We start from the raw sequence: 143,257 nt of genomic DNA, 5'->3' as shown, positions 1-143,257 counted from the left end.
TTCGTCGATTTCCAAAATGGCCTACCAATCACAGCCCACCGCTACGTACCAAACTAATCTCATATAATCCCAACAATTTTAAACTCCATGAAATTAGATTGGAATCAAATCAAATCAGACTCCATTGTTTCTACTGCACCAGGGATATGAGAGACTTTCCTACACTTTGGTATGCAACTGTGATATCCGGACTAATGATACAACGTCTTGTAAGAACACAGTTGTCATGGTGGCGTAGGAAGTGTAGATAAGTAGATGAGTCTTTCTTGTACTACTAGACGTACTCAGATGCAAAAAAAAAAGGAAGAAAAAGACCAAATGTACTGCTACAGCCACTCGGATGATATATACTAGCTAGGACCACTCTCACCAAGCTGCATATGTGCAAAAACCCTAGAGGATAAACAAAATATCTCGTCTTCCTTTTCTGTCTCATTAAATTTGATTTTGTCTTGAGTCCTTCATGCATGTTGGGAGAGACTCGAGGGTAAATTATTTATTTATATGTAATAATATTTATTTTTCTTTTTTACCGTAAAATATTAATCATTTATATTTCCATCGTTTTTGCTATTTACTGTTTGATGCTCACCTATCGAATAGGTATTTTGAACTGCTCTAATAACTTTAACATTTGAACAGCAATAAGTCCACGGCTCAGTAACCTTTTGTTTTCTATGTATTTCTCACCAGTGTTACCTTGTAAGATATATGCTGAAAAGAACAATAATAAGACATTAGGATGACATATTGAATAAACCAAATGGACATAAAAGAAATAGATTTATCTCTTGAATTCCAAGACATGGTTGGAATTTGATCTCAGAACTCTATTCTACTCTCTGCAATCTAAATGGTCTTGCTAGTGAATAGGGTTTAGCATTGGAATAGGGCGTGTATTGTGAGAGTAAAGACAATCTTTATATAGTTGTTAGGTTATCGCTCATCCAAGCCTATAATTAAATAAATGAGTGACCCTCATTATCACAATTGTTACATCGCTTATTTGGCAGCAATATGATAAAATTATAGAGTAGAAGCTAAATCACTACCTTTATTAAATCTTTATTGCTATAAAAGCATCACCAATAGCTTCACTAAATGAGGTTGTTTCGCTATATTAACGGAAAAACGCATAAAATCATAACTCAAAAGACTCGCTATTTTAGTTCGGTGAACTGTGCTCGCTAGATTTAACGAGGAGAACAGAGAAAATAATGAATCCGTTAAACTTTACATATTGTATTTATGCTTCTCCCTCAATCTCTCCACTCGGCCTCTTCGGTAGTGCGATCAGATGGCAGAGCGATGAGAGACAACGACGTTGCGATAAATTATAATGACGGGCCAATGAGATCCAACAAAAGATCGATAAATTACGGCATGGAGATCTGAGCTCTTCAGCAACTGATTTTCATGCCCAAAGAAGAAGAATTTGAAAGAAAAAAGAGAGAAAATGATTACCGAAAGGGAGAGGTGAGAGGAGAAGTCTGAGCGTGCTGGAGAGGAACACCCAAAATATGAATGGGTTTTTGATCCCTGTAGTGCAACAGTAATCGTCCTTGTTAGGTTTTATTTCGCTTTCCAATGTGGAATTGTTTTGTTCTTGCTGTTTCCGTAGCTTCTGAAATGATTAATGGGTTTTTGTTCTTGTCGAATGTCGAATTGTCGATCATTGATCTCCCTCACTCCGGACCTGAGGTCTAGGAAGCTGGCACGTTATGGTTCTAAGAAATGAAATGTGGACCTTAATTAGGATGGATATAGTGATTAGGGATCGACAGTGAAAACTAACCGAAATCATTGTCGATCAATAGGTCTCTTTTTGTTTTAAAGGGCATCATGTATAATTGGCCACACAAAATTTTCAACTTATATGATTTTCCAGCATCTTCCTTCTCTCTATGGTTTTCAGGTTTAGGTACAAATTGATTCCTAAGTTTTCGAATATGGTCCAATATTGATAAGCTTTGCAAGTCCACTACAAATTGTCACTATCGTCGCAACTTAATTACATATTGTGGAATTTTTTAGGTCGACGAATCGAGGGTCCACTCTAATAACATCGATACTATTCTCACTTTACCACCTGCCTAATCCTCAGGTGTGGGATTTTATCACAAAAATCTCAATGTTAGTTAGAGTAGGGTAACACATCGGCAACCACGTGGAAGCATGTCGGGACTTACCCATCGCGCAAGGCCAAACAGGGACCCACCCAATCACGTGGCAATACGAGCTCACCCCCTGACTCTGATACTATGTGGAATTTTTCAGGTCGATGAGCCGAGGGCCAATTCTAACAACACCGATATTGTCCCCACTTTACCACCTGCTCAATCCTCAGCATGGGGTTTTATCACAAAAGGTCTCAATGTTAGTTAGAGTGGGCTAATTCTATATAAACTGCTTTTTCTTCTTCCCTCTGTCCAATGTGGGACAAATTGAGTTCCAACACATATTAATAGGCCACTTAGTACTACAGTGTAGTGGTATTCCTTTCTTAGGTTCAATTCTCGTCAAAAACGAATTTGAACCATATTATTCCTAGCTCCATTGTAAGGCTAAGTCCACCTCCTCCCCTTAGTGTAGATCATATTGTTTGTTCAAAAAAAAAATTATATATTCATAGGTGTTGAGTTTTATCATAAAAGACTCTGGTGATATTATTTTATCACATGACCATTGTGGAATCCTATTCTTTAACAAATAAGGTAAACTGTCATTTTCCCCCTTAAACTATCTTCCTATTGTCAATTTACCCCCTAAATTATTTTTTCAGCCAATTTACCCCTAAACTATAAAAATTTGCCAATGTACTCCTTACTATTAAATTTGTTAAATTCCATCCATTTAGATGTTAAAAATAAGGGTGATTTTGTCATTTCCAACGCAAAATAGTAATTAATAAAAATTAATAAAGAAATTAATAAAAAACCAAAAAAAAAAAAACCCTTGCAAATATCAAACGAAGGATTGGTTCACAGAGAGAGAGAGGGAGAGAGAGAGAATGGCCTCCCAGACTCCCAGTGATTATAGTGGAATTAGTGATGTGGATTCTAAGGTGCAAAGGATCAGCTATGGTGGCATGGCATAATCGGAACCGGCTCGGTGGAGTTGAATTGGAACTGGCTCGATGGAGTTGAATCAGAACCGGTGCGGTGGAGTCGAATCATTAGCCGCCCCTCCACCTTGGGCTGCCCGAATATGGACTTCAAATCTACCGCTAACCCCACAATTTTTTTAGAGAGGGAGAGAAAGAGAGAGAGAATCGTGATGAAGGTGGCGGGTTGGGTGGGGGTGGAGTTCGGGCAGGGAAGGATATGGAATTGCTGGGTTAAAGGAATGTGGACTGGAGAATGGGGTCTCTTTTTATTTTTTTTCAAGTTTTAGTATTTTTTTACTTTAATAGTTAAAAGTGATCTTCTTTTCTAAATTAAAGAATTGATTTTTTTTTAACAGAATTTGGAAGGAAGTTTAAAATTTTAACGGTAAGGTGTAAATTGGCACATTATATATAGTTCAGGGGGTTAATTGGCTGAAAAAATAGTTTAGAGGATAAATTAACAATAGGGTGATAGTTTAAGGGGGAAAATTATAGTTTACCCTAACAATTATAACACATACATGTCCAAACACTGACATAGTACAAAAAATCAATTATTCAATGCTAACGTGAAAGAACCAGAAAATTGAAATCCACCATAAAAGTATAAGAACAAATCAAAACTTATTGATTAATTTCCTAAAGCCTAATCATTCTATTTATAATGTCTTTTTTAGGCTCTAGAGTCCAAATATTAATAGAATAACAAAACGTCTAAAACGTCCTTAAAACTTAAAACCCTAAACACTGTAATTAATGAAATTTGGCCCAAAACGCTCACTTGACGCAAAACGCAAATTTTGGTGTATGTTTTCATTCTCTTAGAAATGACGGGTCATGGGTCCGAATCAAACAGTAGAGCCCAGTTATGCCAAACTTAATTCTAAATGTAAGATTTGTGCCTTTGAACTTGATGTTCAATATATTCCATAACCTGATCCACATCTCACATCCTTCTAAATCAGTGACCCCCATTAAATATAGGGAGTTTTAACCAAAAGTCTGCGGTACTGTTCACTTTAATGAAAAACCACATTTTTACATTAAAAAGTCAATCCCGATACTATTCATTTTACCCTTTATTTTGTTCTTATCGTTAAAACTCAAAATTTTCAAGTTCTTTTTATTAGTTTTCCTTTAAATATATTGTTGCAGGGCAATGTGTGACTGTGAAGGACATAGTTAAGCCTTCATAGTTGTGGGGGAAAGACGAAGGCAATTGCAAAATTGAGATTTGGGCTTTGACCCAACCTAGTACAGCTTTGTATCCGGCCCAACTTAATTCCGGAGTCCGGACAAAACAAAGCCTGTATATTCATGTGATGGGCTCTAAGTCCATTTGATGCGTTCCCACATCCAATTTTTCAGATCAGATGTGAATATCTAGTACTGGCCCAAAACTGTGTATAATTAGCAAAAAGTCCGGCCCAATCCCAAATGAGAAACTCTCATAAACTCTAATTGAAAAGTCTGAGACACTCTCCATTTCGATAGCGTTTTGAAAATTAACACTAAATTTACGACTAATTTAATAACAATCAGGTGTTTTCATACATACGTTTTTTTCAATTGAGAAATAAAATTACAATTAAACTAAGAGGTAGTTCATGTAACTTAATCATTGACGGATATGATTAGTTATCAGATAAACCAATTTTGTTCTTGATTATATTTGCTTTTAATTTGTGTAGACATATATGTGACAACATGATACGATACTATTCCTAATTGCTAATTCAAATTCAATTCGAACTCGAAGTCTATCAGCAAATGGTGGATCAAATGCCACATGGACCTTGTCTTCTCTATGTCCATCGTGGCTTAAATAGCACCCGCAGCCCTTCCTACCAAACCTGCAAAATATTGGACTTCCACGTCGACTCATAAAAGTCCTTTCCTAAAAGCACTTTTATGATGCCAATAGGCGGACATTATCCAATCACACATGCTAAACCGACTTATAACAAATTAATTAAAGAAAGGGGAGGAGGAAAGTGATCAATGTGAGGTTTTTGCATATGAAGCGTGGTCAATAAACAATCACTAAATTCCATTGCGATATTTATACACAAATATGTCAACAAATTTGACAACTATGAAGCAAATATTCTCCAGAAGTGATGTTAGCAAAACGTTGAGCTTGTGGAATTAATATCGAATTCATCATTTATGATAATTAAACATATGATTTTTCATTTAAAATATCTATATATATGACTAAATAAATTAATATCAAACTTACAAACTTTCTATAATTAGCACTTCAAACTTACTAATGGAAGAAATAAATAGGGAATTGTTATTAGCATTTCAAAAATCTCATTTGACATTCCAAACTTTCTATAATTAGAAGAAAAAAATACACTTGATGAGAAGTGTAAGATAAAAATTTTGGAATGCTGATAACAATTCTCATTAAATAAATTAATATCAAACTTACAACTTACGAAATTTGATTTTAAAATTATCAATTACAAATAAAAAATATCACTAAATTCGTGACAAATTGTGATAAATGCGAGGAACAAAGAAGCACGAGACAAAATTTTAGTGAAACTTTTTAACTCCTTTTTAACTGTTTAGCTTTCGCTAATCACACGCTGACGCCACAATACGCAAAACCCACTGTCCACTTTATTCCCATTTCGTTGCTGCGCTTGACATTTCGCCTCCACTCTGACGCCGAGAAGAAACAAACACCCGATAACAGCAGAGACCCTCCCACTCCAATCCCCTGAGGTAAGCTCGTAACCAAACACCCCCCTCAGAGCTACCACTGCTTCCGGCGACATGTGGCGCTGCGTTTCTCGTGGGCTTGGCGTTTCTTCCTCCAAGAGATCCGCCTCCGGTGACTCTCTTAGATCTCACTTCCCCAGGCTCTTCTCCTCCGAATCCGTACGATCACTATCTCAATCTTAGGGTTTTTCTAATCTTGTTCTTCTTAGCTTCATCGGAATTGATCCGAAACTGTTTGTTTGTTTGTAAAGTTTTGGTTTTTCGGATTTTTTTATAAATTTTGTTGGATTTTAATGGGATTCCAGCTGATTGTTTTGGTATTTGTCATTGTATATATGCATGTACTTGATTTTTTGCGTTCCTTGTCTGTTTGGTTGCCGAGAAATAGCTGGAAAATAAGGGAATCTAAGCTTAAATGTGTCTGATTCTCCATTTTTTTTCTCTCGAAATTGAAACGGCCTCAAACGACCTCATTGCTGATAATTGGATTAGCTTCCTTTGAAAGATAAAGTTGGATTCAAAGATACTGTTTTTGGCTTTTAAAAATGCAAGCACTGTATTTGTTCAGTTGATTATTATTTAATCTGCGCAAGTTTAATTTTATTACTTTGTGATCGATTGTATTTGATGATAACATTGTGCCTTTTGAGGTTGGCAGGCTACAGGACGTTCTCCGTACACTGTGGTGGATCATACTTATGATGCTGTGGTTGTCGGGGCTGGTGGTGCAGGGCTGAGAGCAGCCATCGGACTTTCAGAGCATGGATTTAACACCGCTTGCATTACTAAGCTTTTTCCAACTCGTTCACACACCGTTGCAGCCCAGGTAAGAGATATTGCAACTTAATCCTACTATTGCATATAGCTCCCTTGAAATTATGTGTCTCTGTAAAGTTCGTTTCTTTCGGTTGGATATCCTTGTTTATGCCCTGAGTTGTGTGTAGGGTGGTATAAATGCTGCATTAGGAAATATGACTGAGGATGACTGGAGATGGCACATGTATGACACAGTCAAAGGAAGCGATTGGCTGGGTATGTTACCTGTTAAGCTTGACCCGATTATGATTTTCATTTGATGTTTGACTGGGGGCATTACACGTAAACACTTGGTTGTATAGATTATAAAGGGTTGTTCTATTTAGCTGTGTAAGGATTTCCTAGGCACCCATATTCTTGCAGAGTTACACCACCAACGTACACTTGCAGACATATCAACATAGGCTATGTGGTTTTATGACTTTTTGGTTGTATTTTAACATGTAAGGGTTTCGTGTTTCTATAGGTGATCAAGATGCCATCCAATATATGTGTAGAGAGGCTCCGAAAGCTGTGATTGAACTTGAGAATTATGGATTGCCATTTTCTCGAACTGAAGATGGAAGAATATATCAACGTGCATTTGGTGGTCAAAGTCTTGACTTTGGAAAAGGTAAGACAATGCATCCGTGCAGTTTTGAAGTTGGTATGTTTATCTTATGGTTTCTATTGTCTGACATTGGCTTCCTTTACCTTTATCTTGCTACCCTACAGGTGGACAGGCATACCGCTGTGCTTGTGCCGCTGACAGAACTGGGCATGCTCTATTGCATACTCTCTATGGACAAGCTATGAAACATAATACACAATTTTTTGTTGAATACTTTGCTTTGGATCTTTTAATGGACAGTGAGGGTAAGTTGATGCATAATAGACGCACCTTATTTAATGCAAAAACAAATAAAATCAGTGCAAGTTGCGATCCATTTGTTTTGGTTATTGAACAATAGGAAGACAAACGTTTCAACAAACCAGAAGAATATCAGAAGTAATTAGTTATATTCAGACTTGCCTTTCATGAGAAGAAAGTTGTAATACACTACATATTAGATGAATTTGATTTGATAACATGCTCTTGTACATTAAATTCATAAACTTTAAGTGTCTTTTAGTGAAATGGTACTTCCACTTAAATGTATAAATCTTAATCCTCACCATTTTGCAGGTTTGGTCTTATATGCTGATGCTTTGGTATATTACCAGGGTATTCTATATTGTGTAAAATGTTCAGCTGTGTCCACTGTATTGATAGAATTGCAAATGGAACATGACAAAAAGAATTGTGTTTGTATATCCAGTGTGCATGTTGTTAAGGTAATTGATTATTGAAATATTAAATATTCAGGGACCTGCCAAGGAGTCATTGCATTAAATATGGAGGATGGGACTTTACATCGGTTCCAAGCATCATCAACAATTTTGGCCACAGGGGTACATTTTCTGTTTTTTGTTCCTATTGGAGAAATATCATTGACGTTCACCTTATTTCATTTAAGCAATCATGTCCAAATCTATCTTTTGTGTTTCTCTCAGGGTTATGGTAGAGCTTATTTTTCTGCAACCTCAGCCCATACCTGCACTGGAGATGGTAATGCCATGGTTGCACGTGCTGGGCTCCCGCTTCAGGTTTGTGTTTAGGTCCTTGCCATTCTTTAATCTATAAGTACGTGTTTACTGTCGTTATTTATATATTTTATTGTTGTATTCCTTCTGCAGGATTTGGAGTTTGTGCAGTTTCACCCTACTGGTATATATGGTGCTGGGTGCCTCATCACTGAAGGTTAGATTCTTAAGGTTTTGATAAATTTGTTAGGTTAACCTAAATTTTGGTTAGTGATCTACTATGTAATCTTACCTTGTTATTTGTTATTATCTTGTTGCTTTAGTCACGGTTCAATTTGAAGTTGGAAAATTGTATATTATGATTTTTTTTTTTTTTTTGTAGGATCACGAGGGGAGGGTGGTATCCTAAGAAATAGTGAAGGTGAGCGATTTATGGAACGATATGCCCCTACAGCGAAAGATCTTGCTTCTAGGGATGTTGTGTCGAGATCTATGACTATGGAAATCCGGGAGGGTCGTGGTGTAGGTAATGATACATTCAGAAATGATATTGACCTTTATCCATACTGACACTGCTGTGTATCTTTGAGAAAGACCCCTGCTATCCATTTTCTATGCTTTTGGTGCGTGTTTTAGTAACTGTTACAGCTGCTTTCATCAGGACCTTTGAAGGACCACATCTATCTCCACTTGAATCATTTGCCCCCAGATGTACTGAAGGAGAGGCTTCCTGGTATCTCTGAAACCGCTGCCATTTTCGCTGGTGTGGATGTTACAAAGGAGCCTATTCCTGTCTTACCTACTGTGCACTATAATATGGGTGGAATTCCAACAAATTACCACGGAGAGGTATGAGTTGATATAATTTATGTCAAATTATTTAGTCAATGGTCTGCAATGTAGGGTGAAAGTTTGCTTTTGCTGACCAACATGCTCTCTTATTTTTCAGGTACTTACCATCAAAGGAGATGATCCAGATTCAATAATACCTGGGTTAATGGCAGCGGGGGAGGCAGCCTGTGCATCTGTTCACGGTGCCAATCGGCTTGGTGCAAATTCACTCCTTGACATTGTTGTTTTTGGTCGAGCTTGTGCAAATAGAGTTGCAGAGATCCATAAACCGGGTAAGCTTATTTTTGTGCTAATGAAGATAAATCAATAATAATATACAGATGAAAAACTTAAACTTCTCTAATTGGTTTGTGTAGGGGAGAAACAAAAGCCCCTGGCAAAGGATGCTGGAGAGAAGACCATTGCATGGTTGGACAAAATAAGGAATTCTAATGGCTCATTACCAACTTCAAAAATCCGGTTGAATATGCAACGAATAATGCAAAATAATGCTGCTGTGTTCCGCACACAGGAAACATTAGAAGAAGGTATTCCTTTGCACAGAAGTTACAGTGCCCTTACCCCATTTTCTAGCTTTCGGGATACATCAAGTTGCTTTATTGCATTCTCTTTCAACTGAAGATCTCATATTCTTCCCAAACTTTTAGGTTGGAGATCACTTACTGTTGCAACCTTTTATTTACCCCCTTTTCTGTGATCCTTTTGTAGGTGCTCAGTTGATTGACAAGGCTTGGGAGAGCTTTCATGAGGTTCAATTGAAGGATCGGAGTTTGATATGGTGAAATTTTTTTTTACGAGAATGTTGACAAATAAGTATATCATTTGTTTATTTATTTCATTAGCTTACGATTCAAAAATAATATCTTTTGACAGGAACTCTGACTTGATAGAGACTATAGAGTTGGAAAACCTTTTGATAAATGCCTGTATCACCATGCATTCTGCTGAAGCCAGGAAAGAAAGCAGAGGAGCACATGCTCGTGAAGACTTCACGGTTAGTCCTGTTTCTTTTAGTTAGAATGTCTTTTCCATACCATTATATAAATGAATTTCCTCTGGTTTTGCAGACAAGGGATGATGAGAAATGGATAAAACATACATTGGGGTAAGTCATTTTTTCCATCCTCTTAAGAATAATATTAAATTTACCAAAAAAAAAAGAATAATATGAAATTAAAGAGAAAACACAGGTAGAATGGTCAGTTAGGCAAAATTGTCGCTTCACAATTACTTGATAGATCAAACAGTTTATCTCCTCTAGGCAAAGTTCAAAAGTAACCGTGAAGGTTTCATTAGACTGTTGTCTTTATATTTTATAACTTCACACCTTTTTACCCTCTGTTTGGATGAGGGACTTCCAAAGTCGCAAGGAACTTTAGACTCAATTATTAAAAATGAACGTTCTTTGTTTAGCTGTGTATTCTAAGTTCTAACCGAGACCGTTTTGGGAAATATGTCGTTATCTATTCTTGGCATTTCATTGAATAAATTATGTTCGTTTTCTATGCAGATACTGGGAAAATGAGAAGGTCCGACTAGACTACAGACCGGTTCACATGAACACATTAGATGATGAAATCGAGACATTCCCACCTAAAGCTCGTGTCTACTGAGAGGGTCCGACTAGACTACAGACCCGGTCATCCATAGTCACGCAGAAAATCTTTTTACGAGCATGTACCGACTCCGCAAAGAATAATTCTGTCAATTGTTGTAGGTACAGCTTCTTGACTAATAATTTATTGCATTCATCTGTTTTAAAAACTGATGCGATCCAAAGTATCAATAATTTCAATCGCGGATTTGAATGTGTATTTCTTGCAGCAATGGGGAATAAATCTCAGAATATATTCATGGATGTGATACTGTTTTTGGTTGAGGGCCTCTCTAGGCGATTTGTTGGACTTTTGATTTGCTGCTGGTGAATTTGTTTAACGTATCGGCCTCGTTTGATATCCATGATTAGACTTGAATGGATAACGCCGTATTCGAGATATATTGATGGTCGGGTTCTGATTTTTCATTGGGGGATTAGACATGAAGAAAAATTACTCGTTATAATCCAATCATTTTGTGGGATTGAATGAATAAGTTTTTATAATGAGTAATCTGTTTACTACCTTCAACTTGGACACGCTGACTAGACACACGATTGTTTCAACCTTAGATCGACTAAAATCGCTTTCAGGTGACTCGAGTGCTTACAACACAAAACAACTAGAAGTGGTTATGGATTGTAAAAACACTTTATTCAGCATTTTAACGTGCTTCTTGTAAAAGCACTTATGAGCTGAAATTCTTTCTACGTAAGCATTCACAAACGGACCAATGAACAATAAGCATGTAAGACAAGGGTTCCTTTTTTGGGAGTCAAATTTGCAATGAATTGAATTGGTGTGTTGATCCAAATATACAGCTTCATTGGCATTTCTAATGTGCATGGTAATATAATAATATGGGAGGGAGGGAGGGAGGGAGTTCAGTAACAAGTAGGCGACACTAGTGGCTTTTTAGTTGGACTAATGGACTGATGAGAGAGACTTTGGTACAATATGACTACATGACCCCTTTTTTTATACATATATTAGTGGGAGACACTGTGCCCCTCAACCAAATCAAATAACTACTCATTCATTTATTGTATATAACGATATTTTATTTTACGAGAGCGGATATTTGCTCATACTATTGTATGAGTCAAATAATATGTCAGTTATAACTTAATATTTAAATGGACACAAATAATATATATCTTTTTATTTGAGTAACACCGTAAGTTGAATATAAAATTTCGTATTTATGAATGAAGAATAATATTATGGAATCGTAGTACTGGTTTACGTCTTCTCATAATTTTGTTTCTAATTGTATAATTTGTAATAAAAAACCAGGTACTCATTAGTCATCATGACCACAGTCACTAATTTGAATAACGGCTTCAATTATGTAACCCACTTGGTGTTTGGACGGCGTTTTATTGTCCAATGATTGTGACGTTTGGTGCCTAATTTAATGTAACCTTCTGTTTGGATATGATTTGTTTAGGCAAGTCGTGTATACAGTTTATCATGTTGTAAGACTAAGCAAGTGTCATTGTTTTAAAGAAAAATTAATGAAAATGATTTGAAAACTTTGAGTTTTAAAGAAAATGATAAAATAAAAGGTAAAGTAAATAGTATCATGATTGACTTTTTAGTGTAAAAATATTGTTTTCATTAAAGTGAACAGTACCGCGAATTTTTCGTCAAAGTTCCCTTATTTTAAAGAACGTGATAAAAAAAAGTCTTGTATTATTTTAGGGTCTATATAAACATAATTCTAAGTAACTTTCATATGATAGGATGAGAATTTATAACTTGTCATGAGTCAAGACAAATGGAATAGAAACGCAGAGAAAAATACAACTTCGAAATTAGTCAATTTTCTACATTGTAAGCCTTATTTTACGCATTGGATCGAAAGTTATGAAATTCATTATTTATTGCGCACAATCAAAGACGGAGCCACCATATACTCACTGGGTTAGATGCCCCCACTCACATTGGTCTAAAAAGGAAAAATAGTACATGTAATATCAACTTTCACACATTCACCTTCTCTCGTATGTGAATTTTTAGCCATTGAATTGAATAAAAAAAAATCAATGAACAAAATAAACATAAGTGTGCGTAAAAGGATAAACGATATGTGTGGATTTCATTTCATTTCTCTTAATAAATTTTTGGTTTAATGCCTCATTGAAAAAAATCTCTAACTCCATCCCTGAGCACAATGCAAACTTTTCACTTTTAATAATTTGTGTGAAACTTATTCTTCTTATGCATACACGAATTTGATCGATTGTGCACTCTTGGGTATTGGGATTTTGGTGGACCACAAAAAGATTTGAAATGTTTATATCCTAAATTTGCAAAAAGAGAAGTTAATTGTTTAAATTAAAAGAGGTTTATAGGCCGCTTGAATTATTAGACAAAGTAATCAAGTAGTAGATGACCACTTCAACCTGCATTAAATAATTCAATCTTACCAACCCCATTCACCACTACTCCCCTAAACTAAGACCAAATATAATATTATGACCAAACACTTACAAGTCATCGATCGCCTCCCGAGTTTTTATTTGTGATTCAGTGTAACGTCTAGTCTTTTAATATATAAAGAATACAAAATATCATGCAACAGACATGTTTATGAAATATAAACTACCTGTTCCGCATTGCAAACCTCGTCAAGTTAAATTCTACTTATATTGAATAGTTCCACTACAAAGTCTCCCGTAATATATTATATATCTATATATACTATATGTAGGGACGGATCGAAATAGGAATTAAGGTGGTCTAGGATCATCCGAGTTCGGAAAATATACATGTGAATGTCTTTTGAAGACCTTCTGAATATTTGGTACGTGTCCTTTGTGTGTCAGTTAAATGTTTGATTTAATGCATGCTAAGCATATCTCGATATGTTGCGTTGACAACCTTCGACAACTTCTCTCTATATCACTCATTAAATTGATTCGGCATATGACAATATCTATTGACATATGTGCATAACAAAGCCCACAAAGTGAATAAATTGATTTTTTTTTTTTTGCACGCTTTGAACTATGTTCCTATTTAAAAAAAATATATATGTATTTAACACTGGAACCTTCTAAGGTTTAAATCCTAAATTCGCCATGGTAAAATATTCAAGTGATTAAAAAGTAGAAATACGTGTTTAGTGGCTATTGCTTTCACTTTCAACTGAACTTCAAAACATTCAACTATCTCGGGCTGGCAAGAGTCTCCCAGCTGCTACCAAACAATACCTATATATTTTTTATGCTTTCAAGTACTAATTCAGTGCTGGATCTTAATCAGATTGTTGACCAAGCTAAATATATAAATTGCTTATGGTTTAATTTTCTAATTAATAAAGTTGATTAACCCTAATTAGTATTGATTTAATTACCACCTTTTATGTCCTAAGCTACTGACATTTTCTGAAGTTGCGTCAGTCAGATTCAACTGTACAATTAACTCCTATTCAACTGATCAAATTGCCAATTTAGAAATATTTAGGCAATATTAATTTGCTTTTGATGATTTGTAGTCTTTTTTCTAACACATTTTAATTCCATGAAGTAAATGCTTTAATCATGATTATTTGCTAAATCAGTCGGTAATCAAATCAATCTACCACTAAAGAATCACTGTTTCTTCAAATTGGAAAAAGGGAGTAGGCATGCGTTCACGATACAATATCCATGAAAATATTGATTTATATGTGTCGCATGTATAGCGTTTCTTGAAAGAAAAAAAAAAAGCCTATTGTACAAGTCATGAAGTAATTTCGATAAAAACATTGATTCATATGTGTCACATGTATACCGTTTCTTGGGAAAATTTATTGTACATATCATCATTCCAACAGGATCTTCTCCATATTATTTTGGTGAAGATTTTGGAGATTCGTAAATCGTATATGTTCATCGTATATCGTACGATCAGTTTTTGTCAGGTACTATTTGTATTTAATTTTAAATAAAATATTTAAAATAATTTCGGACTGTACGATGTACAATGAACGGATATGATTCACGGATTCTCGAGATCCTCACAAAGAGGATCCAGATTCAAAAACACTGATTCGTGTGTGTCACATGTATACCATTGAACTTTCAAGAATTCTAAAAGTTGTGAAAAACACTTTTACGCATAACTTTCGTGCATACAAGAAATTTCGGGATTTTGAGTAAATTCATGAAAGTATATATGCCACGACTCTCGTTCTTTTGGTCACTTGATTATTTAATTGGAAATTTAACATTAAGAGTTGAGCTTAAAATATTTTAAAAATATATATCTACTTACTCTACACCATAATATCTAGGGGAAAAGAAGTGACAATGCAATTCTTTATCACCTGGTGATGAATAGAATATTTACGTATACTATGTCAATCAAACTTTATGTTTTTGTTCAATTCGCTCACCCTTAATTAGTAATTTAAGAACTTGGGTTAACTTAAATTAAAGGTGTGAAAAGAAGGAGAAAAGAAAAGTGGCAAAGGTGCATATATAAGTTGTGGGGTCTATATTTCAAGTTAACAAAGAAAAGCAATCAATGGATTGCTTTGATTTATTGTCTAATCACCCATTTAGTGACGGCGGACTAATCTTGTCTACTTTGCTTTTATAATATTAACTGCTAATCTTTAATTTAGAGGGGGAAAAGGCTTCTTTTACATGCTTTCCCAGCTGAAACACCTCAAATCCACCTCCTAATTACATGCGATCATCATCACTAAAATCAACTTATTTTGTTGACCTCAACTTTTTAACCACCCCTACTTTGGCTTCATCCTCGTTAGGGTTGTGATCGTTACGTTGTTGTCAGAGGCGCAAGTATAAATTTTTATTAGGTGTTATTCTGTGGGAGGTTTTTTTTTTTCCATCTATTATGCATGAGTGACTTATTGATATTGTCTTAGAATTATGAAGTAGAATGGACTAATTTCTTCAAATTGGCGTGAACATCTGGAAATGACATCCATTTGGTTCTAGGTTTTATAAATTGGAAATGACATCCATGTGTGATTAAAAATCACTCATGCGTGATTGACTTACCGCAACAATACTCACCAAATCAGCATTGCGATAGTGGAAAACCGAAACCCAACTACATATCTCCTGTACATGCCAAAAATAGTAAACACTTGATGTGTTTTTCCAACAAAAATACATTTCAAAATAATGAACCCCTTGACTTGCACCATGATCATATGTCTCAAGATTCTCCAATGGAATTGGTTGCGGTGGTTTGTTCAATTGCATATTTTATGAAACGTATCACAACAAAACATCTCAGTGTGGTAGAGACCACCACCACCACCACTACCGCCACCGGTCCACCACCACCGTGGCTTTGCTTTCTCTGAGCCAGTCGTCTAGATTTTTGTTTGTTTGCCCGTTGCTCTTTGTTCCCCGTCAAACTTTCCTGCACCGTTGCTTTTTCTCAGTTGTTGCATCTTGGTTGGTTTAAAATTGTCCAGGTGGGGCCCCGATGGTACCACTTTTGTTCATCAGTTCTTGACACATGGGGCCCATTTGTTTACTGTGGGCCATGACCGCCCAAAAAGAACGGACCCCAATCTTGCGAGTCTCCTCCCCACTTTTCCCATTGAATTAGCCCACTCCAAATTTTCACCTTTCCATTTTCTTTGTTACTTTTTCACCTTATCTCTAACCTTTTATCCAAAATCACCCCCCCTTGGGCCTTGACTCACTTTTTATCTCTTGACCCAGGTGAAATTACTTCACTAGGACCTCAGTCACTAATTTTATTTACATTTTTACTAATTTTTAAAATACGGCCTAAGTTGAAATAGAGTTAAATTTCATATGGGGGCATTGAGGTAGAAATTTTGTTGAATGAGTGCAACACTCTTCCAAACCTATGAATTCTTAAAACCAACTTAAATCAAAAGGAATTATTAAAGAAATTATATTTTGATAAATATAATTCATGAGAACAAACCAAACACGTTATAAAGAGAGGCACACTGCCATATCTAACTAAAATAACCGCGACGTGCTACTATATATAAATTATTTGATGACTTAGCATTAATTACTATTTCTCAAATGCAAAGTTTTTATTTTGCACGTTGTCTAATATCCCAGTGTATAGAGTGTCGGGATTCTACTCATACATCCTGAGTTTAGAACTCTCGTCTCCTAAATTAATGTTAGGCTTGTTTTTAGCTAAGCCCCCTGGAAGTCGATTTTAATTTCACCTTACTCCCTGTAACTCAAAAGTTGCCGCTTACTCCTGAAACTCAAAGTTCGCTCGCTCCACTTTGCCCCTTGTAACTCGATTTTAATCTCATTTTGCCCCCTGAAACTTTAAATTCATCCCTATAAAACTCAAAATTCGCTCCACATTGCTTTAGATCTGTTAATTAGTTGTGAAGGTTAGATTTGGGTGCTCCAGGCTAATCATTTTTTTTATCCCTTCAATTCCTTTTAAATTCAATATTCTATAATTGTAGAATGTCGCATAGTGGAGATTTATAATCAAATTTATTGCACATGTTGTCACATCTTGGCCCAAGCTCCCACCACATCCCAGGCTCGACTCTATCGTAGCGTGATATTGTCCGCTTTGGGCCCCGACCACGCCCTCACGGTTTTGTTTCTGGGAACTCACACGAGAACTTCCTAGTGGGTCACCCATGCTGGGAATGCTCTAGCACGAACTCACTTAACTTCAAAGTTCCGATGGAACCCGAAACCAGTAAGCTCCCAAAAGGCCTCGTGCTAGGTAGAGATGGGAATATACATATAAGGCTTAGAGGATCCACCCCCTGGGCGATGTGGGATGTTATACATATGACATAGTCTTATTTGGTGTTGGGTCTCAAATATGTTTCAAAAGACGACCTATAAGTTTCAGGAAAATAGATAGTCCACAAGTCAAAGTGGAACGAATTTTGAGTTTCAGGAAGTAAAGTGAGATTAAAATAAAGTTTTAGGGGGCGTAACTAAAAATAAGCCTTAGTGTAATAGTTTCGAACAATCGGTTTTGATAATAATAATAATTTAACAAAAATTTGACTAGAACTACTTGAACTTCCCCTAATTAAAATTTGATTAGTACATTGCCCTAAAAAACAATTTAAAGAAAAGGTTATCTAGCCCAAAAAAAATTGATAAATTTTTATTAAGTTGCCATATATCCATAGCCATCAAAGAAAAAGAATTGTTATTCACATTCCAAAAATTTAATTGTACATTTTAAACTTTCTATATTCAGAAAATAAAATTGTCATTCTTTAAATATTGTGGCCTTTTTTATTGGTGGGGTGCGGCAAAGAAAGAAAGAGAGAGATGGAGAATGGCTTGAGGAATTTTGTGTTATTCCTCATGCATTGTGCCTTTTTTTATATTAATAAGGGAGAGAAACTTACTCCCCAAGGAATACAATCACAATCAGGAAACTATCTAAAAGATATTGTAGAATCCCAAACATAATCAGTCTACTGGGATTTACAAAATCACATTCCTAATTAATTTAATATTGCAACACTCCCCTTTGAGTGTGTAAATACTAAAGTAAATGGTGCATCTATTTGTCGTATGATGATGTATAAATAGTTGATGAAATCATCTTGTCTAGTTGGCACAATGAATGAATGTGAGTCTCAAAATGTACGGAAGAATGCATATGTAGTAAAACTCATAAACAACGCAATGGTAAAACTCGTACTCTAAGAAGAAAAGTGAAAAGTTGCATTAAGTCAAAACTAAACGCCTTTAGGACGCAAGTAGAACACAGACAAGGTATGACCAGGCCATGATGGGTGTCTCGTTAAACCTCATTAGGTAGCAAAAGTGCAGTGTGAAAAATACATTTACTCGTAGGGAAAAATAATACATTAAGGTCAAGTGAGTATATTTCTGGATACTTCCCCTGAGTTTAACAAACCTTTCAAATGAGAACTACAAGCATTGGAAATGAGATAGTTATGCATACCAATTCCTTAGACAAGCTTATAGAAGGTTAACTTTAGCAATGACTTCGTGAAAAGGTCGACAAGGTTGTCATGGGATCGGATTTGTTTGACTTCAATTTTTTTATGCTTTGCTAATATGTTAAGATTGCAATATGCTTGGTGTTGACTTTGTTGATGTATCATGTTTTGTTCTAGTTGATACATCCGACATTTTCTTCATGAATCATTGTTGGACGATGGATGAAAAACCATAGGTACTTCGAATATGCTCAACAAAAGCTCTCAACCATGTCTCTTATGTATGGTTTAGTGAGGTGTAATGAGGTGTAGTGAGGTGTGGTGAGTCTTGGAACGATTCGAAGATTCCTCAACTAATGTCTAATCATGGACCTCCAAAAATTGCGGTATTCCCTCACGGTAAAGACATAACCATTTGGGAACGTGCCTTGTGCATGTTTGATAAGTCACTAGCGTCATCATAACAAACAAAAGAAGCATCATTCCGGGGATCAGGGGGTTGAATCCTCTTGGGATGCATAGAGATAAGCCCAAATCCATAGTACATTTGGGCTAGCAAAAAAATTTCTTTTAATGTCAATTCAGTGGTTACGTGTAGGTGCATTATTGTATATGTACAAATATATTAATAGTTAAAGAGATGTCATGTCTAATGCAACGAGGTAAGTACAACAAAGCGCAAAGTTAAACTTAGATATGGAACTTCAGGTTCCACAACCTCTTCAAGGCTTTCCATTTGAATCTAACGTATAAAAGATCATTGGTGTACTAAGAACAACACCTTCTGAATGTACTTCGACTGGTGAACCAAAATACCACCAGAACATTGCTTGAACCTTAGGTCAAGCCACAAAGCGTGCATTGCACTGCACTATTTCATTCATCTCATTATGCTTCCTTTCCCATTTGTAACACGACAACGTTATCTTAGGTAGTGTAGGGACAACAGGTCCAAACACACTTTGATATGGAATATAATTCGACTTGGATTGTAATTTCAATCGGCCAATCAGTTATACTTGTCACTAATCAACAAAACATGTTTAATATCATCACTTTTCATTTATGTCGGTAGCTACCATATAATTGAACATCATCGATTATAATCTTATTCTAATTCCAAATGTCAACCAAACTAGTATACTGAACCAACAACTTCACGTTTCAGTAGAAATCTGGACTAATTTCATGAGATGGAAATTATTGAAACAGTGATCGAGTATGGATTTGTTTTATGTCATATTCTTCCTCTTATAAGGAAGTGAATCATATGAACCGAGTGGTATGTCGTACTTCAGGCTACAGACATATTGATTGGCTATCTGCCGATGTACATGGTCGTCCAACATAAGCGATCAATTGTCCTTCAAGATGACACACCTTGCGAGGTTGTTAACTGAATGTTCGTTAGGTAAGTGTATCCTAGTGGGAGATCAACAGCTTGACAACTCGATTTAGCATAATTATAATAGCAGTAATACATTATAATTGCAAATAATAATTTTAGTAAATTATATTTCAGTAATAAAAAATTATAGTTGCTCAATGGTGAATATCTCATGCAATCAGGCTGAAAAAATATCGATAACTTAGATCGTATTTTAGATGAATCTGGATTGCAATGATGAATCTAGTGAACGAGTTTGTAGCAAAAACCTTCAATTCCTTAGCACAACGTTAAGAGCATGATGATAACGTATTGTGGCCTATTTTAGTGAAGGGGTGCGACAAATAGAGTAAGGGATTGATAGAGAATGACTTGAGAAATTTTGTATGTTATTTCTCATGTCTTGTGATATTATTTATAGTAATAAGAGAGAGATAAACTTAATCCCCAAGAAATATAATCACGTCAGGAAACTATATAAAAATATTGTAGAATCTTATACATGAGATTTACACAATTACATTCTTAACTGATTGCAGGAAACTATCTAAAAAATGTTGTAGAATTTTATACATAAGATTTACACAATTACATTCTTAGCTAATTTAAAAATGTGACACAATTAAATTTTTTTTTAAAGTCAATAATACATTCAAGAAAAAGCTAATTAAAATTCCACTTTTTTATTCTATCAAAATGGAAGCATTTGGTACGCCATTTATTTATTTATTTTGAGAAACTGGATAAATTCATAACCAGGGCCGGAGCCAAAACACAAGGAAGCCTACCAGGAGGCAACAACCAGAGGAGATAAACAGAAAGCAGTGAAAAGGGGAGAAAAGACTAAAGACACAGCACCAAGTGCCAAGCGTCACCCTCTTCACTACCAAATTACAATTATGGAGGACAAGGGAGGCCATCCTTGTTCAAAATATGTACCAACGACGATGGGGGACGGTTAATCCAAGTAGACCCGCACATCTCCGTGTTACTTCTCGACGCCAAGCGGTTCGCCGCCAGATTGGCCGATCTCGAAACTTAAGACCAGCGGCACGTCTGAAAGATATCCTTAAGCCTTAAGATTTTAGTCAACGTAGGATAAGCCTTCCAGCAGCCAGAGGACAAATCCAAAGCCAAAGCAGAAATGTTCTCTTTAGAATCTGATTCAACAATAATTCGATGCAAGCCCATAGACTTAGCAAACTCACACCCATACCAAATGGCAAGTGCCTCTGCCACGACAACACAAGGAGCAGAAATCCTGAGCTTCTTAAAAAGGATATCAAATAGGCAATAGGTAATGAATAAGATGGTGACAAGTAAATTTAATCTAATCTAATGAACTATTAAACTGTAATCTAAAACTCACCAGTCAGTGGTCACAGCACCGTTCAAATTTTAACTTTTGACCCACGTGTCAGTGGCACACTACAGACGACAGTAATTGCATTCACTTGTATGTCGTACGATGCGCCAACCGTATACACATATCGGGCAACAAGAAATGAAGTCGACAGGTTTCACAGAATGTTTCTGTTTGTGTGCAAGTGAAGTCAGTCAAACGAGCGGTCAGGATTTGCTTACCTTTTCCCAAAATGATCACTCCTGGTGACGTCATTCCCAGACGGTGACACAGTCGCGCCGTTTCAAAATTGAGTGGCCCGTGGGGGCTATGTTTTCAAGCGAAGAATTTTTAGTACGATGAAAATACGATACGGTGCAATATTCTTATAATACAATTGGTTGAAATTTATTTTTACTAATTATTTTATGTCACGTAGCGTAACGGCACATATTGAAATATTTCTCAAACACATCGGGAGTAATAAAATAAATTTAACACGTGGACGTTCTAAGACGCCGTTATCATATTTGAGTAACTGGGTCCCACGCCCATATGGCCGCCACGTCAGGTAGGGGAAAATGAGAAGGAGAGCAGGAAAGAGAGTGTCTAGGTTTCTAACTTTTTAGTAGGGTTTTCCCTCGTGAGTTTTTATTTTTTTTACTTCTTTATCTTTGGTAAGTCCCACACTGTTTCCATTTGGAAGGGATGTTAATCACAACTTTAAGAAAAATTTACGCCAAAAAAATAGAGAAAAAGTCATCTCCGCATTTCTTTTATCAAGGTTACCAGATTAAGTAATTCGAATTTTTGAAATTTCATTCAATAATAAAAAATTATTATAGTTTTTAAAGAATCAACACACGTGAACCGTTGGATGAAGTTTCCAATCCGAACCATTTCATCCGGTGTGTGTTGACTTGAAAAAATAGACTCAAAGTAAAATTACATCAGGAGGGCAATATCTTAACAAAGAAGAGGGTTAAGAGTTCAGATACGGTTTCAAGGAGCTTGTTTATGCTCATGTTATTTCCTCATTCACTGATTCTCGACTCGTAAAGTTTCCAAACTAATTCAGCAACCTCTATGACATTCTCCTTGATGGTCGCGGCTTGAGTTGTAGGGTGGAGTTGACGGCTTTGCGTTAGGTTTGGAGGTGATGGCTTGATGGGAGTGGGAGTAGTGGTAATCATTAGTTGGTGGAGGCTAATGCTTCCATCACCTTCTATTGATTTTAGAGATAAAGTAAGTTTAATTAATTGAATAGATTTTTAACTGGGGCTTAACGGATGTGACATTTTCAATAGATTTGAGACTTATTTGGAATGTTTATAAAGGTTGAGACCAATTTGAAATGACACTAAAATGTTAAGTGGTTTTGGTACTTAATTCTGAATATAATTTTAGTTAGTTTCCCTAATTTGATTGGCACAATAAGAAAAAACTTTACTTATCTTTCTCAAGATATCCCTAATTACTGTTATTATTTACTAGCATTTTTACACGTATTATCACATGCGCAAGATTTTTTTTATCACATGCGCTATGTATTCCTAAATATTTTTTTATGCATAGATTAGTGTCATTTAGAATTGAGAGTAAAAAGAGTGATATGACAGAGGATATTGGAATAAATTTGAATAGAACATCAAATCATGCAGCATGAAGCCATGGTTACTTTCTTTTATTAAATTTAATTCATACGACGTTCATTATTTTGACTTATGACATCAAGAATATAGTACTAGTGACTCTCAACGAACAACGGAGGGCAATTTGGAAAAATACGACCAAAGTATCAAGACGTAGGCCAACATTTAATTAAACGGAAAACTAATGAAAATGGTTTGAAAATTTTGAGTTTTAATGATAATGATAAAATAAAGGGTAAAGTGAATAGTACTAGATTTGACTTTTTAGCTTAAAAATGTGGTTTTTCGTTAAAATTAACAGTACCGCGAACTTTTTGTTAAAACAACATTAATTAAACAGATTCAATCTAATAATCTCTAGGAGTTTGCTCCAATATATGCTTTAAGTTTAATTACATTAAATTAATTTAATGTAATTATCTTATCATTTATTAAACATTAAAATATAAAAATCACAGCTTCGAAACTTGAGATGCAATTTTTCTTTAGCACCTATAAGTAATGTGCGTTGAATATATTTGACAATTAAATTTGATCCAATGACATAATACACATAGGCACTCAAGAAAAATTACTTCATGTATGGTGTATCTTCCTATCATTTTAATTGTCTATGGTGTATTTTCACGACACTTATTACTACGGTCTATTATTATTTCTTTTTACTTATAAATGAGAGATTTTACATTTGTTTCTCAATAAAAATGAAGTTGAACTATATTATTTTAACAAACTTATTATAAAGCTTTGCCTACTTCTTCACTTCTTTACTCCGTTAGTGTAAATACTATTTATTGTTAAAAGTAAAATATTTGTGGAAAGTACAGACTTATAACTTGAAACGCTAAATTCCCTTTGGGGAAGAAGAGAAGTACTCTCTTTTGAGATTTTAGCTTCACCTCCTACCCTTCATTATATTATTATTATCAAATAATAACAAAAATAAAAACCAAGCCATTATACACACTCCACACTTTGTATTGCACTGTCCTCTCTCCTTCCTCTCTCTCTTCTCAGCAAAATTCAAGTTGTGATCCCGTTGTTTCTGGACCTCCAGTTGTGTCTGTACTCCTCTCTCTCTCTCCACTTCTCACTCTATAAAGTCTCAATCTTTCACTCTCGAACTCACTTTCCTGCTACTATTTTCTGATCCTGGGTTTCTGTTGTTGTAATGTGAGTGCAGTGATTTCCGGTTCGATTCGGCCGGAGAATGGCATATATGTGCGCGGACAGTGGAAATCTAATGGCGATTGCCCAGCAAGTCATCCAGCAGAAGCAGCAGCAGGAGCAGCAGCAGCAACAGCACCACCAGCAGCCGCCGCTCGGTGCTTTCTCCCTCACTCCATGGCCCAACAACACCCACCACACTCTCGCTCAAAGCCCCAATCTGGGCTTCGGGCTAACTGGGTCGGGGTTTTCCGACCCGTTTCAGATGCCGGGAGGTTCCGACGCCGGTGGGGAGCCTGGGTTTCCGTTTCCTAACTTGGATCACCACGCCACTGGGTTTAGGTTCTCTGATTTGGGCGGCGGTGGAGCGGCCGAGTTCGACTCGGACGAGTGGATGGATAGCATAATAGGCGGTGGGGATTCAACGGATAGTTCCAACCTGCCTTATGCATGCGACACGTGGCAGGGGAACAATGCTGATTTCGGTCTCTATGGCGCCGATCCGTTTCAACCCCACTGCCCGAGTCGACTCAGCAACACTTGCTCTCCGCCGTCCGATCTCAACCGAGTCATATTCTCCGAAACCCAGAACCAATTGGCAACGTGGACTCCACCGCCGCCACAACAACTACACCAGGTTTCGATTAAAGAATCCAAATCAGCAGACCATCCTTCACTCAAAAACGACGCTGTCGGGGTGTCGTTAGGGTCGCCCGAGATTGAGTCAGCACCGCCGCTGCTTAAAGCCCTACTCGACTGCGCCAGGCTCACCGAGTCGGACACCGACCGCGCCGTCAAATCACTGATTCGACTCAGGGAATCGATCTCAGACCACGGAGATCCAACCGAAAGAGTCGCCTTTTACTTCGCCGAAGCGCTGCACAACAGAGTGTCAGTTCTGCAATCAGAGAAGACCTTTACGACGGCGTACGACACTCCCTGCGAGGACTTCACGCTGTCATACAAGGCCTTAAACGATGCCTGTCCGTATTCCAAGTTTGCCCATTTGACGGCGAACCAAGCGATACTCGAAGCGACGGAGAGAGCTACCAAGATCCACATAGTCGACTTCGGAATTGTCCAAGGGGTCCAATGGGCGGCGCTGCTGCAGGCCCTTGCGACCCGGTCCACCGGAAAACCCGTCAGTATTCGGATCTCCGGCATACCCGCTCCTTCACTTGGGGATTCTCCAGCGGCCTCGCTATTCGCCACTGGAAATCGACTCCGAGAGTTCGCGAAGCTTCTGGAGCTGAACTTTGAGTTCGAACCGATTCTGACTTCGGTAAACGAGCTTGACGAGTCGTGCTTCCGGTTCGAACCGGAAGAGGCCTTGGCTGTGAACTTCATGCTCCAATTGTACAACCTGCTTGACGATAAACCAGCAGCGGTTCATTCTGCTCTGAAGCTGGCCAAGTCTCTGAACCCGCAGATTGTGACTTTGGGCGAGTACGAAGCGAATTTGAACCGGGTCGAATTCGCCAGCCGGTTCAAGAACGCATTGAAGTACTACACTGCGCTGTTCGAATCGTTGGAGCCGAACATGACCCGAGACTCGCCGGAGCGGCTGAAAGTGGAGAGGCTTTTACTGGGTCGACGAATTGGCGGTTTGGTCGGGCCCGAACAATCGGGAACCAAACGAGAACGGTTCGAAGACAAAGAGCAGTGGAAGTATCTGATGGAAAGCTCCGGTTTTGAGTCGGTAGCCCTCAGCCATTACTCCGTCAGCCAGGCTAAAATCCTGCTCTGGAACTACAATTACAGTTCTTTGTATTCTCTAAAGGAATCTCCACCTGGGTTTCTCTCTCTATCCTGGAGTGAAGTTCCCCTGTTCACAGTTTCTTCATGGCGTTAATGGGTTTTGCTTCGATTTCGGAATCGGGTTATCGGTTTTTCGCCAGGTCTTTTATAACTGGGCGGGAGCCTGTTAGTTTCGGTACGCCATTGACGGCAATCAGATATGAAACTCAAGACTCTGCCTTAGTGACAAACTTAGGATTAGTAATTACCATCCATCAGTGTTAATTTTGAGCTTTTTGGGTCACAAATTGCTTGTTAATTTTGTAGTTTGGTACTAGTTTTTTTCAACTTCCTCCGTTTTTTGGCTTTCTTTACAGGTCTGAGACTCAAATATGACTAATTGTAAAAAAAAAAAAAAAAAAAAGGCATTGAAAAATGGAGGGGTAAAAAGGTTCTGCCCCCTTTGTTGTCTGTAATTCTGTTTGTAAATTTGAATCTTGATATTGAGTTTAGTTTTCATTTAATTTCACCTTAATTCTTGGGCAGTGCTTCTCACTCCTGTTTTCTCGTTCTGTACTTTTTAATAAGATTGTTTTTGTTCCTTCTTTCGTTTTCGTTTGATTTATTCAATTCAATTCAAGACTAGGAGATGATAACAACACCGATACACTACTATGGTGATAACTTGCTGGATTTTACATGATACATTGGGGCCTATTATACACCGAAATACATGACCATTAGATCTTAATTGTTTGATTATTAGTTGCATATTTCATGCTTCATTCATCCAGTACATGACATATGGATAATATTTGCATTCTTCCTATGGGGCGAGCTCATTGTCCCACTTAAACGAATCTGCACCGTAAAACTTTCATAAGCGGATCCGTTCAATCTTCTAATCTTCATTTGAAGATCATTCTTAAAAAAATTCATTCAATCGAATATCGTTGAGTCATCTATTTATGTGAAATAAATCAACGATTCATCATGAATGTGTTATTTGGCACCTACAATGTTGATTTATTTGATACATTTGAATGACTAAACGATATCCGATTCAAATAATTCTATATATATATATTTGACATTCAAATGAAGATTATGAGATTGAATGGTTCCAATTATGAAATGCCTATGTAATCATAAGTTATTTCCAAGTAGGGAAATGAGTTTATCCCTTCATAGGGAATGCAAGTATTATTCATGCCATATTATCAAAACATAGTATTGCGTTCGTAGTGGTGTCCTAAACTAACACCACCCTAAATCCTGACACACATTGGATGCTATGTGTCTTAACTTTCTCACATAGAATTGCTAATTAATTTGCGATACAACCGCAGTGACCTATTCGGTGTAGGTAAGTCTCCCTCTCACAGTAGTGAGTAGGCTCAATATTTTGCCTCCTTCAAATTCTTTTAACTGGTGCCCACATTAGGGTTTTTCAAAGCAGATGCCGTAAGGCATCAGATTTTTCATTTTTCTGACTTGCAGAAGGAGTAAATGATCAAATCTGACAGTTTTAATTGCTTCAATATTTACCAGGTTGTGAATGTAAAGTCGCCTTCCGAGGAGGACGACCTGTAAGCAAAATCAATCTGCCATAAAAATCTTTTTTCTTCTGCAGATGAAACCTTTCCATATTCAAAGGCTGTTGCTTTATTAGGGTTTCGTAATCAATTTCCTTAAACCAGCCCCAAAGACAATGACTTGAACTTCAAACTTCAAATCCATGGGACCAAGTTTTCTTCTCGATTGTGATATTAATGGCGGTCCCTTTCACTCTCCGATCAATCCCTCTCTCTCTCTCTCTCTCTCTCTCTCTCTTGAGAGAGAGAGAGAGAGAGAGAGAGAGAGAGAGAGAGAGAGAGAGAGAGAAGGATTAAACAAGCTGGGGAGGAGAAGCATTACCTTTCCTGTTCAGTGTACAAAATCAATGTGGCCAAAAGCATGACAAGGAATGCAGTGGACTGCATGATATATAATGCTGCTGCTACTGGTCCGAGCGATTGTGACAACTCAGGACTCAATTGTAAAAGGAAATATTTGAGTTTATAGAAATTTCATTTTGGCTTAAGTTAGGGTCTAATTTTTGCTAAAAACACAAATGTGGGGTTTGGTATAAGTCTCTGTCAATCTCTGCGCCCATTTCACTCTTGTAGAACACAAACCCCTTCTTGAATTGCAAAAATGGACCCTTATAGTCCCTCCACCCTGCCACTACTATTTGACATGTCATTCTCACAAGTGGGGAGAAATGATCAAATGGTTGTTTCAAACTTAAAATTCATATCTTTCAGCAAATGTGAGCTCAACGAGTTGATCAAAGCAGTGTGTCAATTCTGTAGTACCCAAATATGATTGTTTCTCTTTATAAATTCGAATAGTTTGAAATATTGCGTTATAAGTAAAACAAATAAAAAAGTTTATATCTTTTCCAACTAATCAATTTAGTCCAACAAATTGCATATTTAGTGGCTCAAACTAGTCCAATTTTTGCTATTAGTTACTTGAAAGAGGTATGTGTTCATCACTAATTGTCCCCAAGACCTGATTTGGTAACTTGACAGCTAGGGCACAGGTTAACCTAGTTATAAGTAGTTGAATGTGAAATTTATGGACCATTTTCTGGTTAAAGTTATGAAGTAATAAATTTCAAGGACTACAATACACATTATATGGAATCTCTTTTCAATTCTTGTAGAACACCACTAACCAAGCCCTTACAAGCCGAGGCCATGGTGGTTCGAGAAGGGTTGGCTTTCGTGGCTAGGAGGGGATTTCAAAACCTGATTATCGAAAGAGATTCGCGGCCATGGTGGTTCGATCTGTACAGCGGTGCGGGTACCTCTGCGATCCTATTGTCCGTTGGACACATTGTATAGGATGTGAAAGCTTTGCTGCCCATGATCAGTGGAGTTAGTATTACCCATGTTCGCCCCAACGCCAACGGTGTCGCTTTAGCCCGTTTTGCAGTTCAGGTTGGATGCACGTTCTTATTTGTGACCTAAACTTCGAAGAGTGTAACTCTAGTTAAGAGTCTTTGTATTCCCCCTTCCTTATCAATGAAATCGAATCGTTTCAGTAAGAAAAAAAAAAAAAAAAACTAATAAAAATGGTTTGAAAATCTTGAGTTTTAACGATAAGGACAAAATAAAAGGTAAAATGAATAGTACCATAAGGGGGCGTTTGTTGCGCCGGACTATCTCGGACTAGACTAGCTTCAAGGACTAAGCTGGACTGGCTTAGACTAAACTAAGCTGAACTAACTTAGTGAAGTGTTTGATGCAGTGTTGGACTAAGAAGCTGGATAATAACAAATTCTAATATTATATTATTTAATATATAAATTATTAATATTTTATTATGATCTAGATGACCGGAGATGACAAAGAGTCTATCGGGAATGGTTGTTGAGCATGACGAGGACGAGAGATGATAGTCTTAGCTAGTCCCATGGTTATTGGGGGGTCTCGCTAAGACCTCTTAGTGAAGGGTTTTGTCCATGCTAGTCTCATTAATGTTAGTCCCAGCATTGAACAAACACAGTATTGGACTAACAGCTAGTCCAGTCCAGTCCAATCCCACTTAATAAGGGCAAACAAACGCCCCCTAATTGACTTTTTAGTATAAAAATGTGATTTTTCATTAAAGTAAATATTATCGAAAGTTTTTTGTTAAAATTCTAAAAAAAGAAAAAAAAAGGGGTGAAAATGGGAACACTTCTAGAAACGCCTTTTGCCATTCAAGTATTGGGTTAATTTGACGAGATGAGTCAGTACTCAATATGTTGTGATATGACACGTGAATTTTCCTAAATGGCTAAGTGAAAGAGGCCAACATTGAGAAATTTGGGGGCACAATTTCGCTGTGACATATTTACTCATTATGTACATATTGGAAGAATGCGTGTACCTAATTACGCATTGACTAAGCTCAAGTGATATTGTATTACCAGCTAGTAAAAGTTTGGTTCACACCATACCGGTGTAATTTTAGTATCTTATTATCCTAATTTTAGGGACGCAAACGGTTTTGCTAAGGACGTGAGAAATTAATATACCATACGCGAACACAATAAAATGATGTCTGATTACATACATCATAACATACACATTTTCAATATAAATATACCATATGCGAGCACAATAAAATGAATTGCAATTAATCTGCATCCTACTAAAGATGATCGAATCCGCCATTAGAGTAGAAAATCTTACATTTTACATCTTTCACTTTGAAGACGATCTGTAAAGTTCTAGTGAAGTAGTTTAATTTGGGTGTTTTTTTTTTTCTTGTTTTAGTTGGGGTTAAAAGTTGGGAAATTTTAGACAAGGGTAATGGAATAGTGCAAGGATTGAAGGGACTAGTCTTTACAGCAAACAGGTGTTGATATATGGACAGCGTTTGGTTTTGCAGTTGCACGACTCTCATCCTATCAAATCATATTTATTCACATCTTGCCACCGTACGAATCAAATGGTATAGTTGATCACTGTTATATTCGCGCCATCAAATTGGTATTCTGAATGGCCAATAATATGTTTGATTTAGTGTCACTATTGATGGCATAGATATCTGCTCGTTATATTGTTATTACGTAATTTCACGGGTTGTGAGAGAATTCCGCATTTGTTAGGCTTTCGCCTACACAATGGTGAAACCTTTACCATCACCATTAGTGGTATAGTCAGAATTTTATATGAGAAGGGGTTTTTCACAAATACAAATAAATATGACGAATAACAGTTACAAAACTACTAATTAAAACACCATAATAACATATGCATCTACAATATTTTATATTTTCAATAATCATAATTGTCTCTCACAAATTTTAATATTTTGAAACCGTTGCATGATAATCTCGTTATTTATACTATTAAATTTAATAAGAAGAATCAATCAAAAGGTCCAAACTCTAACACTTAAGTAAGATGGATAGACGAGAAACAATAGGAAAAATTATAGAAAGTAAGATAGATTTTACAAATAGTATTGTTTTTGTTGAATAAATTTGAATTTTATATGAAAATAGATATGAAATTTCAAGAAATGAGAAAAATTATAGCTTTTAAGTCTTGGAGTCTTGCTCCTGGGTTGCACTGTGAATGAAAGACTAGATAAGTTTTTTGTTTTAATTAAAAGTGAACGGGTTTAATGCTAAGAGATTTTATTTTTATCAAAATGTTAAGGGTTATTGATTTTATGTTCAATAAATAAATATTAAATTAGTGTTGGGATGGAATCAAATATGGGAGTTGGAAACTTAAATAGGAGATAGTTTATAATGTGTTTTGTATTATTGACTAATAGGAGAAGGGTTGCAAGGAAGAATAATGAAAGATGTTTATAAGGGAAGGCTTGCAAAAAAATGTGAGGATAGGCCTATTCTCTTCTTCCCTCCGCCCTGACCACCGCCAAAAACAGCCTTGATTTTGTGAGGAGACTAATGCTTTTTATTTTTGATAAAAAACGATAGATTTCCATTTCAAAAACAGAAAGGCTTGTTCAATACAAGCTAAGAGCAACTTCATCGTTGCTTATTGCCTTGAGAATAGGCAACTCAATCCACTCTCTTTCTCACCAAAACACTTCAGCTCACTCAGACAATTGGACCCAAGGCGAGCCTGATGGAGAAATCAGGCAATAATCGCCTTACCCAATGCCCTGCTATGTGACATAAGGCTGACATCATCATGACTTCAGCCACAATTTAAATTATTAAAAAAACTAATTAAAACATAAAAAATATAATATTTTTTTTCTATAAATACCTAACAATGTTATTCCACTTTACACTACGTTTCAATATTTTCAAATACTTTTAACCAATCTTTTATTATTATTTGAAATTAAAAACAAAGTTATCTTTTATTATTTTATAAAATAAAAAATACTAATATTTTAATATGAATTGGCTGATTTTTCAGTTTAGGGATGAAGATACACTTGGGCAGTTACTGTTCATTTAAGGAGATTAAGTTGCCTATTGCCCAGGAGGACCTTCCCACACTAGAAGTGCTCTAAAGGTACTAATCCAATACAAGCTAAAGGTACAACTTGAAGGAGACTGATTTCCTCAAACTATGTACGAACATGATTAGAGTGAACAACCAAACAGACGAGACGAGACGAGACGAGACGAGACGGTAGATTATAATGTAATTATTGTTATTTCAACTAGAAGAATAATTTACATGTAAAATACGATTGTATTTGAACTCAATCACACGTGTTGCATCGTGTGAATATGAATATGAATATGATAGGGTTGAAACACAAGCAATTCAGCGTTATGATTGCGGACTTGGATTGTCTGCCCTCTTAGTTATGGTGCCCTTCCATGCCCTCCTATTTTGTGCGGTCACGGTTAAGCCACGTCAATATTTTATATTAATTTTTTAATAAGATAATAAGACAAAAATAATAAAAATATAAAATATTGACGTGACTTAACCGTGACCGCACAAAATAGGAGGGCATGGAAGGGCACCACAACTAGGAGGGCAGACAATCCAAGTCCTATGATTGCGCGGAAGTTTCTCACTGGAAACAGGGCTGAAAGGGGCTGTCTTGCTTCACTTTTTCACTATGACAATTGACCACTCAAATATTTGAGGTTTTTTGGGTGGTGAATTTAGAATGTGGTCAGATGATATCATTCATGCTGCAACGGTCGGGTGGTCCCACCCTCTTCTTCTTCTGTGGAGATATTCCTGTACGATCCTCCCTGCTTTCCTTTCATTTGGATTCTCCGGATTCTTTAATTTTGTTCATTCAACCGAAAATCGAACGGTTAGAAATTCATTCTTGTTCACCTTCATCTTCTCTACTACATCTCTTCCATCTTGACTGTTCACCTTTTCCTATTCATCATTTTTTCTCTTCCCCATTTTTCTCTCCATCTCTAGAATTGAAGAATCTGGAAGGGATGGAAGTAGGGATGGTCAACAATTATGACGGACGGGTAACTACAGTTATTTACTTATAACCGTTTATGTTCATACATGCATAACCGTTTACTCGTTGGGTAATTGCATAAACGGTTAGACACATACCTATAACCGTTTATAAACGATTAACCATACCCATAACCGTGTACTTATTTAACCATAACTGTTTACCCATTTAACCATAATCATTTACCCATTTATCCTTTTTTTTACCCATTTTCGATTTTTCACCCGTCTACATGTTTTTTTTAACAACTTGAAAATTACAAAAGAAAAATTTGTCATAATTTTCGTTTTCTGACAATTAAACACCGTTATAGGTACATTTTAGCAAGTATTTCCCTATTTTAATCATTTAAGTTCTCATACAATTCTAATAATTGAAATAATAATTTACAAACGATATTTTTCTGCTATTCCTAAGCAAGTATTTAATTATAATCTATATGATAACAAAGTAAAGCTTCTAAAAACAAAAAGTAGTCATTATCTTGAATACTAGATTATTCAAAACTCCAAAATATTTCAAAACTAAACACTTCCGAACACTAATGCTTTAGCACGTTCAATCACAAAGTCTCATCAACTTGTTGTCACCAAAAGAGGCCTACAAAAGAAATCTATAAATTGAATTAGTATTTAGGAACACCAACACCAATTAACATGAATCCAACAGAGGTAAGTGATCACATAATGTTTAACAAAAAATAGCAAACAAAAGTGGAGTACCAAATCAATTGAGTTAGTAACACCATCAATATGCATAAGAAAGTTTACACTCCATGATTTTTCACACACCCATATGCATAAATTGAACTAGTATCACCAATAACTCCAAAGTAAAAAATAAAAATAGGATTAGTTTTTACCACATTCACATCAGTATCATCACCAAACAAGGAATCTTCAACATGAGGAGTAGAGTTTGAATATGGTTCAATAGTAAAAATTAAAATTAGGCTAAAATACTAAAATTTTGAATATATACATAATTTATATGAAATTTTACAATAAGTACCTCGTATCTGACTCCACTACCTGTCTCGAGAACACATGAGTGCTTCCACTGTGCTTGAATGAAGTCGGCTACGGTGTGGACTAATAATCCTACCACCAATACTAAATTTTACATATATTAAATTAAATAAGTAAATGGATATCCGTTATAACCGCGGGTAATACTCATAACCGATGGATATCCGTTATAACTGCAGTAATACTAATAACTGTCCATTTAAATTTCACGGATAAACGATTATATCTATAACTGTTTGTTCGTGTAAACGATTACCCATAATCATAATAGTGAACTTTAAATAGACGGGTAACTGTAGTTACACAAACTTATACGTATTTTGTCCATTCATAGATGGAAGTGATCGGGAAAATTCCCGCAGCGTATGAAAAAGTGACATGTCATCGATGTGCATTGGCTGACTGGATCGTGACTCATATTTACTACTGCCGAAAGAAAAGGACTAAAAGGTTGTCGTCGACAATATCATCTTATGTTTGAATCCACTGCCATTTTAGTTGACTTTCAGGTCTAGGATTTATTTCATGGAATGTCCACACAGCATGTCATATAATTTCCCCGTCATTCTTGTAAATTTGGTAACCCAAACATCGTGGCACTACTATTTTGCTGCTTAAAAGTTATTAGAGAAACGTTGAGACTCTTTCAAAAATGAGTATTTTCATTGATTTTCTGTCACATCATGCTTTTAGCACAATATTTTTAATGTTGACATGAGAATTGATGTTAAACTGTGAGATAGCAAAGAGTTTATAAAGAGTCTTACTTTATATAAATTGAGTGTAAAAGTTTCCACCAAGTTATTTGATCACTTGACATTTTTGTATGATCCCATTTAATTTTATGATGTTCCAATTATTATGAGAAGGTTGCTTTTGTGGTCGACCAACTTAATCTTGTGAAGGAGGAGAACTTACTTGCAACTTTCAAATGTCGTAAGAGAATCTAAATTTTTTAGTGGCATCCTAAAAACGATATGACATGATATAATTAACTTGAAACACTATAATGACACCATGACTCTTATCTGATTTACAGAAGTTCTTAGTTCTGTGTTTACACTTGGAACACTACGGTGACACAAGGCAACGTACAAAAACTTTCTGTTTGATTTAATGAGTGGAGGCTATGGGCTGCGTTCTGGGCTAGGAAACATTGGGCCTTTTTATCCCATGGATAGAACAACGACACTCCTTCATCTTACATATAAACGATATTATCTACGGAGCATGGTGGTGGATTAAGTCTCACAATGGGTGAGCCATAATAATGTAATTCAATTTTTCCTTTGGCAAAAATTGAACCTAAGATCTCTCACTTACACGTGAAGAGGAACTTGTGACTTCCATCTTATATATATTAAAAGTAAAAAAACTAATTAGTTTAAAAGTGAAAATTAATACGAATGAAAATCCTCTCCGGATCCTATTTGTGAGGATCCCGGATTCAATCACATCCGTTCATTGTACATCGTGCGGTCAGAAATCATTATAATTTTTTTATTTAAAATTGAATATAAACAGTATCTGACGAAAATTGACTGCACGATATATGATGAACAAATGTGATTAGAGGATCCCCGGGATCCTCACAAAGAAGATCCCTCATTCAATTAATACTACAAAATCATAATATTAACTGTTAAAAGAATGAATGATCAAACTTTGACCTACGTAGGCAATTTTTTATTATTTTGTACAAAAATGCTATTCTTACTTTCTATTTATGCACAATAGTGGAGGGGACCATAGGTTGGAAATACAACCGATGCAAGGTGCTTGTGATACTTCTTGGTACCTTAGAGCAAGTCCACCCCTAAGGACTTTGTGCCAGCACCCAGCGCATTTATCCACTCAAGTGAACAGTAATAGACCCTAGTGAACAGTAACAGACCAAAGCATCTCCACCCCTAAAAAAATGCGCTGGCACCCAGCGCATTTATTTGGTATGTTTTTTTTTTTTTAAGTTTATTTCGGATATGATTTTTAACCAATTTTGGATAAAATTTCAAATAAACTTAAAAAAAAAACACACTGAAATAAAATTACATACTCATAAAATAAACTTAAAAAAAAAACACACTAAAATAAAATTACATAAACTCATCAAATAAACTATAGAAAGAAAAAAATATTTTTTTTTAAAATTTTCTGTATTTTTTAATAATTTTTCTGTATTTTTAATAAATTTTAATTAAGTTAATTAATCTGGACCGTTGATCTTTGATCGAACGGTCCAGTTTAAAAGTAAAATTTAAATTTTTTTTATTGTTGGAAATCCAACGGTCTAGAAAAACTAGCCGTTGGAAATCCAACGGCTATCGTGAAGCCACGTCGCTGAGCCCAAGTGGGCTGACACCTTTTCAGGTTTCCCTGAAACCCACTCGCGCCTTGCGCGCTTGTGTTGCATGCTCCTGAGAAACAGGCCGGCTTCTGGGTCAGTCCAAAATGTGCTGGGCTGTTGCCTGGCATGGGCTGGGTGCCAGGCAATGTAACGGGCTGGAGCAAAAAAATAGGGGGCTGGCCTATTTTTTTGGCTGGGTGCTGGAGAGTTGGTTTTGGGGTGGACTTGCTCTTAAGCCAATGGTGGGATGACATTTGATGACTGGCCTCCGATTTTCATTTGCATTCCTTGAAACCATATTTTTATGGAAGTAAATTTTGCGGCTGACGGTCTTCCTCTCCTTGGTCTTACCTCAACGAACCCATATTTCTAGAAATATTGTTACAGATGTTGATTATAAACGCTTTTTATTTTGGTTGTATGGAATACAGCTGTACGAGGTTTCAAGTCTTAATTAATTTCTTTTCTTGATAAAAGAAAATATCTACTTTTACTATTTTACTAAGAAACGGAATCTATACGTATTGGTGACTGGTGAGACCTACTTTTATTTTTATTTTTTATATTTTTTTGTCAAAGGGCAAACTTTATTAAATTTTAATAAGAATGTTTACATCTTCAGCAAGAACATTAAATAAAAATTTCGGACCAATAGCATCTCAACGGAAGACACCTCCAAATGAGATAATGTATGAGACAACAGCATAAGCAGCGGCATTTCCATTCCGCTTGACAAACGCAAACCTTATCCCTCGAAATTGAGATACCAACCGACCAATATCATGAATATAGCATTCCAAATCGCATCCACCACATATTTCCCATTAATCATACTAATTATCACCTGAGAATCAAACTCGATCTCCACTTCCTCATAACCCTAACTCCAGACAAACCAATAATGCCGCACGAATCGCCGTAGCTTCCGCCATAGCCGCCGTGTTGAAAAACAGTCCGCCCTCCCCCCGCAGCCGCTCGCAACAACCCAACAAAATCCCATATTACCTAGCCATATCCACCTTTGCATGTCTTAGCACACCATGCGCTATCGCAGTTGACCTTAATCACCCAAAACCTGGCCGTTTCCATTGGACTGGTTATCCAGCAAATACAGGCCCAACCACGGCCTCACTCCACCCAGATTCATGATTTGCCACATTACCTAGCCATATCCACCTTTGCATGTCTTAGCACACCATGCGCTATCGCAGTTGACCTTAATCACCCAAAACCTGGCCGTTTCCATTGGACTGGTTATCCAGCAAATACAGGCCCAACCACGGCCTCACTCCACCCAGATTCATGATTTGCCACATAGGTGCAAACTCTAAATTCCAAAAGTTGCTTGCGTACCAAATGAACCATCTCCATGTGATCATTTACCACCTCATGAAACACCATTTCATTCCTACGCTTCCATATTCTCCACATAATAAACACACACTCCTGCAGCAACTCATCCTTCCTATCATTTTCATGAAATCTCATGCACAACCCCTTCCAAGTCTCATGAAAATCTCGCCCAATAATAGCCGTGATATCTAACTGCAAAGAACAACAGTACCACAAAACACGACTAAACTCACATGTAAAAAACAGATTTGGTTCTCCGTCTCCTCCGCAGCTCCACACATCACACATTTACTTTGCACTCACATTCGCCGTCGAACAAGGTTCACCCTAACTGCTAACGAGTTATTGCAGCAGCGCCAAATAAAAAATTTCATTTTATTTGGCACAACAAACTCCAAATTTCCCTCCAGACCCGATCACAGTCCTCCTGCCGGCTACTACTCCCCGTCCCTTTCCTTCCAAGTTCCCCATTTTCCTGCATTTCCATGGCAACACCATACCCCGTTTAAACCGTATAATCACCATCTTTGGAATAATGCCATATAACTATCAGAACAATCTCCAATACTCACTGGTAATCCCATAATAAGATTACCCTCCTCCTCCACAAAACTTTTATTAATAAGTGTACAAGTAGATGATAATAAATGTAACTATATCCTATTTTATATACTGTGGTATGATATCTATCTTTCCTGGCATTCCTGCTACCAATCAAACCTATACATGTTGTGCTGCTCATCCGTATCGCTTATCTTCTCCCAGCATAAAAAATGTGTCAAGTTTCAAATGGCATGTCAGTGCCGATATGCACACTTGAAAGCCCACGTAACCACACTCCTCTTTCCAGAATCCGACATGTGTCCTCTCATCACCACGTGTCACAACGTGAGAACAAAGCTTCTGGTAACGCCGACGACAGTCAGACAAATCTTAGAGCTGTCAAAGATTTATGCTCTGCAAGAGTGCATATAACAAAAAAAATCTCAACCTCTATGTATAAATAACAAAGCAGGAGAAGTTTGAAGATGAAGAAGATGACCACTGCGATCAGATTAATTCGACCCCAACCGCCAGCTTGGATATTCACGCCGCCGCTGCCGTCAAACTTAGGCCGGAAAGCTTCCGGAGTCCGATTCAAGCAGGCTGCAAGTGTAGACGTTTCTAGTGAGCCCGAAAGTGAGAACGGTAACATGGACAAGCAACAGGACAAACCTACTGAGAAAACTGGGTCTGTGTAATTTCTTTTCATACTTGTATATTTTTTGAAATTCATGATTAGAAAAAGATCGAACTTTGTATCGATAACGTTCATAATTTATTACTAACATGTTGATTAAATCGATAACATGTTGGTGAAATGGCGTTGATAATTATTAGTAACATGTTGATCAAATCGATTACATGTTGATGATATCGATAACATGTTGGATTATGTCTCGATTCACATATATTATCTTGATCCCAATGTCTCGCTTGATTTTCACATATTATCCACTAGTGTAATTAACTTGACCTGTTAAGCGAACGGTATAAAATTAATAAAGGGGCAAAATTTAGGGACTAGTGCACTCTCAATGACAAAAATATGAGTGTCAAAATTAGTGCAAACTAGTGCTCTTCATCTATTGACTAATGTTGTTTGTATGAACAATATCAGGGACCTTCTGTCACATTCTTTCGGGGAGGGGTATGCGTCGAGGTGCGATGACGAAGGATTTGGTGGGATATATGGAGGAAATCAGTCCCTTCCAAAGACGGAGCACGGTCAGCAGGTCCATGAGAACCATCCTGTCTACGACAAGTCGCAGGGAAGTGAAGTGAAGGAAAAGGAGAAAGCACGACACCAGACCGATGCCTCTTCATAGATAAAATACAGCATGCTGTGCCGTTTTATTTACTTTTTCGAACTTTCTACTACTAATCAATCTTTTTTTTTTTCGTATTCCTGTTTGTTTTTGAAGAACAAATGCCAGACTTGTGTGTATGAGTCTGGCTTGAGTGGTTAATTTCTACCCTTGATCTAGCTAATGTAAATGTTTTGTGTTTTTTTAATAATTAATCTCATGTTTCAAATTTTACGAAATGCACTTACCCTGGTGAACTTTTGAGTTTATCAGATTTCAGGTCGAAGTATTAGGGTTTACAATGTCAAAGAAAGAATTAGTAACACCGCGTGGCTGGTCGACTTACAATGTCAAAGAAAGAATTATTTACACTGCATGGCTGGTCGGGGAATTGATGTCTTAAAAAAAGAATTAGTAACACCACATTGTGGATGTAAATTTTTGCCTCTTCTCTTTTGACAAAAATGCAACTGTAAAATAGTAACACCTAAAATCGAGGTCAAGAGCCTTAAACGTTCACAATGAATGAGGGATTTGGCCGAAGAATCTTTGATGTCAAAATTTATAATTTAAGAGATAAATTGTTTAGAGAATTTTAGGGAGTGAATGGACTTAGGTTTTGGAGAAATGAGGTGCTATATATAAGGCGGTGTATTCAACTGAGAATTTGAGAGACTTTAATGGATTTATAAATCTATGGATTTTTATGGAGTTTAATTGATTTGTAGAGATTCCCTATAAAATTTTGATTCAATTCCCTCGAAATCTCATGGGGAGAAGTAAGATTTGTGGATGTTTAAAAAACACTACGAAATCTCTCAAATTCTCTCAAATTCTTCAACTTTCTTAAATTCTTTAAAATCAATTTCTAATTGAATACACCTGGAATGTTGTAAACTTCTTTAAAATCCCAATTGAATACACCTAGATTTCTAAGGATTTTAATAAACTATCTTAAAATTCTAATTGAATACACCTTGAATTTCAAAGAATCACTTAAAATCCTGATTAAATACCCCTAGATTCATTAAAAGAATTAAAATCCCTCAAAATCTCAATTGAATACACCCCCATAAGGGTGTGGCCAGCTCTATTTGGAAAAATAGGAACCGGGCATTTATGGTGAAAATTTAGCTCTAATTGCAACATATTATGTCAAATAACTTGCAACCAATTTGGTAGTTAATCAATTAATTTTGGTAATTAATCCCAATTTAAAAAGAATAATTGGGAGTTACCATGTGAGTGAAGATTTGATGAGGAGTGATGAGAAGGTTTTGAATAAATACCATTTTGATCACATTTGACCTTGATTGTGCCGTTATTGTCCGTTGCATGCTCTTGGGAGTCTCAGTGTGCCTCAAGGATAATTTTATCTTTTTACCCAAAAGTCTACTTGTCGCCTCCATATTTTTTTTGATTATTTTTGGCTCCACAAATACCCCCACACCTAAGGGCGGATCTATTAAAGGACTAGGGTGGTCTCCAGACCAGGATGGTCCCGAGACCACCCGAAGCTCGAAAAAATGGCTGTGAGGATCTTCAAAGACCACCCATGTTAGTGATGCTACACCAGTGATGCTGCACAAGTGATGCTGCACAATGACTTGGCAAAACGACGTTGTTTTGAGCCAAGTCATTAAAAAAATTTAAAACCTCAATCACGTGAGAACCTTCACACGATAGAGCACTCAGCTCCTTCACACGATAGAGCAATCGAAACCTTCACTTTACCAATAATACCTAATCGTTTGCCGCTCGGCCCGTTCCTGTTCCTTACGGCATCGATCAACTCTCTATTGCACTTTAGTTTCTGTTCACCGTTGCACTGACGGGTGGGGCGACGACATCTCTGGTGAAAATCTGTAACCCTTATGCATTTGTTCTCCGTGTAAAGCTCTGGTCCGAAGGCTAGCCAATGGTCCTCTTCTTCTTGGTCGAAGAGGTTTGTACTATCTTTGACTCTTTCCATTAAATAATTTTGCCATCCACTATCTGATATTAAATTATTTGTTGTGTTCGATATTTAAATAATTTTACCATCCACTATTTGATTTATTTGTGGTGTTAGATATTTTGTTTAAGAAGTATTTTTATTTTTAATGTTTGGTGGTGAATCTGGTGATGAATTAAACTTTTGATGTTTCTATGAAGTGATGGCAGTCTATTTGTGGCATGCATCTCTTTGTCTTTGGCATTCATAATATTAGAATCCCACGGGCACGGACCTAATTATAAATTTATAAATGAATCTGATTTCTCGTTTTTCATATAATATTTTTTTTAGTTTCATCAATTGATATCGATTTTTTTATTAATTGATATGTGTAGAAATTGGAAATATGGAATGATATTACAAGCGAAAATCATCATCGATTAGTTCGGACAATCATATTCCAAATAGTTCATCTCCAAACTTGGATAGTTCCAATCCTATTCCGAACAGTTCCCCTCCAATTCCAAGTAGTTCTAATCCAATTTGGGATAATTCCACTCCACAACAAAATGAGTTAAAAGTTGATTTGGATAATCTTGAGAGAGGCCCCGGAAAGAGAATTCCAATTAAGGATTATCCTCTAGATATTCGAGATGAGGTGCGAAGAGCATATATATTGATGGAGCCTTTTAGAGTTAAAGATCATGATTTTCCATTCGCTTTGCATTCGAATAAAAAGCGACGGTTCGTTGATAATTGGTTGAAGGAATTTCATTGGTTGGAATATAGTATATGTAAAGATGCTACATTTTGCTTTTATTGCTATCTATTCAAAGTCAACTTTGAACAATCAGGCAGTGACGTCTTTACTAAGGTAGGCTTTCAAAATTGGAAGCACGAAAGAGCCTGTTTTGAAAAATATGTGGGAATGGTTGGTAGCTTTCATAATAAAGCTGTTGAAGCTGCTGGTAATCTAATGAATCAAAAGACACATATTGAACAGTTGTGGTCAAATAATCAGAAGAATCTCGTATGACTTATCGCACTTGCTTGAATGCGTCAATTGATTACACTAAACTTTTGTTGCGACAAGGTCTTTCATTTTGTGGTCATGATGAAAGTGACACTTCAAACAATAGAGGTAACTATTTGGAGCTCTTGCAATTCCTTGCGGATCATGATGAGAAAATAAAGGCCGTTGTGTTAAATAAAGCTCTGGGAATTTCAAGCTAATAGCTCATTCAATTCAAAAAGATCTTGTTCATTCATGTTCTATTGAAAACATTAAAACTATCATAAGTGATATGAAGAATGCTAGGTTCTTTTCTCTATTGGTTGATGAGGCACGTGATGTTTCTATAAAGGAGCAAATGACGGTGGTTTTGCGTTATGTGGACAAAAATGGAAAAGTCATTGAAAGGTTTGTAGGAGTTCAACATGTTCTCAACACCACTTCAAACATATTAAAGGAGTCTATTGATGCCTTTATTCATTTCAATGAGTTGAGCTTCTCCAATTTACGAGGGCAAGGTTACGATGGTGCTAGTAATATGAAAGGTGAGTTCAATGGACTCAAGACAAAGATTTCGAATGATCAACCTTGTGCATTCTATGTTCATTGCTTTGCTTATCAACTCCAATTAGCTCTTGTTGTCGTAGCAAAGGATAATGTTGATGTTAACACATTCTTCCTATTGGCTAATAATGTAGTAAATAATATTGAAGCTTCATGTAAGCGTCGTGATGCACTTAGAGAGATACAACAAAAAGAACTTATGAAAGCTCTTGAAAATGATTATCTTATGACTGGATGAGGCTTAAATCAAGAAACTAGTTTCAAATGTGTTGGAGCTACAAGATGGAATTCACATTATGGTACTTTGATTAGTTTGATTACTATGTTCTCATCCGTGGTCAATGTGCTTGAAATGATTGTTGATGATAGTACCAATGATAGTGTGGCCGAAGCAAATAGGTTATTGAAAGACATACAATCTTTTGAGTTTGTGTTTCTCCTATTTTTGATGAAATCTATATTGGGAATCACGAATGATTTATCACAAGCATTACAAAAGGATGATCAATAGATTGTGAATGCAATGGCTTTAGTCAACACATGTAAAGAACAACTACTCTACATGAGGAATGATGAGGGGTTTGACCTTATGGTTGACAAAGTATTGTTATTTTGTGTTCAACATCATATTGAGGTTATTAACATGGATGAGACATATGTAGCTTATGGGAGGTTGCACCATAATACCCACAAAAAGACCAACCGTCATTGTTACAAAGTGGAGCTTTTTTTGTTGTCATTGATTCCCAGCTTATAGAGTTAAATGATTGCTTCAATGAAACAAGTACCGAATTGCTCATTTGTTTGGCTAGTTTGAGTCCAAATGATTCTTTTGCAGCTTTTTACAAAGAAAAGCTACTTCGCCTTGCACAATTGTACCCTCAAGATTTAATGAAGCAAGACCTATTGGCACTTGAAGATCAACTCGATATTTACATTGAGAAAGATGTTATTTCTTGTATTGACAATGAAACTATCATGACACGTTTTCAAAGTATGAGATCCCGTTGTGGACAAATTTAGTATTTCTAGCTTGTTTAGCACAAAGATTATGAATGAAAATTGTAGTTTACCATTTATTTGTTCAATGATATTTTCGTCTTATTTTTATATTTGGAGCTTTTATATTGGGACCACCCTAAGTTAAAATCCTGGATCCGCCACTGCCCACACCTGTTGGGCTGCTCGTAGGAAAGGGCAGCAGCTGTAGAGATCTTCCTTTACTTTAGGAAACATAATATTATTTCCTATTTGATGTAGATTCACTCTTTAATTAGAAATTAGATCTTTTTAGGAAAGGGAAATAAATCACTTCTAAAGCCTATTTAAGTCTACCTTAAGTAGATGATTAAATCAACTTCAAAGAGCAATTTATTCCCTATTTCTCCAAAAGACTTGCTTGCCTTTACTTTTGAGGCTTCCATTGGTGAAGTAGTCGAAGAAGTTGGTGCCCAAGATGGGGCAGTCGGAGGTGAAGCACTGGATGATGCCGCTATTAAGAGCGTCGCAGCAGCTGAAGGTGTTGCGGCCAAGTAGTTGTGGGATGTCCAAGCTGTTGAATAGTAGTATTCTAGGTAGCCTTTAGGATTTTCTTTGTTTTCCTTGTTCCTTTTTGCTTTGCTTGAACTCATTTGGCCTTTGCTATTTGTTTATCAATTTTGCTAGAAAATTTAATAAACTTGCTTTATTCGCTTTTCTTCATCTTCGCTTCTTTGTTTACGACCAACCTTTGACTTTTTGGCCAGCGGCAGGCGTGCTGCTTTTCTATAAGTAGACAGGCCCGTGTAGCCTATACACCGGTAGGTGTTGGAGTAGAACTTTTGAAAAGTTGTTAGCCATAAGGTCGGCAGCCGGACACTTTACTTACAGAAGCAAACGAGTCCGCATGACCACTTGGCTGTTAACCTTGGCTTTCTTCAATCCTTTGAGCTGTGTGGACTGCATCACAACGTACTAAAGATTTTTGGGTTATGAAATTCGATAACCCTTTGTATCAAAAATATGTGGTTATATGGAATTTCGTAAGCAAAGGTCCGAGAGAACTCCCTGCTTTTTATGTAACTAATTTCATGGGTTGCGTAGCAAGTATCACAACACTTTAGGAATTAGTGTTGATCTAAATGATCATTCCGCGCTTGGTAGAGTTTTAAGCTTAGTAGTGGATAAAGCTTCATATATGCACGCTAACTTATTTAACCTTTCACAAAAATGTGCGGGTTGTATAAGTTTAGTTCAGCTTACTGCTTGAAGGGCAAGTCGTAGGTAGTCTTCTAGAAACCGTAGGCTACCTTAGTGCACTCGGTAGCAGCTTTAGGGTTCTAATGTAGCCGTCCATAGGGCATACTTCGTAATGTGCCTCATCTCTTTCTGAGGCCCGGTTCCTCATGGATTAGGCCAAGAGACCTAAAATCCTTCAGTTAGCTAAGCCTTCAAAAATACCATCGTGGCTACTTCTAGGAACCCTGACGCAAGCCATTGTGCACCTAGTTATACCAAGGCAACCCTACTCATCCATGTTTGGATATTCGGAGTGTAAAGTTTATCCTCCCACGTTGGAGAGCAAACCCATGTGGGTGTCGGAAAATTGGTTTACCCTATCACATTGAAGAGCAATTAGTTTATCCTCTTGCACTAAAAAGTAAACCCACATGGGTGTCGAGGGATTGATTTACCCTCTCGTAATGGAGAATATGGTTGCATGCAGCCGAGCCAAGTTGTAAATTACTTCTAAATTCCTCATTGAAAAACGAGTGAAACGAACGAAAACTTAGCTGTAAGGTAGAGATTGCATAACAACTATATAGTCATCGGTTTGTGAGGTGGTGCCCGTCAAGCTGCTCAGTCTTCAGGCTCTGATGTAGTGGGAGGTCACGCATGGTACTTCCCCAGATTGTAGGTGTTCCATCTTTTTGGGGTCTTCTGTGTGGGCAATGATGAAGGTTTTTCTTAGGACTAGATCTCTAGGTTGGAACTGCCGGATTTTAGTCTTTTTATTGTAGCTGAAGAGGAACTGCTGTTGGTAGGCTACGATGCGGTAATGACCTTCTCGTGTTTCTCCTCTGCCAGATCTAAGTTTGTGTCCATCTCCCTTCTGTTCTGCTTGATGCTTGGTAGTAAAGTGCTGACACTTGGCACAATGACATTGGGAGGAATGATTGCTTCTGAACCAAATACCAAAGAGAAAGAAGTTTTACTGGTTGCTCATCGTTTGGTCGTGCGATATGCCCGCAGACATCCGGGAAGCTCGTATGGCCATTTTCTCTTCTTGTCGGAGAGGGATTTCTTGAGGCAGTCAAGAATCGTTTTTTTATGCTTCGGCCTACCCATTACCTTGGGGATACCTCGGCGTGGATATGTGCTGTTTGATGCCATATTTCTGAAAAAACTTCTCCATATCTTGGCATACGAATTGCGGGCCGTTGTCTATGACGATGGATTGAGGGATGCCAAATCGGTAAATGATGTTCCTCCATATGAAGCGTTATATGTCCATCTTAGTTGGGGTTGTCATGGGCTCTATTTCCATCTACTTGGTGAAGTAGTCAGTTGCCATGATCATCATGTCTATGCCTCTAGTAACGGGCGGTATTGGCCATACCAAGTCGATTGCCCACTTTATGAACGACCAATGACTCGTCTGCGGGTGTAGTTCGCTGGTAGGCAGTGCTGATACAGACTTGTAGTGTTGGTAGCAGTTGCACTTTTGTACTAACTCCTTAACATCTTGATGCATAGTAGGCCAATATTAGCTTACGTTAAGAGTCTTCTATACTAAGAATCAGCCCCAAGAGTGATTTCCACAAACGCCTTTATGGATTAAGATTAGAACCTTTAGGTCATCGGAAGTCACTAGGTAACGGAGATATGGTTTAGTGTAGGATATTCGGATGAGAATGTCGTTCTACATGTAGTAACATGTTGTCCTTGTTTGTAGCTTTCTAAACTCCAATCTTTCCATGGGGAATGTGCCATTGACTAGGTATTTTATAATGGAATCTTACCAGTTTGGAGTTGTATTAACATGTGACACCTCAGCTGCTTGCTCATCCTATATGGTTGGCTTGTCTAGATACTTCACCAGAATAGAGCGTTTGAGTTGATGGTCGAGGGCGGAGCCTAGGCCTACTAGTGCGTCCGCGTGGGCATTGTATGTTCATGGAACTTAAGTGAGGGTGTAAGTCTAAAATGCCTCGAGTTGATTTCATACCTTTTCTAGGTATTGCGTCATCTTCGAATGTTTTGCCATGTACTCCCCAATAGTCTGGCTAGTGATTAGCTGGGAATCAGAATGAATTGCAAACTTTTTCACTGCCAAGTTTTTTACTATTTGAAGCCTAGAGTGATTGCATGCTCGAACATTGAACCGTCTAGGGTGACAAAGACCATGCCTGCTTTCAAGCCTTTGTAGTTGAATGTGTCGTCGTAGTGCAAATGCTGGAAGTCTTCATTGGGTGAAGCAAGCGTGGCCAGGGCGTGCTCGGTTGCCTTTGAGGCGTCGTTGGGTTGCTCTGTTGCACTGCCTAGGCTAGGCATGAAGACGTGGTAGGGAACCGTTGAGCTGGGGCTATGTTACACATAGCAGGAAATGCTTAAATACTAGTATTAGGCCACTCTAAAGTTGAATTATGGAGCAAGGGTCCGCTGGGACCGTGTGACTCGCAGCAGGAAGTGGTGCTCAATTGCCGGTACATGTTGCTCTTATGTTGAATCTTTTAGGGCGACGGGGACAAAACTTGCTTCTAAGTGTGTCATTTAGTGTTCGTCTACCTTTAGAGTGCCTTTTGGGCTGAGTTGTTGCATTCGCTAGAAAACTTTGCATTCGCTAATGTCTGCGTCTTTATCATCATGCGTTTGGATTGGGCGGAATAATGCGTCATGAGGATAATTGCGTGCATCTGAAGTTATAACTTGAGCTTCCAGGTTGCAACAACTGTCGCCAAAGTTAGCTTTTGAATTTTTGGTAGCCGGTTTCCGTATCGAGGAGAACTTTTGAGCTGTGGAATACAAGTAGTCGAGGCCCCTAGCTCTTCTCGTATGAGGGTATAACTTATTGTTGCTTTAGATACTGTCAAACATGTGAATAGGTCATCGTTTGGTCAGACCTCGAATCTTTCAGAGTAGTGAAGGACTTCATATTCAAGATCGCTCGAACTTGGCTTGAATGTGCATCGGTGAACCTCGTCCCAAAGTGCATGCTTCTCTGCTAGAGTGAAAGAGTCTACCAGAGTTATATCTTCTATCATGATCAATTCTCTGAACAGCGGATGGTCTGCTGGGAGTGCTTTTTGGAAGGCTGCATTAGCTATTAAATCGTTACTCTGACTATCCTTGCCTTTTTCTGCTTTAAACCTTTTCACATAGTCACGAAGCGACTCATTTGGGTCATTCTTGATGTTGAACAAATGGTCGGACTTCTTCTTAATCGAGCGATGGATTATGGCAGTAGGGTGTGGAACCAATCTTGCACATGAGAGCATTGTTGTTCTGATAGAGGATCATTGCGCTTCGATAGTGCTTTAGGTGTGTCTCTCCAGGTCTTCATCCCCTTTAAAGGATGTGAAATGTGGCATGCTAAACTTGCGTGGAGGCTCTGCCTGCTCGATCTCGTCTGTGAAATGTGACTTGCTTATGTTGGTCATGTCCCGTTATAGTGCCTCGTCAATGATCATGTTATGTTGGAAATCGCGTAATCGCTCGGTCAGGAACCTCTCTACTTCTTCATGAATTTACCTTTGTTGAGGTAGCGGATCTCTCGGCTGCCCCTGGTCATAACCTGCTGGTCTAGGTTGCTCTTTTATGTGTTTGGCTCGTTTATGCCGCAGCTACGGTGTATGTGGTACGTTTCTTGCAAATGAGTAAACTTCTCGCAAGCTGCCAGTTAAACTTGAGCTGAATTGAGTGACTGCTTCTCTCCGTCCGTCGAGTTACTTTCTCGGATGTGAGTAGAATGATGCTTTTTGTAGGCCTTGCCGGGAATGAACATTTCGCCTGGAAGGTTGTTCGTGTTGATTATTGGAGTGTGGCCCTAACTATGAGTGTTGTCCGTGGCCTTAACCGAGAGTGCACACTCATCCATGCGTTAAGACGAGAGTATATGCTATCTCGAGGGCACAGTTGGGAGTGTCCACTACCAGAATGATCGATTCATGACTGATCGAGTGATTGCTTGCCGAGACGCTGCTGGAGAGGTTCCTCATCTACCCTTATCTTACTTTGGGACACCTCGTCTAGGGCACGCTGCATCTCGGTAAGCTGCAAGAGTTGATTCACCATGGTCGTCTATTACGCGATGACGCTTATCAACTCTATGACTTGTTGAGGCAAGTGTTGTTCGCCATTTGGGTTGGAAGAGCTAGGACAGTATGCGTCTCCTTGAGTAATGGAAATGTAATGGACTATGAGCGCAAGATTTGAGTTGAGATATGTTAAATTTGCAGAGAAATAGGGTGAAAATACCCCCAATTCAATCGTCGGTCAAAAAATCTGACGCCGGGACAATTGAACCGATCTTGGACCAGTTTGGGTTGCTACCGTGGTGGCTGCCACGGTGGTGCCTCGTGTAAGTGGTGTCGCTCCACTCGTGGATCGTCGTGGTAGGGCTATGCCTTGATCTCCATCACTTGGTCCAAATATTTGAACGTAGGAAGTTTCGTTCGTTGTGGTTTCCGAATTTCTAGTCGTTGTACTTTTCTTTTATGTTTATTTAAAGAACTTTATAAAAAATTCTAGGAATAAGAACGTACGAAAAACAAATGAACAAGAAATGAGAAACTTTGAATCCGAGAGTCTTCTTCGAGCATGTGAATCAAACTCTCAATGAAAGCACCAATTTGTGGATGCAAATTTCCTTCTTCTTCTCCTTTGATGAAAATGCACCTGCAAAACAATAACACCTAAGATCAAGACCAACAGCCTCACGCGCCCATGATGAATGGGTGGGGCTTTGGTTGAAGAATCTCATGTGCCAAAGTAAAAATTTGAGAGAGAAAGTGTTTAGAGAATTTTAGGGAAAGAATGGACTTAGATTTTTTGGGAAATGAGGGGCTATATATAGGGGTGTTGCTGGCCTTATTTGGAGAAATAGCGGTCGGCCACTTATGGTGGAAATTTGGCTCTAATTGCAAGATATTATGCCAAATAATATCTTATAATCAATTATGCCAAATAATATCTTACAATCTATTAGGTAATTAATCAATCAATTTTGGTAATTAATCCCAATTTCAAAAGAATAATTGGGACGTATCTTGTGGGAGAGAATTTGATAAGGAGTGATGAGAGAGTTTTGAATAAATATCATTTTGATCACCTTTGACCTTGATTGAGTTGTTATTGTCCGTTGCATGCGCGTGAGAATCCCGGTATGCCTCAAGAGTAATTTGTCTTTTTAACCCCAGAAGTGGACATGTGTCGTCTTCATATTTTTCTTGATTATTTTTAGCTCCACACACATGGTTGGTCGAGGAATTGATATCTTAAAAAAAAAATTGGTAACACCACATGGCTGGTCGATTATACTTCATTGTAAATACTCAATGATAGTTAAAAATCAAGTGAACGGTTACATCTTAAAATTACTAATTTTCAATTATTAGGTTCTGGTTGACCTAATGGTGTATCGTGCGGGTAAGTGACTGAACCAGAAAAGGACAGTTTGGAGTCTGTAATTAGAATGTGGAGTGTATGGTGTCCCATTATTCACAACTATCCATTTATTTGTAATTGTGTTATGGCGTGAAATGGATCTGCGTCCCATAGAACCGGACATACTGCTATTCCTAATCGAGGACTTCCACTATTTCTCACCCGTATATATTTACTAGTTTATCGTGGTGAATTTTCCTTTCATGTATTTATAGGAAGTTGTAAAGTCCTGCAAGAATGCAAAAGATGATTCATGCAGTATAATCACTCAGAACCCAATCCTCAGCGCCGTCGAACTTGGGTCGAATTGCTTCCGGGGTCGGATTAAGGCACAACTATTTCCAGTGATCCAGATAGTAAACACAGTATGGACAGGGCACAAGGCTCCAATCAGAAAACCGGGTTAGTCGCTCGTTGCTTCATGTATTCAAAACTTTCCAGTTTTTGTGTGCGGGTAATAGTATCTAGTCATACTTGAGGATGAATTCTTTTTCGAATGTGTTTTCATTCATTTAGTTTTGTTCATAAGCGCTTTTGTTCAAATCGATGTTATAAGCAATAGTCCGGGACTCATGATAAGAAATCAAGTGGTTATTGACGAAACGTTTTTCACTGACTTGCCAACCGAAAGAACCACAAATACTTTCTTGGCCAAACAGTGTCGTAAAAGTTTGTTTTTTGTGATTTAAAAGTGTTTTTAACTATTCTAAAAGCACTTTCAAGCAGACTTATTTTTTGATACATCATATATTTTTCATGGTTTTAGATGTACATTCATGCAAAAATTCAACCTGATTAATGTAAAGTTCGACCCGGTTTTTAACTTTTGTTGGAATCCACAGATAGATTCATGAAGACTATTATGAAAATTGACAGTCTACAACGTAAGCAGTTTATGTTGCTAAACAGTCGAAAAAGAGTTTTGTTTATGATTAGTAGCTAAATGTTATTAGTTTGTGTACGTTCGTATTTAGAGATGTGATGTCCCAATCATTTGGGGAAGGGTATGCGACTAGGTCTGATGAAGAAGGATTTGGAGGGGTGTTTTCAGACAACCAGACTCTTCCGAAGACGGAGCAGGACCAGCTGATCCATGCGAACCACCCGGCATATGACAAGACGCAGGGAAGTGAAGTTAAGGAGAAGGAGAAAGGGCGATGCCAGACCCAGCCCAACGCATCTACAAACTAATTAAGCACCCGATGCCAATACCCTAATGTCTGTGCATAATGACTGTGTGGATAAGTGGCTTTTTATATAATTCCTTTTCACTTTTTAAGTTTTATTTATTTAAATTTTTGTTATACATGTTCATCATCAAGAGCGCATGGACGCTTAATTTGAGTGATTAAACTATAGTTCTTTTCGGTAACGATCTTTCATTTGGATTAACATCATAATTTGTGTGTTAAAACCGAGTCATCTAATCCAACATAGATTGGATTGTGAAATGTGAACTTTACATCCTTGTTTTTTTTTTGGTCAAACGATAAATTTTATTAGATTAGCCACCAACGAAGTTTGAACCACGCCGTCATCCTGGTTTGATTCGTTAAACCTAGTCATATCAAGCATTTTAAAGATACGTAAACCTTAAAAAATTGAATGCTAAAAGCGGTAAACTCAAATGCCCATGAGATGAGAAGAACCATCAAAACTAACGGATAGGTTGGCATGGATCCTCAAAATCAAAATCCGTCAACAATCCAAATTCAATTCAATTCAAGAGAGTCATAAAAGTTGATAAAAGTTGAATTGGACCGGTTATTTCAAATTGGATTGAGCTGTTAATGCCCTTACAACGATTAACCAGAAGGGACCGAAACCAACCAGAGTTTCTTATGGCCCAAGGAACAAGCCCGACCCAAGCAAAGCCAGCAAGACCAAAATCACAAAGCCTAAGGGAACTAAGTATAAACAAACTAGGAACAGAGGCTTATTTGAATACATACAATATTATTTACGTTGAGGAGCGAGGGAGTTGACTAAACCTTACAATGGGTTAGCCATAATATTTTAGTTTAAATTAAGCATTGGCGAGAATCAAACTGGATACTTTTCACTTATAAAGGAAGATGAATACTAATACATTGTAGTATTAAGTGGCAAGAACAAGCAGCCTTTTAGGAAAAAAGAAGGTCAAGTAGACATCCAAAAACCAGCATTTCCTCACAAACCAACACAAGAGCATTGGAAACAGGTCATACTTACGTAAGTCACACAATAAATTAGTCATAGTTACATTTACACCTAATTAGGTTACTAGTCATTCATGAAAGAGTAGCTATGTTTCCACTCGTTGTTATCTCTAGACATTCTATTTCTTTGGACACCCTACTAAAATTCACTTTTTTCTTTGGACACCCAACTTTAATTTATAATAGGGGTGTAATATCTACACATCCCATTTTACTTCTCACACACCTTTTTAATTTCAGCCGTCGGATCGGATGAAGTGAAGAAGATCAACGGACAGAAATTATCAAGGGGTGTGTAAGAAGTAAAATGGGATGTGTGGATATCACACTTCTTATAATATTTCAAACTTGACCCTAGATTAAAAATAGACAAAAAATAAAATAGTTTCACGACCATCCATCTTCTCCAAAAACTGTAAATCTAAACCCCAGTTCTCAATAATGTTATTAAACTTAAAAAAAAATAAAATATTGTGGGTGTCCGGATATCAAAATTTGGTGAATAGGTGTTGCAAAGACGCAAGGCCTGTCCATATCAGCCTCTGAAGGCCCAAAGAACAAAACCCACCAGCCCAGATATGTCGAATAATCTAGAACCGAAATAACCAATCGATGCGGCCAAATAAACTACATGTCGTGTTTGATAAGGTCAATAACGAGGAACGTGCTTTGCAATAACGCAATGTTTTCTCCGTGATTTCACCACCGCCAAATCCACCGAACCCATCAATACCAGCCGTTGATCACAATGATAAGAAAACAATCTCAACCGTTCGTGTCCATTTATCCTCTTATAAATGTAGGTTAGGGTGCCTGCTTATCAACCATTCAAGATTCAACGCCACCAAATCTTCTCTCCACCCCCCCCCCCCCCAAACTCCCGACCTCTTCTCCAGATTTACGCTCCATGGATTGTTTTCGCTGTCGATTCCATCGGATTCGCGTCGATCGTCTAGAGATCTACGCGTTGACGGTGGTTTGAGATTGTGAGGTGATGGATTGAGCTGCTTTTGAATTCAGCTGGTTTCACCAGCGCGAGCTTCTGTGTTCGCCGATCTTCGATTCGGATTTACAGGTTCATATATGTTTTTGATTCGTTTTACGGATCTGGTTATGAATTTATGTATGAAGTCGTTATTGTATTTGCCTTTTAGCTGCTTTCCTACAGATTTTGATTGATGTATGTTTTTGTATCCAAACAGATTTCGCAGACGGAGATCTAACCATATCAGAAGGACGCGACATCGTTTCAGCTGCTGATCTCCTGGTGGCTGAAGAACATCTATCAGACGATTCACATGTAATCTTGATCGAGGGTCATGATTGTAATTTCATGATTGTAATTTCATGAGTGTAGCCGGAAGATTGTGGGGGTTTTGGGTTGGGAGTATTGGTTGAATTGGATGGATGTATAAGATATCGGGACGAAAGGCTCGGTGGAAGGGCCGAGTCCTGGACCGATCTTTGTCATCCGACCTTTGCCATGACAGGTGCGCTTGCATGGCGGGTCAAAAAAATATCTCAATAAAAAATAACGAATTTTTGGTTTTTGAGGGGAGACAGCATGGGTTTGTTTTGCCCAGGGTCTCTCCTCCGGTGTGGTGTGCGCTCTCTGTCTTTGTCTTTTTGTTCCATGCTTCAATTTTGCTTGCCGCCAACTGCAAACAGTCGGACATGGATTCCGGACAACTACAAATGCATCGATATCTCGCCTCCAAAGGTATTATCTGACAGCCTATTTCAATTGATTTGCACAGGAAACATATAATCACGTGCACGATTAATTAGGTCTCATTCTCACATGTGGGATTAATCTAATTTTGTACACACTATGAAGCCTTCAATCGACATAACCTATAATTCTTGGAGCTTAGGGATTGATAGAAATGAATAATAATAATTTTTCAGTTTGCTAATTGTGGAGTTCTTCAATCAACTCCTTTATTTTGAAGGTAAACTAAGTTATTTAATCCAGAAAAAAATGCACCTGTAATTGTTTTAAAGCTAAATTAAGTTATTTAATCTATATTTATTGTTGAATACAAATTACAGTATTTGATCCAGAAAAAGAACTTTCTAATTGAAAGATCCAAATCATGACCAATAATTACTTGGTAATTTTACAATCTACTTATGCCACACTCTACACATTCTATCATGCTACTTAACAATTCCCGCTTCCAAAATCTATCCGGCTTACTTTTTAAAGTCATGCCTATGATACCATTATGCACTGATTATTGCCTCGATATTATTGTACTTACGAAATCTATGAGCTGGGAGTAGGATTGTGTTATCATGTACCCTGAAGTGCCTATTTTGTTAATTGTTTGATCTCAATGGATGTTACTAGATATTTTGAGGTCTGTTAATGCATGGCTCTTTGTAATATCATGTAATTATGTTGCTTTGGCTGCCATTGTTGCAAGCCATGCCTTGTATTCAAATTAGACGATTCTAGGGAAGTTGGCTGCCGGAAGGTCTCTTCTCGAGGATTCCTAATAGCCAGAATGAAGTCTCTCATATCATTTACAAGTTAATGGAATTTCTGCTCAAATACAAGCTGTGTGGTCGTGGGGAAGATCCAAATTTCGTTACATTGCAGTCTCTTTTCCCAGAACTTGAGATGACCAAGGAAACAAGTTGAGCTTCACAATCTTTTGTCTTTGAAGTTTTAAATCTCAGCAAGTAATATTTTCAGTTAATTTACCTTATGTGATTGAATCCATTGTGAGGATTATTTCATGTGCCCATTATCATTTATATATTCTGTTCATTTGTTCAGTTTAGATAGAATATTTCACCCCTAATTTTGTGATTGAATCCACTGCGAGGATTATTTCATGTGGCCATTAGCATTGTCATTTATTTGTTCTGTTCATTTGTTAAGTTGAGATAAAATATCCCCCCCCCCCCCAAAAAAAAAAAAATTTGATTGTTAAATTGTTCTATTGAATTGTGGTTGGATCAGATTGTGGTGTGTGGATTTGCTAGATTTACACTTAGTGATTTTGATTATGTTTCAAACAGTATTTCCGCGTATCCGTTTTATGTTTCTATTATTGTGCTTCTATGATGATTACTTACGTATGCTGTTTTGGTCAGTTTATGATTATCTTTCTTGTTATGATCAACTGCGATTTAACCCCAAAGAAAAAAAATTGGCTGGAAGCATTTGTGTTACTGTAAATTGTTTGTAAAAATGTAACAGCGGCGTTGTGAATTTGGACAAGTTGGATGCTGTTTAGGGTTGCATGAGAAGGTGTAGGTTGTTTTGTTCCTGGGCTGTGGAATAATTGTGTGACTGTTGCTCTGCTTTGTAGTTTACAAGTTTGGATCAGGGTTTAGAGATCGACGAGTGTTCCGGTCTAGTGGTATTTAACTCCCGGTCTAGAGGCATTCAACTCATATGGATGGCAAGTATGTGTAATATTTACATTGTTACACTGTTATTGTTGGTTAATTGCGGGGCTTAGCTTAATTCTCCTTCATTCGAGTTAAATTCAATCCCCATTCAAATAGACGTCGCCCTTTTGCTAAACGTGAGTTGACAGGTAATTAGGATGTACTGGAAGCTTGTTATTGGAAAGAAGAAACTGAAAAACTAGGTGTGAAAACTTTGTTGATGGTGTTTCTCATTTTTGCCTCGTCAGTTGAAACGAAGATCTGTAAGCTCAAAAATGGTAGAGCGCTCAGGGTCCTTGACTGGGCTTATGAGAGGTTGGTGGTTCGAATCCATCCAGATCTGCTCTGAATTGACCATTAGATGGTTTGGTTATGTCGGGTGAGGGTTTAGGTTTGCCTTCTGTGTCCTTTTTTCGGTCTCTTTTTTAGCTTTTACTCTTTGATGCAAAATTATATTTACTCTAAAGGGTTGGGAAAATAATTGTCCGTTTGGAAGAGTTCTTAAAATAGTTGAAATAACTTTTAGTGAAATGTTTTTGTTACTAATTTTTAATAAAAATATCTTGGAAAAACATTTAAAAGTGTTTCAATATTTTTTCTAGCTGCTTCACATTTTCAGTTTTTTTTTTCATCCAAAATTATGAAAATAAGATATTTTTAAGTGTTTATTAAACATTATTTTAAGCTCAAATTTTTTTAATATCCACTTTTTATAAAATCATTTTAATACCAAACTAGTACTTTGGTTGTTACACCGATTTAGGCAGCTCAAGTATCTTTATACGTAAACATGTCCCGATTGGAACTAGATTATTTACTTTTTGAATATTGCCAGCCTTTTTGTGGCAAATACAATATTCTAGAAGCATGATTAAGAAAAAAGAAAATTAATAAAAAAATTTGAAAGTTTTGGGTAAAGTAAATAATATTATGATTACTTTTTAATGTAAAAATATAATTTTTCGTCAAAATAAACAGTTCGAGAGTTTTTCTGGATAAACATCCCTTGAGAAAACTGGCGCGGGTGAATCCTAATTATAGTACAAGACTAATACGCACATGTGCTGGATTCCCACTCCACCTACGAAAGCGGCAAATTAATGTGTCCTGGTTGGTAACCGGTACCACCCTTCCCATATCAGCCTTCGATTTCAAAGACAGAAATTCAATCCTAACCGTCCATAGCAACCCATCTCCTACTATAAATTACGTTAGGCTGTGTGAATCTAAAACCATTCAACGGCTTCAATGTCTCTCTCTCTCTCTTTATCTGTTCACAACTCTATTGGTCCTCCAGAGTAGTTCTACTCCTGCAAATCCAGTCTGCATTGATTGCTTTCTCTTTCGATTTCTTTTGAATTCTGGTAGATTGATTAGAGATCTGTATATCGATGCCGGTTTTAGGTTGTGAAGATGTTTTGAGCTGCTGTTGAATTGAATAGCTAGTTAAAACCAGCTCGATTTGTTGTTCTTCAATGTTCGATTCAGATTTACAGGTTCGTATGTGATTTCCATTCGTTTTTCTTATCTTGATATGCTATCGATTTGTAAATCTCCAAGCTCAATTGATTCAGTAGTTCCCTACAGTTTCTGATTGCTCCGTGATTGTTAATCCAATCAGATATGGCCAAGGAGCTGTTGTCGAATTCAAGGAGGTTTCAGGCCTTGACGTTTCCGAGCTTGATTCCAGCGTCGTTTCAGCCTCTGCAGAACCGATTCTCTGGTAGTTAATGGTGCTGTCCAAGGGCATGAATGTAATTTGACGAGTGGGAAGCTGAAGGCTGGGGGATTTGGGGAGTGGGGATAGGTTATGTATCGGATGTATAAGATGTCGGGACGAAAGGTTCAGAGAAAGGGCCGAGTCCTGGACCGATCTTTGCCATGACAGGTGCGCTTGCATGGCAGGTCAAAAAACATATCGCAATAAAAAGTAACAATTTTTTGGTTTGGAGGGGAGACGGCATGAGTGTTTTTTCTCCCCAGGTCTCCCCTCCGGTGTGTGGTGTGTGCTTTTTGCCTTTTCGTTCTCCCTGTTTTAGTTTTGCTCTCTTGCCACATGCATACCAGTCGAACATGGATTGTTGGCAACAGCAACAACCTCGAAATCTCGTCGCCAAAGGTATTAATCTAACTAAATCTATTTGCACAGTAAAGTCATAATTAATTAGTTTCGTACTCAAGTTGTGATGGTTCATAGTTGCATATATCTCGTTAATCATGTATGTTTACAAAGATGGCCATCGGCGCATCAAATTTATTTCTTTTGCAAGTCATATTAACAGGCAAATTCCAGACGTGTGCAGTAATTGTTGCCTCGTTACGAAGCTACTACAAATTTTATTAAATGAGAATGCAACAGTGTTATGTTATTCTTTCATAATTTGATCACAACGGATGTTATGTTATATTCTGGGATCTGGTTGTAATATCATGTAATAATGCTTTTGGCTGCTATTGATGCGGCCATCGATGTATTCCCGTAGTTTGTTGCAAGGGAGTGTCTGCTGGAAGCTCTGTTTGTTTTTTATGAGCCCCAATGATGTTTCTGCTCAAATAAAAGCTGCTTGGTCATGCGGAAATTCTAATTCCGTTGCCCTGCAATCTCTATGTGAAGTTTTGAGGTGCGATGATACAAGTTGAGCTTCACATTCCTTTTGTTGTAAAAGTTATTGCAAGTCCTCACAACGAGTCGTTACAAAGATTATTTCACATTTGGCGATCAGTATTATGTATTTAATTATCTTGTTCATGTCGGAGTTATGTTTGAATACTTTGCCCCTAATTTTTTTCTATTGAATTTTGGAGGAATTGGAGTTATTTTGTTTGGAAGATACAGGTTTAGTTGATGTGAATGTAGTCGGCGGAACTATATGTAATTTGTAGTTCTTTTTTGGCAGTAGAGTTCCATTTGTTGGTTTTGATTTTGAATATGTTAGTTTAAACGTCATGCTCAGTCTTTGAAGGATGTCTTCCTTGGCATTCGTCTTTGAAGCCACTGTTGATAAGTGTTTATCTTTTATATTTGTTGTTGAAAATGAGATTGAAATTGTTACAGAGGGCAAACCCTAGTGATGGTGGTTTCGCATACAAGCCCTTTGGTTCTGAGTTTTGAATTTGATAGATCGAATATCAGACTTCTGTTAGGGTTTGAATGGAGAATGCATTGTATGCAATAAAGATCTGTAAGCTCAAAAATGGTAGAGCGCTCAAGTCCTTTCTGGTCTTTGAGAGGTTGGTGGTTCAAATCCACCCAGATCTGCACTAAATTTTTCACAATGCTCCTGCTTCTTTCCGATCGGCAAGTAGGACCTTTTGTGGTGCATCAACATGGATGATGATGTAGTAAAGGAGCCAAGCGGGGCAACCAGAGGGGGAGTTATTGGCAGCAGCCTCACATCTCCTGCGAACCTCTTCCCCATCCTCCTAGCCCCTTTACTGCCCCCTCCCCTCTCCATTCCGACAGCCGCATGATGAAATTGAGGTTCCATCGGAAACCAATTGATAATATGGGAAGTAGTTCAAGACTATATAAGCACATAGTAAACCTTGTCCTTCACCGATGTGGAACAACTGTCAAGACGCCCCTGCACATGTGACGGATTTTCAAGTCTACACGTGACCATATAAGCACATAACAAACTTTGTCCCTCACCGATGTGGGACAACTGTCAAGATGCCCCTGCACGTGTGGTGGATTTTCAAGTCTACACATGGACAACAAGCTCGTGTGGCCGTTTTACTTCATACGAGGACAACACGTTCTGATACCATGATGAAATTGAGGTTCTACCACAAAATTAATTGGCAGTATGGAAAGTAGCCCAAGACCATATAAGCATATAGCAAACATTGTCCCTCACCAATCTGGGACAACTGTCAACACCGCCTTCCTCCACTCTTTTCGTTTTCTCTTAGGCAATTTCCATTCATCTTCCTTCCAAGGTGCTACCCAGCACTTGCTGTCCCTTACTTTTTTTAGGCCAACCATTTTTCTATGGCTTTTTTGGAGTCTCTACCGCAAAGTTGGCATTTTTCCTTCTCTCAAGTCGTTGTCTTTTGATTTGGAGCTAGATTTTGAATTTGGGGTGGTTCTTAGTTGTTAGTGACTTAGATGAGATCCACCTCTTTACGCTTGAAACCCCTGCGGCAATAACCTTACCAAACTGTTTTGTGGATGCGTCAACTTATGCCCTTAGATTGGATGACTGAACGTCTTTGGTTGACCGAATTTTACGGTTACGTAGCCCTAGGCAACATGATTTGGTGTTTGCACCGTCTTGAGTGATCAGATTTGTCCTCACCACCATCTTAGTTATTCGGACTTGGAAATATAATTAAGCGTTCAAGTACTTGCTGAAAATGCTCAAGAAAGGAAAGTTCACGAGTCATTGATCAATTCATTGTTTCAAAAAAAAAAAAAAAAAAAGACACTCCAAATGGAAAGATGCAACTTCTTTAACGTAATTGAAGTGTTTGAGAGAATTTGGTGATCAACCCATTTTTCAAAGCTAGTTTTTCTAGTTCTTAAAGCTTGAAATCAGGTGATCTAGAGGCATATGTTTATAGCTTGAAACCTAGTTTGATAAGAACTAACAATTTCTTACTAACTAGTTAGTAAGGGAACCAAGTTAGTTTTGAGTTGATGGGTGATGATTGAACCATTTAAGGAGGGTGCAACTGGCTATTTTAAGCTGATATTTATATGCTGATCTCTTGCATAATATCCAGCGTAGGATCTTCTATTGCAACTTAAGGATGAAAGCTAGGGCGATTTAGTCATTATTGATCTTGAACCTTCCCAAAACAACGAAATAAATTCTCAACAACAATCATAATTTTAGCTAGATAGGAGACAAGTCGTAGGACATTTTAATCACAAAAATATGCAAGTCAAATAAAATTGTAAACAAGAAAACATAAATGGGCATTTGGTCTTTTTACTTTAAAGTTTATTTTTCCGCTTCTTTAACGTTTCAAGTTTCGAAAATAAGTATGCAATACGAATTCAAAGCAACCACGGCTTCCAGGACGAAGTACACAACTAAAACCCTTTTTTCTTATTTGTTGGCCTTAGGTCATTTTTATGTAGTACGAGGTTTCGCATTATTATAAGACGAGTTCGACTTAATCTCATTAAATTCGGTTCGAGCTCACTCCAAACACCGAATAGTAATCCTAAGGCCATCTCCAACTAAAGGGGCTATGTTTAGCATCCGTCCAAATTACAGCCTTGCAAGAAATTATTTTTTAATGAACAGTGTCATACTATATTTATATACAATCTCAAACTGAAGGGAACTATTTTTTGGCCCCCACAATTATTTATTTTTTTAAGTTTGTTCTATAATTTTATTGGCTAATTGAATTAAACTACCATATTAAATTAAGATTTCTGGATATATTGAATGTCACTTGTGGCTAAATGAATAAGCTTCCAGACATATTTTGAGTGCCACTTGAAAATGTTGCCATTTGAAAATTATTAAAAAAATTAAAGGAAAGAGTATTAGAAGAGGGAAGAGACTGGTGTGTATGAAAAGAGTGTTTGAGGTGAATAGAATGGGAATGATTGAAACACAATAAGGTAAGATAGTATGAAAATGTGAAAAAGATGTGAGAAATTGTGCAAAAATTTCTTACGTACTTATAGGAAGAAAATTAAAAATTTTAATTACACCTTTAAAAAAAAAAAACCCAAGTTGGTCCCAATTGAACTGGTTGGCTATGCCCAGTCCACTGGCCATATAACTAGATTTTGGCCCAATGGATCCCAAGATTTTTCGGCCTAGACCTCCTTTAAAGATGAGTTTTGTGTTAAAAAAAAAAACTATCATTTGACCTATAAACCGTATAGCCAGCAGAAATGGCCTAAGGGCTAGTTTGGCATTGATGTACTTTGAAAAAAAGCTGCAATGAGAATAAGCGGCTGTGAAATAAATCAGCAGAGTGTTTGGTAAACTTTTTTGTAAAAGTACTTTTGAAAAAAAAAAGCAGTCTAATAGTGGGTCTTTTCATTAAATGAGCACTGTAGCTCTGTGTGCTTTGAAAAAAAAAACCAGTTTTCCAAAGCTGCAAATAGCTGCTTCAGCTTTTTCCTTTGATTTCAGCTTATTCTCACAGCAGCTTCCAAAATAAGCCCCTTTTTTTTAGTTTACCAAACATCTAAAACCCTCACAACTTTTTTTCATGAGTGTTTTTTTTTTTTAAGCACCTCACTCCCAAACCACCCCTAAGACAATTCCAGCTTAAGACCGTCTAACAATCGGGGCCGTGAAGTATAACATAAAGTTAAGCCCAAAGTCCATCCCCAGTCTGGGCTTGTTTGAGTATGGCCATATCATCTAAATGCTCTGAAGTAAAAGGAATAAGTGCGAATGGCCCAATACCTTCTTTTTCTGGTCAGAGAACGAGATTCTAGATGCGAATTATTAATTAAGAAATTGGGAGGGTAAACATAATTCCGGTAAAACAACTATAAACGCGTATCGGATTCCCAAACAAAGAAGAAAAGCCATGGTCCCACCACTTGTCCTCCCCCACTAAGCGGCAAAATAACGTGTCTTGGATGGTAACGTCCAGGTCATGAACCACCAAACACGACATCCCATACTATTCGTCGATTTCAAAGATGCGAAATCAAGCTCAACCGTCCATCGCACCCCTTATCCCATTATAAAAGTTACGTTAGGGTGGATGGCTCTAAAACATTCAGGTTTCAACGCCACCATTTGTTCTCTCTCTCTCTCTCTCTCTCTCTCTCCCCCTTCACAACTCTATAGTTCCTCTTTTTTCTGCAGATCTTCTCTGCATGGATTGTTATCTTCGTCTGATTCTTCCGGATTCGTGTAGATCGGCTTCGGATCTACCCGTTGATGGTGGTTTTGGGTTGTGAAGATGGTTTGAGATGCTTTTGGAGTTTTGCTGGTTTGACCAGCTTGTGCTTGTGTTTTTTGATTCAGATTTTAAAGGTTCGTATGTGTTTTTGATTCGATTTGGTTATCTAGATATTAATCATAGCTTTTTTTTTTTTTAATTATTTGGGTGAATTTTATGGATCTGTAACGAATTTCAGCTTGATACAGCTTCTGATTGCTTTTTTTTATTTTTTTATTTTTCATTTTGTTTTCGATCAGATGCATATACCGATCTCTTACACCGATGGAGGTTCGAAGCCTTGAAATTTCCGAGATCAATTGGATGGACATCGTTTCAACATCTGCAGATCTGATTTCTCCTTGCGGCTGAAGGGCGCAAACTCATGTATATTGGTTAATCGAAAGCTATAACTGTAATATGATGATTGGGGAAGGTAAAAGCTGGGGTATTTTTGGGTGGATTTGGGTTTGCACGGATGTAAGAGATGTCGGGACGAAAGGCTCGGTGGAAGAGATGAGTCCTGGACCGATCTTTGTCATCCGGCCTTTGCCATGGCAGGTGCGCTTGCATGGCAGGTCAAAAAATCTGAATAAAAAAACAAAGAGTTCTGGTTTTAAGGGGAGACAGCATGGGGTGTTTTTTGGCCCAGGGTCTCCCCTCCGGTGTGTGGTGTGTGCTCTGTGTGTGTCCCTTCCTTTTGTGCTGTGTTTTATTTTTCGCTCTACTGCCTGCGCATTCGAACACGGATTCAGCACATCAACGACGGCATATCTCACCGCCAAAGGTATTATCTGACTGCCTATTTCCATTGATATGCATCTGTTACTATATTAACCCCAGTTAAACGGAAAACCCCTAATTATTACGCACCATTAGTTCGCCTCATGCTCAATTTACTTCAAATTAATGTGGGTTTAATCGTATTTGTAGTCCAATTATCTAATATGGGCTTAATATTATAGATTGATATAATCCAATGTAACTGGGTACATGAGGATTGGTAGACATGCATAATAATGTTTTTTCTCAGTTCTCTGAATTATGTTATTCAAACTGTTTCACTTGATTCCTAGGTAAAAGGGAGTTTATGAAACCCTAACTGTCCATAGGAAAATGCCTGGAAGACCGACTATTTAGACTAAAGTTCATAAATCATATGATGGGTAGTTGATGATTGGATTATTACTGGAGTTCTTATTTCTGATGTTTTGTATTTTTTTTTTGAACGAACGATATTATTGGGTTGGTGAATGATTCAAGCCTCAGTGCGGTTCAAGTTTGCTTTATGCGAAAACTGAACTTAAGACCTCAATTATTGTGAATGTAGTCTAAAAAATTGGTCCACCTTGCATTACTCCTATATATAGTTACAATGTTATCCTCGATTTATTCTCTCTACTTAACAGAAATATCTTTCCAAATTATCCTGGATTGTTGTTAAGTATGTGTTGACTTTGCCTCAAGGCATCTGTTATTGGATTCGATACACTTGCATCAATAATCAATTGTACCCCATCTGTCCTTGTGCACGCATTCAATATAAACTACGTTGTTTTTGCAATTCACATTTACAATATGCTTACAATCCTTTCCAAATTTGCCTCGTGCCTTGGTTACGACATTATGTGGAATGAGCTGAAAATTTTATTACCAGGCTTAAGTTGGAATTGAAGTTGTGTTGTATGCTGAATTTTTTTATGGGTATTGATTACAATTCAAGTTAAATATATGTTCTTGGAGCTGATATTATTTGGAGACTTTGTAATACTCTGTAATTTTGTTTGCCTTTGGCTGCTTTTGCTTCAATATTTGGAGATTGTATTACCATTAGATGGCACCAAGGATTTTGGCAACCGGGCTAACCGGTGCTCTCTCATCTGCCAAGTCTGAAGCCCGAATGGTTCTCTTCAATTGCAAGATAATCGAATTGTATGCTGTTCGTTTGTGGGAATTTTGAGGTGAACCAACGAAACGAGTTTAGCTTTCTTTTGCCATTTTTAACAGAGCATACGTAGAGTTAATGTTTTTAATTTACAAGTTACGGTGTGACCTCATTATGCGATGTGGGTGTCCTAGTGTTATATTACGACTATAATTTTTTAATTATCTTATAGCCATTATAGTACATTCAAGCATTTTTGTTATTGACAACTGTTGTGTAATCTCGCTCGATTCAGTTTTTGGGTTTTAATTTTGTTGAAAGCTGAGAATTGACATGTTATTTTGTGGGTGGTTATTAGTTTGCTTAAAAAAAAGTGAATAAAAAATTGTAAACTGAAAGGCAGTGTTTATTATCAACGATTGCTATGTATAATTCAATCTTTGTTTTGGTATTATTGATTTTGGAAAGGATGGGTGGAGAAAACGAGTCTTTGGTACATCCTTCTAATCCATATGAATTGAAAAAAAAATTTTATTTATTTTAGGCTGGTATTTGATTTTGGTATGTTAAAATTTTATTTACTCCCATTTCATAGAGATGTTTCAGCATATTTGGAAGCAACGATACATAATAACCCCATCTAACTATAAGTTAACCCTATTTCGGTCAGAGGCAGCTTATTTTTAAACTTCAATGGTGTCTTTTACCTTGCAGAATTTGAGTTTGCGTGAAATAAGGTGTGCGGAATAAAGTAACAATAAATCATTTTCAGATTTGTTTTGAACAAGTGCTGCTCTGGGAATGCTTGAAAGAACCACCCTAATAATTCGTTGTAGACAGTTTTAACGTCATAATGCTGAATGAAGGTAATCGATTCGCTTTTTCGGTTGCTTCAATTGAATTACGAGACATGTTTGAAATGAAGATCTGTAAGCTCAAAAATGGTAGAGCGCTCGGAGTCCTTTGCTGGGCTTTGGGAGGTTGGTGGTTCGAATCCCCCCAGATCTGCTATTCTTTGATTTCGAATTTGTTTGGCCATGATTGATAAGGACATTAATTTTTGCGTTTTAAAAAAATGGTTGGGTTCCAAGCTCAGTTTACCTTAAACCCCAACTCATATCTCCTCATATTCAGAGAAAGATAATATATATATATATATATATATATATATATATATATATTGGATTTAAAAGATGACTTTATTCATTGAAGAAGTAGAGGGTGACGTTTTATTTTTCCTTTGAAGAGGTAAAAGAATAATATGTTGTGTAGATTATTTGAATTCGCCGCATCTTATATTTGAATTTGTTGTTGTCGAAGTTTTCCTTTTGGGTACCTCTGTAGTTTTCTATTTGAATTTGCATACTTATGACTTCAAGACATCAAAAGAATTTGGCCAACATATCCGTATTTTTTATTGCGTGTTGGAAGAAAAAGAAAAGTATCATGAATGGCAACATATGCTTGACAGCTTTGAGAAACACAAAACTCAATAGCAAAGCTAGCACCGCATCCTCCAGATGTATCTTTTATTTTGAGATGTGCAGGTTTCAGTTTCTTAATTTTAGTTTTATATATTATTTGTTTATATTTTTTTAGGAGGGTTTTATAATTTCTTGTGTATGTATATGTTAAAGGTTATTTTGGGAATAATAGTGGGTGGCGAAATAGCATTTTAATTTTTCAACTTTTTAAGATGGGTGGGATTATAACGTGGGTGGGAAAATTAGACAGTAGGATGGGTCTAGTACCTCTCTATTTTTTCCTTTAAATTACAGTTTACACCACATGAACAAGTAATTATCTAAAAAACAAAAAAGACACTTTTTTTTCATGCTTGTCCAATTGTTGTTTGTTGGAAGATAGGAGTACCTATTTCTAGAGTGTGCATGTTTTCTCACCATCTTAAGTTTGAGAATTTTTTCATTGTGATGGGAATACGAGTGGTACACTTTGTGTTTTTATGTAAGTGATGAAAAATTTTATTTTTTAAGTTATTAACTTTTTTAACACACATTCTATCATGTGGTGTGCCATACTGTGTGTCCGGTCACACTGAAAAAAATCTCTGCTTAAGTTGTTGATAGGTTCAAGTTAATCTATCTGTTACACAACTTCGACGTTTGGATTTTAGGTACAATGAATGAAAGGCAGGGGAGCGAGAATATTTCTGTTTCTCAAGGGAAGGAGCCAAAGTTTTGTCTTAATGAAAGTGTATTTCTTTCTCGAGTATCTTCAATGGAGATATACAAAGCCACATTTATCACAGTTACTCCTTTACAATTTACAGCCAAAACTTCTGAATTCTGAAGAGCTTTTCGACTAACAAAAAAATGTAAAATACACTTATGCTCTTAGCAATTGCATGAGGTAGACCACAAATCGAAAGCTAGGGTTCTTTTGGGCCGATTCTTGTATGTCGTATGTGTAGTTTATAAGGGACAAAGAAAAGTAATTGACATTGTTTGACGATTTCTATAGAAACAAATCCAGGTCGTTTACTTCTATGCCCGTCTTTGGATATCTGTTTTTAATGAGCATTACAAGGGACTGGTTTGCATCTTCATAACAAGATAGAAGGACCAAGACGAACAGAGTCGGCCATGAGTTCACCATTTTCTTTTTGTACAAATCGGTGCGAGGATCAGAATCAAGCTCGAGTGTCGGGGAGCGTATCTACTTTAGCCAATGCGACGCCAATTTTTTTCATCATTGAACAATGCTTGTTCAAGTCCCCATTTCGGTTTATGATCATGTCCCATTCTCGAAGGAGGAAAGGGGGATCTTAGTTTTAAGCTGGGAGTCTTGCAATATTTCTTCTTCTTGTGTTGTGGGAATGTTTCTCTATGGTGTGTTTGGACCATGGATCACTCACCTGCAAGAATTTAGGCTACGTTAGTAAGAAATGCACTGCAAAATGTTCTACACATAAATTTCGTTTTTGACAAACAATAGTGTTAATGGGTTAACTAGTTAGTTGTTAAAAGGGGAGGGGAAGTAGTTAGCATTGAACCCGTACCAGGATGCATAGACATGATTGCACACAGCCATTGCGGTAAAACACCATCTGCTTAAAAACATGAATTAGAAAGACTAGCAAGAGTGCGAAGAATTTTGAGGAATTTGCAAAATACTACTAAAACCTTTGTAATGCTAATGTTAATGCATTTCCAATTCCTTTATGTTTTGTGTGCCGATTTAGAGTGTAAAATAAATAAACTGGATTCCTGTATATTCAAAAAGAATATACATCGCTTACGTCATCGGTGTTCCAAATTAATCATAAGATATCATATAGGATTAACAAAAACACACAGCGATGCATGATACATTTAGGACACCCCCTTCTTGACGTTCCCATTCCATATAATTCTCTCTTTTCCATGAAAACTTTTGCTTGTTGCTTTTATTAGAGAAGGTTCCCATTCTATGTAAGTCTCTATCTTTTTCATGAAGGCTATCTCTATGTGGAATCCATCCAGATATTTTAATAAAGCTTTTTAGCCAAATTCTTTCTAAGATTGACATAATTCTTTACTTTGATCCTTGATATTTGAAATCGATAGAAGTTGTTCATGAGTTTATCCACTCTTAACCATCTTGGTCATTCAATTAATTTTTTGTTAAATAAGGGCCAAAATGACAAAAAGACCCACAATTTAATAAACAATGAGCTAAAATGATTTGACAAAAATTAAAAGTGTTTTTGTCATTTTTGATCCTTATTTAACATAGATTTTTTTACAGATGGATCAAAATGATTGGTGTTGGACAAATTTAGAGGCCTCTTTTATTAATTTCAAATCTTAGAGACTAAAGTGAAGAGTTATGCCAAATTCAAAGATTAGTTGACTAAATTATGAAACTGAAAAACGAAAGATTGCATATCAATTATTTAATCTGTATTCAATGCCACCATTATTGAAAGTTGAATATGTGGTCACAAATTGTGATCTAAACTGGACATGGATCCTCTGCGGATCAATTGGTCCTACTTCACCAAATTTCGTGATCCGGATCATTGAAATTTGATCCAACAGCTAAAGTTATTATAATTTTTAAAGTGGACATCTGTTTGTAACCGTTTGATCAAATTTTAATGGTTCGGATTACAGGATTTGGTGGATTAGGACCAATAGATCAGGAGGAGATCCATGTCCATCTAAACTGTACCTCAAAATTGCACTTTGCCAAAATTAATGCAAGTGGTGTATTAATCTAGCCACTGGCGGATCAACGATATGTTAATGTGGTCAATCGACTCCGTGAAGGTTGAAAATCCTCTACAGAAGATTTGGCTTGACCCCACGGTGGAGTTGTGCTCCTGAGAAAATTGCCCGCGATTGAACGACACGGTTTTGTATAAATTTGTACTGCCTTTGGCTAAACTGGTAGCTTTGGTGCCAACCCCAGTTTACATTCGGTAAACTTAAAAGATAATGTTAGAGAGACTAAAATTTTTAAATCAAATTTGCAAACCAAATGATATGGTCATTGATGATTAAATTATTACTTAAGCGTTAATTAACATGTTTATTTTTTATTGATGACATATAATTTGATTTGTAAATTTGGTTTAAAAGTTTAGTCTTCCAGTATTACCCAACTTAAATTATGTACTTAATCATATTTTACTACAACTAAGTCAACCATATGTTACTGTTGACCCTAAAAACTACCAAGCCTACATGGCACATAGGCCGAGTAACTAATGAGCTAACTACGTCATTCGGTTGTGTGCGGGGTATGCCAACTTGACGACCGAGCTCGGCCGGTGAGTAAAATGAGTTGATGTTGTGTTGAGCGCGCTGCTAACTTCTTGATCTTATGACTGTAGCTAAGGAAGGAACACGTCTTGGCCTTCGGGTTCTAGAGCCTGAAGACAAGGCTGCTAGTTCTGCGAAGTTCAATATCAAATTCGGCTTTCAATGTGCCGAATGTAGTAACTTGTAACACCTCACTTCGCCGAGAAGGCTAATGCGATGACCTCTGCCAATAAGGATTCGAAAATCCTTCTCGACCGAGACTTGGATAGATAATTAGTCGGCCTCGACGTAGTGCTATTTATCCAAACTGAAGGTGCTCCGCAGTTGGCTGATTCTACGACAACAGTGCTGTTTATCCAAATTGAAGATGTTCGCCGGTTGCCTTCGCAATGCTGTTTATCCAAACTAAAGATGTGTTGGCGAAAAAGAAAATAAAATTCTCAAGATGTTTAAGAGGTTTCTCGTAGAGCGAGGGTTTGCGCAGAACAGTTTGTGTGTTGAGTTAGAGAGGTTTTCCGTTGCCACTGCCTTTGTATTTATAGGGGCATATGCGTGTTGGTTGATAAGCTGATATAGGCTTTTGCCATGTATTAGAACTCTTCCACTAATTGCGTCAGATAAGCCTTACTATCCCCAAGACTCTGAACTTAGTCAAAAATGCAACCAAATTCAATCCTTATGCTCACCCTTATCACATCAAATCCCAAGATAACTTGCATGCTTGGATTTGATCAAATAATGCCCATCAAAATAACCACCAATCCACATACACCGATATGGTTGGTTGCTTTCTGGAGATAATCATCACAAACTTGTGGTACATAATTACATGGGAAATAGTCTCCCAACCTTCCACGTATATGCATGTGCTGACTTAAATAATTGCAAATGAATTGCAATTCTTCTACTGGTTATTATATAACCATTCTTATTTAATATTATCCTATGCAGAGAAGGGCTAAAATATATCTTTCATTAATAGCAAAATTATCTTCACTTTTCATCCGACAGTTGGGAGCTATGCCCACCCAACGACCTTGATTGCACGGGCCGATGAAGTAATTTTGGGTCAAACAGTTACATATGTGTAAGCATAGGACAACTCTTGCAATGAAGTGACACTAATATATACCTAAATAGGCCTTTTACCCAAAAGGATTCTCATTTTTGGGTAAAAATGGGGACTAGTTGTAGGGACCACTCCACGTCAAATTTCAATAATTCGAACTAGGGCTAGGTACGGGCCATGCCTAATTTTGAAGGAACTAGACTGGACCCGGATTAAAAGAAACGGTCGGGCCGGGTCGGATATAACAGATCTTAAAATAGAAACCGGACCTAAATCGGCTCGTTCGAAACGAGCTGGTTTGGTTGGGGTACACGGGAACTTTTTTTTTTTCCGAAACGGCAACCTTCCTCGACATCTCCGCCTCTCTTTGCCAAGGCCATGCCTCTGTCTCTTGCTTAAATCACACTCAATGCTCTTGCAAATGTAGGATGTAGCTAAAGATATTGCTAATACCATCTCCTTATTTGAGCTGGTCAATCTTGATATCGCGCTGCACTTGAATTTAATGACTAACTAGATCATTAACAATTTGGAATTAATGGAGTTTAGGTCAGTAGCTGCAACATAATCAATTGCTTCGGAGATGGATAATCTGATGTCACAAAATGCTACTAATAGGGAGAATGCTCAACAGAGTCAGTAACTATGTAGATCATGGCCCTTTTACTTCCCATGACGTCCATGTTGAACCCGATGCTGCAATCGGCAAGCTTTTGGTGATTGTTGCTCCAGTCCTCGTAGCGCCAGCCATCGTCGATTGGGTTGCCGATGCATGATTTGTGGAAAACCCAACTGGGATTAAGAACTTGAAGAAGAAGAAGGTTTGGGGGGGGGAGAGAGAAAGAGAGAGAGAGAGAGAGAGAGATGAGAATCGACAGATCCGAAAGCAAAATCAGAAACCCACAGGGAGGAGAGATCGAGGGAGGAGACTCGGAGTGGTATCGGAGAAGTCGGGATAGAGAGAGAGAGGGTGAGGGGAGAGTTGTGAATTGGGTCTGAGAATAAGAGAGAGGATGATATTGTGATACAGGGTAGAGCAATGAACGGTTCGGGTCGGGGTCCCGTTTTCTCCAACTTTTAGAACCGGCCCATCCCGTTTAGTATTTATAATTTTTGGACCCGTCCCAAACCGCATGGACTTGCGGGTCCACCCGTTTGCCCACCCCTAATTGGAACCTCTATTTAGTAAGTCTTGATTCATAGATTATTCTTGTAAAATTCAATTTAATCCGAAACTATTGACCTATTTAATTGTCATGTTGAAATTTTCTTTGTTTCTTTGAGAACAAAATATTTGTCAATTTCTTTGAATTCAGTTAGATGCCTCAAATATTTCTGATTTGGCTAATATTTTGCAAGGATGATCTATGAGGTGCAACTTAAAAAATAAACGGTCTGAATTGTTAAAGTTCAATGTAAAATTGAACCAATAACTAATCTCTATTTTTATAAAAAAAATTAAAAAATCACTTCCCTTAAAAGCTTCCTATACCTAAATTGCATCCCCATTTACTTCTAAAGAGCTTTCTTGTGCGACAGCGCCGCTCAAGAATCCATCGTTTATACGTAGCTTTTTATGATCACATCGTCTGGATTAAAAACCCATCCAAAACAAGACTTGTACAATGCATACGTACATGGACCTCATGCCAACCAATATTATGGATGATTGGATGTCACTTAAATTGGCACCGAAAATACTGTTCATCTGCTTTTCTGAAAGGAAAGGAAGGACTCAAAACATTGAGAGCCCCCCCGCCCCAACGCCACACGAAAGCTTTTGACTTGAATTACTTCTTGACAAAATGTGGTTTCCAGTCGCCTTCTTTTCTTAATTCTTCGCCCATTTTTTTGTCATAACGTTCTAACAACCAAGAACATATTCAACACAGGTGGCCCTTGCATATATTATTTTTTAATAATAATCTTAAATAATATATTATTGCAGATATGGTCTTAATTTATATATGGTTGATTTTTAGTGTTTTTTTTTACTGTTGGTCAAGATTTTTAGTGTGCTTCATGCGTTATTAAAGCATCATAAGTACCAAAGAAAAACAATAAAAAAATAAAGGCTTGTTTTGTATTCTGCTTGAGTTCAATTTTTTTAACTCAAAAATACTTTTTGAGTTTTAGATTTTGAATTCTTGTTTGGTAGAACTCTTTTAAAATAAACTAACTTAAAAACATAAACTATTACTTAAAAATATAAGCTATTTCTTAAAAACACTAAAAATGAGTTTTTAGAATTTTTCTACTTTCTCCTCAACATCTTCTTTTACTCATTCGTAACCCTTTTTTTTTTCTCTCTCAACCCTCTTTTTTTTCTCTCCCCACATCACACCTTGTTTTTTTCTCTCTCCTCAACCTTTGTCTTGTCTCTCTCTCATTATACTCTCTTTCTTCTCACACCTCATCTCATCACCATAATTTTTTGCTCTCCCTACCCTCCTCGTCCTTTCCCTGTCTTTCTCTCCCCTCACCAACTATTTCCTCTCTCTTTTCTCTTTCCCAATTCTTTCTTTCCTCCAATTTTTGTTCAAGGAAGTTTGAATTCAAACTAAAAACATTATTTTTAAAAATTAAACCAAACAGATTTTTGAAATTTTGAGACTAAAAAAGAATACTGTTTTAAGTGATGTTATTTGAAAATTATTTTTAGGAACAACCAAAGTTTTTGGGTAGGATACCAAACAGGCCCTAAACAACTCTCAATGATTGCTTAAGTTATAAAGTTTAGCGGACAATGTATCAAACCCGCTATGCTTCTAATGTAACTTAATGAAAAAATTATTGCACAGAAAAAACATATGATTGTTCTTTAATAATAGCATAAACTTTTGAAAATCATTTATATTGTTGCAGTCATATTTAGAATAGGAATGTGATTGTGTAAATCCTAGTAGATATGAAAATGTATCTTATATTCCTATTAGGAGTATATTACCTATTAAATATTGTAATCCTAAAAGGAAAGGTTTTTACCTATCTTACTACTATAAATAAAGGTACAATGGGATGAATCAAATACACCTCACAATTAAATCACTCTCTCTTCTCCCTCAATATTGTCGGCCCCCGCTCTCTCTCTAAATCCTAGATCGTTCAATCAAATAGGCCTACAACACGTTATCAGCACGCTCTTGCCAGAAGCTGAGGAATTGACGCATCGTAGGAGGAGGCTATCTTCCACAAAATTCAAAGGCTTATTTTTGTTTTCTGCTAATCAAGTACGCTTAAATAAAAGAAGATATTTGAAACGTCCACGAAGCATGAAAACATTCCCCATGATGCATGAACCCCTCTATGTTTATATTTTCGATATATATTGTATATGTTCATATATTTGTTTCATGCATCACACAATTAAATTGTTATGTGGAATATGTGAGTCAATGTATAAAATTAAATTAGAAGCATATTTAGGGTTTCCTCAACCCTGAGGGATTTCGAAAAAAATGGGAAATTAGACATGGTGCGACACACCCACCGCACCATCACTGTGCATGCAGAAACCAGGCCTTGGCCTAAGGTCAATTTGATGGGCCTGAAGCCCTTTGCCCGTTTGCACCATGGCCCGCGCCATTTAACCAGCCCAGATTGGCTAGGTTTTCCCCTTGCATGCAACAACCTTTATGGTTGCTAGGTTTTGTGTTGCCTAGGCCCGCATCCTGCACCTTGGCCCGTGTCACGACACGTGTTTTCCACGCCAGCCCACAAGGCTGGGCTTGGTCCCTACGGCCCACTCCACGCATTACCTGCAGCCAGCCCATGCGGTTGGACTTCCCACGCCAAGCCCACGAGTCAGCTTTTGTTGGGCCTTGTGCCGTGCCCTCCCCTAGGGCAAAATTGAAACCCAACTGCTGCTGGGGTTTCTCCCCCCCCCCCCCCCGGCGGCCTGTAGCCCACTCCCGAGGCCCAATACCTTTTACTCAAGGCACCCAACCCGAGCCCAAATATTTTGGAGGCTATATTTTTTATCCAATAATATTATTTTAATATTATTTAACTTTTACAATCGACCCCGACTCGGAATGTCCATCTAGACTCCGACTTGAGCTGTGTTGGTCGATACTAAGAGGGTGACGAAGCCATAAAGTGTAGTGATGTGGAAAATGTGAATAAATTTAAACCTAAAAGTGCCTAAATCTAAGAGTGCGCTTAGGGGTGGGCACGGTGCGGTTCCACCCCTAAACCGGAATCGGAACCTTAAAATATCAACGGTTTGGTTCGGTGTGGTTTCACTTAAATTTATTACTAGAACCGTGCGGTTCGGTCTACATCGATTTTGATTCAATTCTTGCCAGTTTACGGTACTGAATACTAAATTATTTGAACACCAAATCATCATGCATTCAAATACATATTCTAAAGCAGCATTCAAATACACCAAGTCATCATAAATTATTTGTATCTTGTCATTCACATACATATTGAAATTGATCCACAAACTGATCCACAAGCAACATCAATTGAAATCCACATAAGCAAAGTCGTATAAAACCCGAATACAAAACTTAGAGCAAATTCTAACAATAAAACAAAAGAATAATACTCACATAGCAAATGAAGAAAGATCAGTTGAGAAGTCACACGACTTGGTACAGGGGTGCCTCCAAATGACCTGATTGCATCAAGTAACCTACACAAAAAATATCTCAGATACCCGGATAAAAAAATTGCATAACAAGATACAAATCACTAAACAAAATAGCAACAAATCCAACACCAGTGTCCATTCAAGTGTTTTTGAATTACACATTACAAGCATTAGATCTATAAAAAAACAAATTAGTACAATTAATTACTAAATTATTTATATGCCAGTTTAAAGAGAGAGATACTCCAAAATAATCTGAAACAAAAGAACCCAACACTTAAAAACCTATCAGTTATTATAATCCCAAAACAATTCCACATATCCATCCACATCTCGCATGAACAAATACAGGTTTAATTTAAATTCGTTTAATATATATATATATATATATATATATATATATATATTTGGGATTAGAGAGTACAATAGTTCTGATTAACAATTATAACAAAAATTAGAGGTTGGTCCAAAGATATCTCGAAATAGGTGGAGAAGAAAATGGAGTTTTACCTCTGGAAACCGAATCCACGACAAGTCTACGCTGCGGGAGTTGGAGTTGTGGGCGAACCAAAGCTTAATTCAGGTTGTTGATGCATAAAATCGGAGGGGTCTTGGAACAACGTAAATCCGACCATGAATTTGCAAGAAAGTAAATAACACAAGATGTATCGTGGTTCACCCCAATGTTTGGGCTATGTCCACACTGATGTTGTTTGTATCATACTTGACCAATCCCGAAACTACTGAGCACCGGTCAACGTTATACCGTCAAAGACCCAGAAGAGTTTCCCTCAAACCAGGAAGCCAATCACAGCACAACACGTGTCGACATCAGAAGCCAATCATAGCGCGACACGTGTCAACATCAGAAGCCAATCACAACACGACACGTGTTAATGTCAGAATGAAACTAGAAACTTTCTTCTATAAATAGAGATCATTCTCTCACAATATTTTCGAATGTCATTTGTACTAAATCATTCACTAATACTCACTAAAGGAGAGCTTGAACCTATGTACTTGTGTAAACCCTTCACAATTAATGAGAACTCCTCTACTCCGTAGACGTAGCCAATCTGGGTGAACCACGTACATCTTGTGTTTGTTTCCCTGTCCCTATCCACTTACTTACTTATCCACACTAGTGACCGGAGCAATCTAGCGAAGGTCACAAACTTAACACTTTCTGTTGTACCAAAGTCCTCGCTGATTTTGTGCATCAACATTTGACGTCGTCTGTGGGAACAACACTTATTCCCACTATCTTCAGCTTTGCCAAGATGGTTTCCACCATTTGTACACTCTCTTTTGACCAAGCATCCCTCTCCAACATGGAGAGCGAAGGAAGCCACAACACACAGAATGACACCCATCTTACACCTAGTGCGAAGCAACGAAAGAAGGAAGGAAAGAGGGTTCCTCTTCAAGCTAAAGTCGATGAGCTAGAAACTCAGAACAATAAGATAGCAATGAAGAATGAGGTCCTCTAGGAGCAGTATAAGAAGCTATTTGAGACTCTCCACGAAACTAGGCGTACTCAAACACGCGAGCTCGTTGCTCCTGTGGACATCAACCATCATCTTGGTGCCCCCCCAACACGGAGGGTCACCTCACTTCGACATGGGTATCCCTGATGAGGAGCGAGCTAATCATCAAAACATTGATCAACATGAGACTTCTCTCAACCCATATGCTTCGACCCGGAGTAGAAGAAGTGGAGGAAGACACCTCCTTGCATAAGGGTTGGAAGGATCGAAAGCCGTTTATCATGACTGCCGAGACTTCCTAAAGCAACGTCGAGAGAATCCCCTCCACATATGCTCGAAGATCAATGACCCAAGGGTTTTTTAAAGACTCGGTCCCCTTCCACGACCCAGGCCAGCTGCCAATCTAGGGAATGAATGACAGGTCTCAGAGAAACATGAAGGTACGGAGGACTCTGAGGTATTCCGACAGACTCACCCTAGAAGTCAATACGGCGAGTCCAAGAAAAAACCACCCTCCATTGCTCAAACTTTCCTACTTCCAAGAGGCGATGGAGATTTACGAAAGAAAATTCCAGTGGTACATGACTCCACTCAGGACCCCCTTGTCCTACAGCTCATTGAGGAAGTAAACAAGTTAAAGGCCGAACGTCAGACTGAGATACCTGACTGGAACCAACCCAGGCCTGGCCCTCTCATAAGAAGGATCCTCGACACCCTCTTCAAGCGAAGACAAAACAAAAGCTTGGTTTACAACTCTATACTGGAAGGGAGGACCCAATTGAACACCTTAACCTCTTTGAGTCCACCATGGCATATCGGATGCACACCGACGAAGAGCGATGTCTTCTCTTCCCCCTCCACCCTCTCTGGCGGAGCTCTAAACTGGTATTGCCCTCTTCCACCTGAGACAGTAGACTTATTTGAGGAATTGAGGAAACTGTTTGTCTCTCAACACATCTTCCAGACTGATCACTTGCATTCTGCAGATGACTTGTACACTATTCGCCAGAAGCCAGACGAGTCACTATGAGAGTATGCCGGTCACTTCAACCATAAGTATTCTAGCTGCGCTGAGATAAATGACAAGACTGCCCTCAAGGCCTTCACGGTAGGCCTATGTGATTGGTTCTTCAAGTACATGATCAATGCCAACACTTGGAAGACTTACTCTGAGGTCATGGCACAAGCTTACAACCCCGCCTCTGCCGAAGCAAGGTCATACCAAGGGAACCCCCATATTGTTAACCTCTATCAACAAATGGAAAGTGGAAGTCAAGTTCTACCAAGTGAGGAGATATTGGCCATTCAGACACCCATTGCATCATCTCCTGCCTTATTTAGCTACTCACTAAGTCACCAAACGTATCTGTCTCTTGGTAAGAGGAAGGATTTTTACTCTCAGCAAGCCCATTACAACAAGAGGGATAAAAGTTCGTATCCATGGGTGAACGTACTATCGACTATTATGTCTATGGGGCCAAGCTTCACTCTTTCAAAGTGGAGGACTAGGTACTGAAGGAAATGCTATTATAAGAAGGCATACACATTACAAATGTTTTAACTCTTAACCGTTTGAGATCTTTTGTCACACAAGCTATTCGGCAAATATTTAAAGAAGAGGGAATTCAGACAACTTCTTCTGAGTCTTTTGCGTTCCTAGCACTATAACACTTGGTCTACGCTGACCTACCCTTATACTCTAACTCAGAGCTTCAACATGCGTACTTTGACACAAAGTATGTGATACTAAGTGTTACAACTAACATGGTTAACATATCAAAAGCATGGATCCCTTCATGCATAGCAAAACATTCATAAGCATCACTCATATCAATCAACATAAACATTATACATTCCAACACATTCATACATAAACATCATACATTCCAACACATTCATACATAAACATCATACATTCCAACACATCTATACATAAACCAAATGTGCTTCAAAATGGTTCAACATACTTTGTGTCTTTGACACTTGCTACAATGTGCCTCGACACCTTGCCCTTATTCTCACTGACCAGGTGATGAAATGTGAAGAAGGAACTCATCTTCATGCCACCAACCAGGTGATGAAATGTACAACCCGTACTCTCCTTCATGCCACCAACCAGGTGATCAAATGTACAACCCGTACTCTAATATCATTTGGCAACTTGCCACTTATGCCACCAACTAGGTGAAGAAAGAACTCATCTTCATGCCACCAACTAGGTGATGAAATGTACAACCCGTACTCTCCTTCATGCCACCAACCAGGTGATGAAATATACAACCCGTACTCTAATATCATTTGGCAACTTACCACTCATGCCACCAACTAGGTAAAGAACGAACTCATCTTCATGCCACAAACCAGGTGATGAAATGTACAACCTGTACTCTCCTTCATGCCACCAACCAGGTGATGAAATGTACAACCAGTACTCTAATATCATTTGGCAACTTGCCACTCATGCCACCAACCAGGTGAAGAATGAACTCATCTTCATGCCACCAACCAGGTGATAAAATGTACAACCCGTACTCTAATATCATTTGGCAACTTGCCATTCATGCCACCAACCAGGTGAAGAAGGAACTCATCCTCGTGCCACCAACCAGGTGATGAAATGTGATGAAAGGTGATGAAGTAACTCACATTCGTACCACCAACCAAGTGATGAAAGCAACTTACCATTCATTCCACCTACCAGAAGACGAGTGGTACAACTTGTACATGTGAACTCCTAACATTCACAAATAATCAAAAACCCTCAAGCTTGACAACTCAACTAGGGGAGCACTTATGCCCAACAAAAGTTATAGTCACCAACAAAGTCTTATTGCAAGCCAACAACAACTTCAGTGCATGACATACGAAAATCAAGCCATTCAGCCCTCTTGCATTTGCTTCAGACATTTCCTTTTTGTAACAATGCAAACACTACAACTCGTAGAAAGGTTCACACTCTTGATCAACACAGTGTGAAGCAAAACCAATTTATGGTACCAACAAGAGCTTCATCAAAGGAGTTCAACCACAATTCTCAAAAACTTCACACACTCTTGATCAAGACAGTGTGAAGCAAAACCAATTTATAGTGCCAACAAGAGCTTCATCAAAGGAGTTTAACCACAATTCTCAAAAGCTTCACACACTCTTGATCAAGACAGTGTGAAGCAAAACAAATTTATGGTGCCAACAAGAGCTTCATCAATGGAGGGCAACCACAATTCTCCAAAGCTTCACACATTCTTGATCAAGACAGTGTGAATCAAAACCAATTTATGGTGCCAACAAAAGCTTTATCAATGGAGGGCAACTACAATTCTCAAACCTTCGAGGCAAATTCAAGACTGTTCGAAGCAAATTCAATTTATATGGTTCATCCAAACCTTCGATTACTACAAGGTGTGGCTTGCATCACAATCTTTTGCTCAACAGTGTGGAAGCAAAATTTGTATATGTTGTCTAGGGAAATTCAACAAAGCTTCATCAATGGAAGACAACTACAAATTCTCAAAAACTTCACACTATCTTGATCAAAATAGTGTGAAGCAAAATCAATTCGTGGTACCCAATAAAGCTTCACCAACAAAAACTTCATCAATGGAGGACAACTACAAATTCTCAAAAGCTTTACACTATCTTGATCAAGATAGTGTGAAGCAAAATCAATTCATGGTATCCAACAAAAGCTTCAACTCCAAAGCTTCACCTACAAAGCTTCAACTCCAAAGCTTCACTTACAAAAGCTTCACCCACAATAGCTTCACCTACAAAAGTTTCACCCACAATAGCTTCACATACAAAAGCTTCACCCATAAAAGCTTCACCCACCACAAAAGCTTCACCTACAAAAGCTTCACCTACAAAAGCTTCACCTACAAAAGCTTCACCCACAATAGCTTCACCCACAATAGCTTCACCTACAAAAGCTTCACCCATAAAAGCTTCACCAACAAAAGCTTCACCTATAAAAGCTTCACCAACAAAAGCTTCACCCACCACAAAAGCTTCATCCACCACAAAAGCTTCACGTACAAAAGTTTCACCTATAAAAGCTTCACCTACAAAAGCTTCACCCATAAAAGCTTCACCAACAAAAGTTTCACCCACCACAAAAGCTTCACCTACAAAAGCTTCACCCATAAAAGCTTCATCCATAAAAGCTTCACCAACAAAAGCTTCACCAACAAAAGCTTCACCAACAAAAGCTTCAAACACAAAAGCTTCTCCCACCATAAAAGCTTCACTCACAAAAGCTTCCCCTACCACAAAAGCTTCACCCATAAAAGCTTCCCCCACCACAAAAGCTTCACCCACCACAAAAGCTTCACCTACAAAAGCTTCACACTATCTTGATCAAGATAGTGTGAAGCAAAATCAATTCATGGTACCCAACAAAGCTTCAACCTCAAAGCTTCACCTACAAAGCTTCACCTTTAAACATAAAAGTTTCCCCCACCATAAAAGCTTCACTCACAAAAGCTTCCCCTACCACAAAAGCTTCACCCATAAAAGCTTCCCCCACCACAAAAGCTTCACCCACCGCAAAAGCTTCACATTATCTTGATCAAGATAGTGTGAAGCAAAATCAATTCGTGGTACCCAACAAAGCTTCAACCTTAAAGCTTCACCTACAAAGCTTCACCTATAAAGCTTAATATATATATATATATATATATATATATATATATATATATTTTCAGGAATTCGAAAATTCAAAAATTCGAAAATTCAAAAAAAAAAATAAAATTGTCTAGGCCTCCTCTTCTTTGGGCCTAACAACTTTCATAACAAATATATATGAAAGAGGTGTTTTGGGCTATCACTTAGAAAGGAAAATGGTGAAGTTTTGTTACTTTGGAAACTTGGCTACTAGCAAGACACCTCATTCGTCAACTCCCTCGACTGGAGACTTGGGGGACTCCTACCATATGCTACTGCACCTTGATACTCGGAAGTCTCACGACCACTCAATGACTTGGATTTTTTCAAGTCTCCAACCGAGAAGTTTTCCTCACTCGGGAAATTAAGGGAGCACTACCTCAACCTATATGCTTTAGTCACAAAGCTTCAACATACAAGATTCAACAAAAGGAAAAATTCAAAGAACTTAGTGAAGAAGACCTTGGTGTATTTAACACAATACATTGAAATGAAGCAAAGCTTGTTTATTGATATCTCCGATAAGTTACAAATATGTACATATACATGAATCAAAATAAACAAACAAGAGAGAGCCTTCACAAATGTTGCTCAGGAGAAGTCTCAGCAGTCGGCAGAGCCCCAGAAAGAGAAGGCACCAGAGGGTTATTATTCGAAGCCTCAGTACTAGGCAGAACCCCAAAAGGAGGAGGCATCGAAGGTTAATCATTTAAAGCTTCATTACGCGGTACAGCTTCAGAAGACGAAGGCAATAAATGCCTTTGGAACAAACCCACAAACCTCTGATGATCAAGTAAAATCTGACCATCAGATTCCTGCAGCTAGTCGACTTCCTCTTCATATTTGTAGTATAGTCATGTGCGAGCCTGTGCAACTATTTATTCTCATGCTTGAGCCATTTGATCTCCTATTTGAGACTTATCACTTCAGCCGCCAATGATTCAACATGGCGGGATCGAGCAAATAGGCGTTGGGCCATATTAGACACAGAACCTGCACACTGAACACTGAGAGCCAAAGAATCCTTAACAGCCAACTCATTAGACTGTTATCTTTGGGAGTGAGAAGGTTCTTGGCCACCACTGCAGTAGTTATATCATTATTCATCACAGAGTTCCCAACGGTAAGAGGACCAGTAGGGCATAAGAATGATGAGTGCCATATGTTGTCTTGAGAAGGCATAACTGCCTCTTCACCAAAGTTCAAGTCAAAAAGACAGTCGGATGGGCCAGACATTCTCAGAAATAATGAAGGAGAAATGAGGTGCAATAAATCTCTGAAGTAAGGGGAAAATTCCTATAAGCAATAACTCTCTGAATGTACTTCTTGCATACAATTGGTGCTCTTATAAAAGAAAGGGCAACATGGCCGTTGATTCAAAAATCGAAGAGGCATCACTCTTCGGATTCCGAAGAGGCACCATTTTCCACACGTAACATCAGCTTCTCGGGTACCACAGATAACTTTGCCAATGATCTTTGATAACGTATAGACACATACATTTTGAAGGTTCAGTTACCCTACTATTACCCACAAGGGTAAAGGAACAGCACCACTGCTTGATAACTAGAAAGTCCTAATATGTGTTAACCTCCGTGCTTTGTGGCAAGGCAGACTGGAAAAAATGCCCAACCTTTAAAACACTCCCAACAAGATTGCTTGCTCAAAAATCGAAGAGGCACTGCCCTCCGAATCTCGAGAGCCAGACTCCCAACAGGATTACTTTCTCAAAAATCGAAGAAACACTACTCTCTGAATCTCAAGAGTCAGACTCCCAACATGATTGCTTTCTCAAAAATCGAAGAGGCACCGCTCTCTGAATCTCGAGAGCCAGACTCCTAACAGGATTACGTGCTCAAAAATCGAAGAGGCACCGTCATCCGAATCTCAAGAGCCAGACTCCCAACAGGATTACTTTCTCAAAAATCGAAGAGACACTGCTCTCCGAATCTCAAGAGTCAGACTCCCAACAGGATTGCTTTCTAAAAAATCGAAGAGGCACCGTTCTCTGAATCTCGAGAGCCAGATCATCGACAGGATTGCTTGTTCGAAAATCGAAGAGGCAACACTCTCCGAACTTCAAGAGCCAGATTTCCTTGGATAAAGCTTATCTGTAATCTTCACACGTAACATCAGCTTTCCAGATACCACAGACCACTTTTTCAAAGTGCTCTGACAAAGTTAAAACACGTGAAGCTTGCAGCTCCCACTACATCGCTATGACCAAGAAGGGTAAAGAAATAACACTACTACTTGTTGTTAGGGAGACTCCTATATATGTCGACCTCCATCCTCCACAGCCAGGAAGACCTGCAAATAAAAAAATGCTCAACTTTTCTTCACATTCGAAAGGGCACTCTCAGCAGAGTCTCTCGAAATACTCAGCTTCTTTTCCTCTCAATAATACCTCTGCAAACAAGCCACACCAGAGCAAGAGTATCTCATATCATCAGGGTTAAAAGTAAGAGTATCCCATAGCATGCTTTTTCCCTATCTTTTCCTTTGGCCTTGTTCTTACTTGCAAGACAAGGAGAAAAAAGCAATCAGTCAGCACTTGGAATCAAGCTTCAAGTCAGGAATTGACTGCCTGGAACCCCTTGCCTAATTACTTACCTGCCATTGCTCTCGAGTACTCATCTTCAACATCTTATGCTTCCAAAGAAGATACCACATCTGCCTAAGGAACAGATAGGGTAAGTGAGAAGGATACAAGGAAGCATGTGGAGATAAGCGTAACAGAACACGTGTCGATACATCCACTACTTTGTCAATAGTAAAAGTATCCTATATCATCAGGGTCGAACGTACTTTAGATTTGATGGACTTGTTTTAACCCTCAAATTCTTGAGTCGGCCTTATACTTTGGAGGAAACCTGAAAACCTTCCAACCCATTTCAAGAATAAGCCTGTGGAAAGTTACTTCTTCAAAATCAAAAGTATCTCATATCATATCTTCTCCATTTGCTTCTCCTTATCCTTGTTGCTGTTTACGACACAAGGAGAATGAGAACAATAAACTAGAAGCCGAAGTCGAACCTTCGATCCAGGTTGCTTGCTTGGAAGTTTGATTGCTTACCTTGTCTGTTACCTCCTTCGGCAAATCTCCTAGCTCAGCGACTTGGGGGACTCCTACTATAGTGTTTGTATCGCACTTGACCAAGCCTGAAACTACAAGTAAGCTTCAAGTGAAATTGATACATTACCTTGTGCATCTTCATCGGTTAAAGATACCACCCTTGGATGGAGGAAAAGTACTTCTAGAGAAGATGCCACATCTATATATAAGACAGATAAGGCAAGTGAAAATGATACCACACTTCGGTACTTAGAAGTTTTGTGATTACTCAATAGCTTGGATCTTGCAAGTCCCCAACCGATGAGCTTCCCTCACTCAAGAACTTAAGGGAGCACTGTTTGTACCATACTTGACCAATCCCGAAACTACTGAGCACCAGTCAACGTTATACCGTCAAGGACCCAGAAGAGTTTCCCTCAAACCAGGAGGCCAATCACAGCGCGACATGTGTCGACATCAGAAGCCAATCATAGTGCCACATGTGTCAACATTAGAAGCCAATCACAACACGACACGTGTCAATATCAGAATGAAACTAGAAACTATCTTCTATAAATAGAGATCATTCTCTCACAATATTTCCGAATGTCATTTGTACTAAATCATTCACTAGTACTCACTAAAGGAGAGCTTGAACCTATGTACTTGTGTAAACCCTTCACAATTAATGAGAACTCCTCTACTCCGTGGACGTAGCCAATTTGGGTGAACCACATACATCTTGTGTTTGCTTCGCTGTCCCTATCCATTTACTTACTTATCCACACTAGTGACTGGAGCAATATAGCGAAGGTCACAAACTTAACACTTTCTGTTGTACCAAAGTCCTCGCTGATTTTGTGCATTAACAGATGTATTTATCTTCTTTGTATGAATGTATGGATTACAAGTGTGAGGGAGAGTCCTCCAGAGAAAGAGATAGTTTGAGAGAGCTCTCTGTTTGTGAGCTTTGTGGCCTCTGTACGTGAGGATGAGAGCTTGAGGTTTGTGAGGGCAATAAGTCCTTTTATAGAATAAGAGCTCATCACTTATTACATATTTTCCCCTTCATTTATTACATAATTACATTTGAGTTCCCCGAGTATTTATATGAGGTCTAAATACGGAGGCCCTAAGTATGGTACAAACAGTAGTCCCCCAAGTCTTCAGTCAAGAGAGTCTTTTGGCTGGAGACTTGAAATTCAGTCCATGTGTGGGCCGAAGTAACTAGATGTTGTCTAGAACTGATACTCGATATGAGGCGGTGCTCAATGTGAAATGATGCTCAACTAGAAGTAGCACATATTGCGAGGCTGCTTGGCTTGTGGTTTATGTTGCCTTGGTTTGTGGCGTTGAAGGTGAGGGAGTCCCTTTTATAGAATAAAGGCTCCCTTCTCAATACATAAATGATGGGTTAAGAGTGATGCTCGCTGTGAGGCGGTTGCTCAGTAGGCGGTGGTATTCTCTAATGATGGTGTGAGAGTCCCTTTTATAAAATAAGGGCTCGTTCCTCAATACATAAGTGATGGGTTAGGAGTGATGCTCGCGGCTAGACGGTTGCTCAGCTGGCGGTAATGCTCTCTAATGATGGTGAGGGAGTCCTTTTTATAGAATAAGGGTTTGCTCCTCAATACATGAATGATGGGTGCTCTCTTTAATGAAGATGAAGGGGTCCATTTTATAAAATAAGGGTTCGCTCCTTAATACATGAATAATGGGTGCTCTCTAATGAAAGTGAGGGAGTCCATTTTATAAAATAAGGGCTCCCTCCTCAATACATGAATAATAGGCTAGAGTTGATGCTCTCTAATAATGGTGAGGGAGTCCCTTTTATAGAATAAGGGCTCGCTCCTCAATACATAAATAATGGGCTAAGTCCCCCAAGTATTTTTTATGAGGCCCAGTTGCGGAAGCCCAATATATGGTACATAGTGTAGTCTCCCAAGTCTTCAGTTAATAGAGGCTGTTGGCTGGAAACTTCAAATTTAATCCATGTATGGGCCGAAGTGGTGGTTGTTCGGAGGTGGTCTTTGTATACCATGCACTGAAGCTTTATAGGTGAAGCTTTTAAAGTGAAGCTTTGAAGCTGAAGCTCTGTAAATAAAGCTTTCGAAGCTGGAGCTCTCGAATCTAGAGCTCTGTAAATGAAGCTTTCAAAGCTGATTGACATGAGTGATGCTCATGAATGTTTATGTTGATTGACATGAGTGATGCTTATGGAGGTTGACATTAGTGATGCTCATGAATGTTGACATGAATGATGCTTATGAATGTTTATGTATGATTGACATGAGTGATGCTCATGTATAATTTTGGAGTACTGAACGTACTTTTGATCACCTAGTAGGTGATAATAGCGGCAAGCTGCAGAATAATTTTGGAGTACTAGGCGTACCTTTGATCACCTGGTTGGTGATAATAGCGGCAGACTGCCGAATAATTTTGGAGTACTGGGCGTACTTTTGATCACCTGGTTGGTGATAATAGAGGCAGGCTGCGGAATAATTTTTGGAGTACTGGGTGTACTTTTGATCACCTGGTTGGTGATAATAGCGGCAGGCTGTCGAATAATTTTGGAGTACTGGATGTACTTTTGATCACCTGGTTGGTGATAATAGCGGCAGGGTGCCGAATAATTTTGTAGTACTGGACGTACTTTTGATCACCTGGTTGGTGATAAGTAAGTGGGTGTCTGGTCAGACAAGAGATCACCATGAGCATGTGGCTTATTAATCTATAAGTTGGTCGACTTTTTTAATCAGTAACAATGTTGATCAGTGGATCTAGTTGCTCAATAATTCCTGACAATAAATGACAGTATAAGTACGACCCTATAATGAATAAATCAAATTGACAAAGTTTGTCAAGGCAAAATATTGTATTATGTGCCTTTTGTGAATAAATGATTTATTCAGTTGTGTGATAAATGACATGTTGCATAAATTAACAATATATTAGTATTGCCTAAATGTGTGTGTATATATATATAATCATGAATAAATGATTTATTCAGTTGTTTGATAAATCACATGTTGTATAAATCAATAACGTAGTAGTAATCATATGATATTAGAAATAATAATTATATTATTTAATCATAAGCCATCATGACATAAAAATAATAAATTATTATTTTATAATTAGTCATCATGACAAAAATAATAAGATATTAAATAAAAAAATGATAATTTTAAATAAATCAGACAAAAGATAAAGCGCTTATCTTTTTCCATATGGTCGACAAAGTCATCGGTCCTTTATTCAAAGCGTCATGAAACTCTAAATTCAACTTTTCTTTAGCCTCAGGCGACAGAGCATCAACATGCTAGCCCATTTGAATATCTGGTAAAGCTAAGTCCTTTGTTGGGAAAAGTTATTCCCTTTGTCCAAGTGGGTTATTGAAGATAACCCATCATTGCAGCTCCACCACAAGCATGCATCTTGGCTTCCATGCTCGCCAACAGTACTGTATGGACTTTCCATCAGCGTAAACATTGGGGTGCCACATCTCTGAGGTAAATCTCATAGCTCAGCAGCGGGCTGGTGGTGTCGGGCCCACCCGAGCAGCAGCTAAAAGAGTGACAACCGACAATAGCGTCGTGTGCCGTGCCATACACTAACGGTGATGTGAAGAGATCAGGAGAGCACATGCTTACTCTGACCGGAAAAGATACCAAGCCCTCAGGTTCACGCCATTAAATTACCAAATTGTCTTGTATGTATAGCCGCTTGGTGGGCTTGAAACTCTGAAGGCTTGAGCTCTGCGGGTTGATCAGGAATAATGGCGACAGTGCCAGTGAAGCCGCCGCTGCACAACTTCTCATTCACATTCTTGAAATGGAGGACTAAGAACGCCACTGCCAACAACCACTACCACTACCGCCGACCCGCCTCCACCAAATAGTTGCAAACGAAACATTAGTTTACGAATATGAACGCAAGAAACAAGCACATCGATCGAGTTCAAATAAGAAGAGGTACTAATATAAAGATTTATATAAATCCTTCCCCTACAAATAGACGACCAATTCACCATCATGATAGGCACATGAATTCATTTACACGGAAGCAATGCTTAAGCATTCAACATGCTGAAGTTCTTCTTGAACTTGTACAGCTTATCGTTATCCATGTACCACTGACACTTGCTGATATCACTTTGTTGATGCACAAAACCGAAGGGATCTTGGAACAACGTAAATCCAACCGTTAATCTGCAAGAAAGTAAAGAACACAAGATGTATCGTGGTTCACCCCAATGTTCGGGCTACGTCCACATTGATATTGTATTTCTCTGACTGTATGTATGGATTACAAGGATGAGGGGGATTCCTTAAGAGAAAGAGATAGTTTGAGAGGGCTCTCTGTTTGTGAGCATGAGAGCTTGAGAGAGATGAGCTTTGTGAGGGTGAGAGGGCTTAAGAATTGGCCTCTGTAATAAGGAGAATGAGAGGTCCATTTATAGAATAAGGACTCATCACTTATTACATATTTGCCCCTTCCTTTATTACATAATTACATTTGAGTCCCCTAAGTATTTATACGAGATCTAAATACGGAGGCCCTAAGTATGGTACAAACAGTAGTCCCCCAAGTCTTCAGTCAAGAGAGTCTTTTGGTTGGAGACTTGAAATTCAGTCTATGTGTGGGCCGAAGTAACTAAATGTCGTCTTGAACTGATACTTGATATGAGGCGGTGCTCAAAGTGAAATGATGCTCAACTAAGAATAGCACATGTTGCGAAGCTGCTCGGCTTGTGGCTTATGTTGCCTTTATTGGCTCGGCTTGTGGCGTTGAAGGTGAATGAGTCCCTTTTATAGAATAAGGGTTCCCTCCTCAATACATAAGTGATGCTCGCGGCGAGGCGGTTGCTCATCAGACGGCGATGCTCTCTAATGATGTTGAGGAAGTCCCTTTTATAGAATAAGGGCTCGCTCCTCAGTACATGAATAATTAGCGTTCTCTAATGAAAGTGAGGGAGTCCCTTTTATAAAATAAGGGTTCGCCCTCAATACATAAATAATGGGCTAGAGTCCCCTAAGTATTTTTCATGAGGCCCAATATATGGTACATAATGTAGTCCCCCAAGTCTTCAATCAATAGAGTTTGTTGGATGGAGACTTCAAATTGAATCCATGTATGGGCCGAAGTGGCTGTTGTTCGAAGGCGGTATTTGTATACCCTGCACTGAAGCTTTATAAGTGAAGCTTTGCAAGTGAAGCTTTTGAAGCTGGAACTTTGTAAATGAAGCTTTTGAAGCTGGAGCTCTGTAAATGAAGCTTTCGAAGCTGATTGACATGAGTGATGCTCATGAATGTTTATGTTGATTGACATGAGTGATGCTCATGGATGTTGACATGAGTGATGCTCATGAATGTTGACATGAATGATGGTCATGAATGTTTATGTATGATTGACATGAGTGATGCTCATGAATGTTTATGTATGATTGACATGAGTGATGCTCATGTATAATTTTGGAGTACTGGACGTACTTTTGATCACCTGGTTGGTGATAATAGCGGCAGACTGCCGAATAATTTTGGAGTACTGGGTGTACTTTTGATCACCTGGTTGGTGATAATAGCGGCAGGTTGCCGAATAATTTTGGAGTACTAGGCGTACTTTTGATCACTTGGTTGGTGGTAATAGCGGCAGGCTGCCGAATAATTTTTTGTAGTACCGGACATACTTTTGATCACCTGGTTGGTGATAATAAAAGGCCTGGCTCTTTTGGGCATATGGGCCTTCGCCCTCCACATAACATTCCAACCCATTAATTTTGGGCTTGCTCTTTTTTTTATTTATTATTATTATTACCCTTTGATGGGGTTATACAGATGTCTCCGAAAGATAAGAAAAATAAATTACATGTTGATGGGCATCTTCTGGTCCAACAGAAAGTGGAGACGGGGAACCTTGGTGGGCATCTTCTTATCTTTAATCATGTTATCCCCTGGGATAGTGGAATAGTGGAATAGTTGAGCATCTTCTTTTCGGCTTTTTCTTTTCTGCTTTCTTTTGCTTTTACTTTCTCTTTTCTGCTTTTGCTTCTCATGTGCTCCCGAGGCCCCTTTTTCTTTTTCTTTTTCTTTTGCGTTGTCCCCCATTTGCTATCGCAGAGAATGGGTTGAGAGAACACTGTTATAAGGCTCCACAACAGATGTAGAAACCTGGGGAAAAGGGTACACTGTGAAATGCTTGTAGAAAGCTGAAGCTTGAAGACGACCACCAGCACCAAGTTTATGCTTCCCTCCAAAAAACAAGTTGCCCTAAACCCCTCTCACATACAACACCTCGTACCTTTCGACGACCGTTGGATCTTCGCCAAGTGTGTCTTGCTCTCTCCCTATCTCGGGTCTCTGAAAACGTTGATATTTGGTGCCTCAAAACGTTGATATGAGGCGGTCGTAGATCTGCTCGCCACCAAATGCAACGAGAGCGATGCCAAGGCCGGGAGTGGCGTGGCGGAGCTGATTAGAAAGCACGGGGTGCTTCCTCTACTCGTCCTTCATCCTGAAGAAATCTAGGTCCACCTTGTAGATATAATAGGTATGGAATAGCATAGAAAATATCAAAGTACTCATTATCCCTAGTGGCTCTGACAACTCGGCCATCTGTAAGAACAAAATCATAGGCCACAACAGTATCAGAGAACAGTCCATAGATGTGAGAGCTTCCTTCAATTCCATAGCCATTAATGAGACCACCAACAGTAAGATCATCAAACTCAGCAACCACAGCAAAGGCAAGATTCAATGGAACCGTTACCCTGGTTATCTGCCCCATGTTGACTAAGGGCTCAACTTTCGCAATCATTCTCTCTTGATCGATTTCAAGGACATTTCTGAATGCAGACAAATCAACCTCAAAGTTACAAGCCCTCTTATGCAAACAAGTTCATCCTTTGATGGGTTTCTGTCTTTGAGTCGTTTTACAACCTTCTGAACATTTTCATCATGTTCCTTTTGACGCCTCTTGTAGGATTTCATCTCAGATCTTACATCCCCGAGGTACGTGAAAAAGTACATAGCGAAGGAAATGGGGAGAACAACAAAGATAACAACAATCCATCGGAATTTAACAAGAAAGTCCACCAAGGCTGTCTTCCAATTTGGATGCAGTGGGGTTTCAAGATCCGATATCTTGAAAGCAGAACCCTATTTTGAAGGTGCCGAACTACTTGTAATGTCAGAACCGTAGAGGAACCGATTTTTAAGGGCAAAATCCCGAAGAAACACGTTTCCCATAGCAGCCTCTCCGATACGCTCCTCCAGGCTCCATTTCGTCGGCACCGCATTGTAGGTCATCGCCGAAGAAAAAGAAACCGTTGTCTGTGTAGCCTGCTGCTTCATCGGCTTATCGAAGACAATTGGTTTCTTGGCTAGATCTGCAGCATGAACGGCGATGATTGGCCGGACGGACTTGATGGGCAGAGAGGGTTGGTGAGTTCTGGAAGAGGGTACGAGAGACTAGCATTGAAGGAAGGCAGATTTGGTAGGAATCAGAGAGCTGCTACTTGTGAGCGCCATTTTTGTTACTTTTCGAAGATCTGTTTCTTTTTTGTTGGTATGAAGGTACAATGAGATTGAATGGAGAAATCTCGGGTTTTGGGGTTGGAGTTGGACATTTCGGAGGTGACTGAACTTAATAGAGCATAGCTTGAATTGAAGGAATGACAGGGCAGATCTGGTGTTGTACGCCAAGGTTACAACTTTTTCAGAAATGCACCAAGTACAACACCAATAAATAAAACCCAGAGAGAGGGAGATGGAGGGTTTTCTGGAAAAAATCCAAAAGTGAGGTTTTTGGGCTCTTGGGTTTTGCAGATTCATGGCGGAGGTGAAAAATTGAGAGAGAACTGACATAGCTTTTCATGTTGATTCCCACAGACGGCGCCAAATGTTGATGCATAAAATCGGAGGCGTCTTGGAACAACGTAAATCCGACCGTGAATCTTCAAGAAAGTAAAGAACACAAGATCTATCGTGGTTCACCCCAATGTTTGGGCTACGTCCACACTAATACTGTATTTCTCTGATTGTATGTATGGATTACAAGGGTAAGGAGGAGTCACCCAGAGAAAGAGAGAGTTTGAGAGGGCTCTTTGTTTGTAAGCATGAGAGCTTGAGATAGATGAGCTTTGTGAGGGTAAAAGGGCTTAAGAATTGGCATCTGTAATGAGGATAGTGAGGGGTCCTTTTATAGAATAAGGGCTCCTCACTTATTACATATTTGCCCCTTCCTTTATTACATAATTACATTTTGAGTCCCCTGAGTATTTATACGAGATCTAAATACGGAGGCCCTAAGTATGGTACAAACACACTTAAAAATTCGTTGATGCAATCTTGGAATGCCTTGGAGTGATACTGCAGGTATCTGAACCACTGATACTACTTGTGTTAGCCATGGTTTATAGTGTGTAGCAGCAGGAGCTGGAGGAACAGAAATAGCAAGGACAGCAGGAGCAGCAGAAGCAGCAGCGGCAGCAGCAGGGTAGTTTCATGTTGGATAGTGACGCGACGAGGACCCATCAAAGCATCCACAGCTACATTTTAGCTTTCTTCAAAAAAAAAAAAGAAAGAAAGATGGGCTTTTCTGGGTATTTAGAGAGAATCTCAGGATTTTTAGAGAGAGTGTGGTGTTCTTGGTTTTTTGTGATTTTTTTTTTTGTAAGAGGATATCAGAGTGAGAGATAGAGTATTTGGTTTCCTGGGTTTTTTTGCAGATTCATGGTGAATATTGTGGTGAGGTCTCATGGTGGTGAGATGAAAAAAATGAAAGAGAACCGACATAGCTTTTCGTGTCGTTTTCCACAGACGGCGCCAAATGTTTATGCACAAAACCAGAGAGGTCTTGGAACAACGTAAATTAGACCGTGAATCTGCAAGAAAGTCAAGAACACAAGATGTATCGTGGTTCACCCCAATGTTTGGGCTACGTCCACACTGATGTATTTCTCTTCTCTGTATGAATGTATGGATTACAAGTGTGAGGAGGAGTCCCTTAGAGAAAGTGAGAGTTTGAGAGAGCTATTTGTTTGTGAGCTATGTGGCCTCTGTATGTGAGGATGGGAGCTTGAGGTTTGTGAGGGTGGGGATGTCCTTTTATAGAATAAGGGCTCCTCACTTATTACATATTTACCCCTTCATTTATTACATAATTACATTTGAATCCCTTGAGTATTTATACGAGGTCTAAATACAGAGGCCCTAAGTATGGTACAAACACAGGTATAAAAAAACTGAAACAATCCAACCATGAAGTGATAGAAATCAACCCAACAATATGGAACAAAAAAGGGGAACAAATCATGTTACGTACCTTTACTCATGACATCGGCAAGGAACCTATCTGCAGGACACGAGTCATAAAACTCAATTAGACAGTGTTAATCACACATATATAGTGTAGGTAAAAGAGAATGGAAAACCAGTGGAACTCAACCATATTCCTAATCTCAAATATGAAAAAATGATAAAGAAAAAACCAAGGAAGGAGGACGGAGGACAAAGAGTCGTGAGCTGTCGCGAAGGATGGATGATGAGAGCCGTCGCAGAAAGTTGAGGTTGTGGGCTGCCTGAGGAATTGTTGATATTTTTGGATGAGAGGAGGGTCGGCTGTGTGAAATGGGGGAATGGGGATGTGAGAGAAGTGAGGGTGAGGCTGTGTGAGCCCTAATCGGTTCTTGGTCATTTGAAACCGGAAAAGAAACTGGTTTGAACTGTCTGGTTCGGTTTTTGACTCAAAGTTGACTTTTTCAGTCAACATGGTTCTTTTTTATTTTTTTTATACGGCTCGATGCAGCTTTTATGCCCACCCTTAAGTGCGCTAGTGAGCGGGAGTGAACCCATTTCACATGTGATGTCAGAGCGTAAGTAAAATACAGTAGAGTGGATTGAGAATTACACCATCGAAGGTAATGTCCAATACCAAGAGTTGCCAAGAATCATCGTTGACACGAAAGCTCAGCCTTAAAACCTGGAGGGGCGAAAAACAAGGGTGAGTGGGCCTAAAATAAAGCTTTGTAAAAACCTTTTCGAAAACATAATAACTTCTCGCCGTAAAACAAGTATAGTTTCCAAAATATACATACTACGTATGGTAAGAAAATACTTACCGTAGCCTGCAGTATCTCAAGAATTAAATACATCACAATATTTCATAAGTAAACACACAACGTCCATAATCACATAATCTCGTATGAGCAAATAACATAAATATGATCACTTAACAGTAAATCGAAAATTCACAACATAATAGTAATAAATAAAATATTAATCATGGTTGTACTTAAATTTCCAAAAAAAGTACGCATACATGTGCATCCCGTAGGATTTAGGATAATTTTGTAATTTTTGTTATTTCGCTTATAAACTTTAGTCGAATCCAGGCATACGTAGGAAATTCTTTTTCAAATGTATGAATGGAAACTAAATAAATATATAATATTTAAAAGCAAAGACCCACTCACAGTTACTTGCGACATCACATCCGTTCGAGCTAGGAAGCCGGAGTTTCCGATAGTAATCACACCTAAGCATAGTATTGGGACCCATTAGTAAAACTCAATTAAAATGTTTGAATTTGGAGAAACGGATGGCAGATTTGGAATCAGCACGTCGAAATACGCTAAGAAGGGTCTCGAGAAATTTTCGTAAAAAGTAAAAGAAAAGTCAACAGTTAACCCTAAAAAGTCAACCAAGACACCCCAGTGGTCAACTACGTTAAAACTTCAGAATTTCACTAAATGGATGTCAAAAAGGGACTCGGGGCATCAAAATTAGCCTAGAAAGGTTTCCGAAAAAAATTTCCGAAAAAGTCAACAAGAATATTCCCAAAATATTTAGAGCCCATTTTGGAACTGGGCTGGGCTAGAACATCGGCCCAAGGGTTTTGGCCGGTTAGGCTAAAGTTTTTGGACCAGGTTTTGGGCCTAAGGCCTTTTTTTTAGATCCGATCACCGGTTTCTACAAAAAAGAAAGCTGGAATCAGCTGGTTTGGCTGGGAAACTTCCCGAGCTCTATTCGAGCTCGATTCTTAACTATTTTTCATTAAATAAAAGTCAAACTGAAGCTTAAGAGGTCATGAACAAGGGCATGAGGTTGAGTCGAGGTCGGGATCGACTGAAAAAAGCCTGCAAAGGCTGGGTTTCTCGTCAGAAATCTAGGGAACTTTCCCCTGAGGTATTTCTTTGTGTTAAACGTTATAATGAGGCCAGAAACAACATAAAATTGGGATATAGGACAACCCACATCGGTTTTGAGGCTTACCTAGTCGAAGTCGTTAAGAACTCACCGGAAAACAAGGTGCCGGCAGTGGTCGGTTTTGCGTTTGCAGTTGAGAAAGACAAGGGAGAGATAGAGATAGAGAAAGTAACAGGCAAGCTCAAGGCTCTGCCTCTCATCTGCAGCTGCACACATGGGTGGTGATGACAGGTTTGAGGATGTAGCAGTCCCGCCAGAGTGGTGAGGTCATTGCACCCTTTCGGTGCTTACAGGGAGAAAAGAAAGTTAAAGATGTTAGGGTTCGAGAGAGAAGGAAGCGGGGTGAGGTGAGGATTTGGGTGGTGATGCTCACTGAAGATGGCGAGTAATGGTCGAGTTTGCAGGTTTTTCTACACTTGCAGATAGAGGGAGACAAGAAAGAGCTAAGAGAGTTGAGGGAGAGACGAAGAGAAGTAAGGTGGCAACCAATGAGTGGATAATTGATAAAAAAAAAAAAGAAAAGGGATTTATATAGATTGGAAGACACTAGAGAGAGGGAATGAGTGGGGTGTGGGCCCCACGTGACACACAGTTCAAAGTCACCAATGAAAATACAGAAATATCTCCCCGTAACACGAATTTACCAAAACGCCCATTACACTATTTAGTTTGTAAAATCTTTGTCGTAACTCCAAATTCAATTCTACTTGCACCTATGCGTTTGTACTGTCGAGTACTTTGAGAATATGATAAAATAACAACTCATATGCGTCAAGAAAAGGTGGTCAACAGAAGTCAATAATCTCGCCTCTAAGGCATTTTCGTCAAATCATTCTTTTAAAATTTATAAAATCGTAAAATTAGGGACGGGTTGTCACAAAAATGATTAACAGTTGAAAAACTTATTGATGGTGGAAAAACTTATGGACTACTTCAATCAATTTTAAATCTCAGAGACTAATGTGAGAAGTTATGTCACTCTAAGTAACCAGTTTGGCAAAAGCCTTAAATAAATAAATATAAGAGAAAATAAGCGTATGATTATCATAAATGTAACATTCACACGAAAAATAAATGAACTTATAATGAGAAACTTTTGTAACCTATTTTATTGAAGGAAGAGAGGGTGCAGCAAAGGAAAGAAGATAGGCAATCCAATCTACTTTTCCCCTCCCCAAAACACTACAGCCCACTCGAGCAATTGGGCTCAAGGCTAGCCCGATTGAAAAGTTAGGCAATAATTGCCTAGCCCAGCACCTTGCCTATGTGATGCAAGGCTGACGTAAGCCATAATTTGAATTATTAAAAAATTATAAAAAAAACTAATTAAAGATAAAAATATATATAATTTTTTTTCAATAATTACCTAACCATGTTCTTCCACTTTACACTACATTTCAAGATTTTCAAATATTTTCAACCAATCTTTTATTATTATCCAAAATTAAATAAAGTTATCTTTTATTATTTTATAAAATAAAAAATACTAATATTTCAATACGATTTATTTGGACTATTCAGTTTAGGGGTGTAAATGTACTTGAACAATTATTGTTTATTTAAGAAATTTAGTTGCCTATTGTCCATGAAAACCTTCCTACACTGGAAGTGCTCTTGTAATAAACTAAATATGATTCATTGTATTGCAAGTAATATAATTATAAAGAAATTAAATTCCAGTATTTAAATACAATTTACTAATAAATAAATAAAATAAAAAACTGAAAACACAGAGGAAAATAGGAATGAGAAACGAATGGGGGAAGCAATGGGCCCAAGCGAGAGGTAGGTAGTAGTCCCCCACTTTGATAAAATCAGTCGCAGTCGCAGTCTGTCGCAGGCCTTGAAAATCCACAATTAGCCAACTTTGGTGTCCTCGACTCTCGACTCTCACACAGAAGCACGCCAATTACTTCCCAGTACATTATAAATCCCAACCATTATTCCCTTCTTCTTCCCATCAACCTCAATCCTCCTCGCATCCGGTAAATCTCACCAAATGCCACCCCCTACAGGGTCAAAAATCAGCGTCATCAAGCCACACACATTCTCTCTCTAAAACATTTATAATTGCCATAAAAGTATAAGCACAAAGCTCTACCTAATTGCTTGCCCAGAGGGATCTCTTGCATTTCACTCTCTCCTCTCATCAAACCAAAGGTACGTTCAAGGCTATTCAATTCCTTCTGTCCCCAACAAAAAAAGATGAGATTTTTCGGCTGTTTTTGCAATTACACAGCTGCCCAACACTTACTCAATTTGCCATATTGTATTTCATCATGTTTCTGTGATGTTTTAGGAGATCTGTCACTCCCGAATGATGATCCAATAATTGTAGCTACGCCCCCTTTCTCCATTTTTCCGAATGGATCTTTAATGATTTTACCTGATTGTGTTAGAAATTATTATTTTTTGGTAAAATATTAGTGTTGGAAATTAGTGTGATCGCTTTAACCAAGAGGGAGTTGACCATGCGGTTAAATATTTGGTGAACTTTACATTGAACTTGAAGACCATGTAATTTTCCCATATTTTCGGAGAAGAAGGAAACCCAAATGGTTTTATTTCATGCTTTTGATTTTTTAAGTTTTTCAGTTTTAATTATTTACTGTAGGGTGAAAAGTGAGGTCAATTGGTGAGCAACATGTATCTTTTGAGAAGACAATCTCAAAAACCAACCCCTGAGGATGATTCTGCACAAAAAGATGCCAAGGTAACGAATCCAATTACGTTTCTGGTTTGTAGTAATATCAAAAGTGTACAACTTGCAATCCAAAGGGGTTTTGTATCTCAAGTAAATCGATCTGCCTCTCCGGCGTACACATGATCATAATTGTTAAGTTAGCTAGAAAAATTAAACCTTTCCCTCCAATCTTTATTGAAAAAACATAGCAGTGTGCGCTATAGAAATCTGATGTTGAATGACACAAATGTACAATCAGGTCAAAGAACTCAGGGCTGCACTTGGCCCCCTATCTGGACGTAATTTGAAGTACTGCACTGATGGATGCCTTCGGAGATATTTGGAAGCTCGGAGCTGGAACCTTGATAAGGCGAAGAAAATGCTTGAAGAGACACTAAGGTGGAGGGCAACTTATAAGCCGGAAGAAACCCGTTGGGTAAGTTAAATGAACTTTTATGACATTCACAAACTAGAAATCCATCATTTGTAGGACTGTTTGTTTCTCTTCATATGTTGGTAATTCTGCTTGAACATATTTGTAGGACTCTGAGCTTGTGTATTTTGTTTTCATCAAATATATAGCACAATAAAAACTTAATATGGAGTCGGATGGTGTTCTCTAACCACATTGCATATGAATTTGTTCATTTAATTCCCTTACCTATTCTGCAACTTACTTCTGTGCATTGCACATAGGTTATCGCCCGTCATACTTATTGATGATAAATTCTAGTTTACTATGAAAAATTTCAATTCACTTTTTGGGTTTGATTTAAGTTCGTACTTACCACCTAAACATGCCATTGTTTAGCATGAAATAGCGCATGAAGGTGAGACTGGCAAAGTATCTAGAGCTACTTTCCATGATCGACTTGGGAGAAGCGTGCTTATAATGAGGCCAGCAAAGCAGGTCTGTAGTAGGCTATCCTCCCCCACCCTCCAAAACATGGTTACACTTTCAGTAAGCCTATAGTGAATAGATTTAACTCGTTGCCTTTCTTTTTTCGTTTTTTGTTTGTTCTGTCAGAACACAAACTCGCCCGAAGATAATATCCGCCATTTAGTCTATCTTATAGAAAATGGTATCCTCAACCTTCCTGAAGGTCAAGAACAAATGTCGTGGTTGGTTGACTTCACTGGATTCTCAATCAACACCAATGTCACCGTCAAGACAGCCCGGGATATTATTAACATTCTACAGAACCATTACCCCGAGAGGCTTGCAGTTGCATTCCTGTATAACCCACCAAGAATTTTTCAGGCATTCTGGAAGGTACGAACTTAATTTGAAGTATCAATATTTCAAATTTTTCTTTCAGAATATAAACGTTTAGTTAATAGAACACTGGAAGGCAACTTAGTGAGATTTCGTTGGGATTACTGTCAGGGCCGTGACTTAGTGAGATCTCGTTAAAGTTTGAGTTCACTTATATTTAGCGCTACAATATTTGTCGCTTAACAGCTATATCTGTCATTTGATGAACTTCCTGCTGCCTTTCATTTGTGTAGGCTGTCAAGTACTTCCTGGATCCCAAGACCTTTCAGAAGGTGAAGTTTGTATACCCTAAAGGTAAAGAAAGTGTGGAGCTCATGAAGACATTCTTTGATGTTGAAAATCTTCCGAGCGAGCTTGGGGGACAAGCCACCCTCAAGTATGACCATGAGGAGTTTTCACGAATGATGGCGGAGGATGATGTGAAAACTGCCAAGTTCTGGGGATTTGACGAGAAGCCTTGCCATATAACAAATGGGCATTCTGGAGCAGAGGTGGCACCGGAGCCTCTCCCCGTCGCACCTGCGGCTAGCTGATTAACCCTGCCCGGCCCAGCGACGTACAGTAAGAATTTAAAGAGATACAGTTGAGTACAAGGCTACAAGCTGAACCTACTTATATTTGTCTTTGTTTTATATTCTGAATGAGGACTGGGACGATTCGTGGTTCAGTTCCTCTCTGCGGGTTATTAAGCATTTGAACTACTGTGCTTAACTGCTAATTACGAAGGAAATCGTAACCTGTGTGTTGTTTTCCCGACATTCAATAGTTTTTAATGGACTTCTTTAATAATTTCACTTGATTTAACAACTCCCCTTACATCCCAATTGCTGCAATATTTCACATCCATCACAAGGCAAACTTCACTTGTCGATAACATACCAGTGAATTTCAGCTTGTAGCCTTGTACGCAATTGTATGGAGACGAACATGCTGAGTAATATTACTGTACGTCGATCACAAGCTTGTACCCTTGTTAAATCAAGTAATATTACGAACAAGCTTTGCAGTTGAATTTCATGTAGACAAAACAAGGCCACTCACTGCAAAGCAACTCCTTTATATAGAGACGAACATGCTGAGTAATATTACAACAAAACAAGAAGTACTTATAGCATATGCATTACTGAGGTTCCTTTGTACAGTGGGTTTTGAGCTGTGAAGTTTACTTGGTCAGAGTTCATTAGAATACAGGCACTCGTCCACAAGTTGGCGAAGGTTGGGATTCTCCAGTGCAGCAGCGATTCTTTCTTTATCGTTCAACTGCTTGTTAACTAGAAAAATGGAAAGAAACAAATTTCAAATCTGAGTCTTGAATATTTTTTCACAAGAAAGATGTCAAAATGCAATGAAGAAAAGTTACTCCTCGAACACTGGAAATTCACAAACTATGTTTGATGTGTTCTTGATACTTGACATGTTATCAGTGGAAGCCAAGATATGCGTCATCGATGGATCATGTGTATCTAAGCAAAAACGTCTTGAGGCACCAAAAACCGGTTTGGTAAGTGGTAACATTTGTCAAAACTACTTAAAAGTATATAGGATTTATTTTCCCTGCTTTCATAAAACATATAACCCAATCATTTCTGTTCTTGCCTAAAGATATTAAGTGAAATGAGTGGTCCAACAATTCCCTACGCACAATACAAAGTTACAAATATGCCACGTAACTAGCCAGGACAGGAAGCCAAGTTACTTACAACAGCCCTTTTCTGAAGATGATATTGTGACAAGATTTCTTAAGTCATTTTTTGATGCTAAACAGGGGAAAAGAGATTACCTGATTCTTCATTTGCATGAGATCCTGGAGATACTTTAATGTCAACCTGTTTTAATGCATCATCAAATGTATGGTTAAGACAATAGCTAAACAATTACAATGCAAAGCAAATCAATGATATATCTAACATCTCTGACTAAAGAAAAGCTAGATATCTAACATCCGAAAACATAAACGCCAGAACAAGTCTATTTGCATGTTATTTCTCATTATCGTTTCAAACTTATTTCTCAAAATAGACCAATTACAAAAATAAAACCCGGCTTTGGCACTGGTTCTGGATTAAATTGGTTGTCAATTAAGATAAAACTTGGGACACTTTTAACACGCCGAATATAGTTTAGTGACTCCAAATGGGAAAACTAAGTTGGCAGTCACAGCTCACATAGGAGGCTAATTTCTACTGATCCCTAGTATTGATTTCTCCAACCCCTATCAGAAAATGGAGTGAACACGTAGCGTGTGGTGCAAGGGGACGACATTTTCTAATTGCATTAGGTGCCAAACAACAGATGATCGTAACCGTCATATTAATGTAACAAGTACACATCAAGTATCACATTAACCAACTAGCAAATAATTGAGTGAGAACTATCTAAGAAAAATAGAGAATGATGTGTCTCATCTAGCACCATGAGAGTTTGTACTAAACAGCAACAAATTTTGGTCCCCATTGCAACTACCAAAATTGATCGAGTCATAACTAAAGACTAAGGGATTTTCTAGTACACTCCAAAGGCACGATAGAATTTTCGCATAACTAAATCAGAAGGCATTGGATAAATTAAGGGTGGATGTATTCAATTGGGATTTTGAGAGATTTTAATTCTTTTTACAAATCCAAGTGTATTGAATCAGGATTTTATTCTAAGTCAAAGTGTATTCAATCAGGATTTTAAAGGAGTTTATAACATTCTAGGACTATTCAATTAGAAATTGATTTTGAAGGATTTTAAAAGGTTGGGGAATTCGAGGGAATTCGAGAGATTTTATAGTGTAGTTTAAGCATTCTCAAATCTCACCGAGAATTTGAGCTAATTAACTCAAAATTTTACATGGAATCTCTAAAAATCAATCCAACTCCATCAAAATTTGGTGCACTTAGCTTTTAACCAATTCATTAAAATCCGTCAAAACCTAAATTGAAAACCCGGCTAATTGGTTGAAAGCTAAGTACACCAAAATCTCTTACATAGCAAGCAAACTCACCTTGTAATGAGGAGGGAAGCAATGTTTTAGTTTAACTCTCAGGCACAGACCTATCACTGTTGCCATACTGCAATGCTGAATTGTCGGCGTAAAAGTTATCCTTCAAGCAAAATTTAAAAATAAAAATAAAAAATTCCAAACTTTGGTGATTTCTCTAAAACCCCAGAATCCACATCATCAGAAAAAAAGAAAATTGAAGCTGAAAACTGAGAAATGATAATACTCACAGAATACGACCGAGCTTGTCATCCACTGTGATCGACTCCTCTGAAAGCACACTGAGCTGCTCTAACGAATAGGGGTGCTCCGGATCTCTAATATCCCTCACGAAATTTACAATTTCCAGTCAAGGATCGCAAAAGGTTTGACCAAGCTTTTACAAAATTAAATCAGAAAATAAAAATAAAAAAATAAATAAAGGAATTGGAAAGGATATCATAGATATCGAGAGGATCGACAGCGTCGTCGGCGTGGAGATCTTCGGTGCGAGCAACCCTTTCCTTCTTAGCGTGGACCACGGGGTTCGCATTGATCAGACCCAACGTCATCTTCTTCTTCTTCTTCTTCCTCCTCTTTACAGTTTGCGGTCCAAGTTTTTTACTTTCTATGCTTCACAGCTTTACCTGGTCAAGAGCTCAAGTTGCTGAGATTTTTTTATTTATCTTTGTATTATTACTCGAGACCTCATGTTTTTAAAGAGAAAGTTTTAGTCTTAGAATAATTTAGTCTTTTGAATTGCAAGTTTGGTTAGTTTTACAAGAACTAGAAAAAATAAGCCATATTTAAATGGAAAACTAACCAAAACCTCCAAAAATCTTTCCTTTTAATCATCAGGACAATTTTTTTTTTTTATAATACCCAAACTGGACATAAGAAAGGTGACAAAGGAGGGCTCCAGAGAGGCAAAACATGCAGCAACCCTTGAAAATCTTTACACAACAATTGAATGCAAAATGATAAAGTAAGGGCACGGATAACCATGCAGGAGGATTCACATGGGTTCACATGGCCTTTATCAAAACAAAAGAAAGAAAATACAAGATCCCGCCAGAATCAGAAACAATGTCTACAAATTCAGAAAAAATGCCAAAAAGGGAAGATAAGGCACACCATTCAATTGTAAAGAATTTTTTATTTTAGTATCCTCATTCAGTGTATGTAAAGAGGAATTATATTCATTGTAAAAACCATCTTTCAATCTCTCAATATCTCAACACCTGAACACCATCTTCTCACACCCTACTCTCACCATATACTCACATCATCTTCACTTGTAGCCTTCATTGCATCCTTGTAAACACTTTCTTGTAAACAACTATCTTTGTAAACGTTTTATATATCAATAAAAGTTCAAGTGTACATATTTAAGCAATCTCCAAGTCTTAAGTAAATTTTCTTTTCTTTCTTTAATGTGTGTGTTTAATTAGACTTCTAATCCCAAACAGGGAAACACTATTGTAGTTATATTATTAACCTACTAAACTGACGATCATACTTTGTTCGAGCAATCTGTTATAGTTGAATGCTTGTCGTACAAATAACTAGACATTAACCAGAGTACCTCTGAGTTCAGCCGTTAAGGCCTTATATCTGCATTGTGAGTGGCCGTCATGCTAAAACATGTCGAGTTCCATATGCAAGGTTTTGTGTCTAGTTGTTAGAATGGTCATCCGACTATTTAACCAGGCCTTGCTGTGGTAATCTAGTATCAGAGCCAAGTTTAGCATTTTAATAGTATAATTATAATAGTAAAGTATTTTAAGGATGGAAGTCATTGATACTACTGATATCACACTTGTTTATTTTTTATGAACAACATATATTATTATCCTTGTAAACCTTGTCAACCACAGCCACTAGGTATTTATTGTCCCAGATACCCAACTATAAGTAGCATAAAGAGAAGATTAACATATATATCCAAAAGAATTAGTAGGACTTTGAAGAAGCAGAAGTTTTATCTTGGTTATCTTGAACATCCTTCATTTATTAGTAAATATAATAATACAGAAGTGCAACATACAGTTTTAGAAGCAAAAAGAGAAACATATCAAGTTTTAGAGACCTTGAGAGAAGAAATAAAGTTTCTAAGAAATCAGTTAGCCGTAACTCTAGAGAAAGGTAGACTGTAGTTTATGATAGATTACCTTAATTTAGAAATTTAGTGAACCTCAAAAAAGCAAAATAACCTTAGACCAAAATAGTTTAGTTTGTTATTTTCTATTGAGAAATGTAGACTTTAGTTTATGATAGATTACCTTAATTTAGAAATTAGTGAACCTCAAAAAAGAAAAATAACCTTAAACCAAAATAGTTTAGTTTGTTATTTTCCATCAGAAAGCATAATCATATTTTGCATAGTGAAGAAAATCCACAAAACAATAGTATTGTAGATCTTATTATTAGTCAAGCAAAAAATATATAATTAGAAAATAATAAATATAATCATTTGTTAAACCAGTTGTTAAAGCATTTTCAAAAAAAATCCATAAAAACAATTAGACAAAATTTAAACTATATTACATCTCAATTAGAATATAATAATAAAAATATTCAAAGGCTACCAAAAGATAGATAAAAGAGTTTGTTGACCTCATAGATAGTAAGTTGAAGCTAGTAGAACTTAGATTATTAGAAGTAGTTGAGCAGTTAAAATTAGAAGTTCAAAAAATTCAATTAGTGCAAAAAGAGTTGAGTGAACAAGTAGATAAGTCGCATAATAAAATAGATAAATTATTAATTTAATAACCAATTCTAGAACTAACAGAAAATATATCCAATCTTTGAAAGAAATTAGTAAGTTAGATAAAGAACCATTAGGTTTAACAAATTTTTCAACACAAGTAGCCAGTAGTACTATTCTCATTAGGCAAAATAATTTAATTATTCAATTAGTTTTAAGTTTGGCTGAAAAAATTAGATCAAGTTAAAGAACAAATAGCAGAAATAAACCAAGTTTTACATAACGCATCTTCATCACTTCCACCATCTTTGCTAGATAAATTAGAAAATTTAACTTTAAGTGCAAATAGTAATATTAGAAGACCTAAACTAAATCCTTTTGATAATAGAAGATGAAACTCCTTAGGAAAAAAGGAAAAGAAGTAGTTAGAGCTGAATATATTTATCCAAATGAAGAAGAAGCACAAGAATTTATTCGAAGAGGTTTTGAGAGAAACAGAAAAATAAATATAACTTGTACCAATTAGGTTTATTTGAAAACAAAAGTAGAATTGTAAGTAGCATCAATCAACTTGAAGTTAGCTATATCGATAAAGAAGTTACACTTAATTTAATTAGTAAGGAAGTAGTTATGCATTTGAGAAAATCACATTTCAGTCAAATTCATATAGGAACAATATTATTTGGAATAGCATGAGTAACCAGAGTACAAGTAGGAACAAAAACATTAGATAAGATAATCACCAACAAGCAGCAATAGCTACAGCTGAAGTAGATTTAAGTTCAAACTTAGCAGTCATATGTTGTATTCCAAATTATGTTATGACAATTAATGAATTTAGTAATTATATTAAAGTAAGTATAAGAAAAAAAATTATAATATGAAAGGAGAGTATAAAAATTTGTGTATTAACTTAATGTATATTGGTAAAGTGCCCGATAGATATAATCATAAGTTTAATTTAGAATTTCAAAATTTAGTTCAAACATTTGATAGTAAACATGTAAATATGATAAAAACAAAACCCGTAGATAATAGATTTTTTAGAAGGAATTCAGTGAACATTACCTAATTTACAAGTAGCAAGAAATAGACAACCAGATAAAGTACAAATATATATATATATATATATATATATATATATATATATATGAAACTAGTACAGGTTAAGCAACAATTAGGTTTAGTAATTACAAACAACTTGAAAAAATAGAAGAGGATGAGAGTGAGATCGAAAATGAGAGTATACATATGGCTTTTGATAATTTAGATATTAATTTAGTTGAGAAATTTTTTGATCATATTGTAGATAAGCTTATAGAAGATATTGATCATTTAGATGAAGAAGAGTACTTAGAAAAATACAAGACACATGATTTAGGACTACACATAATTTCAAATGAAGAGATGAAAATTTTGATTTTAGAAATAGGAGTATAACATATTTTAGGATAAAAAAATTATAATAATTTATTAGAATTAAAAGAAGAATGTAATCCAGCAGAAGAAAGTAGTACAGCATGAGTAGAAAATCCAGGACACGCAAGTAGAACTGATCAACAATTTTTGAGACCAATAAATGAACAATATAATGAAAAAGCAAAAGTAGATTATATAGAAGAAAGCATGATAAAACAACCTAGAAAAAATAGGATTCCATATTTGAGGAGGTTAGAACAAATTAATATAGCTGGTAATATAATTAAATTTACATAATGTATATCCACAAGATTGGGAAAGAACGATTGAGAGATGAGAAAAATGTTGCGTACATGCATCATTAATGTTAGATTTTTGTAATTCACAAAATATGTTAGATTATTTTGAACATGCTTTAGATGGTTTACCTTTTTATTATTTCCAATCATGGAAAGTTCAAAATCCAGAACATCATCAGGCAGCCAAAACACATTTTAATATTGATGGTTTTGTTACTTTGATTAAACAAGAATTTTTAGATCATAATAGGTTAGATAGCCGAAGCGAACAAGAACAAATAAGAGCAATTAGAAATTTAGAACAATTACAAATTTGTGATTTACAGTTTATAACTGAGTATACCACATATTTCTTTAAATATTTAGGAAGAACAAGTAGAATTAGTGATATTAATTTATTAGATATTTATATGACAAAAATAAAATGACTAATAGGTGAAAAGATTTGGAATGAATGACAAAAGCTTCCAAAGAAAAATGATATTGCAATAGGACCTAGAATTCAACATGTATATGATATACTTAAATAAGAGTGTAGTCAAATAAAAGTTAAGAAACAAATTAGGAAGCAATTTTATATGAGTTGTAAAAATATAGATTTACCACAACAGTATGGTTGCCATAAGAAAAATAAGCATAAGAAAATATACAAAAAAAAATATAAGTCATACAAACGATACAAACCACATAAGAATTTCAGCATAAGACCTTCAATAACATATAGGAAGAGAAAATATATTCCAAAATAATTTAGGAAAAGAAGTGGTAGACCTTGGATTAGAAAATATAAAGCACCAAAAGATAAGAGAAGTTGTAAATATTATTCATGTGAAGAAGCTGGACATATTAGACCTAAATGTCCAAAATTAGGAAAACAGTCAAGAGAAAAAGTACATTTGATGGAGTTGTTTAAGTTAGAAGAAGATGAAGATATACAGTCAATATATAACTTAGATGATTTAAGTGATAATGAGAATATTTATAGTATAGAAAGTATAAATATGATAGATTCGGACTCGGAAAATTCAAGTAGCACAAATAGTAATTTAGAAGAGTATATGCATGCATTCATAGAAGAACAACATGAAGAAGAATATAAATACATTAATTTAGGTTGGCCAGAAAAATGTCATAAGTGTAGTAAATTAGTTGCAAATAAGTACTATAATACATATTCAATATTATGTGAAAAATGTTATAGTAATGGGTTATTAGAAGTTAATTCAGCATAATCAAAAGAAAGTATTGAAATATAAGGAAATATTTTTCATAGTGTAGAAAAGTAAAAAAAATAGTTCTTTAATTACCATAAATTGCGAAATAGAATTAGCAAAAGAACATAAGATACAAACAACATTTATGATAGATACATAGAGTACAAAGAGTATCATAAGAGAAGAGTTAGTACCAGAAAAATATAGACAAAAATTAGCAAAACCAATAAAACTAACACAATTTGATGAGAGACCAGTTTATTTAACACATTGTATTAATAATGAGTCTATTAAAGTAAAAAACAACAATTTAATTTACCATTAACATTTGTTTAACCAGTAGGATCATATCCATTTATTTTAATATTAAACTTTTTGAAAAGTTTACAAGGTTTTTTATTTATGAATCCTAACATAACATTTTTCAAAAGAGGTATTACAATAATTGACCAAAGTAATACTGTAGAAACATACAAAAGCATAAGTATAGAAGTCTAATAGTCAAGATGGTTATTGTTTAGAAAACTCAAAAGAAAATGATGAGCATAATAACGTAGAAGAGTTTGATGAAGACATATTTGAACATGAATATCCGATTTTAGAAGAATGAACCCGTATAGAAATATTACAGTTAAATAAACCAAAGAGTTTAGAAGATTTATTGCAATTAGCATAACAAACTAGGATTATAGGAGAAGACCCATAATTACATTGGAATAAAAATAAAATACTAGCAAAATTAGATATAATTAATCCAGATTTAACCATTAAGACAACTGATATGCCTTGTAGTTTATTAGATAAATAAGAGTTTGAGCAACAAATAAAATAGTTGTTAAATTTAAAAGTCATTAGACCCTCAAAGTCTAGACATAGATCAGCAGCATTTATAGTTAGAAAACATTCAGAGCTTAAGAGAGGTAAGACTAGAATAATTTATAATTACATTCGATTAAATGATAATACATATGAAGATAGTTATAAGTTACCAAATAAGGATGAGCTCATAAATAAAATTCAAGAGAGTAAATATTTTAGTAAATTTGATTGTAAATCAGGATTTTAGCAAATACGATTAGCAGAAGAATTAATTGAATGGACAACTTTTACTTGTCCAGAATGACATTTTGAGTGGCTTGTTATGCCATTTGGACTTAAAAATGCTCCATCGATCTTTCAAAGAAAGATGGATCAAATTTTCAAGAAATATGATAAATTTTGTAGTGTGTATGTAGATGATATTTTAGTACATAGTAAAAATAGAAATGAACATAGGAAACACTTAGAGATAGTTTTACAAGTATTTATCAATAATGGAATTGTGATTAGCAAAAATAAAATAGCATTAGAAAAGCAAGATATAGAATTTTTAGGAATATATATCAAGTCAGGTACAATACAATTACAAGATCATATAGCTAAAAAGGTCTTAGAATTTCTAGACAAATTAGAAGATAAAAAACAGTTACAAGCATTTTTAGGATTGTTAAATTATGAAAGAAATTTTATCCCTGATTTAGGCAAAAAAATAGCAGTATTACATAGTAAAACTAGCAAAATAGGACAAAAGTATTTTAATAGTGAATATATTAAATTAGTTCAAAATATAAATGAAGAAATTATTAAACTTAAGCCATTAACATTATCACTAGATGATAATTATAAAATAGTTGAAACAAATGTTTCATCATTAGGATGAGCATGTATATTATACCAAAAAAAGCATAAGGAGTCACCAAAGTTTTACGAACAAGTTTGTAGATATTCATCAGGAAAATTTAGTGATGTACAGTCAAGATTACCATCAACAAATTTAGAAATTTTAGGAATAATTAACTCACTTGAGACATTTTCGTTATTTTTATATGATGAAGTATTTACGATTAGAATATATTGTCAAAATATAGTTTCTCATTATAACAAGATACATGTTAATAAACATGCAGCTCGAAAATGGGTTAATTTTGTTGATTCAATTACAGGAAATGGTTTTAAACCAATTCTTGAACATATAAAAGGTAATGACAATACATTAGCCGATATCTTATCAAGATTAATTTGTTGAACAGGAGTGGAATATCATGGACCATCATCCTCACATAGCACAAGATCACAAGGCAGAATGGCATCTTTCAATAGCATAATGTTCACCAGGGACCTCCACCATTCAATAGATTCCAAAATAGCATAAGCAGACCACCATCACCACCAGTACCAACTTTCAACTTTAATGGCAATATTGTTGAAGGAATTAGAAATCCAACTCTGAGATATAGGCTAAGAGTACCAGGACTCTCTAATAGGCAACAAGTTCTCCTAAATAATTTTTGAAATATCCAAATCAAACAGCCAAATATGAGGCTAGGTTATGAAAAATTAATTAGAGCCATAGAACAAAAGTTTGATAGTTTTAATTTTAATTTTCATCAAAGTCAGCAACATATTCATTCTCTTGAGCACAAACTTCAAGCCATTTCTAGAGACCATGAGCCATTACTTGGTAAGTTTACCAAAATAAACTAAGAACTCAAATATCTTAGAATGCAGCAAAATGCAAGTGACATTTTGAAAAGAGAATTGAAAATAGGTTTAGAAATTGATCAGCATAAAAATAAAGAAAAATAGATTATTGAACCCATAGAACAAAAGGCTAATGAGTCCATAGAAGAAGTCAAGATTGAGCTATTAAAAGAAAACATTGAAATGGAGCAGCATCAAAATAATGAGTAGCATCAGCACTTGAGTGATAAAGAAAAACAAGAAAGATATGAAAGTTTACTTAGGAACATATCTTTAGACTTAAAATTAGATGATATTTTATTAGAAGAAATTTCAAAAGCAAAATTAAGAATAATGTCACCAGATATGCAAAATGAGATCCTGAGCAGAGTATCACAGTCCATGAAAGAGTTACAATTACAATGTGTTTTGTATCAGTCCATCTTTGATCCAAAATCAGGGATGAATATTATTACAAGGATGTATCCACCATGTCTTTGTGATAGTATAGATAATTGTATTTGTAAACCAGATGTTAGCATAGTTGTGGCTAGGATTAACATGAGAGATTTTAGACCATGACATTTTAGTTATGAGCATCAGAAAAAGCATAATGTGGTAGAAGTTACATCGGCCTTACTATTAGAGTTTGGCTATCTTGATAAAATATTCATTAACCATATTTCCCAACTAGAATCATTTCCTGAAAAACTTATAAAAGTAGCAGAAGATTATCTGGAAAAGTGGACAGAAATTTGTATAAGTTTTATTAGTAGTCATCCAGATTGGTATGTACATATGCATAAGGAGAAAGTTAGGCATATAGTCATGATTAATGAAAAGTCCTTTAGATTATCCTCTATCTTCTCACATAGGTGGACTCCTTCATACAAAAATATTCTAAAATTTTAAGGGATCCAAATGTTTGCCTTATATGAATTTGAAGATTTTAGGTATGATATGATATTAGTAGCAGAAGAAGAAGAAATGCATATTTACAGCTAGTCAAAAGCCCAACATCAGCCATACTGGAAGCCTCAAAATTTCAAAGGAGAAACAGAAGATATGTATTATAAGGTGAAATAAGATAGAGAAAGATATGCATAGCTAGTAGAAGGCGATGAACAATACTGGAACAATTTGACAGAAGAAGAGCTGTATAACATCGACAACATGATGGAAGCATGTAGAGCTGATAGCAAATTAACATAAGTTGAATAGCATCATGCAAAATAATGTATTTTGATCAGACGAAAATGTCAACATCATTGTGGACCCCTCTACAATAATGAAATAATGACATAAGAGTAAATAAAGAAAAGAGTTTGATCTATTATGGATTTTTTATATACAAAATATCATTTTGATTAAGAATGAATAGTGCAGGCCAATTTTGTTAAAACTCCATATTTTAAAAAGCTTGCTCTCTTAAATGGCTATATTCCAAAATTTCAAAAAAGTAAGTAATAATACAAAGATTGAATTTACAACTCAAGGTCTCAAATACTTCTCCATTTGAGCCATTTTTCAATAACTTCCATGTCTCTCCTTTCTAAACCCCTCATCTCTATTTCAATTATTGAATTTACTACTCATGTGAAATCCCGTTTCTGGATTTCATTATTATAATTTACGTATTGGTATTATAGAGATTTTATATTATTTTTTGGGAAATTAATTATTTAAAATCCGTAGACCATTCGAGGTCACAGTTTATATTGTTGAATAGATATCGAGATCATGAACGCATAGGCAAAAATCGTTTGTGAGTCCGGATTATAATGGTATAGTTACGGACGTTTGAAGTTGTTACTTAAAAAAAATATGAAAAAGAAGAAAAAGCCACGGGAGTGGCTGAAAGAAGGGAGGGAAAGAAAGCCACGGGAGTGTGGCGAGAGAAAGAAAGAAAAAAAGCCCGTTTTGGGGCGAATTAAACCCGTTAACCTACAAACTTGATCCGCTCATATCTTCTTTATCCGATCTCTGTTTTGGGTGATCTTAGTGTTCATGGAAAGCTCTTGACGAGCCCTACAACTCTGTAATGTTAGATTTTCCATTTTCTTATCCATTTTTCCAGTTTGAGGCAGCAAAGTCCCGCGGGTTTTCCGGCGGTTTTGTCATTTTTCCGGCGATTCCGGCAACCATTTCCCTCAAGTGAGGTATGAAACTTCATCTACTCTTCATAATCTTCAAGTTGGTATACGTGGTTTGTGCTTTCGTATTCGTTTTAGAATTGGGTGTGTAGAACCCTAGAAACCCGGTTTTCCCTGATGAAATTGGATGGTTTCCAATTAGAATTTGTTGTTGGCCTAGTTGTGAATAATGTTTCCCTTATTGAGCTCTAGTTACCATGTAAATTTGAGCCCTTGTGGTTAAGGTTGAAAAATTGGGTTTTCAAACCCTTCACCATGGTTACCATCGCATGTGGTGGTGCGTGGGACCGTCCACGAGTGTTGTTTAAGTACCAAATACCTTCTAGTGACCCTATGAACCTATGTCTAGCTTGGTTTCCCAAAATTCAATTGTTTGGTGTGGTGATCAAATTTGACCACTACTTGTTTGTGTGATTGATGACAATTCGATCGTTGGATCGTTCTACAATTTTGTGAGCACCATAGTTATCAGTTGTTGGACCTTAGGAACTTACTAGTGAAAATCTAGTGGTTGGATCTTACGGAGCAAAGTGATGTAAGATCATGGACCATACCTATGATCGACGGTTTAATTCTCATTAAATGTCGTTGTGGGAGACTTATGAGAGTTTTGGGCATGTGAATTTATCGAGAGAAATCTAAATGTGGAATTGTGCTTTGTTTTTTGCGGTGATAGAGCTTGATGCCTTGAATTCCATGCTAGAGTGCATTAGTGTGGACCTCATGTGAGTGACTTTAATATATGTGATATTGGTGATTACCCTATTTTCGTAATTGTTATCCTATGTGGATATGACTTGGTTTTATAAATATGTTTTCTATTGAATTGTTATTTTTAATGCTTAGCCATTGATTTAAGTTTATGAAATGAGATTTGACCTGTATATATTGAAATATGGTTTGATTGGTTTGATTGGCATGTTGTGATGAAATGTGAGGACTAGTGGTAGACTGTTAACCCGTGGTGATGGGGATTTGTTGCTTCGATATGGTTTCATCTTCTGCTTCATTGATTCGTTCTAAATTTAGTATTTGTGCCTTGTTTCCCTTGGTTGAGCTTTTGGTAAATTAAGTAACTTGTGCTCGTCTCATTTCTTTGAGCCATTGTATATATGGTTATTGGCCTTCCGCGATTCCGTTAAGTGATGGTCCGGGATCGTATCCACCTCTGGTTTCATTGAGTTTGGATTGAGATAGCTTCAAAGATGTAGGCTTCGGCCAAACTGCGTCCATCTAGCCCTAGTTTTTAATGTACATATGAATGATGGATTTTGAGAATCTTTTTGAATTAGAAAAGTCGTTGGATGTCTAGGTGGCTCCTTCGAAGTTGTCAGTAACTTGATTATGATTTCATAAAGCATGATTTTATACTTGATGTTTGTAGATTGTGATCGATGACACTAATTTTGCATGCAAGAAACCGATTGATAACTTTGGTTCCGTTAAGTGATCCAGAACCCGATGTGGTTGGATTCTGTTGAGTGGTCCGGAATCGTATCCTGATTTGGATTTCGTTGAGTGGTCCAAAATCCCTACTCTTGCTCATTTCCATAAGTTAGACTTGTACCCTGGATTCAAGTGAATGAGAATTATCCACAATAAATCTTGTGAATATAAATTAGAATTATCAAGTTATTACTTGAAATCCAGGCATGGAATTATATAGAAGTCCTTTATTAATTTTGTGCATTGAGATGTGATCTGATTAACTGATCAACATAATTAAATGTTAATATCGTGCCTCCTTGATATCATGGAATTGGTTACTTGAGATGATTGTGGAAGGATGTTGACTATGGTTGTTATTAAAATGATTAGATCAGTGATCAATACGACTAGAGGATATTATTGTGCTTTATTGATTCTTTGATATATTACATGATATGAATAGCGATTTTATGTTGAAACATAATGATGTATATGATGGATGAAATAGAAACCTTGATTGTCATGCCGGTTGTTATGTAGTTTGAATCGAATAATTCATGTTCGTCAAGTCCAAATGTTTGATTAAGAAATGTTATGCATATTGGCTTGTGTTTGTACCATACTTGACCAATCCCGAAACTACCGAGCACCGGCCAACGCTATACTGTCAAGGACCCAGAAGAGTTCCCCTCCGACCAGGAGGCCAATCACTACTCGACACGTGTCAAGATTAGAAGCCAATCAGAGCGCAGCACGTGTCGACATCAAGAACCAATCACAACATGACACATGTCAATGTGACAAAGCTACAAGTTTTTCTATAAATAGGGGTCATTCCCCCACAATATTGCCTAATGCCATTTGTGTTAAATCATTCACAAGAACTCACTAAATTGAGAGCTTGATCCTTTGTACTTGTGTAAGCCCTTCACTACTAATAAGAACTCCTATACTCCGTGGACGTAGCCAATCTGGGTGAACCACGTACATCCTGTGTTTGCTTCTCTGTCTCTATTCATTTACGTACTTATCCTCACTAGTGACCGAAGCAACCAAGCGAAGGTCACAAAACCTGACACTTTCTGTTGTACCAAAGTCTTCGCTGATTTTGTGCATCAACAGCTTGAACAGACTGTGTTATATGTCGAGTTATAGCAAAGTTGAACTACGAATGACTTGATTCCTATTGAGGGTACGTAGGCAGTTTAACGAAGAGGTTAGATGCAGCCATAAAGCTTACGAAAAATTATTATGCAGTTGGATCTTGAGTTATGCCTTGTACATATCTCGGAGGCGGAATCTGTTAGATATACGGACGCTGGGTGACGTCACGCGTCGATCCTGGACGTATGTTGGGTTCGGGGCGTGACAACTCAAGGTCTTAAATACTTCTCCCAAACTCATACATCGCTCAATAACTACTGTATTACGAATCGGGTAGCAATCGTGAGTCTCATCATGCGGTAGAGGGCCTTAATTTCATGGGGTCAAGTGATTGGTGTGTTGTTCTCTTGGTTTAATATTTTTTCGTTGAGACAACAGAGCATTGCAGTTGTATTTGGACCATAGCGGTTCAATGGGGTTGAGAGAAAAAAATCACAACTTTAGGAGAAAAATAGAATTTTAATCCAAGGGTAATTAAGTCTTTTAAATGTCAATTTTAGTTAGTTTTATAAGAATTGAAAAAATTAGGTTATATTCAATAAGTGCTTTTTAAAATGATTATATTTCCAAATTTCTCAATAAGAAGCAATTAAATATAAGTCACGTGTGCTACTTCTATTATTCTCTAAGTAGTATTGGTCATCATTTAAAAAGTCTTAGATTTGAATCTCATAAATGACAAGTTCATAACTAATTCATTTTTCACTTCTCAATATAAAAATGTATCATTGTACATAACAACTAAACCACGTGTAATGTAAAGAAGAAATTTTTGGACTAAAAGTGGGAAATTTGGTAAGAATTATTTTGCAGTATCAACAAAATATTGCATGTAATCAGTTATTTATTTTATCTTTTTATTTCTCATATCACTTTGTTTATAATATTATTATTAGTAACAAATAAAAGTGAAAGAATAAAATACAGTTATACGGCAGAATCTCCCTCGTATACATGAATTAACTTTGCTAAGTTAAAAGCTTTGTAAATTTGGGCATTTACTTTAGCTCTGTTATTAATTAAAGAGTTTAACGTAACACTCTCGGTATTGTTCACTTTTAACGAAAAACTAAATTTTTATCTTTCATTGATACTATTCACTACACCTTTATTTGTCATTTTTCATTAAAATTAAATTTTTTTTTAACTTTTCATTAGTTTTTCTTTAATTTTTAATGCATTGTTCGTTTAGAAATTTCTGGTAATTGACGTTTACTGGTAATTTACCATAGGTGGGAAGAAGGACCAGAACAAAAGAAACGTACATTAATAATATTGTGTAAAAAGTTAACATCGTGGTCCCGTAGCTCAGTTGGTTAGAGCGTTGGTCTTATGAGCCGAAGGTCGCGGGTTCGAGCCCCGCCGGGACCACTTTTTTGTCTATTTTTTGTTTTTTTTTCCCCCACATTTATTCTGCTATTCTCACACAATCCCTTTTTTTATAGGAAGTATTTTTAAACTTTGTTTTCTTCCATGCACATGCTAATATCTTTGATTACGATCCTTTTACATTTTCCCCACTTTTATTTTGCTATTTTCACACAGTCCCTATTTGAAATATCTTTGATTACTAACTGTTTTTTTTGGGTAACATAAAGTTTATAGGGAGATTGGTTACTCTCACCACTAAAGCTAGGGCACATACTCACAACCTCGAGTCTGAAGAACTTATGCATGACACCTAATTGCCAGTTGCCAGCAATACGAGTTTACATAAGAATTTATAGATTGTGTACCAATGAGAATTGCTAGCAGCATAACTCAAACTTAGTTACGGCGGCATACAAAGCAAAGACCTTGCTAACTGAGCTAACTCCCCTGGCCTTTGATTACTAACTTTGGTAAACCCAAGTAATATCCATTTGGGTGGAAATCACGTCCATAGATGATGGATTAGAAAGCAATTAATTTAAATTTTTTTTTCAAAGCCGATTCCCTCTTACACTTGTCTGAGACAGTTAAGCATAACCAACTAAAACAATAAACTTGGTGTTCAAAATTCTTTTTTATTTTTATTTTTGTGGGAGATGTGGTGTTAGAAATGTATTTGAGAAAAAAAAATCTAAACTAAATATTGGGGTTAAGTACAGATAAATATTTAATTTTTATTAGAAATTGTAAATAAATTCTTATTTTTCTAAAATATTTTAAATAACTACTTAAGATTTAAAAAATTAAATCACTAGCGTTAAGTGATAATGTGCATAATTATTTACAAATTAAAAATTTAGCTTAGATAAAATGACTGACAGTGAAAATTTAGAGGTCCATAAAATATGTGTTTATGATGTCAATGAGACGTAGTTATTTGGAATGTTCTAAATATTTTAGGACGAAATTGAAATCGCTATATTCTATTATTTTGGTACGTATGTATAGTTTTCACTGGGCTGCGTTTAAAAGTTAGTTGTCATAGTGTAGACAACTGAAACGTCGTCGTACGACTCACTAGCACTATAACCATTCCCAGCCAACATAATATTCCGATCAAAGGACAACGACGACATGGTACACAGTGCCTATGATTCCTTCGAGCTCATCGGTGACTGCCCGACGAAGATCGAAGCCATCGAATCCTACGGTCCGAAGCTCCTCCTCGGCTGCTCCGATGGATCTCTTAAAATCTATGCTCCGGACTCCTCCGGCTCCGACCGCTCTCCGCCGTCTGATTACCACGCGCACAAGCTCCAGAAGGAACCGTACGCGCTTGAGAGGAACGTCGCCGGTTTCTCAAAGAAGCCCTTGGTTTCAATGGAGGTCCTGGAATCCCGAGAGCTCCTACTTTCCCTCTCGGAGTCGATTGCGTTTCACGGCCTCCCGAACCTGGGCACCATTGCCGTGATCACGAAGGCGAAGGGCGCCAATGTCTACTCGTGGGACGACCGCAGAGGATTCCTCTGCTTCGCGAGGCAGAAGCGGGTCTGTATTTTCCGGCACGACGGTATTCACATGAATTTTAATTCTTATTATTTTTGTGTTTAGGAATTTAAGTTGAAAATGCTCGAATTTTGAAATGATTTGGGAATTGAATGTCTTTAGGTGGACGAGGGTTTGTGGAAGTGAAGGAATTTGGGGTCCCGGATGTGGTGAAGTCGATGTCATGGTGTGGAGAAAATATATGCGTAGGGATTAGAAGAGAGTATATGATACTGAATTCTACAAATGGTGCATTGTCTGAGGTGTTTCCTTCGGGGAGAATAGCACCGCCGCTGGTGGTTTCTTTTCCTTCCGGAGAGCTTCTTCTCGGAAAGGTACTTGCTTTTGCCGTGTGTCCCATTTGGTTTGTGTTTTGGAATAAAAACGCAAAAAATTTAGAGAACATCAATGTATGGCATACATTGCTGAATTTTAAGGCTGTATGTACATTGATGTATAGTAGAAGGGTTCCTAAAAGCAATACTGATTAGTGATAAGCGTGTTCTTGTGTTTTAGGATAACATCGGGGTTTTTGTGGACCAAAACGGGAAGCTTTGTCAAGAAGGCAGGGTTTGTTGGTCGGATCCCCCGAATGTTGTTGTTATTCAGAAGCCATATGCAATTGCTCTATTACCAAGATATGTTGAGGTACGTTGGGCCTCATATGCCTAAAGAAAGAAGTACTTATTTCTGCTTTTAAAATTTTACAAGACACAGGGAAGATGTGCCTTTTGCAGGTTCGGTCGCTCCGGGATCCCTATCCATTGATACAGACGGTTGTTCTTAGAAATGCTCGTCGTATTCTACAGAGCAATAATGCTGTAATTGTTGCATTAGAGAATGCTGTTTATGGTCTCTTCCCTGTTCCTCTTGGTGCCCAGGTATTCCTGATGCTCTTGCTGTACTGACTACAGCTTATATTGTAGATGCACCATCTTCTTTGGTAAGGAGGTGTGAATTGTGTGTTTTCGTTGCAGATTGTACAATTAACAGCATCTGGTGATTTTGATGAAGCGTTGGCATTGTGTAAGATGCTTCCTCCAGAAGAAGCAAGTCTTAGAGCTGCAAAGGAGGCCTCAATTCATATGAGGTGAATACTTTCTGCTTATGTGAATAAACTGATGTATTGTATTGGGGCCAAATTTGCAATATATTTATGTCTTTGTATTATATTTTACATGTGTAAGGATGCCAATGTAATGCTTAAGTTTGATTTATATGCATCAGCAAGTGATGAATTCTTTAAATCCACTGACTGGTTCGCACAATTACAACGTTTTTAGTATGCTTGGTAAACTTTCACCTTAAGTTTACCAAGCATACTAAAAGCGCATTAATTGTGCGAATCAGTCAGTGGATTTAAAGAATTCATCACTTGCTGATGCATATAAATCATGCTAGTTTAATGCCTTTTCTTGTTATATGTTAAAGGATTTTTTTGTTATTGTTTACAGATATGCTCATCATCTTTTTGATAATGGGGCCTATGAAGACGCCATGGAGCACTTTTTAGCATCTCAAGTAGACATAACCTATGTTCTTTCTTTGTATCCATCTATTGTTCTTCCGAAGACAACTATGGTTGCTGTGCCAGAGAAGCTAATGGATATTTCTGGGGATTCATCATACCTCTCAAGAGGTTCGTCTGGTTTATCAGATGATATGGAACACTCTCTTCCGTCTGTACTGGAATCTGAGGAGAGTGCAGCACTCGAGTCCAAAAAAATGAGCCATAACACTCTCATGGCTCTCATAAAGTTCTTACAGAAAAAAAGATATGGCATAATTGAAAAGGCCACTGCTGAGGGAACTGAAGAGGTTGTTTTAGATGCTGTTGGAGACAATTTTGTCTCCTATGAATCTAGGTTTAAGAAATCAAACAAGGTAAACTAGTTATATTTGTTTTATATGTGATTTCAATATTTTATCTGGTATTGATACACAAATTTCATATGGGTTATGAACATGTGATCAGAATTTTGTGTCACCAAATGCAGCATGCCAGATTTTGTTTGTCTGAACTCAGATATTGTGACATTTTTGGTTGCAAACTAAGAAATGGTTCTTTCTTTTTCTTTTTTGGTGAGCAAAAGATTTATGTTTTTACCACCCTGTTCCTTTATGCTTTTTAATACAAAAAGCTATGTGTTGGTTACTTACATAAAGTTAGCTTGGTTACGCATGAAGCACATGGTTATCAAAAGGAACCACGCATTTTTATATTAGATTAGATTAGCCTTATATTAGATTATATTAGCCTTTGGCAAACATGCATAACTCAAATGTCAGCAGTTAGTTTTTCTCAGTTGATCAATATTTATGACCTTGTGTGTGTACATTCCCGTCTGAATCTTCACAACTTGAATTTCTCTTTGTATATTGATATGGTCACTATCTTTTATTTAAATTGTGATATCAACAAACTCACATTGTCTTTGGTACGTAAGGGGCGTGGCAGTGTTCCAATTACCTCTGGTGCTAGGGAGATGGCTGCAATCCTGGATACAGTACTACTCCAAGCTCTACTTCTTACTGGACAGGCTTCAGTGGCTTTGGAATTACTGAAAGGTCTTAACTACTGTGAAGTAAAAATATGCGAGGAGATACTCCAGAAAAATAATCATTACGCTGCTTTGTTAGAACTTTACAGGTGCAATTCAATGCACCATGAAGCTCTAAAACTTTTGCATCAATTGGTAGAAGATTCTAAATCTAACCAAGTGCAAACTGAACTGATCCAAAAGTTAAAGCCTGAGTCAATTGTTGAATATCTCAAGGTAGGTTTTCTCAATCTGTTTGATGACTTTGATCTTGAATATGCTAGTCATATTCTAGAAATTGGAGTATGTTATTGATTTGAAAGATTTACATTCATCAATAGCTGGAATTTGGACTCTGGAACCAGATGGTAGCATTACAGAAATCCGTGGTGTATATTATGAATGCTAAGTCAACCACAAGTTGCCGGACCATTTAAAATTTTTCATATCACTGGACACTACAATTTTTTTCAGCATTACTATCATCAGATGTTTTTCCATATACTTTGGAATATAGAACTGAGAATTGTGATGTAGGGTTTATTTCAGAAGTATAGAACTATATTTTAATGTTTCATACAACGGATGGAGTTTTATTTCTTAGCATCCAGCATAATTTTTTATTTTTTTTGGAAAATGTATTGTTTTAGGAACTTGGTTATCTGATCAGATTACTTGTTTTATTAGGATTAGGAACCAAAATATACGTAAAATACGTAAATAGATATGACCGGTTTTCTTATGTGCAGCCTCTGTGTGGGACTGATCCCATGCTTGTCCTGGAGTATTCAATGCTTGTTCTTGAAAGTTGTCCAACACAAACAATTCAGCTCTTTCTGAATGGGAATATTCCAGCAGACCTGGTCAACTCTTACTTGAAGCAGCATGCTCCAAACTTGCAGGCCACATACTTAGAGCTTATGCTTGCAATGGATGAAAACGGGGTCTCCGGAAATCTGCAAAATGAAATGGTAAGATGTACGCATGGTGCACAAATATAATCTGCAAAATGTAAATGGTAAGACCAATTATAAGTTGGGATTAAGGGTCATTTGGATTCGCCAAGAAGCTAAAAAGGTAGAGTTGTCAGAAACAAAATATCTGTTGCCAATTTCAGCTACTCTGTTGTAATTTCTGTAAATTGGTGATGCAAGTAGTATGCTGGTATTTACCAGTCAAAACTGCATGGCAGGTACATATCTATCTATCAGAAGTACTTGATTGGTATGCAGATTTAAGCGCTCAGCAGAAATGGGATGAGCAAACTTACTCCTCAACAAGAAAGAAATTATTGTCTGCTTTAGAGAGTATCTCAGGATATAGTCCGGAGGTTTTGTTGAAACGTCTTCCAGCGGATGCTTTATACGAAGAGCGTGCAATTTTGTTGGGAAAAATGAACCAACATGAGCTTGCCTTATCTCTCTATGTTCATAAGGTATTTTCTATATGTTCACATCCTAGAAAGAATACGTATGTATATTATATGAATCCTGTTTGAGTTGATTAAGTTCCTGACTTTTGTAGCTTCATGTTCCTGAGCTGGCACTGTCCTATTGTGATCGCATGTATGAGTCCTTAGTTCATCAACCATCTTCAAGATCTTCCGGCAATATATACCTAACTCTATTACAAATTTATCTTAATCCGAGGAAAACAACCAAGAACTTTGAGAAGCGAATTACAAATTTAGTATCACCTCAGAATATCGGTACACCAAAGGTTGGTTCTGCAAATACAGTTAAAAGTAAAGGAGGTCGTGGTGCTAAAAAAATTGCTGCAATAGAGGTGGCACCTGACATAAGAGTCAGTCAAAGTAGCACTGACAGTAGCAGGAGTGATGGAGATGCAGAGGAATATAGCGAGGAAGGAGGGTCAACAATCATGCTTGATGAGGTCCTCGATTTGTTGAGCCGAAGGTGGGACAGAATTAATGGAGCTCAGGCACTTAAACTTTTGCCAAGGGAAACTAAGCTACAGGTATTCATCATATTAATTCTCATAGAATATGATTTTATCAACCACAACGCAATGTGTTTGCAAATAGTGATCAAGAGTTTGAGGAAATGAATATTTGAATTCTGTTTTTTAAATATTCGATTAACGCATTGGTGTCGATGTCTCTTTAATCTGGTTTGTTCATGCTTGTCTATGTTGATCTGCAGCACTTGCTTCCATTTATGGGACCTCTGTTGAGAAAATCCAGTGAAGCGTACAGGAACCTTTCGGTGATCAAGAGTTTGAGGCAAAGTGAGAACCTGCAGGTATGAATATATCGTGCTTGGAATCTAGTTCGGCAGTGAGTAGGTATCTTAGGCTTGATCTTGTTGCAGATGATACTGAACTCCTAGTTCTGTGTTCTACTTTAGTCTCCTTTTCTCCTTGGCGCATGTCCTTTCGTTCGTTTAGTCCCATCTTAAAGTGCTCATTTAAAATGCTCTTTGATGAGGTTGAGATTCCCCAACGAGTTATTTATGTCAACGATTTTAAACGTGGTTCACCTGAACTAATAAATAAATGATCATCTGAAACAGGTTAAAGATGAACTCTATGAACAAAGGAAAGGGGTGGTGAAGATCACCAGTGATAGCATGTGCTCCCTTTGCAGGAAGAAAATAGGAACAAGTGTCTTTGCCGTGTATCCAAACGGGAAAACACTAGTGCACTTTGTGTGCTTTAGAGACTCGCAAAGTATGAAAACCGTGGGCAGAGGATCGCCGCTATGGAAGCGATGAAAATCAAGCATTCATATGTGGCTAAGAGAAACGCTTTCCTCCACTTTCGGTTAGCAGATGCTGAAATTCATGCACAAGTCTCAGCTTTAAGGCGGTGGTTTAACTCTGCACTTTGCCGGGCACTCCAAGCATTCTGGGTTTCGCTAGTTTTGCTTAAGTGGCCACCGTGCGCGATGTTCGGCAGAGGTTCATGGTAGATTGTGTGAGAGTGAAGTTGTGAGCTTTCTTTGTTGGTTATTTATAGCTTTCTTTGGAATGATTGTAAAATGTAAAAATAGTCGTCATTTTGAGTTAAAATTAAAAATGCATTGTATTTGTGGCAACTGAGAATATAAACCCAAGCAAAAATGAGTTACGCCAGTTAGTAACGTCAAGTGTTTCATCAATTTGCATCCGAGGTTGAATTCTAATTTCTCTCCCGTAATTTAATAACGTCAGTGTTTCCGTTACTTTGCATCCGTTGTTGAATTCTAATTTCTCTCCTGTAATTTAGTAACGTCAGGTTTCCGTCACTTTGCATATGAGGTTGAATTCCAATTCAACTCCCGTCATTTAGACTCGTTTAGAATTTAAAAAGTGCAAAAACGCAAGAATAACTAAGATGGAATTTGATGGTTAGGCAGTGACATTGGTATTGCCGGTAGAATTCAACATTTTCCGACCCGACTTCTTCGCGGTAAAACGGAAAACAGTAACTCCAACCCTGGAGCCATGGCACGGGGGGTCCACGTGCAAGACCTCCACCTCAAAAACCTTCCTGGCCTTCTTGAAGAAAGCCGACTCCTTCTTCCACCGCCTCAGGTGGGCCATCACAAAAACCCTTCCCTCCTCATTCTCCTCCGCCTCACCTAATATCAGCAAACGCAACGTTTTGAGCAACGGCTCGTAGAGATGATCGTGATACACTACATCCGACGCCAGAATAAGATCAAATTCCCGCCCAATCACCTCCACGTCCGCCGCTTCCCCCCACCCCAGCGCCGCCACGTGGACAATCCCGCCGTTGGCTTCCAATACGGAGACGTTCGCTTCCACGTTGAATAAAAGGTTAGGGATGACGTGTGGGAGGTCAGTGACCGTGACGGTAGCCCCGAGCGTGGCTGCGGCGGCGATTCCGACGAGGCCGGTTCCGGAGCCGAGCTCGAGGATTTTGAGAGGGCGCTTCCGTATGTCCAAGGCCGAGAGTGTGGGTCCCAGGGGACTGGTGCTAGGGTCACCGTGGTAGCCGTCGAGGAGAGTGAGGAGCGTGGTGGCGGCCGGCCAGAGCTGGAAAGAGAGGCCTTGAGACCGGAGCTCCCGGATAAAGACGACTGAGTTGATGGAGTGGAGGCAATGTTGAGTCGATGGAAGGAGCGTTGCGGTCTCGGGGATCAGTATTGCATCATCTTCAGAATCACCACCTTCTTGATCCGCCATTGATGCGCCGCCGACGATTCTGGTTGCGGTTTGACTTCAATTGGACTAGAGTGGTGTAGGGCTTGTTTGGCGCACTATTTGATATTTATACTTTTTAAACCACCTTGTTGCTCGGTTTTGGATCTCCTGCTATGCGTCCCCGCATACGAATTTACGAGTAGGCCCCTACATATTTACGTAATTACAAGGGACGGGACCAACATGGATCTCAAATCAAATCTCATTTTTTGTAGTGTGGAAATTCACTAAAAAAAAAGAAAGAAACGTGTTTTTGCTTATTATTTCTGGAAAAGATGATACGATCGGTGATGGTGATAAACACGCAGGGGAAGCCTCGCCTTGCCAAGTTCTACGAATTTCAGGTCACCTGCTCCTTCCAATTTTCAATATTTATTTATTTTTTTCTGTAAAAATTTATTTATTTATTATTACGATCGTTGTATAAAAATGGCTGACTTTACAGTGTTTAAGGTCAGCCTGTGGAGAAGCAACAGGAGCTTATACGCAGCGTCTATGGAGGTTCTCTCTCTGGGTCTACTGTGATTTATGCTTCATTTACTGCATAAATCATGTGGATGTTAGCTTGAGACTCAATTTGTTGTGATCTTTATATTCAAATTAGGGTTTCATGTTTGGCTTCCTCTTCTGCAGTGTTATCCAGTAGAGCTGAGAATGTGAGCAATTTCGTGGACGCCGAGTCTATTTTCGGCGCGGTATTTTGCTGATCTTCCCTCAAATTCTTCCTAATTTTTATGTCTCCGTTTCTTCCTACTCCTTTCTCAATGATTACTCAAATTGTGTATGAATCATTTTTTGTTCTTGTGCAGGATACTCGCCTTGTGTACAAGCACTTTGCAACTTTGTACTTCGTCTTTGTATTCGATAGTTCTGAAAACGAGCTTGCCATGCTCGACCTCATTCAAGGTACCTAGCGTTATCCCTATTTATGGAGCTGCTACTGAATTGCAAAGTTTCGAATTTACAAGTTACCGCACCTTTGGCTAGTAGAGAATTCTCAAATTGATTGCTTGCAATTTTAGTTGAAATCAGAATGCATTGGGAAAGCTTTTTAGTTTTGGAAATTGGAATTTCGAGATGTTTATTGCTAATTGGAAATGCAATGTGTGAAATAGGAGAGAATTTGCTTGCAGAAACCTTATGGTTACAGTTAATTTGTCGCGACTCGATGAGAAATGGGGATTACTGTGTATATGGTCCTGACTTGAACAATAGACTAAGTCATCACGCCCTCCCTATATTAAAACCGAACATGGCAATGATTAGCTTATTTCTCAAAGTTAATACTTGTGCTTTCTTGTGCTACGGGTTGCTTTGATTGAATGATTTGCTTACTTCGATTCTCATTATTTCAGTTTTTGTGGAAACATTGGACAAATGCTTCAAAAATGTATGCGAGCTTGATGTGGTCCTCAATTACAGCAAGGTAAATTACTCCCTTTGTTTTGGCGTGACTATTGTTTACTTGTGATTTGTTGCATGTACTTTGATACTTCGAGTAAAAGAGTGGGTGTTAGATTACTTCATTATTGTTTAGGAGATGTAGCTGAATCAAAATGTTTGTGGTCTTTGATTCGTGAAACCATTTCCCTCAAACCGTGCTTCAATTATTTTTTGGGCAATTAGCCACAATAAACATATTTTGACATTTTGTTGCAGAAGTGATGAGTGTTTACTATGTCGTTATTATATCATCGATGTATTGTCATTAAGTCATCGTTGTGTCGTTGATATATGATTAATATGTCGTCATTACTGAAAAATGATCATTTATGTAAACCAAATGTCAATATATGTTTATGGTAACTATCTTCTTCTTTCACAGATGCATACCGTATTGGATGAGATCATTTTTGGAGGTCAAGTGCTGGAAACAAGTTCTACTGAAGTTATGAAGGCCGTTGAAGAAATCTCAAGGTGCTCTCCCTCTCCCCTCGTATCTGTCAATATTCTTTTGCTGACTATTTTGAATGTCCGCTTGCTTATTTTCATCTGAAAAGTTAACAGATTCTCTTAACTTTTGGTGCAGGTTAGAATCTGCCTCAAATGCCATCTCACTGGTCCCAAAATCTGTTTCCGCCTGGCGGAGTCGATAGTTTGCACTTTGCAGTTTAGAATGATTCGTTATAATGTCTGTCTTTTGATTACACACCGATCCTCCAAGTTTCTTTGATAGGAATCACTGCAGAGCTCTTGCAATATTAGTGCGATGTTTGTGAATATTTGGATGCTTGATGGAAAAAGGAAAAAGAAACGCGTGACAAGCTTGAGTTATCGATGTTATATATATATATATTCTGTTTTCTTGAGCTGTTGAGCATGTGTGTTTTTCGGTTTCGAGCCTTGGAGACACCTTGTACAGTCCAAGGAGGCAGCATATGCCACCAAAACGGAGCGTCGGTTTAGTATGGTTGTGCGCTCGGTTTTCTCGGCTCCATTATTTCAAACTACTATTTCTTGTCAACATGATTAGCAGGAAAACCAAAGAATTTTGAGGGATCAAAAGATAATTTACACGAACAGGTATAATGCAGTCTCATATTGTTCGCTTTCTATGCTGGATGAAGATACAAGATACAAACACGACGACGTATGCCTGGAAATTTCGGAGCACACCCGCTACAAATTGAAACCAGTCAGATTAGTAATCATTTTAATGGCTTGTTCACATCTACAAGAACTACGCGTGCAGCATTACGCCCGGGTGCACCCATCACACCGCCCCCTGGGTGGGTTCCGCTCCCGCACAAATACAGCCCTCTCAGCGGCGTTCTGTAATTTGACCTGGATCGTGTATGCCAAATGAACATAAACAGATATAGACTTTTTACACAAGTCAACATAAGGCATCGCTGATTCGCTATAGCAGGAAAGATTTTGTCACAGGTAAAATCAGATGTCAGAAGATATACCATCCTTTCACAGGTCGCATGAGGAAGAGCGAATCCAATCCCATAGCACCATGGAAGATATTCCCTCCTGTCAAAAAACATTTACAAGTCGGTGTGAGTTTTTCGGTGCTGCAATCATGCTGAGACGATGAGCCATCTCATCGATTATGCATAGAATGAAGAAAATGTTTGGTCTATTTTAACATTTCACACTTTCGCTACATTTTGAGTTAGATCAAGCTTGTTTGACAAACTTCCCATCTCCGTATTGTGATGTTCAACGGCTGCCATTTCCGGCCAAAACCCTTAATATCATTTATGGTGAACTAAATTTGGCTGAACCTTCTGCTTACATTTCTACAAAGATTTGAGTTTTGAAGTACCTGTCAAACCAATTTCCCTTTCAAGGTCTGGCGGAGTCAACATGTCGTAACCAATGATTGATGAACTAAACCCAGGCGCATATTCATCAACCAAGCTAAAACATTTTTGTGCGAACAATTCCTGCAAAGGCACCATGCCATTTTGAAATAATTAGTCAGAGGCCCAAAACAAGATTTCTGTGTCCCCACAAAAGTATTCCATCAGAAGTAAAGTTGCCACAAAAAAGAAAGCAAAAGGAGTTGATGCCTCGTCTAGAAAGAAAAAGATAGATATTTCGCTTCTCCGACATCTTACAGAGTTTCCCCCTCATCTTTTTGCACAGAAATTAAAAACTCACTCTGTAAACAGTATCTCCCCAGTGGCCATCTGAGGGGCTATATGGTGTATATTGAGTAAACAAGTTGATCACATGCTTGCCTACAAAGAGTTGAATTATGTCGTATGAGAACTAGAATGCTTTCTAGAGGAACGAGACATATGATACACACGTTCAAGGCAAAGAAGTTTTATGTACCAGGGGGAGAAATAGTTTTGTCAAGTACAGAGGGAATTGTCATCTCAATAACTGGTCTGTTCGATGGCAATCCATTGACAGCATCTTGCCAGGCTAATTGAAACTCCTCCATGCTTTAGAATAGAGACGGAAACAATATGAGAAAGCACATCATGTGGAATCAAAGAAATGATAATGGTGAGATAAAAGCATACCTCTCAGAACCAATATGAATGCTGCCCACATGCTGAGGACCTGCATCCGGATGACCCATCTTGCAACTTTTGAACTGGGGCAATTTATCAACCGCTAAATTTATTTTTGTAGTTCCCTGCAGATAGGTAAGTAACCTCAAGTTAAGGGGAAGATTATAAATGGAAAATTTAAGACGAACGACCCCGCAAAAGAAGTAATAAAAGGAGCTTACGGAGCTGTAATCAGAATACTTAATTGCACGGACGAAACTATCAGGAAGAGCATTATCTGGTACCAACTCCTGTGTCATATATAATGGAAACCTATAGTATATATATTAAAAATGCATTTACTATAAAAAATTTGAAGGTTTACACAGGTGTTATTTCCCATCTAATTTCTCACAGCCCAAGTCTTCTCTATATATTTGAATTTACATATGCAGCCCAGTATTTTACCTTGAAGGTTTTGTAAGGGGTTGCATTTGATAAAACAATTGAAGAATGCACCTGTGAGCCATCAGTCAGCAAAACCTACAACAAGACATGTAAACTATCGAACAAGTTAGATTTAAGTTTCAAGACTACCTCATTCAGGAAGCAAGAAGAAACTAACCCCGTCCGCAGTGCCAGAGTCATTAATCAACAATTGCTGAACCTGAACAACAAAAATTGAAAAGTTAAAGGTAGCTATAGACAAGACAACCGCATAATGTATAAAGTCATACAGACAGACAATATAAAAGAATTGTCCAACGCAAAAAGTTTGAGAACTGAAGCACAAACTAAAGCTAGCTCCTTTCTGGACATAAATACCTCTGCACATGTTACAATATGAGCCCCAGCTTCCTTAGCGGCATTAGCGATAGCCAAGGATACTGAACCCATCCCACCTTCAACAAAACTATAGGGAAAATTGGGTTTCCAATACTAAGAGCAAGTCTAAATAGGGATAAACCAAAAATGTTTAATGAAAGATATAGTAGAAAATGAAAGCCGACAAGAAAAGAACAAAGAATATCTCAAGAATTTCTATCAAAGTATCATGTGAAACTAATTTTGGAAAAAAAAAAGGGGCAGAAATATGTCAAGCAAGCAATAGAGTAACTTACGACCAGATTCCACGCTCACCATCAGTTTCTCCCATCACATGATGTAGCAGAACATATCCACTCCCAGGTGTATGGACACTTCCCTAGATAAGAAACAGCGTGGAAAAATGACTAAACAACAGTAGGAAAGTCCTTTTGAGAAAAAGAAATAAAAAAACCCAAAATGTCCAGTACATACGACAAGTACTAAAAAATTTGAAGCGATGAATCTCCCACCATTCATGAGAAGTCTTACCGTAGTTCCTATTACAGAATCCATTGCGAGGGTTGCCTTCAGAACATCTGACTGTAAACAGCAAAATCAACAAGAGAGAAGACCAACAAAATAATATGCAAAAACTTCACAATGTATGAACTTTGGACGAATCATCAATGATAACTCTCATGTAGAAATGAGTTGATCACCTCAAACCAGTTATTCAAAACCTTGGAAGCCGGGGATAACAAAAGGTCCATAAACTCCCTGTCAAGCCCAATAATCACATAATCATAAACCGAAATCAATTAGCCTACCTCCATAACCATAGTAATTCATGCTGGTTCTAGCTATAACATTGTCAGGAAAATTAATGATTCTTACACAAAGTCCTTTTGGCCTAAGGCGGCCGCTTGTCTCAGACACCGAGCCCAAAACATCGAATTGTGCATCTTATTCTTAAACCGATCACTAACACTGCAAGATGACTCGCATTGCAAAGATTCAGGGGGAGCTGAATCCAACAAGGGGTCCATAAATTCACAAAAATTCCCTAGCTGATTCCCATATCTGTACAATCAATTTATTCAATACCAAACCAGAGCGAATCGAATACCAAATGCAGAATACAAAACACAAAATACAGGATACGGACTACAGATAGTATAAGTATAGACCTTGGATAAGCATCGGCGTCTCTTTTGGAGAACTTGGAAATCTCAGAGTGGTTATGGTCCTTGTTTGGCCCCAAAAGAAGATATCTTCCATCCAAACAGGGTGTAAAGGACGAATGACTCCCCTTCAGCAGCTTCAATCCGTGCCGCGGCAGCTCTAATTCTCTGTTAGAAGGAGGCGTAAGGCATTGTTTGGTAGAAAATTAAATTATTCAAACATTTCTACGATGCAAATGCACAAATAGACAAATGAAGAGATGAACAAATGTGTTTTACTTGATGATGGACGGGCGGAGGAGGCTCTGGAGGTAGCTACACCGAGAGAACTTGAACCCGGGAACGAGCTCCTCGGTAACGGCGGCGCCGCCAATCACGTGCCGCCGCTCAAGGACGGCGACGGATAGGCCGGAGCGTGCAAGGTATGCGGCTGCTGTGAGGCCGTTGTGGCCGCCTCCAATGACCAGAGCGTCCCATTTCTTGTTCTTCAAAGCAGTTGTAGCAGCGGCGGTGCCGGTGATGCTGCTGCTGCTAAAGCTCCTCCGCCACATTTTTTCCCCCTACTGGGACTGGCTTTTGCTTTCGTTCCAAAAAGGCGAAAACTCAACCTTTAATTTTGAAAACTAGTAGCATTTTCATATATATATTAAAGGAATAAATGATGGTAAACTACGGCTATCTACTCTTTTCGGATGCTAGGAAGCCTCGTAGAGGCATTTCAACCTCCTTAGCCATAAGTTTGGCTTCTACAAGAGGTTTTGAACTCGAGACATATATTTGTTACTTGAATTAAGGTAGAATATTTTACAGATATATTAGTTTTTTGTTATAAAATATTAATTAGATTTTTTGGAGTTGGCAATGCATAATTTTAGAAAAATTTAATTGATTTTTAATTTTTAAAAAAATAAAAAATAAGTATAAAAGAAATAAAAACATGTAATTAGATACCTACTCCTAAAAATAATTTATGTTTTTGAACTTGAATCTAAAAGCTCCAAAAAGAAAATAGCTTTTTAGTTAAAATAAATTTTGAATTTGGCATAATTCTTACCTTGAAAATCGTTAAAAATAATCTCTAAATTTATCCCCCGTAAATTCAAAATAAAATAATTATCACACCTTACTTAATCACTTAAAAAGTAAAATGGCGCATTATACCCAATTTCGTGATTAATCAAATGTTTAACGGCTGTGTTCTTTCAGTCTATTGCTTTTCTGCTTTTTTATTCTTTTTTTTTTCTTCAGGACTAAGCACCAGAATATTGAGTATATAATTTCACTTGTTTAATCAAATCTTTTTTTTTTCCTTCAGGACTAAGCACAAGAATATTGAGTATATAATTTCACATGTTTAATCAAATCTCAGCCCTTTCATTTTTATGGACGAGATGTGATGAGGTCAGCGCATGCGTTATGCTCACGAAAGAAAAAGAGTTGAATTATTGTATGATGAGTTTAAATTTTGGAAAGACTAATTTAATATTTAATTTAACAAATCATTACAGAGCCAAGTTGGAAAGTATTTTAAAGTTACAGTTGGAATGGATTAAAGGACAAAGGTAATTTAAGATGGAATTTTGTAATTTGAAATACCCCTTCACTATTCTTGCCTTAAAATAATGATTGCATTTGCAAACTCGTTTTTACGTCATTCTACACTGCTTAGTAGCTAATTAATCAACCACCTTCCCGCGTGATTGCAATTTTAAATTTCAATTTTGTTATAAGAAAATGATCATGACGTAATTAGCCATAAATAATTATAATCAATATGTAAATCAACATTTTGGAGCATTAATCAACGCCTTCTTTACTTCTAGATAAAGCACTTTGCTTGCGTTGTTAGGAACGGAAGATGGCAGCTGAATTTCTGCTTACTTTTGCCGCCCAGGGAATTCTAACTAAGGTGGCTTCTCGTGCCGCTCAGGAAGTCGTGCTCGCCTGGGGATTCAAAGGAGAACTAACGAAGCTTCGTCGATCATTACTTCCAGTGCGAGAATTCTTACTTGGTGCAGCCGAGCAGGCACTCCAAGGCCAGGGTACGGCAGTCGAAGCGTGGGTGAACAAGCTTAAGGACACAGCTCAAGATGCCGATCATGTCTAGGACGAAATCAACTACGACATTCTCCGGGGTGAAGTAGAACTGCAAAACGATACAAAGAAAAAGCTACTCAACATCTTCTCTGCTTCCAACCCTGCCTTATTTCGTCAAAAGAAGTCCCATAAAATCGAAAAAATCAACGCATCTCTGGCCGATCTCAAGAGCGAGGCGTCTTTCATTGGATTAGTTGCAAAAAAATTAGATGCAACCCCTCCAGGTACGGGGAACAGGGAAACCGTCTGACGGTTTGATTTTGATGAAAAGACCTTCGGAAGGGAGGAGGTTGTGTGTGGTATAATCGCAACCTTGGCAGTTGTGGGCATGCCAGGCCTCGGAAACGCAACTTTGGCTAAATCAATATTCAACGACAAGCGTGATATCGACAGATGCTTTGACAAAAAGATATGGGTGTGTGTATCTTAAAAGTTAATTCGATTTTAAGCCGAATGTTTGAATCCCTTAATTTGAAAAAAACAAGACTCGAAAGTTAAGAGGCATTGTTGAATAGCCTCGAAGAAGAGTTGACAGGGAGGAGATATGTTCTAGTACTTGATGACGTTTGGAATGAAAATGACATACTATGGAGCAGCTTGATTAGTTGTTTATCGAAACTCAATTCTGCTCGCGGCAGTGTTGTGATTGTAACCACTCGCAATACAAACGTTGCATTGATTACAGAAACACTTCTGAGGTGTGACTTGGGGCAACTAATTGATGCGACTTAACCATGACTGTTCAAATATGAGGGGAAGAAAGGGGAGGAAAAAAAATAGAGGGGAGAGAATCTACTCCATTAATTATATGTTGCTTATGCACCTTCTTGTAATCTTCATTAATTGAAATTCGGACTCACGTGCAAATAGGTTTTGGAAAGCATGATGCGTTCTAAAAAAAGTGCACATGAATGGTTATCAATTCAAGAAAGTAAAATATGGGAATTACCGGAAGGAGATGAGAGAATCATGTCGGTTTTGAAGCTGAGTTGTGATAATCTGAAATCACCACCTCTGAAACAATGTTTTGCATATTGCTCCATATTCGAAAAAGATTTCAACTTTGAAAGGGATGATTTGATCCAACTGTGGATGGCTCAAGGATTGCTCTGCTCTCCAAGTAATCGAGAGATGAGGATATAGGTAATGAATATTTCAACAGTCTATTAGAGAACTCCTTTTTTTCAAAATGTTACGAAGGATCGCTACGGGTTTATCATCAGATGCAAGATGCATGATCTCATACATGATCTTGCAGAACTAGTGTCAAAATCTGATCGAGAAGATAAACTGAACCTCCTAAAGGAGCCACATATTCCTTCAATACAACAAAGAATTTCAGAAAGAAATGTTGAGAAAGTGCGCTCCCTCTTTTCAAATGGTGAACTTTGTAACTTCTTCTCAAGCTTCAAGGCTTTACATGTGTTAAATCTATTCTGTTATGATCTTAAGGAGTTGCCCAGTTCAATTGGTGAGCTAAGATACTTGAGGTATCTCAACATTTCAGAACAAAAATCAGGGTACTTTCCAAATCTATTGGCAAGCTCTATAACCTCCAGACTTTAAGAATGTTGACTCCGACGTGATCTCTCGAGAGTTCAATGTTTCTAATAGAGCTGGAAAATTTGATCAACTTGCGACATGTTTATTTCCATGAGGGTCTGGAAGTTCTGTTTGGGATGAGACGATTGACTCGTCATCAAACGTTATGTTTCTTTACTTTGGATAGCGCGAGGAGTCATGGAATTGATTAGCTGGGTGGCTTAAACCAATTGAAAGGTGAACTAACTATTCGAAATTTGGAATATGTGAGGGACGGAGACGAGGCGAGGAAATCAAACTCAGTGGGGAAAGCAAACATACGAAGGTTGACGCTTGAATGGGGGTATTCTTTCAGGAACGTAAATGCTTACAACGATGTACTCGTAGGCCTCCAACCGCACCCGAAGTTAGAAAGCTTGAAGCTCGTCCACTTCCTGGGTACTATATTTGCATCGTGGATGATGAGTGGTTTGTTGACCCTCTATTTACAAGAGATTCGGCTAGACAATTGCCGGCAATGCCAACAAGTCCCAGCACTTGCCCACTTACCATATCTTGTAAGCGTTGAGTCTCACATGATGCATAAGCTTAAATCTTTGGGAGCTGAATTTTATGATTGTAGGACGACTGGGGCAGCTTTGTTTCCCGCATTGAAAGGCTTAAACATTCTTGAATGTCCAGCTCTGATTGAATGGAAGGAAGCGGTTGTTGTGATGCCATTGCCAACCGATGAGAAAGTAGCGCCAGTAGTGTTTCCCTGCCTCGAGCAGTTGACTCTCTTCTTGTACAGAATTCAGAAATGCTCCTGCTCATTTTCCATATCTCCAAAAGTTGAAGTTAGATTGTATTGGCAGCGTCGCATCAATAGAAAATATAAGCAGTCGACTAACTACTCTCACTTCCCTCGAAATGCATGGCGCCAATGCGCTTACTTGTCTGCCAGCAGGGATGGTGGAAGAGAACCACAATCTTCAGTCACTGCTTATTAGGAATTGTGAAAAGCTGAGGCAATTGCACAAGGGGCTGGACACACTCCCTCTTCTTGCGAAGCTAACTGTAAGGAATTGTCCTTGTTTAGAGTTGATTCCAGTTACGCGCGGCAAGACATGTCTCCGCGAATTGGTGATTGAGGATTGCAAGACATTGTCGAGCTCGCTGAGTGGGTTAGAAGACTGCACCGCTCTTGAGATGTTGAGAATAAGTTGTTGCCCCAATCTGACATCCATTCCAATTTCACCATCCCTCCTTGCACTGGATATTGAAGGTTGTGATGAATTATCAAGCCTACCAAGTGGTCTTGAACATTGCACATCTCTTCAGGATTTGGCAATAGCAAATTGTCCAAAGATCACATCCCTTTCAATTCGCAACTTACCTTCCCTCTGCGAGTTGCATATTTCGAATTGGCGTGGTTCAAAGAATCTACAAACAACGTCTCTTGACGAGGAGGAGTTATATTTGCACGGTTGCGCATCCCTCCATCGTGTGAACATTGTAGAGTGCCATGGATTCACAAGCATGCTGAGCGGACTACGATCTTGTACTTCTCTTCGCTCGCTGCATATCCATGACTCTCAAAATTTGAGGCGTTTACCGGTTGACGGGCTTCAGTCTTGTACTTGTCTTGAGCATCTGCAAATGAGTTGTTGCCCCAAGCTAGAGGCTCTTCCCAGTTTAGAAACCCTCGCATCTCTCCGTCATTTTTCGATTGAATAAGATGTTGCATTTGGAATAATTTGCAGGCTTCCAGGAGGCTCTTGTGTACACTAGCTATGCATTGAATGATATCCATTAGTTAACAAGTACAAACTCAATCCAGGTACTAGTATTTCTTATGTTTGCTTCTGTAAAGCCATAACTTTTTTTTTATACAAGCAATATTTTACTCTAAATTACACCATGACAGGTACGTTCGAACCAGACATGAAGAGAAACGCTCTATCTACCGAATGTTGATTATTGACTCAAACATGTAGTTAAAGTTCAATTCTTTGGGCTACTTTGTGGTAATGGGAGACAAACTATAATTGTGCCTAACTCTTTGTGCCTAACTCTTTTGACTTGATGGTAGGCCTTTGGCCATTGATGTCTTTGAGAAGCTTTTCTTTGGCTATAAAAGGGGAGCAAGGTGCAGCCCATAAGCATTGAGAGGTGAACAACAAGGAAGAGAGAAAAATAGCAAGAAGCCATTCGGCATAGAGAAGAATTTTCTCAAATTGTCTTGCTTTGTATTTATAACTCCGCCGTGTAAGTTTATCTTACATTGCCGGTCCCAAGCCCGGATAAAGGAGGAGGGGGAGGACGTCAGGTAGTCGACAGCCGGCACTCCATGATCACGTCGAATCTTTATGAAAATGAATCCAGAACGAAATCGTGCTAAAGCTAGGGCGTCACCCGTAAGTGGCGCGCTGTGTGGCCCGAGCACAGTGATAAGTGAGCAAGGGTCGCTGTATCTCCATCGACACCCGGATGCAGTGTTAAATGAGCAAGGAGGCTATAGAAACTTCTTTTCGAACGACTCCACTCAAAGTTGTTTGGGAGCATATGCTCCTATCAACTTTACACGGGACACACAAAAGAAGTACTTTGATCCTATTAGACGGGGAAGGGTGAAGAAGCTAGGACAGAAGGGTAGAGTTCAAGAGAGCAAAATGCGTTTAGGAACGTGGAATATAGGAACCTTGACGGGAAAATCTATGGAAGTAGTAGAAGTTATGGTGAGGAGAAGGATAAATATTATGTGCCTACAAGAAACTAAGTGGGTTGGTCGTAAGGCAAAGGATCTAGAAAACTCAGGGTTTAAACTATGGTATTCGGGCACAAATAGAACGAGAAACGGTGTTGGCATCATCGTGGACAAGACTTTGACACAAGATGTTGTAGATGTCAAGAGGGTAGGAGATAGAATCATGGCAATCAAGATTGTAATAGGACAAGAACTTATCAATGTGATTAGTGCGTACGCACCTCAAGTAGGGTTGGATACGAGTTCGAAGGAGAAATTTTGGGAAGACCTTGGAGACTTGGTGCAAGGAATTGCTCAGACGGAGAAGTTATTTATAGGAGGAGATTTAAATGGACACGTGGGCAGGGAGACAGGCAACTATGGAGGTTTTCATGGTGGCCATGGTTTTGGGGAGAGAAACGAGGATGGGGAAGCTATCTTGGATTTTGCAATGGCATATGATCTCTTCTTAGCCAATACCTTCTTTAAGAAGAGAGAAGAACATGTGATCACCTACAAGAGTGGGTCGTCAAAAACACAAATAGATTTTCTTCTAATGAGGAAAGGGGATCGTATAACTTGTAAGGATTGCAAAGTTATACCAGGAGAGAGCGTGGCTAATCAACATCCCTTGTTGGTGATGGATGTACATATCAAAAGAGTGAGAAAAAAGAACAAGACTTGGAAGTGCCCAAGGACTAGATGGTGGAATCTAAAAGAAGAAAAACAAGCCATTTTCAAAGAGAAAGTAATCACCCAGTGTGTGTGGGATAGAGAGGGGGAAGCTAACCAAATGTGGGATTCCATGGCTAGTTGTATCCGAAAAGTAGCAAAAGAGGTATTAGGAGAGTCCAAGGGCTTTGCCCCACACCAAAAGGAATCTTGGTGGTGGAATGAGGAGGTACAAACAAAGGTGAAGGCTAAGAAGGAATGTTGTAAAACCTTATACAAGGATAGGACCGATGAAAATGGTGAAAGGTATAGAAAAGCGAAGCAAGAGGCGAAGAAAGCTGTGAGAGAAGCTAAGTTAGCGGCTTATGACGATACGTATAAGCGACTAGATACCAAAGAAGGAGAGTTGGATATCTATAAACTAGCTAGAGCAAGGGAAAAGAAGACAAGGGACCTAAACCAAGTGAGGTGCATCAAGGATGAGGATGGAAAGGTTCTTGCTACAGAGAACGCGGTTAAAGACAGATGGAAATGTTATTTTTATAATCTTTTCAATGAAGGACATGAAAGGAGTGCTTCTTTAGGGTTGTTGAGTAACTCAGAAGAGTGTAGAAACTACTTTTTTTATCGTAGAATTCGGAAGGAAGAAGTGGTTGTAGCTTTGAAGAAGATGAAGCATAGAAAAACAGTAGGCCCAGACGATATACCAATCGAAGTGTGGAAAGTTTTGGGAGAGACAGGTATAACATGGCTCACTGACCTTTTCAATAGGATTCTGAAAACGAAGAAGATGCCAAATGAGTGGCGAACGAGCACTTTGGTGCCTATCTACAAGAATAAGGGCGATGTACAAAATTGCATGAACTATAGGGGTATTAAGCTAATGAGTCATACAATGAAGCTCTGGGAGAGAGTCATTGAGCATAGATTGAGGCAAGAGACACGGGTTTCGGACAACCAATTCGGGTTCATGCCAGGGCGCTCAACCATGGAGGCAATCTATCTCCTACGAAGATTGATGAAAAGATATAGAGATGGGAAAAAGGATTTACACATGGTCTTTATAGATTTGGAAAAAGCGTATGATAGGGTCCCAAGAGACATTCTTTGGAGGATTTTAGAGAAGAAAGGAGTACGAGTAGCATATATCCAAGCTATACAGGATATGTATGAAGGAGCAAAGACTGCCGTAAGAACTCATGAAGGACAAACCGAAAGCTTTCCCATAACTGTAGGATTACATCAAGGTTCATCCTTAAGTCCTTACCTTTTTGCGTTGGTAATGGATGAGTTAACAGGACATATTCAAGATGATATTCCTTGGTGTATGCTTTTCGCAGACGATATAGTGTTGATAGATGAAACTCAGGAAGGGGTAAATGCAAAGCTTAACCTTTGGAGAGAAGTGTTGGAATCTAAAGGTCTTCGCCTAAGCCGATCAAAGACAGAATATATGGAGTGCAAGTTCAGTGCAAATGGAGGCCAAAACGAGTTAGGGGTGAGGATCGGAGATCAAGAAATAACAAAGAGCGACCGTTTTCGTTACCTAGGATCTATCTTGCAAAAGAACGGAGAATTAGATGGAAATCTCAACCATAGAATACAAGCTGGATGGATGAAGTGGAAGAGTGCATCAGGCGTGTTATGTGACCGCCGTATGCCACTAAAGCTCAAGGGAAAATTCTATAGGACGGCAATAAGGCCGGCAATGTTGTATGGCACAGAATGTTGGGCGGTGAAGCATCAACACGTACACAAAATGGGTGTAGCGGAGATGAGGATGCTTCGTTGGATGTGTGGGCACACGAGAAAGGATAAGATTAGGAATAAGGATATCCGGGGTAAAGTAGGAGTAGCCGAAATTGAAGGAAAGATGAGAGAAAATCGGTTACGGTGGTTTGGACATGTGCAAAGAAGGCCAACTGACGCTCCGATTAGAAGATGCGACTATGGGACAGAGGTTCAGGGCCGAAGGGGTAGAGGAAGACCTAGGAAAACTTTGGAAGAGACCCTAAGAAAAGACTTAGAGTACTTGGATATAACGGAGGACATGACACAGGACAGAACACAATGGCGTTCTAAGATTCATATAGCCGATCCCACTCAGTGACTTGGATTTTCCAAGTCTCCAACCGAGAAGTTTTCCTCACTCGGGAAATTAAGGGAACACTACATCAACCTACATGCTCCACTCACAAAGCTTCAACATACAAGCTTCAACATACAAGCTTCAACAAAAGAAAATTCAAAGAACTTAGCGAAGAAGGCTTTGGTGTATTTAACATAATACGTTGAAATGAAGGAAAGCTTATTTATTGATATCCCCGATAAGTTACAAATATGTACATATACTTGAGTCAAAATAAACAAACAAGAGGGAGCCTTCACAAAGGTTGCTTAGGAGAAGTCTCAGCAGTCGGTAGAGCCCCAGAAAGAGAAGGCACCAGAGGGGGATCATTCGGAGCTTCAGTACTGGACAGAACCCTAGAAGGAGGAGGCATCAGAGGTTGATCATTTGGAGCTTCATTAAGCGGTACAGCCCCAGAAGACGAAGGCAATAAATGCCTTTGGAACAAACCCACAAACCTCTGATGATCAAGTAAAACCTGACCATCAGATTCCTTCATCTGGTCAAGCTTCCTCTTCATGTTTGTAGCATAGTCATGTGCGAGCCGGTGCAACTGTTTATTCTCATGCTTGAGCCCTCTAATCTCCTGTTTGAGACTCATCACTTCAGCCGCCAATGATTCAACTTGGCGGGTTCGAGCAAATAGGCGTTGGGCCATATTAGACACAGAACCTGCACACTGAACACTGAGAGCCAGAGAATCCTTAACAGCCAACTCATCAGACCGTTTGGAAAGTAGTCTGTTATCTTTGGGAGTGAGAAGGTTCCTGACCACTACCGCAGCGGTCATATCATTCTTCATCACGGAATCCCCAACGGTAAGAGGACCAGTATGGGAGACGAAGGATGGGCGCCATATGTTGTCTGGAGAAGGCGAGGCTGCCTCTTCAACAAGGTTCAAGTCAAAACGACGGTCGGAGGGGCCAGACATTTTCAAAGGTGTTGAAGAGAGAAGAGGTCGGACAAATCAAGATCTTAGAAGTGCAAGAATGGAGCTTCTACTGGTGGATATTCAAGTGTGCTTTGGAACTTAATGTCAGCCCCTATAAAAATCTGCACTCGACGAAGCTTCAGAAATCGAAGAGGCGCCTGCTCAGAAATCGAAGAGGCGTTTGCTTTCTCAAAAGCTAGGCTGCTCAGAGACCACAATGGTCGATCTCAGAAATCGAAGAGGCGTTTGCTTTCTCAAATGCTGGGCTGCTCAAAGACCACGAAGGCCGATCTCAGAAATCGAAGAGGCTTGCTTTCTCAAAAGCTGGGCTGCTCAGAGACCACGAGGGCCAATCTCAGAAATCGAAGAGGCACCTACTTTTCCAGCCTTGTCAGCACCTGTCACACGCACACTCAGCTTTGCGGAAATTATGGGCATTCTGTCGAACATTTCTGGCGAAGTAGAAAGCACATGAATCGTACTGTTCAATCACCCACTTCCCACATGCAACAGTAGCTCATGGGTACCACAGATAACTTTGCCAAAGTTCTCTGACAAAGTTGAGACACGTGAAGCTTGCAGCTCCCACTACATCGCTATGACCAAGAAGGGTAAAAGAATAGCAAAGAAACAACACTAACAAAGTTTAGACACATAAATTTTGAAGGTCTAGCTACCATATTATTACCCACAAGGGTAAAGGAACAGTACCACTGCTGGATAATTGGAAAGTCCCGGTGTGTCAACCTCTGTGCTTCGTGGCAAGGTAGACTAGCAAACATGCCCAACCTTTACTCACATTCGAGAAAACACTCCCAACAAGATTGCTTGCTCCAAAATCGAAGAGGCATCGCCCTCCGAATCTCGAGAGCCAGACTCCCAACATGATTACTTTCTCAAAAATCGAAGAGACACCGCTCTCCGAATCTCGAGAGCCAGACCCCCAGCAAAATTGCTTTCTCAAAAATCGAAGAGGCATCGTTCTCCGAATCTCGAGAGCTAGATTCCCGACAAGATTGCTTGTTCAAAAACCGAAGAGGCACCACTTTCCCAACTTCAAGAGCTGGATCTCCTTGGATAAAGCTTGTCTGTAATCTTCACACGCAACATCAGTTTTCCAGATACCACAGACCACTTTTTCAAAGTGCTCTGACAGAGTTAAAACATGTGAAGCTGGCAGCTCCCACTACCGTGCTATGACCAAGCAGGGTAAAAGAATAGCATTATTACTTGATGTTAGGGAGACTCCTATATATGTCGACCTCTATCCCCAACGGACAGGCAGACCTGCAAAAATGCTCAACCCTTCCTCTTATCTGAGAGGGCACTCCCAACGAAGCCTTTCGAAATATTCAGCTTTCTTTCCCCCCGATAACACCTCTGTAAACAAGTTATACTAGAGCAAGAATATCTCATATCATCAGGGTTAAAAGCAAGAGTATCCCATATCATGCTTTTTCCCTGTCTTTTCCTTTGACCTTGTTCTTACGTGCAAGACAAGGAGAATGAGAGCAATCAGTCAGCACTTGGAATCAAGCTTCAAGCCAGGAACTGACTGCCTGGAACCCTTACCTGATTACTTACCTGACATTGCTCTCGAGTACTCATCTTCAACATCTTATGCTTCCAGGGAAGATACCGCATCTGCCTGAGGAACAGATAGGGCAAGTGAGAAGGATACAAGGAAGCATGTGGAGACAAGAGTAACAGCACACGTGCCAATACATCCACTACTCTGTCAAAAGCAAAAGTATCCCATATCAGCAGGGTCGAACGTACTCTAGATTTGATGGACTTGTTTTGACCCTCAAATTCTTCAGTCGGCCTTATACTTTGGAGGAAACCAGAAAACCCTCCAGCCCAGTTCAAGAATAAGCCTGTGGAAAGTTACTTCTTCAAAAGCAAAAGTATCTCATATCATCTCTTCTCATTTTTCTTCTCTTTATCCTTCATGCTGCCTGCAAGATAGGGAGAATGTGAACAATCAGCCGGAGCTCTGATTGCTTACCTT

General features: G+C 37.8%; 11 protein-coding genes, 1 long non-coding RNA gene, 1 other non-coding gene and 2 pseudogenes across 18 annotated transcripts in view; 11 read left to right on the top strand and 4 right to left on the bottom strand.

The window, feature by feature from the left end:
* Positions 1 to 559, top strand: part of LOC126604824 (cytochrome P450 90B1-like) — a 4,822-nt gene extending 4,263 nt beyond the window's left edge. For both annotated transcript variants that reach the window (XM_050272140.1, XM_050272139.1), the window contains exon 8: positions 1 to 559. This exon is cut by the window's left edge. In XM_050272140.1, the coding sequence (XP_050128097.1) occupies positions 1 to 57 (57 nt within the window). In that variant the 3' untranslated portion in view covers positions 58 to 559.
* A 5,143-nt stretch (positions 560 to 5,702) lies between these two features.
* LOC126604822 (succinate dehydrogenase [ubiquinone] flavoprotein subunit, mitochondrial) lies at positions 5,703 to 10,931 on the top strand. 2 transcript variants are annotated; one of them, XR_007616748.1, is made up of 17 exons: positions 5,703 to 6,001; positions 6,501 to 6,668; positions 6,787 to 6,874; positions 7,125 to 7,271; positions 7,373 to 7,513; positions 8,004 to 8,089; positions 8,192 to 8,284; positions 8,375 to 8,438; positions 8,604 to 8,747; positions 8,883 to 9,070; positions 9,171 to 9,345; positions 9,430 to 9,600; positions 9,782 to 9,851; positions 9,947 to 10,067; positions 10,141 to 10,178; positions 10,584 to 10,790; positions 10,898 to 10,931. XR_007616748.1 is itself a non-coding variant. In XM_050272134.1 (16 exons), exons 1-16 carry the CDS (start codon positions 5,897 to 5,899, stop codon positions 10,684 to 10,686), a joined length of 1,902 nt encoding a protein of 633 aa, XP_050128091.1. In that variant the 5' UTR covers positions 5,703 to 5,896; the 3' UTR covers positions 10,687 to 10,931. The 2 variants fall into 2 exon arrangements, 1 of the variants encoding a protein (XP_050128091.1); XM_050272134.1 differs by having other exon boundaries at positions 10,584 to 10,931.
* Positions 10,932 to 23,871: 12,940 nt separating this feature from the next.
* LOC126604823 (SCARECROW-LIKE protein 7-like) lies at positions 23,872 to 26,412 on the top strand. Of its 2 annotated transcripts, none has more exons than XM_050272135.1 (2): positions 23,872 to 24,034; positions 24,157 to 26,412. In XM_050272135.1, exon 2 carries the CDS (start codon positions 24,184 to 24,186, stop codon positions 25,990 to 25,992), a length of 1,809 nt encoding a protein of 602 aa, XP_050128092.1. In that variant the 5' UTR covers positions 23,872 to 24,034; positions 24,157 to 24,183; the 3' UTR covers positions 25,993 to 26,412. The 2 variants fall into 2 exon arrangements, with proteins under 2 accessions (XP_050128092.1, XP_050128093.1); XM_050272136.1 differs by having other exon boundaries at positions 23,873 to 24,038.
* Positions 26,413 to 37,612: 11,200 nt separating this feature from the next.
* On the top strand, positions 37,613 to 39,632 carry LOC126604825 (uncharacterized). The gene is made up of 2 exons (XM_050272141.1): positions 37,613 to 38,802; positions 39,232 to 39,632. Exons 1-2 carry the CDS (start codon positions 38,600 to 38,602, stop codon positions 39,437 to 39,439), a joined length of 411 nt encoding a protein of 136 aa, XP_050128098.1. The 5' UTR covers positions 37,613 to 38,599; the 3' UTR covers positions 39,440 to 39,632.
* Positions 39,633 to 50,767: 11,135 nt separating this feature from the next.
* LOC126604826 (uncharacterized) lies at positions 50,768 to 51,946 on the top strand. Its single transcript, XM_050272142.1, has 2 exons — positions 50,768 to 50,976; positions 51,549 to 51,946. Exons 1-2 carry the CDS (start codon positions 50,942 to 50,944, stop codon positions 51,763 to 51,765), a joined length of 252 nt encoding a protein of 83 aa, XP_050128099.1. The 5' UTR covers positions 50,768 to 50,941; the 3' UTR covers positions 51,766 to 51,946.
* A 1,638-nt stretch (positions 51,947 to 53,584) lies between these two features.
* LOC126604827 (uncharacterized) lies at positions 53,585 to 65,351 on the top strand. 2 transcript variants are annotated; one of them, XR_007616749.1, is made up of 4 exons: positions 53,585 to 53,847; positions 53,975 to 57,673; positions 57,799 to 63,145; positions 63,311 to 65,351. It is a non-coding gene; the product is annotated as an uncharacterized LOC126604827 (long non-coding RNA). The 2 variants fall into 2 exon arrangements; XR_007616750.1 differs by having other exon boundaries at positions 57,765 to 63,145.
* Positions 65,352 to 91,048: 25,697 nt separating this feature from the next.
* Positions 91,049 to 91,797, bottom strand: LOC126602807 (delta(24)-sterol reductase-like; annotated as a pseudogene).
* Positions 91,798 to 97,641: 5,844 nt separating this feature from the next.
* LOC126604819 (uncharacterized) lies at positions 97,642 to 100,547 on the top strand. Its single transcript, XM_050272132.1, has 6 exons — positions 97,642 to 97,941; positions 98,396 to 98,494; positions 98,724 to 98,900; positions 99,276 to 99,374; positions 99,492 to 99,737; positions 99,974 to 100,547. Exons 2-6 carry the CDS (start codon positions 98,426 to 98,428, stop codon positions 100,271 to 100,273), a joined length of 891 nt encoding a protein of 296 aa, XP_050128089.1. The 5' UTR covers positions 97,642 to 97,941; positions 98,396 to 98,425; the 3' UTR covers positions 100,274 to 100,547.
* A 230-nt stretch (positions 100,548 to 100,777) lies between these two features.
* On the bottom strand, positions 100,778 to 103,744 carry LOC126604820 (protein AE7-like 1). Its single transcript, XM_050272133.1, has 5 exons — positions 103,166 to 103,744; positions 102,957 to 103,062; positions 102,730 to 102,829; positions 101,521 to 101,566; positions 100,778 to 101,011 (listed from the first exon to the last, which is right to left on the bottom strand). Exons 1-5 carry the CDS (start codon positions 103,275 to 103,277, stop codon positions 100,911 to 100,913), a joined length of 465 nt encoding a protein of 154 aa, XP_050128090.1. The 5' UTR covers positions 103,278 to 103,744; the 3' UTR covers positions 100,778 to 100,910.
* Positions 103,745 to 116,885: 13,141 nt separating this feature from the next.
* Positions 116,886 to 116,959, top strand: TRNAI-UAU (transfer RNA isoleucine (anticodon UAU)). The gene has a single exon. It is a non-coding gene; the product is annotated as a tRNA-Ile (tRNA).
* Positions 116,960 to 117,990: 1,031 nt separating this feature from the next.
* On the top strand, positions 117,991 to 124,225 carry LOC126604815 (vacuolar sorting protein 39-like). The gene is made up of 12 exons (XM_050272127.1): positions 117,991 to 118,529; positions 118,628 to 118,839; positions 119,021 to 119,152; positions 119,242 to 119,385; positions 119,482 to 119,594; positions 119,959 to 120,388; positions 120,952 to 121,281; positions 121,794 to 122,015; positions 122,237 to 122,479; positions 122,569 to 123,021; positions 123,207 to 123,305; positions 123,576 to 124,225. Exons 1-12 carry the CDS (start codon positions 118,094 to 118,096, stop codon positions 123,774 to 123,776), a joined length of 3,015 nt encoding a protein of 1,004 aa, XP_050128084.1. The 5' UTR covers positions 117,991 to 118,093; the 3' UTR covers positions 123,777 to 124,225.
* A 119-nt stretch (positions 124,226 to 124,344) lies between these two features.
* On the bottom strand, positions 124,345 to 125,295 carry LOC126604817 (uncharacterized). Its single transcript, XM_050272130.1, has one exon. The coding sequence runs from the start codon at positions 125,190 to 125,192 to the stop codon at positions 124,392 to 124,394; it is 801 nt and encodes a 266-aa protein (XP_050128087.1). The 5' UTR covers positions 125,193 to 125,295; the 3' UTR covers positions 124,345 to 124,391.
* Positions 125,296 to 125,386: 91 nt separating this feature from the next.
* On the top strand, positions 125,387 to 127,519 carry LOC126604818 (AP-3 complex subunit sigma-like). Its single transcript, XM_050272131.1, has 7 exons — positions 125,387 to 125,554; positions 125,669 to 125,711; positions 125,844 to 125,905; positions 126,020 to 126,116; positions 126,566 to 126,636; positions 127,036 to 127,127; positions 127,240 to 127,519. Exons 1-7 carry the CDS (start codon positions 125,486 to 125,488, stop codon positions 127,304 to 127,306), a joined length of 501 nt encoding a protein of 166 aa, XP_050128088.1. The 5' UTR covers positions 125,387 to 125,485; the 3' UTR covers positions 127,307 to 127,519.
* A 160-nt stretch (positions 127,520 to 127,679) lies between these two features.
* Positions 127,680 to 131,783, bottom strand: LOC126604816 (uncharacterized). Of its 2 annotated transcripts, XM_050272128.1 has the most exons (16): positions 131,431 to 131,782; positions 131,158 to 131,319; positions 130,865 to 131,050; positions 130,690 to 130,747; positions 130,520 to 130,570; positions 130,285 to 130,367; positions 129,989 to 130,076; positions 129,789 to 129,830; positions 129,632 to 129,706; positions 129,406 to 129,474; positions 129,194 to 129,309; positions 129,000 to 129,112; positions 128,823 to 128,902; positions 128,485 to 128,605; positions 128,123 to 128,189; positions 127,680 to 127,994 (listed from the first exon to the last, which is right to left on the bottom strand). In XM_050272128.1, the coding sequence occupies exons 1-16, from the start codon at positions 131,700 to 131,702 to the stop codon at positions 127,859 to 127,861; spliced, it is 1,719 nt and encodes a 572-aa protein (XP_050128085.1). In that variant the 5' UTR covers positions 131,703 to 131,782; the 3' UTR covers positions 127,680 to 127,858. The 2 variants fall into 2 exon arrangements, with proteins under 2 accessions (XP_050128085.1, XP_050128086.1); XM_050272129.1 differs by lacking the exon at positions 129,406 to 129,474 and having other exon boundaries at positions 131,431 to 131,783.
* A 1,499-nt stretch (positions 131,784 to 133,282) lies between these two features.
* Positions 133,283 to 136,585, top strand: LOC126602806 (putative disease resistance protein RGA4; annotated as a pseudogene).
* The last annotated feature ends 6,672 nt before the right edge of the window (positions 136,586 to 143,257 follow it).

The sequence above is a fragment of the Malus sylvestris genome, chromosome 15 (genome assembly GCF_916048215.2).
Source record: "Malus sylvestris chromosome 15, drMalSylv7.2, whole genome shotgun sequence".
NCBI classification, from domain to species: Eukaryota; Viridiplantae; Streptophyta; class Magnoliopsida; order Rosales; family Rosaceae; genus Malus; species Malus sylvestris.
This window is presented reverse-complemented; position numbering and strand designations above follow the sequence as displayed.

Coding starts and splice junctions, on each gene's coding strand:
- LOC126604822 (XM_050272134.1), top strand. CDS start 5,897: ATGTGGCGCTGCGTTTCTCGTGGGCTTGGCGTTTCTTCCTCCAAGAGA. Junction 6,875..7,124: donor CAAAGGAAGCGATTGGCTGG/GTATGTTACCTG, acceptor GTGTTTCTATAG/GTGATCAAGATGCCATCCAA. Junction 8,090..8,191: donor CAACAATTTTGGCCACAGGG/GTACATTTTCTG, acceptor TGTTTCTCTCAG/GGTTATGGTAGAGCTTATTT.
- LOC126604823 (XM_050272135.1), top strand. CDS start 24,184: ATGGCATATATGTGCGCGGACAGTGGAAATCTAATGGCGATTGCCCAG.
- LOC126604825 (XM_050272141.1), top strand. CDS start 38,600: ATGAAGAAGATGACCACTGCGATCAGATTAATTCGACCCCAACCGCCA. Junction 38,803..39,231: donor AAACCTACTGAGAAAACTGG/GTCTGTGTAATT, acceptor GAACAATATCAG/GGACCTTCTGTCACATTCTT.
- LOC126604826 (XM_050272142.1), top strand. CDS start 50,942: ATGGACAGGGCACAAGGCTCCAATCAGAAAACCGG. Junction 50,977..51,548: donor GGCTCCAATCAGAAAACCGG/GTTAGTCGCTCG, acceptor GTTCGTATTTAG/AGATGTGATGTCCCAATCAT.
- LOC126604819 (XM_050272132.1), top strand. CDS start 98,426: ATGTATCTTTTGAGAAGACAATCTCAAAAACCAACCCCTGAGGATGAT. Junction 98,495..98,723: donor CTGCACAAAAAGATGCCAAG/GTAACGAATCCA, acceptor ATGTACAATCAG/GTCAAAGAACTCAGGGCTGC. Junction 99,375..99,491: donor TAATGAGGCCAGCAAAGCAG/GTCTGTAGTAGG, acceptor TTGTTCTGTCAG/AACACAAACTCGCCCGAAGA.
- LOC126604820 (XM_050272133.1), bottom strand. CDS start 103,277: ATGACGTTGGGTCTGATCAATGCGAACCCCGTGGTCCACGCTAAGAAG. Junction 103,063..103,165: donor CGATCCTCTCGATATCTATG/ATATCCTTTCCA, acceptor TGGAAATTGTAA/ATTTCGTGAGGGATATTAGA. Junction 102,830..102,956: donor GACAAGCTCGGTCGTATTCT/GTGAGTATTATC, acceptor TTTTGCTTGAAG/GATAACTTTTACGCCGACAA.
- LOC126604815 (XM_050272127.1), top strand. CDS start 118,094: ATGGTACACAGTGCCTATGATTCCTTCGAGCTCATCGGTGACTGCCCG. Junction 121,282..121,793: donor CAATTGTTGAATATCTCAAG/GTAGGTTTTCTC, acceptor TCTTATGTGCAG/CCTCTGTGTGGGACTGATCC. Junction 123,306..123,575: donor GGCAAAGTGAGAACCTGCAG/GTATGAATATAT, acceptor CATCTGAAACAG/GTTAAAGATGAACTCTATGA.
- LOC126604817 (XM_050272130.1), bottom strand. CDS start 125,192: ATGGCGGATCAAGAAGGTGGTGATTCTGAAGATGATGCAATACTGATC.
- LOC126604818 (XM_050272131.1), top strand. CDS start 125,486: ATGATACGATCGGTGATGGTGATAAACACGCAGGGGAAGCCTCGCCTT. Junction 125,555..125,668: donor CCAAGTTCTACGAATTTCAG/GTCACCTGCTCC, acceptor GTTTAAGGTCAG/CCTGTGGAGAAGCAACAGGA. Junction 127,128..127,239: donor GCCGTTGAAGAAATCTCAAG/GTGCTCTCCCTC, acceptor CTTTTGGTGCAG/GTTAGAATCTGCCTCAAATG.
- LOC126604816 (XM_050272128.1), bottom strand. CDS start 131,702: ATGTGGCGGAGGAGCTTTAGCAGCAGCAGCATCACCGGCACCGCCGCT. Junction 129,707..129,788: donor ACTCTGGCACTGCGGACGGG/GTTAGTTTCTTC, acceptor GTCTTGTTGTAG/GTTTTGCTGACTGATGGCTC. Junction 129,475..129,631: donor CCCCTTACAAAACCTTCAAG/GTAAAATACTGG, acceptor TATATGACACAG/GAGTTGGTACCAGATAATGC.